At 41.5% G+C, this 115289-nt stretch overlaps 8 protein-coding genes across 8 annotated transcripts; 5 read left to right on the top strand and 3 right to left on the bottom strand.

Moving 5' to 3' along the window:
* Positions 1 to 1385: 1385 nt before the first annotated feature.
* Positions 1386 to 5389, top strand: LOC121548925 (lymphokine-activated killer T-cell-originated protein kinase homolog). The gene is made up of 6 exons (XM_041860598.1): positions 1386 to 1479; positions 1687 to 1877; positions 2072 to 2381; positions 3010 to 3139; positions 4411 to 4584; positions 4721 to 5389. Exons 2-6 carry the CDS (start codon positions 1699 to 1701, stop codon positions 4951 to 4953), a joined length of 1026 nt encoding a protein of 341 aa, XP_041716532.1. The 5' UTR covers positions 1386 to 1479; positions 1687 to 1698; the 3' UTR covers positions 4954 to 5389.
* A 116-nt stretch (positions 5390 to 5505) lies between these two features.
* LOC121548924 (N-acetyltransferase ESCO2) lies at positions 5506 to 10068 on the bottom strand. The gene is made up of 11 exons (XM_041860597.2): positions 9966 to 10068; positions 9309 to 9374; positions 8306 to 9197; positions 8113 to 8200; positions 7960 to 8023; positions 7636 to 7786; positions 7375 to 7506; positions 7086 to 7175; positions 6783 to 6926; positions 6106 to 6290; positions 5506 to 5881 (listed from the first exon to the last, which is right to left on the bottom strand). The coding sequence occupies exons 2-11, from the start codon at positions 9359 to 9361 to the stop codon at positions 5749 to 5751; spliced, it is 1932 nt and encodes a 643-aa protein (XP_041716531.1). The 5' UTR covers positions 9362 to 9374; positions 9966 to 10068; the 3' UTR covers positions 5506 to 5748.
* Positions 10069 to 10135: 67 nt separating this feature from the next.
* ccdc25 (coiled-coil domain containing 25) lies at positions 10136 to 13641 on the top strand. The gene is made up of 8 exons (XM_041861146.2): positions 10136 to 10311; positions 10735 to 10782; positions 10893 to 10932; positions 11180 to 11307; positions 11425 to 11528; positions 12525 to 12727; positions 12845 to 12890; positions 13029 to 13641. Exons 1-8 carry the CDS (start codon positions 10287 to 10289, stop codon positions 13056 to 13058), a joined length of 624 nt encoding a protein of 207 aa, XP_041717080.2. The 5' UTR covers positions 10136 to 10286; the 3' UTR covers positions 13059 to 13641.
* Positions 13642 to 41138: 27497 nt separating this feature from the next.
* On the bottom strand, positions 41139 to 52802 carry LOC121548923 (scavenger receptor class A member 3). Its single transcript, XM_041860596.2, has 8 exons — positions 52588 to 52802; positions 52360 to 52464; positions 47430 to 47465; positions 47106 to 47150; positions 46453 to 46572; positions 44418 to 44498; positions 42936 to 43979; positions 41139 to 42738 (listed from the first exon to the last, which is right to left on the bottom strand). Exons 2-8 carry the CDS (start codon positions 52364 to 52366, stop codon positions 42293 to 42295), a joined length of 1779 nt encoding a protein of 592 aa, XP_041716530.1. The 5' UTR covers positions 52367 to 52464; positions 52588 to 52802; the 3' UTR covers positions 41139 to 42292.
* A 16086-nt stretch (positions 52803 to 68888) lies between these two features.
* Positions 68889 to 73731, top strand: LOC121548922 (clusterin). The gene is made up of 9 exons (XM_041860595.2): positions 68889 to 69030; positions 70786 to 70916; positions 71061 to 71209; positions 71365 to 71535; positions 71736 to 72162; positions 72255 to 72386; positions 72724 to 72944; positions 73048 to 73223; positions 73360 to 73731. The coding sequence occupies exons 2-9, from the start codon at positions 70826 to 70828 to the stop codon at positions 73370 to 73372; spliced, it is 1380 nt and encodes a 459-aa protein (XP_041716529.2). The 5' UTR covers positions 68889 to 69030; positions 70786 to 70825; the 3' UTR covers positions 73373 to 73731.
* Positions 73732 to 73938: 207 nt separating this feature from the next.
* Positions 73939 to 93435, bottom strand: LOC121548921 (ralBP1-associated Eps domain-containing protein 1-like). The gene is given in 20 exon segments (XM_041860593.2): positions 73939 to 75422; positions 75588 to 75693; positions 75814 to 75953; positions 76335 to 76421; positions 76541 to 76714; positions 79335 to 79499; positions 79502 to 79532; positions 79632 to 79704; positions 79861 to 79959; positions 80113 to 80200; positions 80598 to 80678; positions 81127 to 81248; positions 81401 to 81555; positions 81818 to 81881; positions 82254 to 82419; positions 86750 to 86814; positions 87154 to 87316; positions 87486 to 87679; positions 90998 to 91121; positions 92654 to 93435. Coding segments are annotated over 20 exon segments (2319 nt in total). The 5' UTR covers positions 92807 to 93435; the 3' UTR covers positions 73939 to 75353.
* Positions 93436 to 96987: 3552 nt separating this feature from the next.
* On the top strand, positions 96988 to 102085 carry abracl (ABRA C-terminal like). Its single transcript, XM_041860592.1, has 3 exons — positions 96988 to 97092; positions 97929 to 97994; positions 100681 to 102085. The coding sequence occupies exons 2-3, from the start codon at positions 97934 to 97936 to the stop codon at positions 100863 to 100865; spliced, it is 246 nt and encodes an 81-aa protein (XP_041716526.1). The 5' UTR covers positions 96988 to 97092; positions 97929 to 97933; the 3' UTR covers positions 100866 to 102085.
* Positions 102086 to 103990: 1905 nt separating this feature from the next.
* heca (hdc homolog, cell cycle regulator) lies at positions 103991 to 113745 on the top strand. The gene is made up of 4 exons (XM_041860591.2): positions 103991 to 104426; positions 107382 to 108476; positions 112828 to 112982; positions 113249 to 113745. The coding sequence occupies exons 1-4, from the start codon at positions 104261 to 104263 to the stop codon at positions 113411 to 113413; spliced, it is 1581 nt and encodes a 526-aa protein (XP_041716525.1). The 5' UTR covers positions 103991 to 104260; the 3' UTR covers positions 113414 to 113745.
* The last annotated feature ends 1544 nt before the right edge of the window (positions 113746 to 115289 follow it).

Below are 115289 nucleotides of genomic sequence, written 5' to 3'. Positions count from 1 at the left end.
AACACAGAGAGAGAAAGAGCAGTTCCAGCAATCAGCACTGCTAGAAGTGTAAGATTCCCCAGAGCCCTCCAGAACGCCCCCATGTGCCCATGTGTATTCTGTACAGGATAAGTTGTATAAGAAAGAGTCCTCCCTTGAGATTTGACAGAGGCCGTTTACTATTGTAAACTAGAGAGAGTGATCGGTGGCCGTTGGCCTGGATTTCCTGAACAATGTTCCGTCTCCTGTGTCTGGGAGGATAAATGATTGAATGTTCAGCTGAAGATGCAGCTGAGAGCTGTGTTGGAACACACATTCTGTCAACATGTCCATATAGCTAAAGAATTGATTAACATATGTACACTGGATATTATCCAAAATACTGTAAAGCTAAACAATAAGCCATAAATGGTCAAAATGCAGTTGATTATTCAAGTAAATCAATGGACAAATAAACCATGTCCACAGAACGACGTTTGACATTGAAAACATGCATGAAATGATTAAATTGTGGATTTCCCCAAATCTACCCAATTTGTGCAAAGCCAGGGACAGCTCCTTCTCCCCATCCAGAGCCCATGCTGAGGTCTGACCAAGGAACACACTCTACTCTTCTATAAAAACAACCACAACATGTAGCAAGCCCACAAAAATTAGCTAATTTCCCTCTGAGGTTTATTTGAACATTTGTTTTCTAACCAGACACTGTCTTCTTCATATTAAACTATGTTTCTACAATATAGCACTGAAGGAAAGAGAGGAAACTACTAGGTATTGGGTATTGAAATCATTTTTACTAGGGATTAAACAGCATGCAGTGCCACCTGGAAGTGCAAAATGGCTTGGGCATGGTTCGCAAATTGCTATGGTGATGTGGTGTAGCAATGCACATGTGGAGAAATGGGGCGAGAGACAATCAATGTGCCCCAACTGTGCTTGGGATGATTTCAGACACACATGCAGCAGACATCTGCTCAAATGTGGCTGGATAAATAACAAATGAAACACAGAATTTGTCCCTGGATCTGCAGAAAATCTGAAAGTATGGATATCTGTTCCACTACTGGACCCCAAAGATACAAATGTAAGAAAAACTCAATATTAGGAAGTTGTTCTTACTGTTTTGTACACTCAGTATAGACGTGTCCACAGTCCACATACAACTTTCCTCTATATTTAGCTCCTAAGTCTGCCCACTGCTGTGGTAATCAATATATTTTACATGACAAATATTTTCTACAAGCATAAACAGTTTTAAAATCAAACCAGAAACACCATTAGCTACATCAGTACTTTATATTATACACAAAACAATGTGTTAATGCCCCTGACCTGTATTTCAGATAGTTGGTAGGCTACATATTTTTAAAACGCTTTTTCCTGTCATTTTGGCAGATTTCCAGTTTGTCCTTCTAGGGCGCCTGTATTTGACGTACGAAAACAATTTTGGGTTTTTAAAAACTGGGCGCGTTTTCTACTGCATACAAGACAGAACTATTGGTAAGAACAATCACTGAGTTTATTCATAAACCTTTATCACATTATGCTGTAGTTACGTAAAAATATCATAATAGCACTTGAGTAAGTTAGGTCGTTGATCGCTAACTTTTGGTCCTTGCGATAGATTACTGACTGTTGTTGAAGTTAGCCTAGCTAGCCAGTTTTGCTAGCGTTGAGGTACTTTGACTCAGTCTTATGTGTTCACAGATCGAGGAAAGAATGGACTCTTCTTTTGCCAGTGATGTGAATGCATTTAAGACGCCCTGCAAACCAGACAAGATGAAAAGCCTTCTCTCTGATGGCGCACCCAGTCCTAGAACCCCCATAACCATCCCTGCCTCCCCTTTCATGAAGAAACTGGGATGTGGAACTGGGGTGAATGTTTATCTCATGAACAGGTTTGTTTTGTGTTATGACCTTTATGTAATTGATCCTTAATCCTAGCTAGCTATAGACATATTTCCATATGTCAAATACACATTGGTGTATCTTTCCTATACATCTCTTTACAGTATATTCTGTCATTTAGCTTCTCAATATCACCTATGGTGTTGGTATGTCATGAGTCATGTTCCTATGTGCTCTTTTCCAGAGTTGGTAAATTGAACCAGTCTCCTTGGGCTGTTAAAAAGATCAACAGCAAATGTGCCTCAAAGCAAGTGGGTGTATACCAGAGACGACTCTGTGACGAGGCAAAGATCCTGAAAGGCCTGGACCACCCAAACGTTGTTGGATTCCGTGCCTTCACCACTGCCAAGGATGGCTCCAAGTGCCTGGCCATGGAGTATGGTGGGGAGCAGTCCCTGAACGATCTGATAGAGAGGAGGAGAGAGGAGGGCCTGAAGGCTTTTCCAGCCACCACCATTAACAAAGTGGCCTTACATGTGGCGCGTGGCCTACAGGTAACATCCTACTCATCTGTTGAACCCAGTTTTCACCTGGTATTGATCTGGAATGGGTTACAATGGGAGGAATGGAGATATTGCTTGTAACATAAAGCTGTAATACCAGGAGTACTGTAGTGTAGACTGGATGTGATGTCATCCAGCTCATCGATATGGATGGGATTTATTCTCATGATTTGGGGCAGAGAGGTCATGTAAGCAAATATAATTCAAGATTGCTATTATACATTTTCCCCACTCAATCATCCTCTGATGTGAATAAGGGGTATTTGAGTTTCTCCTCCATTGGTGTCATTACATGAACTATTTCAGGTTTAGGATTTCAAATGTTCTGTAATCCCCTGAGGGGGTGTTGCTCTATGCTGCAGTTTTTAAACAGCATCATTGCTGAGTGTAGAGATCTTTGATTCATGGCCTAGTTATGACCAAATCAACTGAAAAAACACCATGAAAAAAGCCCCTCTTCAATGGAAATTATTTTCCTGTTTTCTCTTTCACTCTCATTGTTCCCAGATGCTTAATGTTATTCCATCTTTCAATGTGAATCAAACACATATGACTGTGTACAATTGTTACAGAAAATATATGAAGGAAACGCTGAAATGTATATTTGTTTCACCTCCAGTACCTTCACAACGAGAAGAAGCTACTACATGGCGACATGAAGTCTTGCAATGTTGTCATCAAGGGCAACTTTGAGACTGTCAAAATCTGTGATGTGGGAGTCTCCTTGCAGTTGGATGAGAATATGAAAGGTAGATATCACCATCTGAGCTGAATCCATGCACTCAAACACTGGTCAAATAGGCAGAACTTGGTGTTTTTTCTCCATCTATTGCTGTTGTTAGACAACCTGTCTTTGTCTCTGTTTAGAAAGTGTGAACCTGAGAAATTAGCTGGATGTAAACACTGATTAGGACCTGAACAAAATGCATTCCTAGCCCTCTTTAGTTTTGGTCTTGGGGTGTAATGCCAAACATCTGTTGTTCCTGCAACATAGCCTGTTAATTACATTTTTACATTTTAGTCATTTAGCAGACGCTCTTATCCAGAGCGACTTACATGAGCAATTAGGGTTAAGTGCCTTGCTCAAGGGCACATCGACAGATTTTTCACCTAGTCGGCTCGGGGATTAGAACCAGCGACCTTTCGGTTACTGGCACAACGCTCTTAACCACTAAGCTACCTGCCGGCTATTTCTGAAATACAAGAATATATAGACTTGTATTGTCCTGCCTTGTTCTTTGAGAGGTTCTATGACCTCATGAAGAAAATCTGATTGATGATTTTCACAATGTTGTGCGCGCTCATGTCATGAGCCTAATGGAACACATGCCCAGGGGTTACATCATGCTCATGATTTCTCAGAAACACAGCCTTTGAATTCATAGTAGTGATGTTGTAGGGAGGGGTATAGAGTAACAGACAATGTGCAGGTGGTTTGCTTATGTAAACAATGGATTTTCTTCGTGAGGTCATAGAACCTCTCAAAGAACAAGGCAGGACAATACAAGTCTATATATTCTTGTATTTCAGAAATAGGCTGTAGACCTATACATATGTGAACACACAATAGTGAATAATTCGAAGTGTCAAGTGAAATGCAATAAGTGTTGTTAACCTCAAACCAAATACAGAAGAGCTTTGTGTTTGACACACATCGATACTTGTATTTAGAGTAAAATTGCTAATAGTTTCAATCCTATCATGGTAACTTTAATGCGGTTTGCTTGTGAATGTTTTGAGCAATGTGTGTGTGATTTAATTACAGTTATAGAGACATTAACATTGGCAGGAACATAAAATGTATTTTATAATTGGGCTCTTAAGCAAATAAATTCCTCATCTTTATTCTTCCAACGTGTTTATCTTACACATATGTTCCCAACTTTCGGAAATTTAAATTCTATTTTTGGATTAGCTGAGAACCACCAATACTCACAAACTGTTGGTCAAATGTAACAATGCCCAGTAAGCCTAAAAACCAAGGTTTTAATCACTGTATAAAGTGTTCAAACCTCTTCAGCGAGTAACCCCAAAGCAGAGTATGTTGGCACTGAGCCGTGGAAGCCCAAGGAGGCTCTGGAGGAGGGAGGAGTGATCACAGACAAGGCAGATATATTTGCCTACGGACTGACCCTGTGGGAGATGATGACTCTGGCCATGCCTCACCTGGAGATGCTGGACAGCGAGGAGGAGGGTAAGGAGAGTTCTGTATGAGAGTCTAGAACTCTTTTTAAAAGGCAATTTCCCTTGTTTTGGATTTATGTAAGACTTCTGTCCCATACAAGATAACTTGCTCAGTAATAGTTTTTAAATCATTGTATAATTCTCAGATGATTCAATGGATGAGGACGACTTTGATGAGGATGCCTACTATGAGAAGTTGGGCACCCGACCGGCGCTGGACTCTGACAGTCTTGGGGAAGCCTACCAGAGAATGGTGGAGCTCTTCTGGCTCTGCACGGAGGAGAACCCACAGAAACGCCCCTCTGCTGCCCAAATAGTTCAGGTTCTGGAGTCCAACATGCAGGCGGACAAAAATAGTGAGGTCATTGTCATAGACTGACCAGTTTCATCTCAAGCCATACTGTAATGTTGACTGGACCTGTGTCCAGAAACCTTTCCTTTCCTTTCTGTCTTGACTTATGTAATATCCTTGTATTATTCTGTCCTGTACTCTTCTCTAGGCCTGTACCCCTTTGTCAGGTGAAATGTTGTAATTAAAATGATGTGTATTTCAGTATACTGCTATGAAACAAATAATTCAAAGGAGCAGCTTTTTCCTCCGGTTGTTTAAACTAGAATTGATTAATACTTGAGCATTTTAGTCATGTCCTGTGTATTGATGTGGGTATACATTGTTTATACTGCACAATCTGAAACGGAATGTGTGATGTCAAAATAGATTAATTCTATGCTGGACAATTCAGGCTGTAATTTTGGGATATTTCCCAATGCATCATGAATGTAGATCATGCTATTAAACAGTGGCACACATCTAACTGTTGGTTGTATCGCTGACAAACTACTCTCCCCACAATATACCCATTTCACTAGAAGATTCCATAATTCAGTGTAGATGGAGCATGATGTATTTTGTCAAGAAGTTGGGCTTCTGAAGTGTGATGAGTAAAATTTTTATTCAAACTATATACAAGCTGTAGAAGAGAACATATACTTCTGAGTTCAACACTAATGGAATTTGACTGCAACAGCCATAACTTGCATGTTCAACAAACCTTCAAGAGTACCTTTATCTCTCTGATTTAAATTAAACTTCTCAAAAAGGGGCAAACATTGATCAAAAATAATCTTCTCACAGCATAAAAACACAAAATTGTGTCCAAACTTGTCCTTTAAGTTAACCAATGAAATTGTAGACCATAAACGCAGGCTTCTCGCAGTACTTTGTGGCGAACAGTTTGCCGTCTGGGGTAGGGTCGGAGAAGGCTATTTCCTCCTTGGTCAGGTGACCCCCATACATGAAGGAGTTTCTGAAAAGGACAGAAATACATTCAGATTTAAAAAAAATGGCCATATATTCAAAGATATTACTTTTGCTGATCAGGAACCTGACATCTTCCATTTAGCTATATATCACTGAAATTAGCCCTCAAACCAGTATACCCATTTTGCTGATTTTCATTGTTCTCCTCACGTCTCGGTTTAACAAATCAAAAGTATGTTTGCACTACCTAACCTGTAATAATTCCCTAACCTGACTGTGTCGAGCATGCGTGTGGCAATGCCCTTCCTCCGGGCCAGGCTGAACACCCAGATGCGGCTGACCCCACAGATTGCCTTCTCTGGGGTGGTAGAGCAGCACCAGGCCCTGTGGTGCTCCATGAAGTCCCCCCTGGTCATGTCCTTTGTCTGCTCTGGCTGCTCCAGTACTCTGAAGCCCTGGAAACAAAGGACAGGATAGACCAATCACTCATCAGTCACTCTGCTAAATACCCCTGTAAGATAGCAATTCACTCACCAACTACACCTAGTTTGATAGTGAGAATATTCACTCAGTGTTTACAAAGATCTGACCTTTTTACCCCTCAAGAAGGAGACCAGTGGTAGTTCCCTGTCGTACACGCTCTGCAATGAGGCAGCCGATGACCATCCCTTCACAGGCCACAGAAATGACCATGCGCAAAAGCTCACGTCTGATTCATCAAAGTTTCATATTTGACTCTGAGCATATATATTTTTCATTTCTTGATCAACCAGACTTCATCTTTCGCGTGCACGCCACCATAAATTAACATTATCACAGGCCTTTACATCAGCATATTGGGGTAAAAGACTCCTGATCCATTCCTGAAAAACTCACCATTTGTTTGGAGCGTGACACATCGGAGCAGAGCGCGAAAGTTTAGCAGCACAGGAGAAGAGAGTAGTTACCTGTCGTATGTGCTCGGCAATGAGGCAGCCAACCACCATCCTATCACTGTTCACATACAGGTAGGTTTTAGCCTGGCTGGGGCAGCTGAGGGACACTTGTTGGAAGCCCAACTCGTTGTCAGCAAGTCGCCTCACATCTTCTGCCTGATAAAACATCATAATTAAGCATGAGCAAGTGCGTTCACAATTCCATTCACACCAAATGCATAAACACACACCCTATGGGCCTAGATGAAAAGTAGTGCACTATGAAGGGAATAGGGTGCCATTTCAGACGCAGGCACTGATATGATTGATATAAACCTTTTTGACAGCGTATTTTGGATCATCAGGTAGAACCAGAATGATTTTTCCATCCCAGAACTCTGCTACCACCCGCTCTTTCTTCCAGCCCTGGGGATGAGAAGAAAACATTGATTAAGCAACCGTCGGAAATCAAGAGGGAGAGTGGTCAGTCACACTTTTTTCGCTAAACCACGTCAGCGGTTTTGGCAAAGCTTTGTGGAAAAAATAATGAGCCACTCTAAAAGCAACATAATTAGAGCAACTTGTACACATCGGTGAGGGGGAGGAAACGCCTGGGCGTACGTACCACAAACTTAATGCTGTCCAGAAAGCGCTGGTGGAACTGTGTGTGCTGGAAGTTGTCTTCCAGGCTGTCTGCGCTGTAGATCATGCCACAGGACCCACACACGGTGGCACCAAACTGCTTCTGGCCAGCATCCTGAGGTAAACACAGAACAGAGCTAAGAGCATTAGCAAAGCTCACAGATGACAGGGTGAGAGAGATCGCCAACGGTCATCATCAACGTTTCCATTCAGCATCAACGTTTCCATCAGAGGATTTACTTACAATGATGAGTTGATCATCAGCCTCAGCCTGTTTGTTAGTCTCCCTCTTCTTCCTGGCACTCCTCTCCTTGGCAGCAGAGGGAAGGGGGTGACCAAGGGCAGAGGGGGTGCTGCAGTTCACTGGAGAGGCCAGATCTGCCTTCCTCTGGGGCCTAAAGGCAGACCGGAGACATGAAGTGATAAATGCATATACACATAGATACACACCTGTATACAGTGTGTGGAGTTACTACTATTTGTCCATGTGCAAGACTGAAAATAATACCATCCCTGGAGGGCAGTGAACCATTCTAGCTAAAAAATAAATGGAACTGTTTTTGCCTACCTCTTTGATGCAGATCCAAAGATCGGATACACAGCTGAGGATTCTACAGTATCCGCTGAGGATTCTATAAAGGGGAGAGAGAAACCATTAATGAAAATGAAGACATTTTAAGTAAAAACATTAATGTTAATTGACCAACGATAAACAACCAACCTTTGACTGGACTGCTGATGCCTTTTAATGGGCTAATATCACCGAGATCAAACACTGCATCAGAGCCTGCATCTGTGATAAAGTCCTCCTACGAACAGAGAAAGAACAATATCCTAAATGTAGTATGGATACACGATGCTTACAGACAGTGAGATTTAGGCTAAACACTATTCCACAGTGATATACAGCTCACCTGAGTGTTTATTTCTGGGGATGCTGGACGTGTGGGAGACGGAGATCTGTTTAACACAATCCTGACTTCCTTGGTCATGCCGTATTTCTCTGCTATAGCTCTGGGTGACAGGGCCTCGGGTGACTCTGGACTCTTTGGCACATCCTGGACACAGGGTGGAGAATCTGGCTCTTCCTGCAGTTTGTTCACTACAACAGCACATCGCTGTGGAGAGGGGGCTTTTTGCACTTTTTCTTGCTTTCCCTCTGACGCAGGAACCATGGCCTTTGTTTTCTCAAAACTCAAAGCTGGCTTGGTAGATTTCGGGGCAGACTTTTTGTACATTGAGGTGTTTTTTTTTCCTGTGATGAAAAAGGCAGCCCCAATGAAGATTTTAGGCTTAGGCTTTAAACCGCCGAAGGTCAAGGTGATGCCTTTTTTCAGCTCCACTTGCTCTGTGCTGGTGGGTGCTTTAGGCTTTGAGGAATTGATCAGGCTTGATTTGGAGTTGGTGTTTCCCTTTATGCCAGTCTTCATTCCGTGTACAGTGGCCACCTTTTTGGCCTTGGTACTTTTAATTTTCTTCCTCTTCTTTTCAGCAGCGGTTGGCATTCCATAAGGATCCACAGTGGTCAGCCTTGGAGGTGATTTGGTCTCATTCAGCATCTTCCTCTCCAGGGGTGTCAGATACAAAGGTTTGCGTTTACCATAGAAGGACGCTGTTACCACAGCAGGCTCGAATGGAGAGCCTCTCTTCAGAGCAATCTTTAGGGGAGATGGCGCTGGGGATCTCTGCGGAGATGGGCAGTTCTCTTTCTCCTGGTGTTTGACTGACATCTTTAGTGGAGACTGGGGCAACCGAGGTGACTTTCTTTTGTGACTTCCATCTGTAACAGGCCTTTTGGCTGAGTTACTAAAAATGTTGGAGAATAATAAGGATGTTAGGCCCTACTCAATGTTATATGCATGATTGATTAGTAACTGATTTAACACATGACTTACTAATACACATCTTGTCACTCACCTGTCAGAATCAATTGAAGAGTGCTTCCTCTTCCTTGTAGTATTGGGCATCATGTTTTTAACTTCACTGGAAGAATAAGTAGAAGTATTAACGTTAGCTAGCTAGTGACCCGCATTGGAGAATCAACAGGTAGCTACAGTAGCTAGTTAGCTAAATTAACCATGCATAAATCAGTTAGCTAGCATATCTAGCTACAATAATAGATCATTGCAATGTAAACGTAATGGCAATATTTAAACATTAAAAGGTTAATATCTTGAAAATAAATACTGTATTATGTTAAGACAGAGCAGTCTTTGTTTGCCAGCTGGCTAGTTCAGTGGCTGAGTGAATAATTATTGGCGGGATGAATCTGACACAAATACACTAACTACACTGTGGCAGACAAAGCTAACGAAACGTTTGTGGGAATGTCCTTTGTGTGATAAAACTTGCCAGCAACTTTTCACTAAAAAGTTGCTAATATAAACTAATTTTAGCTAAGCTGTTACTGTTGTGGTTGAAATGATTATTGGCTTGTTAGTTAACTAACGTTACTTTAGCTTGCAGCGTTTTGGTGCAAACAAACAACTGACAGGCAAAACAAAACGTAAAATGCCATCTAAACAGTAAGCTACTTAACTTTTATCAAAAAAATTGTTCTTCACAAATACATACCAAATCCGAAGTTATCCACTATGTAGCAAAGTTGTGGAACTGTGGCTTGTTTTCCCCGCGGTTCTTGTGCAGACTGTTTTTGAACAGCGCGCCCAATGACTAAATGAGCGCGTCTCAAAAAAATGTTGAGCAACATGACCTAAGCGGAAACAGTTGGTTTGTGACCACCGACGACTTCCGGGTCAACTTTCCATGCGAAATTGACTGTCAGCACAATTATCATCTCGTTATGAACCACATTTAGTTAATTGGCAAGTGTGTGAAGTACTCCATTCATATTTTGTTTCTAAGGTTTAAAACAGTTGCTTCGATTCATGCAAGATGGTGTTTTACTTCACGAGTGCCGGTGAGTAACTGAGCTTGTCTTTAGCTGGCTATCCCGCCCATAGTTAGCTGAACCAGCTAGCCTAGATAATATTATTGAATCATTTTGTTAGCTAGCTACGTTTGATTTCTAGCTAGAAAGCTTTCTTGACACATAACCATGAGTTGTCAGTCATCATGGGTGTTTGTTGACATATTCAGCCAGCAGATGAAGCTAGTCAGCTAACGTTAGCTTAGCTAGCAAGGCATTTAATTAGGAATAATAATCATGTGGAGTGGCGGATGGCAGAGTAATTGTCCTATTCTGAGAATGGATAGTTATGTTATCCAGACCCTACTGTGTAGCTAGGCAAATGATCATATTATTCGTGTTTAATTAGCCCCAAAGCCTTGTTGATATAGCTAACTATAACTATTAACCTTTGCTTTGTTTTTTATTTTACAGTTGTTACACCTCCCTACAGTATCTACATGGGGAAAGACAAATATGAAAGTAGGTGGCTGGTCATTTAAAGTCTTGTTTTCTAACAAACCATGATTCATGTTGTTAGCAGCATTAAAGATGACTACCCAGCTAACTGTCTGCTTATTTCTCACTATTAGATGAAGATCTCATCAAATATGGATGGCCTGAAGACATTTGGTGAGAAACATATCTCTCTATACTTATAACTGAAACCATGAGCCTCTTATTGGGATTTGACCATTGATGAGTCTGAACATTCGTCTGATACATTACTCTGCAGTGTTGAAAAATATCCACAAGGTGGCCCTAGAGCTAGGCTAAGGTACTGTAGTCCTTTATCAGCTAATAGTGCTGTGGTAATATGTATGTCATTGATTCTTTTAGTATGTGTGCCTTATTGCTGTTATAATAATTATGTCCACAGGTTTCATGTGGATAAACTCTCTTCTGCCCATGTGTACCTACGAATGCCTAAGGGACTGACAATGGAGGATATTCCCAAGGAAGTCTTGATTGACTGTGCACAGCTTGTGAAAAACAACAGCATCCAAGGTAATACATTGAGTTTCCCGGTGAGTTTGATATGAATACTAGAGTAGTTAATACAATATCACAAACATCTGCATAAATCTTGGTGATAGCCTTTTAACTCTTAATTACTCTTAACAGGTTGTAAAATGAACAACATCAATGTTGTCTACACACCATGGGCCAACCTAAAGAAAACAGGGGACATGGATGTAGGCCAAATAGGTTTCCATCGACACAAGGAGGTCAGTGATCTCTCTGTTGGCATAATGAATCTGTGTTACTTTCAGATCTGTCTCTTTTATATGTGTCTCATCTTTTGTTGTTAATATGTTCTTCGTTTCTATAGGTTGTTATCAATAAAACATCACAATAAGGTGCAGAGCGTTCAATTCCGCACATGTAGTTCTATCATCTGCGTTATAAAGCAAGTAACTGCATGATTTTCATGATCAGTAAACATCAATTGATCATGTAATTTCAGATACCTGAGGGTAGACTCACGATATCTCTCAATATTGGCCTCCATTAATTGGATAAAAGTGAACTATACCTGATAAGTGTGAGTGGTTTAGGAAAATAGGTGGGCTCAACATTGTTTTTAAGAGTGTTTAATCACAATTGCTGCTGACAGACATGATAGGCTACATTGATTGATGGACAACGTCAAATTGGCTAGCTAGCTAATAACAGATCATGTCAATATGGCTAGTTAACAAGCTAACTTTCAGTGGTGATGACAGTAGTCCGACTGACAACTTTACCAGCACAAGGATTTGCCGATGTCAAGCTCTTTCCAAAAGCCCAATCTGATGAAGCAAGCTAAATTACACGTTGTTTGCTTAGCTAGCTAGCTACATGCTAAATAGATAGGTTACCCTCAAATATCTGAAAATACATGATCAATTGATGTTTACTGATCATGAATATCATGAAGTTACTTGCTGTATAACTCTTATAGAGCAAAATGTGGAATAATCGAAATGTGTAGTTCTGACTATGCTCTTCAAGAGGTGATGATATTAAAACCAAATAGTTATAACATTTTATTTAACAATCCCTTGAAAATGGAACGTAGCTGTCAATGGTTTTAGCAGAGCTGGTGTTCTTCTTGCCCCCAGCAGCCAAATCGAACGCTCTGCATCGTATTGTGACGTTTTATTGATGACGACCTATTGGTTTTCTATTTTGGTCATTTAAATGAAAGGATCATTTAAACCTGTTTGTCTACTGTTTTGTAGGTGAAGATCGTGGCAGTAGAGAAGAAGGTCAATGAGATTGTGAACAGGGTGGAGAAAACAAAAGAGGAGCGATACCCTGATCTAGCAGCAGAGAAAGAGTCTCGAGACAGGGAGGAGAGAAACGAGAAGAAGGCCCAGATACAAGATCTGAAAAAGAAAGAGAAAGATGACATAAAAAAGAAAAGAGAGCTGGAAGAGCTCAAGTAAGTTCTCTTATCTCCCTAGCTACATCATCTATCTTCAACTGGCATCCCAAAACACCATGTGAATAGTCATTTATGTGAATGATATGAACTTACACAGTAATTGTTCCTAAACAGAAGTTACTCTTCGCTGATGACGAGTGACAATATGACAACAAATGAGGTGAGTTGATTAACAAATTCCGAACAGTTATAATCTGTTTCTTTCAGAAATAGACTGGCTTGTTAATCAGTTATATGACTGTGTTGTTGGAATAGGACCATTCATTATGTCAGAAATATATAATGGTGTCTTTTTCAGGACGGAAACGATTCGGATGACTTCATGTAAAAGGAGAATATGGGACATCGGTGAGACACCATCACCTGCAAGTAAACATTGTTGGGTTGCACCCGCACTGTTATACCGGACAGTGCTTTGACATTGTGTATATAAATCGATAAACTTGCTACTGTATTTTTGGAACAGTACTCGTGCCAATTATGCACAATTTCAGGACCATAGTGAACAGCTTGGTTGCCCTACGCTTCTTGAATTTCAAAGGAAAAATTCAAATATCATTGGTATCTTGTACTTTACATCCTCTGCTTGACTGACAAGAGGGTAACAACAATCCCAGATTCCTCAGACAAGTGCTGTCAAGGATTTAGTCTTGGGACTGCTATGCTCTATGCTCTATGATCTAATTAAGAATTGGTGCATGTTGACCTAATGATTTGAATGCATATATGATCTTCTGACCAGTATGTCTAGCTATGGGTGAAATGAATATGTACTTGACATCTATTATTATTTACCTGGCCGATGGTGCAGGCTTTGTCCTGTCCAGAGACTGGAGCCTAGTAATTGTGTCCTCATGAGGCCATGCAACTGAACGAGTGCTGACGTTAATAAAAATCCCCTTGTTTATCCACGCAAAGTTTAGTTTTTGTTTTAAATTGAACTGCCCAGAAGGTATGGGAATTGCCCAGTTCATTATTTAGAAAATATGTTGACATAGCTTTGCTAATGAAGAGTGAAACGTTTGAATGGTTCGAGTTACTTGTTCCTTTATTAGCAATATGGGTACCATTCTCTCCCCTACCTATTCCAAGTGCTTTTTGTCAGGGTAACGGATCAGGTTTCTCTTTCCTGGGTCATGATCAGAGCTGGGATTGAACATGCTGGATTTTCAGTATAAAGCGTGACATCTCTTAATTACTCAATGCTGTGTATGGATGAATGGAAAGCAGCTGTGGCTGACCTCAGGTCCACATCACACAGACTGAAATGCGTGGAGCAGGTTAAGGCATGAAGAGCGCATAAAAATGAATTCTTCTCCAATTTCACTCGAAACAACTGCGAAAAGCAGAAGAAAATGCCTTTGATTCAATCTGCATGTGATTTGATTCCCACTACATGGTTAAGACTGGGTTATTCTCAGTGACAGGATGTCACATGTAACTACAGGACCCTGTCTGTGTTTATCAACTAACTGTTGAATATGCATATTTGTCACATGCAAGTATGATTTCAAGCTGGCTGGAACATTGTGTACACCAATACATTTTTTTATGAAAGTTGTTTCATGGTTGAGGCGTTTTAGATTTTTTCAGGACATGAACTGTTGAACAAGGGCATGATATTGAAGTTATAGCTGACCTGACAGTTGGTTGTGTGTTTTAAACGGCTCTTATCACAAAAGGCATACATGGGGAATCTGTCATGTTTCAGTGCTGGTTAGAAGTAGCCTACATTGTATCTTTCTACTGCCACAATACTGCTTGTGTGGTACCAACTTGAGCTGTTTTACTGTAAAAGTAGCCAAAGCACTATACTCTACAATATTGTGGCAGTTCAGTTGTTCCTTTGCAAGGGAGTCATTAAGAGTTCAGCCAGAATGACATATTCTGCTCTCGTTTTATTAGTTCTGTTGTATGAGTCAGTTCCAGAAATGAGAAGATTTTTGTCCCAGTTCTTTCTGTAATGAGATTTACAGCTATGAGTGCAGAGTCAAGAAAACTCACATTACACCCATTGTAACAACATGTACTTTGTACTAAGTCTGAAAACGAATATTTACTGTTGCTTTATTTCACATTTTGAGATTCCATTTTCTTTAGGACCACTAGATGGCAGATTCTTGCTTTTTTTTCCCCGGAGGTGCACGTTTACTAAATATCACACTAGAGTTGGTCACTCTGACATGGTAAATGGTATAATTTGTTATTCACTGATTGATTTGATCAATAATCAATCTTGATGTCGACTACAGATTTGTGTTGTTGAAGTGCCTCTTCAATATTATCTCACAGAGACAACGCTATAGGTCTATGTTTTCCTCAGACTGCAAGTCAGCGTCCCTATTTTTAGAGCTTTGTCTTGTTTTTTCATAAATTAGTAGGTTGTGTAAATTGGGATGGGAAGATGAAAGCAAATTAGTGTCTGTTTTTATGTTGTTTGTGACTGACAAAACCAGGAATTTGGCGGCTAATTAGCTGGTGTCTGGAGTCTGTCTTGTGGAAAATAAAACCTTTTTGGTGGGGCGAATGTAATTTGCAGGGTGAGGCAACAGTTACCCAAATCACACAAAATAATAGTTTGGCAGTGACATTCTGAAAGTAAAGCACTAACTCAGGACAAAAAAGGACAGACCTCTACCAGGGATCATTTCCAGCTCTGTCACAATAGTTGAATTTCATATTTACGAGCTAATATCCTGCCAAAAGCCCTATGTTTCCCATAACTTTGACTCAGTGCTTAGAACTTTTTTCCTAAACTGAATTGTTTCTTCAGGACCCTGAAGGTAGCCCTGCTAAATCCCTTACAAAGCTTTTAGAGCTCTGAATTTACTGTTTCTTCCCACAGTAGGTTGAAGACGGTACATTTCAGAAGAGCTAGCCTACACAATATAGCGATGGCAAACACTGTAATGGAAGCCTGAGAAAGGAGTTATTCTGCAGAGGAGGGCGTCAGCCATACTGGCAGGACATACGGTCAGGGTGGAAAGAATGACCTCTTAATGCTGCCACCTCTGATGGTCTTCTTCTCTCCATGTGGAGAAGGCAGGTTTTTGTGTTTATTGGAAATATGCAGTCATCCCCTCCAGGAGCCCATGACATGACCCTGCCAGAGCTTCAGCTTCATCCCAGCCCAATTCTCACAGAACCCAAGCACAGTGCAGCAGTGTGGTGGAGAGTGGAAACCTGGCTTTGCTAATAATGACTAGAGAGTGCGTGGGAGCAAATTGTTGTTCATTTGCTTCGCTGCAGTACACTATTGAGCCAGATGCTTATGTGCTTTACATTTATGGCTGAGATTTAGGGCTGGTGGTTTCCCGGACCCAGATTAACCCTGTTCCTGGACAGAAAAAGCATTTTCAATGGGGATTCTCTTATTCTGGGTCCAGGAAACCAGCCCATACAGGGCGGCAGGTAGCCTAGTGGTTAAGAGCGTTGGGCCAGTAACCGAAAGATCTCTGGTTCGATTCCCTGAGCTGGCACGGTGGAAAAAATCTGCCATTTGAGCAAGGCAGTTACGACTAGGTATCCCCCTTTCCCTACAGTAAAACATGTCTCAGATACTGCGTTACCACAGTGGGGCCTAGTCTCACAATGGTGCCCCCAACTGGTGGCCCATTGTGTAACTCCTACCCTAAACAGTTCTGCTCTGTGGATGTATTGTCATCTATAGCTAGGCAGTCCTGTAATTTCCTGTTAAGGAGGAAAGTTTCCCTAACTGTGGCTTCTATCAGCTAAGCTTTACCCCTGTGCTGGTTATAATAACATCTGCCTGTGGCTGACAGAGGCGGGAGGACCACACACCGTCACGTATGGAGGGTCTGGCTCTGGAGGGCAGACTGAGCAGTCCTACCGACCAACAGATCCACCAGCTCTGCTCTGCTGTGGTCCCCATGTCCAGCCCGACCAGCTGAAGCCTCCAACAAAAGCAAACAAGGCCGTAAAAAGCAGAGTGGGGAGTGCTGTCCTTGGAAAGGCCTCCCTCTGATGTAAGGAAATATGGCCTGCACATGGGGGTGATAGAGAGCACCCCCCCACAACAAAATGGACTGTGTTTCTCTTTTTTGGAATATATCGTTTCTTTATTTATTCAGACAAGACAAAAATAAACAAATAAGATACACACACAGACATATGCAGCCTAACATCAACATGACTACCTCTATTCCAACCCACCCCATCCCCTCCAGAGGTAGGCAGGCCTACAATTAAGGGAGACAATTTCATTAATCGTCAGTTCATAATCTGGCCTAAAGTATTTTATGAAATGGCCAATAGGCCTACTGAATGATGAAGGTGCATACATCAGCAACACAACTAAAAAAAAACTATCGAAAAAAACAATGCATGGGAGATCCGCCTAGAACTTTTACATGTCATTCTTAAAAAATTTTTTAAGCTGGTCATAAGATTCATATGAAGCATTGTCCTCTGCCCCAAGTAAGTAAATAAATAATAATAACATAACCATAATTATACATTGGACAATATATATACAATTAAGGGAGACAATTTAATTAATCGTCAGTTCATAATCTGGTATGGTTACACATTGATGGGAGAATATCATTAACGATATAGAAATATTGGGGTATCTAAGAACATGAATAATGAGTTACTAGCGCCACCTGCTGACCACTACAGGAATGGAGCCCATACTAGGTTACAGTCAGTGAGGGTCGCTCCTGCTTCCAATGTCTAAGAAGAACTCTTTTGGCAGAAGTAAAGGCCAGCAAGAGAGTGAACTCTGTCATTTAATGTAGAGCCCAACACTATACATTTATAGTGTCCCCACTACTTCACAAATAGCATAGATTATACTCTTCCACCAGTCTGCAATAGAGGCACAGGACCATCAAATATGAGTGATTGATCCTGTGTCTCTCTTGCATCTCCAACTGTTATCATTCGGCAATAGCTTGGTTTTACACAGCTTCTCTGGAGTCCAGTGCCACCTGTGAATCACTTTAGCTTGTATACATTTGATAACCATTTCTTTTATAGGTTGTATTTTTGTCACTTTTGCCAATGGTTCAGCCATTTCATCTAGTAGGCAAGAATATACTGTAAAGGAGGTCAAGCTTTTTCTATTGTTTTGTTTAAACAAAAGCCTTTCAATTGAGTTTTTAGTTGAACTAGTCAGAGGTTGACCAAGGTTTTTAGCCAGACAGCTCTGTAATTGTAGGTACCCACTGGGTAAAAACTGGTTGAATCAACGTTGTTTCCACGTCATTTCAACAAAAAAAATCTGTGATGACGTTGAATCAAAGTGGAAAACTGATTGGATTCGCAAAAAGTCATCAACGTAAGAGCATTTCGTATTTTATTCACCAAACTTTTAACCTAAATCCAATGACATGGTGACATTTGTTGTTGATTTCACGTTAAATTCACTTTAGTTGACTTCTCAACCAAATGTAAATCAAAACTAGACATTTAACTGATCTCTGTGCCCAGTGGGTATTTCCAAAACTGTGTCTTAGGCAAATCATATGTTACAGAATACAGACAGATGGTCAAAGTTATACATTGTGGGGCCGTCAAAGAGATCACCTAGAAGCTCGATGCCAGCTTCCTCCAGACTCCCCAGTCTGCTGTTTTCCCCCCTATTACAATTGTTTTGTTTTTCCAGATTGGTGCAAAAACTGTGTTTTTGAGATCCCATTATCCTATTTTAAAAACATTTATCAGAGCCTCACGGGACATTGTTGAATGACCCTGTTGTCTAGGGGATAGGGACTGAAATGCCCAGCACCAAGGTGATACTTCCTCCCCCATCTCCTTCTCCATGTAATACCAGTCAGTTTGTACAGCTCCATTCCATCCTGGTCTTCATACACTTAGCTGTTTAAGGCCATAGCCCCCTCTAGAGGGGTGGGCCTGTTGTTTTTTCAAGCCCAAAAATGATGGCCTCATTTCCCCCATATAAAATCCTATCTATTTCTTTAGAGTATGATTCTGGGATTGGCATTGGCAAATTAGATAAGGGATAGTCAGTGTTAGGGAGTAGTGAACTACATGTAGTTCAACTGGTAATTTAATTACATTTTGCTGTAGATTGGTGGTAGTTGAACTAAATTCAAATCTTGGTAGTGTTTTCGGTAACACTTTACTTGACACCCAGCGTCATAACACGTTATGACACGGTCAAAACCATGTCATAATATGTCATAAAAGCTGAACGGGACTTGTCATAACCTGTCATAATATGGTCATAACACTGTCATGACCCATATATTTACACCTGTTGTGACATATATTGCATTCTTTTATGGCTGGTTATGACACCTACATAAGAGTGTCAATACCCACATTTATTCAAATGTGTTTTTTCCCTGGCAAGAAGTTTCCTTTCTTTTGAAAGTTTGTTTCTTAAGTCCTTTGTTGTTGTTGTAATGGATTCTGCTTACAGTCGTGTTTTTTTCCCCCATCATATATTAAATAACTTGCAGAAAATACACTTTATGACACTATCTTGAAGCATTATGACCATCCTGTGTCACTTTACTTGGACTAAGAAAATGCACTTTATGACACTGTCAAGAAGCATTATGACCGTCATAATCATATAAGCCAGATATGCCTATCACATACATGCCCTTATGTCAGTCATCAGTCAAAAAGAGGGTGTCTTGTCCTGCTCCTGAAATCTGCTCCTGCATTCATCCCAGTCATCAGCAACAGAGCATTGGGGTAGGTGCATGTCTGACATCAATTTGTGCGCAATTACAATTATAATTTAATATGGTCAATTTCAGAAAATGTTATATAACATAAACATACTGTTGACAAGTAGGCTATGGTGTAATGGAATGTTTTGCCTTGTGTGGTAGGTTTTGTGAGTTTTGACACTCTTATGTAGGTGTCATAACCAGACATAAAATAATGCAATATATGTCACAACAGGTCTAAATATATGTGTCATGACAGTGTTATGACCATATTATGACAGGTTTTGACAAGTTATGTCAGCTGCTATGACATATTATCACATAGTTATGACCGCGCTGGGTGTCAAGTATAGTGTTACCGTGTTTTCAGTAGTTCATTACTTTTTAGCCATGTAATAGTGTAGCTAACTACTGAAACTACACACTACTTGTTTTGCAAAATGAAAATAAAATATGGGTAAAGTAGGCAAAATATTCATTTTTAATTTTTTATGCATGCCAGCAAAGCCACTACACAACACAACACTAAACAATACATTAATTTCACTATAACGGTGACAAACAGTGCCCACAAACTGTTAAGGCCTACATAAAGCTTTCCCAACAGCAGAGCTTTCTTTTCAGCACCATGGAGTGAATCCTTACCACCGCTACACCTGGCTATCAGCGGAGCCTTGTCTGGCAGCGAAACAGTTCATTCAGCCTCATTTACTGCCTTTTTTTTTAAACATAGCTGATATGGCTGACTTGCTTAAACAAATGTGGTTTCTACTGACAATTGAGATGTACAAACTATGGCATAAGGGAACGACGAGCAGATAAGAGGCAATTAGTAATTTCGATTAAGACATTAGCGAGCTAGGACGGATGTAGTCAATATAACTATTTGTTCAGCACTTTTGAAATGTAGAGCGACAGAATTCAGAACATACAGTATTCTCCCTGTACACCAAGTCAGAACCGTAGGATAAATAAAGGAGGCATATAAGCAGACAATGAAAGCTCTTACAATATTCAACGATGACATTTCTCTAAAACAGGCTATAGGCTACATGTGCACCACCAAGTCAGAACAGTAGGCTAAGTTCTGAGGGGGAAAGGGAACAAATTATTAGGGTGAGGCACATAGGCTACTAACAGCTTACTACACTACACTTACTCAAGAAAGCAAAAAAGAGACCATGTTTGTATGCGGCTTTATTAACTCAATTATTATATATTTATTTTTTTACATTGTTTGCAAACTGGTATGTGACACGTATTAATGTCAAAATAACATGAAAAACAGGCAACAACTAAAATAAAATATATATATACAGTACCAGTCAAAGGTTTGGACACCTACTCATTCAAGAGTTTTTCTTTATGTTTACTATTTTCTACATTGCAGAATAATAATGAAGACATCAAAACTATGAAATATCACATATGGAATCATGTAGTAACCAAAAAAGTGTTAAACAAATCAAAATATATTTTATATTTGAGATTCTTCAAATAGCCACCCTTTGCCTTTATGGCAGCTTTGCACATTGTTGGCATTCTCTCAACCAGCTTAACCTGGAATGCTTTTACAAAAGTCTTGAAGGAGTTCCCACATATGCTGAGCACTTGTTGGCTGCTTTTTCTTCACTCTGCCGTCCGACTCAGCCCAAACCATCTCAATTGGGTTGAGGTCGGGGGATTGTGGAGGCCAGGTCATCTGATGCAGCACTCCATCACTCTCCTTCTTGGTCAAATAGCCCTTACACAGCATGGAGGTGTGTTGGGTCATTGTCCTGTTGAAAAACAAATGATAGTCCCACTAAGCCCAAACCAGATTGGATGGCGTATCGCTGCAGAATGCTGTGGTAGCAATCCTGGTTAAGTGTGCCTTGAATTCTAAATCAATCACAGACAGTGTCACCATCAAAGCACTCCCACACCATAACACCTCCTCCTCCATGCTTTACGGTGGGAACTACACATACGGAGATCATCCGTTCACCCACACTGCGTCTCACAAAGACACAGCGGTTAGAATCAAAAACTTCCAATTTGGACTCCAGACCAAAGGACAAATTTCCACCGGTCTAATGTCCATTGCTCGTGTTTCTTGGCCCAAGCAGGTCTCTTCTTCTTATTGGTATCCTTTAGTAGTGGTTTCTTAGCAGCAATTCGACCATGAAGGCCTGATTCACACAGTCCCCTCTGAACAGTTGATGTTGAGTCTGTGACTTGAAGTCTGTGAAGCATTTATTTGAGCTGCAATTTCTTGCGACTGCACTTGAAGAAACTTTAAAAGTTCTTGAAAATGTCCGTATTGACTGACCTTCATGTCTTAAAGTAATGATGGACTGTCGTTTCTCTTTGCTTATTTGAGCTGTTCTTGCCATAATATGTGCTTTTACCAAATAGGGCTATCTTCTGTATACCCCCCTACCTTGTCACAACACAACTGATTGGCTCAAACGCATTAAGAAGGAAAGAAATTCCACAAATTAACTTTTAAGAAGGCACACCTGTTAATTGAAATGCATTCCAGGTGACTACCTCATGAAGCTGGTTGAGAGAATGCCAAGAGTGTGCAAAGCTGTCATCAAGGCAAAGGGTGGCTTTTTGAAGAATCTCAAATATAAAATACATTTTGATTTGTTTAACACTTCTTTGGTTACTACATGATTCCATGTGTTATTTCATAGTTTTGATGTCTTCACTATTATTCTACAATGTAAAAAATAGTTAAAAATAAAGAAAAACCCTTGAATGAGTAGGTGTGTCCAACCTTTTGACTGGTAGTGTATATTTTATTTTTTTATTTTATTTTAGCTAAACAGGTGGGGCTCAAAACAGCTGGGGCTCGCCACTGGATGATGAGTTGGTTATTTTAATCAGCTGGAAAAAACCAAAACGTGCACCCAGGGGCAACCCCAGGACCGAGTTTGGGAAACCCTGCCTTAGAGGACCACTTAAACCTCCATTTGGAGAAGTAGGAAGATGGGCAATAGTTAGATAATGGGAGGGCTTATAACTTATCCCATTTTATTCTGTACCCTGAGTACCCAGAAAACTATTCAATGGTTTTAAGCACAGCAGGAATAGATACCTCTGCGTCAGAAATTAATAGAATCATGTCATCAGCATATAACATACGTTTTGTTCCTTGTCACCCACTATAATACCTTGAACATTAACATCCTTTCTGACCCTTTGAGCATGTGGTTCCTCCGCCGGAATGAATAATATTGGAATCAATGCGCAACCTTTCCTTGTACTGCGTTGAAGAACAAAGGGGTCTGAGAGGAGGCCGTTAGTTAACACAAAGTCGTAATCCATTAAATGAAATTATTACTAAAACCAAATCTGTTTAGTGTCAGAATAAAATATTACCATTCAACACAATCAAACGCCTTTTCGGCATCAAGAGACAGAGCAATACTTGGAGAAGTTGAATCCTGGGTAGACCACTGTAGGTTGACTAGTCGTCTAAGGTTGTCAGTACTATATCTTTGTGGTATGAACCCAGACTGGTCCGAGTTAATAATAGTACCAACCACCTTAGACAATCTATTAGCAAGTACTTTAGCCATCACCTTTTCATCAGAGGGGAGGAGAAAAATAGAGCGATAGCTGCCTGGAGCCTGAGGATCTTTACCGGTTTTATACCGGTAATAATGGCTGTGTGCACTGAAGGATGAAGTGTTACAGACCTGTAGGAGTCTTTGAACACTTTGAGTAAGATAGGACCTAGAGAGTTGGTGAAGGTCTTATTGAAGTCCACGGGTAGGCCGTAGGAGCCAGGGGCTTTGTTAGAGGGCATAGATTTAAAAACATCCTCTATCTCCAGTAGCTTAATGGGTTGATCTAGAATTGATTTGTCCTTTTCTGATAATTGAGGTAGTTTTACATTTGTCAAAAAGCGTTCCAGCGTTTGCTTGTCGAGCTCACCTTGAGAAGTATACAAGTTTGCGTAGAACGACCAAATTCCTTGTTGATTTATGTTGTCTTTGTTACTGAAGCATCCATTTTGGTTTTAATTGCCAGTAGATTGTCGACAACAATGGTGAGTCCAAAAATATCTTGTATGCTGTTGCATAAATTATGTAATATGCCAGGGAGATATGTATACTGTAGCTAAGTAAGTAATGCTAAGTGTATGTTGTGTAGTAAGCTGTTAGTAGCCCATGTGCCTCACCCTAATAATTTGGTCCCTTTCCCCCTCAGAACTTAGCCTACTGTTCTGACTTGGTGGTGCACATGTAGCCTATAGCCTGTTTTAGAGAAATGTCATCATCGAATATTGTAAGAGCTTTCATTACATTTTACATTTTACATTTTAGTCATTTAGCAGACGCTCTTATCCAGAGCGACTTACAGTTAGTGAGTGCATACATTTTTTTCTCTTAATTACCAGTTTCTTAGATTCCCCCCAACCCCTTAAATCTACCCCATTTGACCTAGAAACTTGAACGTTTGTATTTAGGTGTCTTTCCTAATGCTGAACAAATTCTCGTCAAGGACCCAAAAGGTCCATTTAGAAGAGATTTTCCTCCATCTTGGACATTTTGGAAAACCTTTGAAATAACACCAAATTCGGTATATAGGGCACATGGTACATCTCTTAACTTAGTTTGAGAAAAGCTAAGGGATTGGTGATCAATCAGTTATTGATAAATCAGGAAATCTGATTTTATGTGTCCATTTAAATCCTTTGTAAATCCACTCCACAACTTGAAACTTGTTAGTGTCATCAAAGACCTTACCACGATGAACCATGTTAAGTTTGACATTGACATCTTAAAAAATAAACTATTAATAATTCATTTTTTTGACTATGTTTATTTTATTTATTTCACCTTTATTTAACCAGGTAAGCCAGTTGAGATATGTATTGCTAATCCTTAAAATAAATCTTCTTCTCATGGACTAAAAGTCAGATTCCCTCCAAATTTGGTCTTTGGACTCATCACAATAGTCCCTAAAGAGTTTGAGAAAATAGCATTGATACATTCAAAGATGGCCACACTATACCAGTAGATACATATCAGCACATACGCTAATATGCTAAAATTAGCTAAAAGTACTTCCAAAATCTTCTCATGAACCATAAGACCAAATGACACCACAATTGGAATGTAGGCCCATGGTACCTGTCTTTACTTAGTTTGAGAAAAGGAAACTATTAAATATGTATATGCATATGTAACGCTAATGCTCAAAATAATCTACAATCATCTTCTAATGAACCCTACATCAGATTTACTCCAGAATTTGTATTTAGACTTATTACATCAGTCTTGAATGGTTTTGAGATTTTTTTTTGATGCATTCAAATATGGCCGCACTATAGATGCACGTTGGCACATATGCTAATGCAGAAATTATCCTCAGTTAAACATAATTATGGCATTGGAGACAAAGGCATTCATGTTTTCCATCAATAAATACTTGGATCTGCCTGGCTTCTTATGAGACACTCTGTCAGTGTCATCACTCAGACTTTGTCTGGAACATCGCCTTTCTGGATCAAATGAGCTCATAAACTCATGCCAACGCATGGTTCGTAAGTGGATGCATTCATTCACACATTCACACATTTTGGGACAATAGCAATCGCTCTCCCACCGGGCCAGAGTAATGAGATCTGATGCTGTGCAACAACCCCCAGGATCCTCTCTGATTATGCATGAGTGCATATTGGAATAATGACTGTTTAGTTTGGATGTTGGAGGTGCTCATCTGGGTTAGGAGTGAGTCCCTGCCACAGGAATCCACAATAGATTCCAGCCATGTGATGCCCCTCTTCTGTCCAAGATCACTTGGCTCATCCACAATCTCCTGCCTTTCACCCTGACATCCTTTTGGCAGGGCTGCTCTGCGTCTGTGGATTGGTGTGGAGCCAGAGGGAATAGTTGGAAACAACCGGACTGTTTCACAAGTTATAAAACATGTTTTTTGCACAACTGAATGCTCGTTTACCACATGGAGCATGTGAAATTGTGAAAATGATGATAATGCCCTTGTAGTGTAAGAGCTGTTTAAAAAGACCACATTAAATTTCAGCCGGTTTTGGTGGGATGGAGTTTTGGCCTGCGGTAAATTAGTAAATAGACCAATAAGAAAGAGAGTTCCAAATCTCTCTGCCAATAACAGCTAGTTTTCAGTTCTCCCTTCCCCACTCAGACCACTCCCAGACAGTCCTAGCAAAATTGTTGCTTGAGAAATGTTTCTTGATAAGAAGCTATTTTTCTTTATTTTAGACCATTTTGATTAAAAACAATCACAGTAAGGTACTTTACCCAGAAAGGATTTGATGTTGAGATAAAAACACCTGCATTGGGCCTTTAAGTTAATGAGATGGGACCCACATACTGCATACTAAAGAATGTCTACATGCCAAAGGAAAGCAAACTCTAAACTGGCTGTGTTTGCATGTTTTACCCAATGACATTATAAATAAATCACAATTAAGTGAAATACCTGGGGACCCTAGACTCCCACAAAGTCACAGCTGCACAGCTATCATTGTGGTGAAACTGTCTGTCATATTTAGAGGCGCTTCGTTATAATCGTCTCTCCCTGGAAACAATTATCTTTGTTGAAGAGACTTTATTTATTTGTAACTATTATCATTTGTGTCATGTCATAACTTTTCTTGGTGGCCTGAAGTTGAAATAGTTTAACACTAAATTGTCTAGGGATTTGGGTTCTGGCATCATTCTTGGGTTAATGTCATGGTTCTCATTCTTGATCCTCCCCCTATTCACTCACTATTACGGTGTTAAAAATGCGGTGCAAGGCACAGTATATACTGTAGTTATTTCTCTGTGTTGTGTTATTCAACTTCTCGTTGATGATGTACAGTGGGGAAAAAAAGTATTTAGTCAGCCACCAATTGTGCAAGTTCTCCCACTTAAAAAGATGAGAGAGGCCTGTAATTTTCATCATAGGTACACGTCAACTATGACAGACAAATTGGGAAAAAAATATCCAGAAAATCACATTGTAGGATTTTTAATTAATTTATTTGCAAATTATGGTGGAAAATAAGTATTTGGTCACCTACAAACAAGCAAGATTTCTGTCTCTCACAGACCTGTAACTTCTTCTTTAAGAGGCTCCTCTGTCCTCCACTCGTTACCTGTATTAATGGCACCTGTTTGAACTTGTTATCAGTATAAAAGACACCTGTCCACAACCTCAAACAGTCACACTCCAAACTCCACTATGGCCAAGACCAAAGAGCTGTCAGAGGACACCAGAAACAAAATTGTAGACCTGCACCAGGCTGGGAAGACTGAATCTGCAATAGGTAAGCAGCTTGGTTTGAAGAAATCAACGGTGGGAGCAATTATTAGGAAATGGAAGACATACAAGACCACTGATAATCTCCCTCGATCTGGGGCTCCACGCAAGATCTCACCCCGTGGGAGTCAAAATGATCACAAGAACGGTGAGAAAAATCCCAGAACCACACGGGGGGGACCTAGTGAATGACCTGCAGAGAGCTGGGACCAAAGTAACAAAGCCTACCATCAGTAACACACTATGCCGCCAGGGACTCAAATCCTGCAGTGCCAGACGTGTCCCCCTATTTAAGCCAGTACATGTCCAAGCCCGTCTGAAGTTTGCTAGAGTGCATTTGGATGATCCAGAAGAGGATTGGGAGAATGTCATATGGAAACCAAAATATAACTTTTTGGTAAAAACTCAACTGGTCGTGTTTGGAGGACAAAGAATGCTGAGTTGCATCCAAAGAACACCATACCTACTGTGAAGCATGGGGGTGGAAACATCATGCTTTGGGGCTGTTTTTCTGCAAAGGGACCAGGACGACTGATCCGTGTAAAGGAAAGAATAAATGGGGCCATGTATCGTGAGATTTTGAGTGAAAACCTCCTTCCATCAGCAAGGGCATTGAAGATGAAACGTGGCTGGGACTTTCAGCATGACAATGATCCCAAACACACCACCCAGGCAATGAAGGAGTGGCTTCGTAAGAAGCATTTCAAGGTCCTGGAGTGGCCTAGCCAGTCTCCAGATCTCAACCCCATAGAAAATCTTTGGAGGGAGTTGAATGTCCGTGTTGCCCAGCGACAGCCCTAAAACATCACTGCTCTAGAGGAGATCTGCATGGAGGAATGGGCCAAAATACCAGCAACAGTGTGTGAAAACCTTGTGAAGACTTACAGAAAATGTTTGACCTGTGTCATTGCCAACAAAGGATATATAACAAAGTATTGAGAAACTTTTGTTATTGACCAAATACTTATTTTCCACCATAATTTGCAAATAAATTCATAAAAAATCCTACAATGTGATTTTCTGGAATTTGTTTTCTCATTTTGTCTGTCATAGTTGACGTGTACCTATGATGAAAATTACAGGCCTCTCTCATCTTTTTAAGTGGGTGAACTTGCACAATTGGTGGCTGACTAAATACTTTTTTCCCCCACTGTATTTACGATTTTCGCACAGATGGCCTTGTAATGAAACCACTATATACAGCATTACCATGCTCCATTGACAGTTAAAAGTGTTGATAAGACTTGTCTGAGACCAGTACAGAAAGGGTCATGGCCTTATTTGGGCTGGAAATCAGCAAACAACACTATTAAAAAGGGAAGGATAATTTGTGTGTAGTCGTGTCCATTGTCTGCTTCCCACATGTTCCTTCTCCCATCCTCTGGCTGTGTGTGTGTTCCCCACAAGTTGATGGAAAATGTAACACAGTTAGGTTCTTGTTCAGAGTTACTCTACAATTCTTACAAGACATTGGCCTATCATCAGAACGAGCAGCACATCTAAAACACACATTTAGAATAGTGTATTTTGGCATCTGTTGCTCCGCTGGTCATGTCTCTCTCATCATCTGAGCTCCCCTGTTTACTGCATGAGCTCTTGGAAATCTCCAGCTCAAATACTAATTGAGACCCATCACTCATCAAAGATCTGTAATAATGTCACAATATACTGTATATGGTGCAAAAAGCTGAGGAGGAAAGCTGAGGATTAAATTGATGATGTTTCACACAGCCCATGAGTTTGAGAGTAATGTATGGTACCAAACACATCAAACACATGGAAACAAAATGTTTGACTCTGTTCCATTGATTCCATCCCAGCCATTACAATGAGCCTGTCCTCCTATCTCCTCCCACCAGCCTCCTCTGGCCTAGTCATTCCCCATTTGTCTCTGCTGACTGGCTCTTATGAGGTTTGGGTGTATTCACAATGTTCAACTTTTACAATAATAATAATATGGTTTCCACCACCCATAATAGTCCAGAGAAACAGGCAGCTGTCTTAACAGCTCCTGACCCCCTTCCCCGCTGCTGGGGCTCCATCTGGATGGCGTTAGCCTGCCTTGCCAGTCATGTCCCTCCCCGAAAGGCTCTAAACAGGCAACCACAGATGATGAATTTAGCAGAAAATGCCTGGGAGGAGGGGGGCGAGGCCCAGACCCCAGTGCTCCATCCCACACTTCCATTCTTCCTAAATAGCTGTGAGGAGGAGGCCTCTCCGATTAGGGTTCCTACAGTTGTAGTCTCTAGGATCAGGAATGGCACAATCACAAGCGGATATCACAAAGCACTAACTGCTATTTAACATCAGATAACCACTTCCTTTGTGGTGGTGGTGTTATGTTCACCAATTGTCTGATTCTTGTTACGTAACCTGCAGGGGTTGTTTACATATATAATTGCTAACATCCCCCTTTGATTGAGTTGCCATATTGAATCAAGGTGCCACTGCCTCACTGTAAAACAGGGAGTTGTCTGTCTCTGAAGCTGAGCTGGACTTTGTAAGGTTTGCTGGAAAGACATTGTTATTCTTAAGACAAGGAAATGAAAAAGCAATTTATAGTACTCCTCCCACGAACTCTGGTTGGTTTTGGTGGATTCAGAACCATTTTGAGAGCTGGGGGAAAATGTGAATCATTCTTTGTTTAACTTTAACTGTCCTCACATGATACTTTTATATTGTTTCACAATATACCACATTGTTGGACAGTAATGCTTAGTATGGTTCCATGTCTCACTCTCCATTGCCCCCATTCTATTGTGGAATTCTGTGCATCCTAGGTGAATATGATTTAGTTTGGTGTCTGCATACCTTTCAAAAACTATTCTCTGGATGCAGCGTCCACTTTCCAGTCGGTGAGGATATGATTAATGAAATCAGTGGAAAACACCAGGGCATGCCTCTCCTGACAGGAGTGGAGGACTTGGAGTGTCTTTTAGTGGCATGTTCTCTATACATGAATAAAACATGATTTATTTATTGTTTATAATATCAATCAAGAACTGGGAATAATTTACCATGACATTTCATGCATAACTTTATACATTTGTTATTGAAAGGAAGGGAACTTGGAAACTATAGCATTTAAGAATGGGTAAGGTTAGAGTGGTCCAAAGTCAATGTTTTGAAGCTGAATTGTGGAGTATGGTCAGCAATATGACCTGACCAAGGGAAGACACTTCCAAGATGTCTCCCAGATTGCAGAGCAGCTGTGAGCCATGTGGGCCCAAACCAAAGCGGAAAATTAGAGAACCCTTAGGTTCTATGCAAAATTACAATGAAAATAGGTTAATTCACTATTAAATTGAGCTATTTGGGAAAATTGAACGTTAGAGTTTCTTGTTGAGGATGAGTGGGTGCCTTAGTTCACAGATCATAACGACGTAAATAAAACACAGTCTTTCAAAGCATGAAATTACAGGACTATTCTCCTGCAGCTTGGAAAAATTTAAATAAAATAAAACTGGCTTATATTTTGCTAATTAAATCCAACATTTATTTTGCAGTGTCATTGATCTCAAGTGCAGAGCATTAATCTCCATGACATCCTAATTAATAATGTTTGACACATTGTTTATTAGAATTTACTTAGAAAATAAGCATTGAAATTGAAACACTATGCAAATCCCTGGTGCCAAATTGGAATATTGAAGCAATGTCCCAAAAAGACACAGGGGGGAAAAAAATGTCAGCATGCCAAAGACTGTAAATGGATCAATCATATTTGACCTATAGACCTCTCTCCAAACATATTGTTTTAATAACTAGGGACCTATATTGTTCTCTCTGTCATGAAAAGCAAATAAATAGATAATACTTGAATTTAGTATTACAGATTGAAATAACAAGACTGTAAGAGCATATTTGGAATCTCTGTGGACATTCTGCAGCTGTAGCATTTTCTACAGCTTGGAGAAATAGCATTGGACACTGCAATCAGGGTCGACCCTCGTGAAAATTCTTGAGGGATTGTTTCCCTCTCCCATTAAGTTTCTTCCAATAAGAACATCTAAACCATATATTATAGACTACAATAGTGGTCCCATTGCACTTACAAAAAGTCACCACCATACAGTAGAATGATGTTCTCAACCTCTGTAATGTCTTTACCATACTGTCTGCCAATGCACAGACTTTCTAAAAGTGTTGACTCACTATACTCTACATAGAAAGGCAGGTGCAAGTGCAACCACTGTTTACATAGCTGAATATACAATAATAATAATTTGGTCACCTTTAAGGCAGGTCTCAGAAAGGTCTATTTATACAGCTGCAACTGTAATGGGTTTCCATTGGTGTGGTCAGATTCCAAGTTAGGTAATGTCTCCTGATGTCTCTGTCACCTACCTCAATGGCCAGACTGGATATGTCATTATGGAGAAAATCAATCAGTGGGGTCTCTATGACACAAGACCTGTGAAAACAATCAACATAAGTATCTCACTACTCATAATAGCAGCAGGTGTGAATGTTATGTACTGTAAGAGAGAGAAAGGACAGAAAAAATACAGAGAGAGAGAGAGAGAGAGAGAGAGAGAGAGAGAGAGAGAGAAGAGAGAGAGAGAGAGAGAGAGAGAGAGAGAGAGAGAGAGAGAGAGAGAGAGAGAGAGAGAGAGAGAGAGAGAGAGAGAGAGAGAGAGAGAGAGAGAGAGAGAGAGAGAGAGAGAGAGAGAGAGAGAGAGAGAGAGAGAGAGAGAGAGAGAGAGAGAGAGAGAGAGAGAGAGAGAGAGAGAGAGAGAGAGAGAGAGAGAGAGAGAGAGAGAGAGAGAGAGAGTGGAGAAGGCATGGATAGAGTACAAAAATAAGCTCCCAATGGACCATCCAGAGACACCTTTTGCTGACTGCTACAAAACTGGGAACCGCAGCCCCAACACCTGACACAGGAGCAACGGACACCTCGCTCAGACCAGCGAGACACTCTCCCAGACCTGTGTGACCCCCCCCAGGCCTACACCTAGAGGACCCACGCTGAGAGGACCCACGTTGAGAGGACCTACATCCAGACCACAGCACCACCAGCCACATCCCCACCCCAATCAATACCCCCCCAAAGCCAACCATGCCCACACCAGAAATATTCATACCTCTTGACTTATTCCACATTTTGTTGTGTTACAGCCTTAATTCAAAATTGATAACATTTACTTTTTACCATCTACACACAATACCCCATAAGGAAAAAGTGAAAACATGTTTTGAAAATGTTTTGCAAATAGTGTCTGGTGGAAAGCAGTCTGAACCAGGTTAACCACTAGGATTTTGGGATTTTACCTGTGCTGAACTCCATTCCGTTTATTTGTTATCCTGAAAAACTCTGCAGTCCTTAATGATTACAAGCATACCCATAACATGATGCAGCCACCAGTATGCTTGAAAATATGGAGAGTGGTACTCAGTAATGTGTTGTATTGGATTTTCCCCTAACATAACACAAAAAGTTAATTGCTTTGTTACATTTTTTACAGTATTACTTTAGTGCCTTTTTGCAAACAGGATGCATGTTTTGGAATATTTTTATTCTGTATAGGCTTCCTTCTTTTCACTCTGTCAATTAGGTTAGTATTGTAACTAAAATGTTGTTGATCCATTCTCAGTTTTCTCCTATCACAGCCATTAAACTCTGTAACTGTTTTAAAGTCACCATTGGCCTAATGGTGAAATTCCTGAGCAGTTTCCTTCCTCTCCAGCAACTGAGTTAAGGAAGGACGCCCGTGTCTTTGTAGTGACTGGGTGTATTGATACACCATCCAAAGTATAATTAATAACTTCACCATGCTCAAAGGGATATTCAATGTCTGCTTTTTTTTACCCATCTACGAATAGGTGCCCTTCTTTGTAAGGCGTTGGAAAACCTCCCTGGTCTTTATGGTTGAATCTGTGTTTGAAATTCACTGCTCAACTGAGGGACCTTACAGATAATTGTATGTGTGGGGTACAGAGATGAGGTAGTCATGAAAACATCATGTTAAACACTATAATTGCACACAGAGTGAGTCCATTAAACGTATTATGTGACTTGTTAAGCAAATGTTTAAGGCACTAAAGTAATACTGCAAAATATTTGGCAAACCAATTAACTTTTTGTCCTGAATACAAAGTGTTGTTTGGGGCAAATCCAATACAACACATTACTGAGTACCACTCTCCATATTTTCAAGCATAGTGGTGGCATGTTGTGGGTATGCTTGTAATCATTAAGGACTGGGGAGTTTTTCAGAATAAAAAAGAAACAGAATGGAGCTAAGCACAGGCAAAATCCTAGAGGAAAACCTGGTTTAGTCTGCTTTCCATCTGACACTGGGAGATGAATTCACCATTCAGCAGGACAATAACCTAAAACACAAGGCCAAATCTACACTGGAGTTGCTTACCAAGAAGACAGTGAATGTTCCTGAGTGGCCGATTTACAGTTTTGACTTAAATCTGCTTGAAAATCTAAGGCAAAACCTGAAAATGGTTGTCTAGCAATGATCAACAACCAATTTGACAGAGCTTGAAGAATTTCAAAAATAATAATTGGCAAATGTTGCACAATCCAGGTGTGGAAAACTCTTGGAGACTTACCCAGAAAGACTCACAGCTGTAATCGCTGCCAAAGGTGCTTCTAACATATATTGACTCAGGGGGTTGAAAACATATCTAAGCAAGATATAGTAGTGTTTTATTTTTCATGATTTGTTTTACAAATGTTAGAATTTGTCTTCCACTTTGACATTACAGAGTATTTTGTGTAGATCTTTGGCAAAAAATGACAATTACATCCATTTTAATCACACTTTGTAATGCAACAAAATGTGGAAAAAGTCAAGTGGTGTGAATACTTTCTGAAGGCACTGTATATCCCCGCTATATAATCCCCATACTTTAATGAACACAGTTTCTCCATCCTAAAGGGGGAGTTTAACCATTTCCAGGCCCAGGGACATGTACTAGTCTGTGGTGACCTAAACGGCAGAACTGGACAAGAACCTGACACTCTCAGCCCACAGAGGGGCATACACCTACCTGAAGGTGACAGCATTCCCTCCCCCAAATACCCCCTAGGCCCAACCACGACAACATAACCAGCAAAAACGGGTCCCAACTCCTGCAGCTCTGTCTCACGCTGGGTCTGTACATAGTCAATGGTAAGCTTTGAGGGGACCTCTAAGGTAGGTAATCAAATCAAATCAAAATGTATTGGCCACATGCGCCGAATACAACAGGTGCAGACATTACAGTGAAATGCTTACTTACAGCCCTTAACCAACAGTGCATTTATTTTTTTATAAAAAATAAATAAAACAAAACAACAACAAAAAAGTGTTGAGAAAAAAAGAGCAGAAGTAAAATAAAATAACAGTAGGGAGGCTATATATACAGGGGGCTACCGGTGCAGAGTCAATGTGCGGGGGCACCGGCTAGTTGAGGTAGTTGAAGTAATATGTACATGTGGGTAGAGTTAAAGTGACTATGTATAAATAATTAACAGAGTAGCAGCAGCGTAAAAAGATGGGGTGCGGGGTGGGGGTGGAGGGGGGCAGTGCAAATAGTCCGGGTAGCCATGATTAGCTGTTCAAGAGTCTGATGGCTTCGGGGTAGAAGCTGTTGAGAAGTCTTTTGGACCTAGACTTGGCACTCCGGTACCGCTTGCCATGCGGTAGCAGAGAGAACAGTCTATGACTAGGGTGGCTGGAGTCTTTTACAATTTTGAGGGCCTTCCTCTGACACCGCCTGGTATAGAGGTCCTGGATGGCAGGAAGCTTGGCCCCAGTGATTTACTGGGCCGTATGCACTACCCTCTGTAGTGCCTTGCGGTCGGAGGCCGAGCAGTTGCCATACCAGTCGGTGATGCAACCAGTCCACAATCATCTCCTTTGTCTTGGTCACGTTGAGGGAGAGGTTGTTATCCTGGCACCACACTGCCAGGTCTCTGACTTCCTCCCTATAGGCTGTCTCATCGTTGTCGGTGATCAGGCCTGCCACTGTTGTGTTGTCGACAAACTTAATGATGGTGTTGGAGTCGTGCCTGGCCATGCAGTCATGGGTGAACAGGGAGTACAGGAGGGGACTGAGCACGCACCCGTGAGGGGCCCCTGTGTTGAGGATCAGTGTGGCAGATGTGTTGTTACCTACCCTTACCACCTGGGGGCGGCCCGTCAGGAAGTCCAGGATCCAGTTACAGAGGGAGGTGTTTAGTCCCAGGGTCCTTAGCTTAGTGCTGAGCTTTGAGGGCACTATGGTGTTGAATGCTGAGCTGTAGTCAATGAATAGCATTCTCACGTAGGTGTTCCTCTTGTCCATGTGGGAAAGGGCAGTGTGGAGTGCAATAGAGATTGCATCATCTGTGGATCTGTTGAGGCGGTATGCAAATTGGAGTGGGTCTAGGGTTTCTGGGATAATGGTGTTGATGTGAGCCATGACCAGCCTTTCAAAGCACTTCATGGCTACAGACGTCAGTGCTACGGGTCGGTAGTCATTTAGGCAGGTTTTCTTAGTGTCCTTGGGCATGGGGACTATGGTGGTCTGCTTGAAACATGTTGGTATTACAGACTCAGTCAGGGACATGTTGAAAATGTCAGTGAAGACACTTGCCAGTTGGTCAGCACATGCTCGGAGTACATGTCCTGATAATCCGTCTGGCCCTGCGGCCTTGTGAATGTTGACCTGCTTAAAAGTCTTACTCACATTGGCTACGGAGAGCGTGATCACATAGTCATCCGGAACAGCTGGTGCTCTCATGCATGCTTCAGTGTTGCTTGCCTCGAAGCGAGCATAGAAGTGGTTTAGCTCGTCTGGAAGTCTTGTGTCACTGGGCAGCTCGCGGCTGTGCTTCCCTTTGTAGTCTGTAATAGTTTTCAAGCCCTGCCACATCCGACGAGCGTCAGAGCCGGTGTAGTACGATTCAATCTTAGTCCTGTATTGACTCTTTGCCTGTTTGATGGTTCGTCGGAGAGCATAGCGGGATTTCTTATAAGCGTCCGGGTTAGAGTCCCGCTCCTTGAAAGCGGCAGCTCTACCCTTTAGCTCAGTGCGGATGTGCCTGTAATCCATGGCTTCTGGTTGGGGTATGTACGGTCACTGTGGGGACGACATCATCGATCCTACAGCTCATCCCTTGCCAGCAGTACTGTTGACTACTTTATCACAGACATTAACCTAGAGTCTTTCAGAGCATTCACAGTCAGCCCACTGACACCCCTATCAGACCACAGCAAAATCACAGCCTACTTGAACAGAGCAATACTCAACCATGAGGCATCAAAGCCCAAAACACTTCATGCTATTAGGAAATGCTATCAATGGAAGGAAGATAGTGTAGAAACCTACCAAAGAACAATTGGCCAAAAACAAATACAATCCCTCCTAGACAACTTCCTGGACAAAATGTTTCCCTGCAATAGTGAAGGTGTACACTTCACAGTAGAAAGCCTGAACAGTATATTTGACATATCAGCTAACATATGAAATTAAAAACATTTAAGCAGAAAACCTAAGAAAATGAACTGCAATGAGAAATGGTTTGATGAAGAGTGCAAAAACCTAAGAAAGAAATGTAGAACCCTATCCAGCCAAAATCCAGAAAACCAGAACATATGCCTTCACTATTGGGAAACACTAAAACAGCACAGAAATACACTCAGAAAAAGCATGTCAGATAACAGCTCAATATGACTGAAGATTGGGAAAATTGGAAAACACTGAACAAACAACAGCACGAAGAGCTAGCTATCCAAGATGGAGATGTATGGATAAAGCACTTCTCCAACCTTTTCGGCCATAAAACAAAGAACCAACAGCAAAAACATATACAGTACATGACAATTTACAAAACTTAGAATCAGCTATTAAAGACTACCAGAACCCATTGGATTCTCCAATTACATTGAATTAACTACAGGACAAAATAAAAGACCCTCCAACCCCAAAAGGCCTGTGGTGTTAATGGTATCCTAAATGAAATTATAATATATACATAGCACAAAAGTAGGCTACACTCAAACTTTTCAATATTATCCTCAGCTCTGGCATCTTCCTCAATGTTTGGAACCAAGATCTAATCACCCCAATCCACAAAGGTGGAGACAAATTTGACCCCAATAATTACTGCGGAATCTGTGTTAACAGTTACCTTGGGAAAATCATCTGCAGTGTCATCAACAGCAGACTCCAACATTTCCTCAGTGAAAACAATGTCCTGAGCAAATGTCAAATTGGCTTCTTACCAAAATATAGTATGACAGACCACGTATACACCCTGCACACCCTAATTGACAAACAAACAAAACAAAACAAGTCTTCTCATGCTTTGTTGATTTAAAAAAAGCTTTTGACTCAATTTGGCATGAGGGCCTGCTGTATAAACTGCTGGGAAGCGGTGTTGGGGGGAAAACCCCAATGGCCAAGAATGGCAATAAACACACAGATTTCTTCCCTCAGGGCCTGGGGGTGAGACAGGGATGCAGCTTGAGCCCCCTCTTCAACATTTGTAATCAATTAAATATCAATGAATTGGCGAGGGTACTAGAACAGTCTGCAGCACCCTGCCTCACCCTACTAGACTCTGAAATCAAATGTCTACTGTTTGCAGATGATCTGGTGCTTCTGTCCCCAACCAAGGAGGGCCTATTAAAGCACCTAGATCTGTTACAAAAAAGGTCCAGATGCCAGGATCACGAACATAAATTCTATCTAGACACCGTTGCCCTAGAGCACACAAAGAATTACACATACCTCGGCCTAAACATCAGTACCGCAGGTAACTTCCACAAGGCTGTGAATGATCTGAGGGCCTTCTACGCCATCAAAAAGAACATACAATTTCACATCCCAATTAGGATCTGGCTAAAAATACTCCAATCAGATTGTCAGGTCTGGAGTCCACTCACCAACCAAGAATTCAGAAAAAGGGGCAAACACCCAATTGATACTGTATGCAGAATTCTGCAAAAATAGTACAACACAAAACCCCAGCAGAATTAGGACTATACCCACTAATGATCAAAATCCAGAAAATAGTTGTTAAATTCCACAACCACCTAAAGGAAAGCGATGCTCAAACCTTCCATCACAAAGTCCTAACCTGCAAGGAGACCTGGCTCTCAATAAAATACAGGATATGTGGCCACTGCTCACAAAATGAGGTGGACACAGAGCTGCACGTTCTAACCTCCTACCAAATGTATGACCACATAAGAGACATATTTCCCTCAAATAACACAAACCCACAAAGAATTCGAACACAAATCAAATTTTGACCAACTCCCATATCTGGTAGGCAAAATACCGCAGTGTGCAATCCCAGCAGCAAATATGTATGACCTGCTGCCGCAAGAAAAGGTCAACCAGTGGGTTAGAAACACTCATGTAAATATAACCTATATTTATCTGTCTATTTATTACAGATTAATTAAGTTATGATGAACTTCACTGGGTGGTGAAAGTGCACGTGGTGATTGATGCTTCTTTCCAATAAATATCGAGGGTCTTATTCTTAAGACATGATGATCGATGCTTGGCTTCCTTTTGACAAATAAAAATTATCTCACTTTTTTGTCCATAATAATCTCATTATGTAGGCTACCCTACCCACACTGTATCTGCGAGCTGTTGGCTAGAGCGCACGTGCCAAAACCAGAGTGGGCACATTCGCAATATAATGCAATATTATTTTTTACAAAACCATCAGTAGAGTTGAAAATGCGATGGAAACCCATTTAACTTGTATTCTTTATTTGGTACATGGGAATTTACCACAAAAGCTATTTTTATATGCATTACTTCATCACGCACAGCCTTTTATCCGCAAGAGGTCATTTTGATGGAAACACATCTCTGGTGAGAAAATGTGCATATTGTTTTTATGCAGATCTTAGAATATTCGCATGAAAATCTGCCGCCAATTGGATGGAAACCTAGCTATTGTCTCTAAGGATCAATGGATGAATCACTTTTTGGCAATAAAATTAAGTAAATTCAAATTTTGGTGTACCACCCCTTTAAATGGCAGTTGTTATTTCCACATAAATATGACAAAATTAATATTTACCCCAAAATTCAAAAAAACTACATCATACTACAATCAAATGATGGTAAAAAAGCTTTTTAGTACTCATGTGGATTGTACTTTGGAAAAAAGCTTCACATTATTTAAGGGAAGCATTTATATTTTCGTCTGCTTTGGTAATTTTTTATTTCAGATAACATTATTTACATGATGTTTTGACAATAATTAAGTTGATATTTTGCTATGATTGTTGCTCTTTCCAATAGTTTATTCTTGGGGTCAAAATTACCCTAGTTGGTAATCAATCCATGCATGTAAAATATGTTGGTGGTATGAGGGTTAAAATCCAGCTTTTTTTTGGTTAACAATCACCTGGCAGCTGACAGCTCAGACCAACACATGGTCTGACTGTGGTGCGTCACAGAAGCTCCATGCTTAAACTTACAGACGTACACATTATGCAATCTTCCATCACTCATACTAGTCCTTTTTCTCACTCACATTTCATAGTGGACTTTTACCTCCATGTGGGCCCAGAGTGTTTTGCATGGCTGGTGGTCGTATCCATGGAGCGTCATGTGTCTGTCTGTTTGGGTTTGGGGGGGCAGTACGGTCTAGTTGTCAGCCAGGCCAGCAGTGTGACATGGTGTGGTGGTGGTGATGGCGTGGACCTGCTGCAGGCTGCAGGCTACAGGCCTGTCTGCCAGCTGTAGACACCCAGACCAGGGGGCTTTTCTCCACCATGCAGTTAGCAGACACTGAAGGTAAAGGAAAGCAACAGCCATGAGCTCATAAAGAGGCCAAACAATCCCCACGCCTGTTTTCCCAGCCAACAGCAGCCACATAACGAGACCCAGAAAACCAAACATAAGTTTCACTCAGTCATTACTCATTAGTGAATGCAGTCTTGCATTTTGGTGAAAAATAAGGCAATAGATTATGGTAATTGAGGTGGCTCGAGTACAGAGGTGTAGGATCTCTTTAATGAGATGACATCACCTTTTTCATCATTTGAATCTGAGGGTTTAGAGTTATGTACATTCAATGGAGCCAAATAGCAGTTTTGTGCAACTCTTACAGTACAAGGGAAACTGAAACCAGTGAAATTGGGCTCAAAAGACATGTTGACCCCCAGCCACTAATCTGCCCTCATATATTTTGGGGTATTCATGAGGGTGTATTCTTGAAGAACAGAGTGCATCTGGGGTTCAGTGGTATAGATGTGTCTTTGCTACAGATGGGCCCATGAAATATGAGTGCATCAGCAACAGACAGCATCTGTGACCCCAACAATACGCCTGGCGCCAATACAATAGATATAATATGGAGCAGGTATTCTCCGCAGACTTCATAATTTACTGTGCTTCACATTAAAATGGATCTACAGTATATGTCATTGGAGTATACACTACACTCAGAGTAACCATCTAATAAACAAGTGTCATTAAATGTTTGAGTGTATGTTTGCTCAATGCGCAATGTGTTTAATTTACAGTAGCGGTTAGTTATTGCAACACTAACAATGGAAAATGTCATTTTTTGCTATTGTAAAACTACAACGATAACGCTGGCTCCACATTGACTGTCAATAATACTGTTTCTGCCGAAATGTGCCATTTGTAATGATGCATCAAGCCAAAATATCTCCATACACACGAACTGTGAGTGATTTATGGTTGCACATGTGGTAATGGTTTTTTGAAAAGCTGCTGGAGGTCAGATATCTTGCGGCGGCTTGCACACCACATGTGAAGGAGAAGCTCAGGTCATTTTAACAGAGTATCTTTACACAGCCAGCCATTGAAATCAGACACACCTTCTCAAATTTCAACGCTGCAGTCTTTTTCTTCTTTTGAAGAGGAATTTTATAGTGTATCTTCAGGCTTAAAGCTATTTCATTTTACAATCTGTTTTCCTCTGTAATATTGCTTAGGTGAAAGTCTAAAGTGGTCGAATCCCTCCACACATTGCAAATCCATATGACCAAAAAAATATGGGATTTTAGTGGATTTTAGTCTACGTTTTTGTTAGAGTTTGTGTCCCTCAGATCTCACGAGACCTTGCATGTTTCAGAGCAGACAGAATGAAGAATGCATGATATCAGCACGTAATTTGAAGCCATAATATCCACAGCTAATATTCTATGTGGAATATAGCTCAAACATCTAAGGCATGAGTTGTATTAAAAAACAATTGAGTAACACAGGAAATTAAAGATTGTTTGAGTCACTAAATCCTAAGATATTTTATGGGAGGGAGAAAACTGCATGTTCTTAATTATTCAGCAAAAACACTCCTTTTTTCCGTTCAGGGTTTTGGACTGAGTAGAACTCTGATTGACTCTCCCGCAGCTACATCCAAGCATTCTACCAGACACAAATGGGAGTTCAAAATAGGTTCAAATATGTTGAAGAAAAGCAGAACTTGTGAGTGCATGATGTAGATACACTTTGGTGAAGTAGAATGGTAGCATTTATTGAACATCTACGCAAGCCAGTCAAATGTTTATAAGAATGACACAGTTTTACAAAAATACCCACTGGGCACAGACGTCAATTCAATGTCTATTCCACGTAGGTTCAACGTAATTTCACTGAAATGACGTGGAAACAACATCGATTCAACCAGTGTGTGCCCAGTGGGTAGCATCTGTCTCTTATCATTTCACCTTTTTTTAACATGTTAATTTGCTGTTAAAATACACATATCATCACACAACTCTGATTATGTGCAGAGATTAATATGAATAGTCTCAATGGAAAAAAAGAACACACAACAAACATGATGTATATTATCTACACTTTAAAATCTGAAAACATTCTGAATGTAACATAGCAAAATATTGGCATAGAACCCCAAATACGTCTTGTAAAAAGATATTCATTTCAAAACCATACATTTTAAGTAATTCAGGAAACGTTCAATTGCTGACTAAAACACAATACATCCATAGTTGCATACCCAAGCAGATACCTTTGGTTCTTCAGCAATTTCATTACTCCCTTACCATTACACTCTATGACCTGTTTAATAATCTCAACTTCAGTCAGTATTCAGAGAACCTGCTCCGAAACATAAAAGATGCAAAAGAAAACACATAAGAACAGACTGTAGTTTCTACACTTTATAAAACCAGTGAAGTGCCATCAAACAGAATTTCACGTGTCAATGTTTCACAAATGTGTATACAAAATAATTGTTATTTATGTGTACCCTCATGAAACTGCATGGCAATGTAAACCTATATCTTTATGAAGCCCCCATGAGGGTTTTGTGGTTCCTTCAAACATACATTCAGCTGTATATGATACTGAAAACTTACAATGCATATTTTTTAACTCATACTTTTGCAGTCTTTATGTTATCTTCAATTTTGCAGTCTCCTCTACACCCCTTCATACCTGAACATGCATTTAGGGCTATGTGTACTGTACAGTATATGCTCAAAAAGCATGGGTTGTCCATTGAGTGTCCAATGAAAACAGGGGAAAGATTGAGAATGATATTTTCCATGCCCCATCCATCAATTCCATCCTCTTCAATTACACTCCACCCCTTTGTCAGGCTGCCAGTACATCACCTCATCTAATCCTGTCCTTGTTGTAATCAGACCCTATGGGCCCCTCAAGACACTGTGGCTGGGTAAGCTGGTAGGCCTGGTGGGCCAGGGGTTCCGGGAGGCCCGTGTGGACCAACAGGCCCAGGCTTTCCTCTGGGACCAGGTAGCCCGTGTACCCCTGGGAGCCCTGCTTGGCCCTGTATTCCCGTTGGCCCTTTGGGGCCTGGCAGTCCATCCTTACCAATAGTACCTATATCTCCCTTCTCTCCTCTTTCTCCACGGGGGCCAGGCTGGCCCACAGAACCGTTCACCCCTTTGACACCCACTCCGCCTTTGGCTCCTATTGGTCCTGGCTCCCCCTGAGCTCCCTTTGGCCCGACGAAGCCCTTCTCTCCCAGAGGGCCACGGGTCCCTGCTGGGCCTTTGTCTCCTTTTTTTCCTGTCAGGCCAACTGGACCTTTGGCCCCTCCTTCCCCTCTGTTGCCCTTTGGACCTGGTTGGCCAGGTGCACCTGTGAGGAGAAGAGTAGTGTGAGTGAGCACAGGGGATAGCAGCAATATTAGCAAGTATAAACAATAATAGAAGTGCATTTGGGAAAGAGAAGAGTCAAGTGAGCACTACTGAAACCAGCCAATACCAACACAGCTAAATGAAGATCTCGTAACAAAAGTGCCTTTGGCGAAAACATCAAGAACATCTCTGCTGTACCTTTCAGAATGGTGAAGTTCTGGATGACTTGGGTGTGGTGAGTGTCCACTAGCTTCATCTCCTCCATGACCATGGACAGGTTCCTGACATCCACATCTAGACGGACGCTCTGCAACATGTACTGCTGCCTCAGGGTGTCAGCCAGGTGCATCAGCAGTAGCACCGTTGTGTTCAGGTTCTGCAGGTCCTCCGTGTGGCTGCCAAGCCGCGTCTGGCACGACGTGCTCTCGATGTTGATGTACTTGTACATGCTCTGCACGTGGCTCACTGTGGCATTGATGCTGGATGAGATGGTGTCAATCTCCATCTCGATGGAGTTCATGCGGGCGTCCATGGTGATGAACCTCTCGCCCGTCCGGTTCTCGTAGTACTTGGAGTGGTAGTGGAGGTCGTGCATGTTCTCCTCGTGCTCGTCCATGAAGGAGGTGACGTTGTCCAGCTGCATCTGCAGGTTCATCACCTGCAGGGTGAGGTCGTGCACCATCTCCGAGCTCATGCTGATCCTCTGGTGCGTGGCCGAGATGCCGCTCTGGATGCTCCTCACCGTCTGAGTAGTGGTGCTGGAGTTAGACTTCAGACCGCTCAATACCCGGCTGTAGTTCTGCCAGTCAGCGGTCATCTTCTGCAGGACCAGCGTCTCCTCGTCGGTCTTCCTCTGCAGGGCGTCCATCCACAAGGAGCTGAGGGCCACCGTGTTGTTGACCTGATTCACCGTGGCCTTGAGGTCATACTGATCCTGAGATAGAGTCTTCATGCTCTCGTCCGTCTCGGTGATGACCGCCTTCCATCCATCCACCTGGTCTACGTAACGCACCAGGGATTGGTTGATGAGCCTGATGGACAGGGAGTAGTTCTGCATGTCTCGGGTCATCCTGCTGCTGGCTGCCTTCAGGGTCTGCTGGGTCTGGGAGGCCTGGTCCAGGACCTGCTCCTGACCCAGGATCATCTTCTGGAGGTCCTCAAACTCCCCCTTCAGCCTACTGATCTCCTCGCTGACGTGGGCCACGTTGAAGCAGTCCGAGCAGTTGCTGGCAGTGCTCAGATCTGGGAAAGAAAAGACAACAACAGTATGATGATCTGTTTATGTATTATTTAACCAAGATCAGAGTTCCCTATTTGTATATTCTAGTCGACTGACAGCTGCAGTGCTTCCATAAATGGGCCAATGGAGGCAGTTGTCGTAGACTGCAAATTATGCCTCTTCAGGGAGTTGACACCCCACAGGAGGCAGGCCATGAAGCTTGAAGAGCGGATCCTCACAGGCCCAGACTTCATACTCAATCACCCATAAATTTACACTCAATGGGTGACCTATTTTAAACAGAGGCAACTCTTTCGACAAAATACATTTTGGAAATCTGCAGAAATGTCCAGTATGCTCTACTAGTAATTGTTTACTCCTTGACTTCTCTGTCAGCAGCCACATTGGGAGGCTCTGCTTGCACAGCACATTTTGACATGTGATTAATCATACTCTCTCACCTTGTATACTTTCCCGGACCTTGGTAATCTTCTTATGATAAAATGATTCATTTTCTGATAAGTTGTCGACCTTCCTAAATACTGATGAGACAAAGATAATGATGTATATTAGACTTTCAGAATAACGAGAATGGAGGTTCCTCTATAGGCATTGAAACAGACATAATACATGTGTTGAGAAACTAGGACACAAATGAAGTTATAGAGTGACAACAACACATCAGTGAATGGAATTAAGATGCCGCCATGAACCGTCTTGTACGATAACAACAATACAGTTTATTTCCATTACAAAGTACTGCACAAATAATAGTAATGGTTTGTACAGCTGGTTACTTCCCAGTTGATTATATGTTTCCCAGAATAATAAAAGCACACTTTTAAGGACTCCTTGTTGCATATAATTTCCTATTTTAAGTACTCCTTGTTGCATATCATTTCCTAATCCTTGACTCTGGGAATTAATAACAGGTTCACCATGGTATGTTTGCACTCACTAACAATGTCCTCCACATACCACCAGTTATGCTGCATTTGGCCTCATGGATGTTGATTCTACACAGCCTCTCAACATTAATTTACATTATCATGGTGTACTGGTGGACTTTAACTTCTGATATTGTTATAATCATGTCCGCTAGTTAGACAGAGGTTGGTTCTCTGAATGCTCGTTAAATAACACCAATTCTTGGGGACTCTGAACAATGTAAAACAGATGTGCTGCGTGATATTGAAATTTCTACATTTACAGTATGGGTTCATGTTTTAGTTCTCACTCGATGTTTGGTTAGTTTTAGCCAAACAACATTTCAGACATTTCACGATATAACGTTTACAGTGCTTTGTTCTTGTTTTGCCTCAGTATTGCTGTGCTCTGCGTTGACATAAACTCAAGCATACCCCGCTCCAGCCAATAAAATGCAGTGCCACTGCAGTGTTGGAATCCCAACCCTCTGTATCAGTGCTCTTGGAATTATACAATGGCCCTCAGGGAACTCTGGGCTGCTGTGAAAAAGAGATTGATCTTTTTGAATCACAATAATATTTTTGCCTAAATGCAAGTAACATCTGTAAGCACTGAACAAGTTGTCAGTCAGGTAAAACATAGCAAATCGGTTTGAAGTCGTATGTTCACTCAATCCTTGTTGGAAATTAAATGGCCCTTATTTTTTACAACAGAAACCCTGTAGGCTTGAACCAGATCTCCCTCTCAGCTGTTATTGTACATTGTGGAGCACATTGTTAAGTCAAGCATGACAAAAGAGAACAGGTCCTGATTGGGGAGGAATGCAAGATGATGTGAAGCTTGAAGTCTGTGCACACATGATACCTGCAGAAACACCATGTCCTGGCCTGCAATCTACTCATACAACAATCTGGATTTAATACGGCTTTATTAGCTTAGTTATTATATATAATCAAACCCAACCAAAGTGGTGGTGTAAAAGTGGGCCTAACAGCCCAAAGGGGAATCAGCAAGGCTTTTCCAAGTTCTCTCAGTGTGATTCAATTCAACTCCTTCTGTTACGGTCATATTAATCCACAGATTGAAAACATGAATACACATTTTCCCATATCCTGGTGGCCTTGCAATCATAATCCTATAAAAAACACCACATGGAAAACAATAACTGTTCACATTATATAAACGTCCCTGGCAAGGATGTGGCATGGAGAATAAGCAAGAGTACATGGCATAAACTCTGTACTTGGATAATAATTTGGTGGGTGCTTTTAGTTGTCCTGTTTCATGTACAAGTGTGTATTATATGCATGTGAGAAATGGAAATTAGTTTTTTTGCATATCCAAACTCCCCCTGAGACACCAGCGGAGAGTGGGGTCACGGCCAGGGTCAGCCATTATCAACGGCAACCCTGGAGCAATTATGGTTAAGTGCCTTGCTCAAGAGCACATCTACAGATTTTCTACCTTGTCGGCTCGGGGATCGAACTAGTGACCTTTCAGTTACTGGCTCAACGCTCTAACCGCTAGGCTGCCTGCTGCCAGAGTTGGTGTAATATCATAGTTACTCACCTAGTGATGCCAGCACTGCCACTGCTATGATGAGGAAGGCAAAGAAACCGTACAGCACTTTAACAGCCAGCTGCAGAGAACGTGTCTGCTGGCATTTCACACAGCCACCTCTGGTTCTTCCTGCAATCAGAAGCATGGGGCTTTAGTCTCTCTACCATAACATCAGGTGGTTAGAGAGCAGAGAAGAGGGGAAATACCTGTCTTAACCCTGACACTGTGTGGACTGTGCATGACTAACTACTGGACTAGTGGCTGGCTTTGGTCAGCAGAGTCAGTGTGGAGTGAGCATGGTGGTCAGACTGGGGAAAGAGAAGGATTAAGGAGGGATATCTGAAACAGATGTACAATGCACGCACACAAACAAAACAGTGATCACAGATGTATGCAGACACAGGCAGGCCCGCACACACACAAACACTGTACAAACAAAGCCCAATGTGTACACAATACGCCCTTGATGGATATTCTGACGTTATTGTTCATAGTGTTATTGTATTGTTGGGGACTTTGTCTGAGAGATTCATGACCGACATATAAAAACAAAGTACACTTCATAGAACCTGCATCTCTATCCACATAACAAGCCACATAAACAAAAGTGGACAGCAAGAAAGAAAGCCTGTGGGTTGTAGATTTGGAACCATGTTTCTCACCTCTAAAGGAAGGCATCTCTTCCTCCTCCCCAGTAAGATCCTCCTCTGAAAGGCAAAGAAGAAAAATGAATCACTGTTTTGGAAACATCTGATAACACACACAAGCTCAGCTTATGTCAGCATTCATTCACTTTTTACTTAAACTCAGCTTCCCATTAGGCACCTTAACACTATCCTTAATCTGACTACTCCCACCATGCAAGCATGCAATAGTAGGCCTACTATATTTGCCAAAGCCAGGATAGCAACAAACAGATTTGTCACACCATTCTGGCCAAGAACCAGAGGATAGTTTAGAAAACGAACACGCATGTTTGTCCTCACCTTTAAAGAGCTGGTTCTCGTATCCGCAATAGATTTCTGAAAAACAGATGGAGAGACTTGAAATGCGTGTTCACAGATGAAGGTCAATAGTATGAAACTTTAAGGTATCTTAAGGGAACAACTCACACATTTTATTAAAGTGGTCATAAATCACAAAATACGAGGTGAAATGCAATAAGCCCCCTCAGCCACTTCTACCATCCAAGACATAAAACATTCAACTTGGAGCTCTCAATATGAATGTGAGGTCATACTTGGCTGACAACTTATAGAAACAAAATTACGCAAATTGGAAACGGGATCGTTTTCCTAGTGTTTAATCTGTGTCTCTCATCAATATATCATTCACTTCTCTAAGTATGGTGGGCTAGAATGAAAATGTATGTGCTGTCAGATAAAGGGCCCCATTGCAGCACAATATGAAACACTACAGTAAGGCTGATTGTGTGTGAAGCTAGCTGGGCTGGTTGCAGTGGCGTCACCCCCCTGGTTCCAGCTCAGTGTGGTAGAGGGGCCAGGGGGACACGGCACACTGATACTAAAGAGAAGCAGCTTCAAGCCAAAACCTGAATTTGGATTCAATTTGGGTTTAAATGGCTTATTGCTGGCCACAAATGAACTAGCAATGCTTACCTAATAGAGCTATAACTTAAAATGTATGTGATTTAATCAAATCAAATCAAACTTTATTTGTCACGTGCCGAATACAACAGGTGTAGACCTTACCGTGAAATGCTTACTTTACTGTACCACTTTGATGCAATAGATATGTACACAGGCCTTTCAATTGATTAATGGCATATGCAGTTTTAGGCTACAAACCTCTGTATTTTCTTGTGAAGTAATCCTTCAGAATCTCATTTGAGTTATGTCAACAACTCTCTTACTAAGGTACAGCATCACTCAGTTGAGTCTCTGTTGAGTCTTTTCCATCACTGTCTTTCCCCCTTAAGTTATATAACTTAAATTCAGGCAGCCCTGGTGTATTCCCCTCTGCTGGGATGTGCAGTGCTTTGTGTGCACAGGGAGAGGAATACAGTGAACTCTAAGGTGAGGGTGTTTATGTGTGCTGGCTGCTGGCTGCTGGAGCAGCTGAAGTCAGCCTGTTGAAGGCCAAGGCTCTGACTGAAATGCTGAGATGTGCGGACCAGTGGAAGAGAGAGAGAGAGAGAGAGAGAGAGAGAGAGGGGTCTGGAATGGGCCCAGCTGCCTGCTGCAGCTCTTAGACTTTACATTATCCAGTCAGCCATACCGGTGGCTGTAAGCTAAACCTGGGCTTGCCCTCCACTGCTCTCCCGGCGAGGGCTCTATTGGTCAGTGGTCTTTAGAATGGAAGAGATTTAAATGTAGTGGGTGTTTGTAGTAGAACCAGTGTTCCATTGCAAATATGAGCACAGGTGTTACAGGAGGGAGTTCCTAGGTGTCATCCTCCGACAACCTTAGGCACCTCCTCACTCACAGTCTGGACTAATCAGTATCCTATTGGTGTCACCTGTGTCTACCTGTTCACCTGTGTATTTATGCCCTCACTTCCCTGTGTTCCCTTGCTCAGTTTTCTCTGCTAGTTTCTCTATGTCCAGCAGTACTACTCAGTGTCTGATCAAAGACCTATGTACAGGTACTTGAGAAGTGTTCTCCCTGTTTCGTTGTTTGTTTCAGTCGTAGGTAGTATTTCGTATTTTGTCTGTCAGCTGGTTTTTGGAGACTTATTTGCTCCGCCTTTTTTTTATTGTGATAAGTCCGTTATTTTGTATTCTGGATTCGGGACCCCCAGTAAAGATCCTTGTTTCACCATCTCTGCCTACTGCCTACTGTATATCCTGCACCGCACCTGGGTCACACCAACCCTTACACACAGGTACATTTGGAGGAAATGGCAGAAAAAAATCTTCTGCAAATTCTAATGGACAAAACTAACATTTCTAATTCATCAAACGCTTCATGAATGGAATGTCCACTCCAAAAATCTATAACTATTTAGATAACTTTGTAATCCAATAATGTATATGCCAGCAGGGGAGGGACATTTCTATATGTCCAGTAGGTACTGTATGGCCAGCAGATTTCCTTAATTAGAGGGTGTGTAATTCTTGCATTGCTAAGCTTCGAGCCTAATGTGACTGGTAAAAACATGAACGTGAATGTGCCTGGTAAAAACATCAAGGTTATGCCACTGAAAATAGAATCACCCCTACCTATCATTAGTTTTTATAATAGATCATTTGGAATGTGAATTTGATTATATGTTCTCTGTTTTAACAGTGTATAAAGCAGCGACTATGTAGCCCTCTGTCCACTATAGTACTTGCCAAAAATACCTCTCAGGTCCAATGCTATAGTCCTTGAACTGTCATAACGTGTTAAAACCTTTCATTACCTGAAAGTAATGAAAATAATCTTTGTTAGGGATATTCATCCAAATACTTCAGTCATGCCTCAGCTAAAGCTATGGAGACGATTGCATTTCAACAGTTGACAAAAGTGTAAGTGGTGAGAAAAGATTGATACAGTGATGGTACTGTATGGAGAGGATTAAAGATGGAAAACATTGATAATGTCTCAGTTCTAGGGCAAGAAAGAAGAGCTTTGACTCTCCGAAAGCAATACAGTTAATTTGTTTCTTGGCCAGATGTCTTACAGAACGCAGCCACATATGAAAACACACCTTGAGCTCAATTAAAACATCTCAGCAAGAACATTAGAGGTAGCGATTGCGTTACATAGTACTCTTTGATGCTACTCTAAACATAGTTGATTATTTGTAACCACATCCATATGAATACCTACTTAGGTATGAGGGTAAGTTTGACAAGCTGGCTAATAATCTAGCTGTCACACATTAGGCTAAATAGTCTAATTATTTAACTCTGTAACCTATTACATAAGAAAGGGCCCTCATGGGGCTGGAAGAGAGGTCCATACAGAACTGCTGATAGGGCAAGGACAATGTTGACTGCCAATGATGGCCAAATGATGACACCCTAGGGAGAGGAACTGAATTCAGTAAAAAAGGTTCTGTTCTGCTTCCACAATAGGACAGCCACCTAGTAAGCTGACCCATTTCTAATGATGGTATTGCTGTGTAATGCCATGGACATGAAGCCTTCCCTTAGGAGACTACTGTAGGAGACTACTCTCTTCTAACACCTCCATCAACAACCCAGTGTTTCTATTCCCATTGCATTTGTTTCACGTATCAAATAATTGCCAATATGCATGTACAACACACAGTGAACAAAGAGAATGTTAGTGGTCTCTCATTGGCAAGTCCTCCCACCCTCAATGTTATTGTGAACTTTGGGCCACACAGAGCAAGAACATGACACCAGTCAACTCCCTGCAAGTCCACAAACCTCATGATTTGTCAATGCTTGTGGTTACCCTACTGTGTTCCTTCTTGATTTGGCAGTGGATGTTCAAATGCTACACTTAATCTCTCCTATCAACCTAGAAAAGCTGCTGAATATGTAAACCACTGCTTGGATTTCACACACATTCAAATGTGGAGCAGAGAAAATCCAGTTTTGTTTGACTATTGAACTATAGTATAAGCTTTGGGTCAAAAGGTTATGTTTTCTTGTCTTTTAACAGAAGCAACTGGCAATCCATTCTCCAAACAAACAAATACTAAGACTGACAACCAACTATACTGTACTGGTTGAAATGCCTGCCTGATTGGTGGTGACTTAAAGCTTTTAACATGGATACCTAAATCCCCAATTTGAAAACAGAGACACAAGATTTCTCCAAAACCAAAGGGCCCCAACCGCAACCGATATAGACAAGTGTCTCCCCAAGCCCCTGTTGACATCCAACTGTTTTAGATGCACTTAAAAGGGAACGTGTGTTTGCTTTCAAAGCAATGAAATGCCTGGAATGTGTTGATCCAAATGGTCTTGCTCCAAATGATCTCAAGCAGCCCTTTATTGTGGTTCCTCTGTGGTGGAGTGAGAGGGTTCAGACTTTAAATCAAATGATACCCTGAACATGCCCTCGTTTTCTCCAGGAAAACGCTTTGGACATCTCGTGATAGAAATAGCCAGGCATGTCTGGTAATACTAGCAAGGGTCTTGTTCTGTAATCTCACAATCTTCTCTCTTGCAATCTCAGTAGTTTTGTATAATCAGAACCTTTCATTTTTAAATCACCATCTGATAACTGTCATGTGCCAAAGATTTATGATTGAATGTATGTCTAAGGAATGCATTTGTCTTTCCAAAGAAGAGAGCTGTGTTGAACAGTGTTATTCAAGTTCTTGTAAGGCAGTCTGTGTCTCCAGTCAGAGGTATCTCTACTGTACTGTACTCTATGTACCAACCACACACCTGCTGCTTCCCATACCGAGGTGCCTCTTTCCTGTTTCACATTAGGAATGTGTTAGACTGCATGTTTAGTAGCTCGGCTTCAATGGAGCACGCTCCAAACAAGAGATGAGGAGACCTCCTACCTGTGTGTTTCCCTGTAAATACCTCAACACTTTATAACACCTTCCAAAGCTAAAGCCACATGTCACTGCTTAATTCCTCCTCCAAGAGGACTCCTCAGATTTCTCAGCCTCTTCAGAGTCTCTGAAGAGTCTTATATCATGCAGCGTTGACAAAAGTTAGTCTTCAAATGTTATCCTTTCAATAGGGCTCATATAAGATCCTTAAAGGAAACCCAAAAGCAAATGTGTGGCTTCTGAAAACAGCAAGCTTTTGAAATATGGAGCTTTCAAAGCAAAGGAGTGGATGTCCCACATCCAAGATCAACAAACCAACGTTTTCTCTGGATCCTGTGAGGTACTGGTCTTAAAAGCAAGCTGTCTGCACATTTGTGTGCCACCGGTGCACTTTCACGTCTCCTACAGAATATATTATATTCCTCCACAGTAAGCAGTAGTCTGAAGTTGAATACAGTATCAACAGAGATTCATCAACAGTCATCTAACCTTTCATGGTGATTTTACAAGGCAGCTCTGGTGACGATGTGAAGAACTTGTTGTCCGGACAAAAGCCTCTGACTGTCCCAGTCCTCTTCTCTGCAGTACAATCTCCTACAGCAGAAGTAACAGAAAAACAGTGTCTAATTTACAATGTATACACTCATCCATAGGCAACAGGTCCCTCTTGTAAATGGTTCAGGGTGTCCAGAGCACTGAGCAGGAGACAGGACTTACTTGTTAATTTACGACTGCTTTATATCCAGCCAGACTTTCTCTAAACTACAGTAGGAATTCTTCAGGCAGCCCATGGGCTCTCTCTCTTGAACTGCAGCTCAAATACACAAAACAGTCTAGGTCTATTAGTGTGTGAAGAACAAATTCCCGGCTACATGCTACAGTTAGTCTGCAAAAGGCTGCTGCTCCTCTCTCCCTCAGAGCCAGAAGAAACTAATACATTGGACAGTAACCATGTGCAGCTTGGGGAAACATGACTGGGCGAGAGAGAGAGAGAGAGAGAGAGAGAGAGAGAGAGAGAGAGAGAGAGAGAGAGAGAGAGAGAGAGAGAGAGAGAGAGAGAGAGAGAGAGAGAGAGAGAGAGAGAGAGAGAGAGAGAGAGAGAGAGAGAGAGAGAGAGAGAGAGAGAGAGATGGGAGGGGGACTGAAAGAGGGAAAGAAGAGGGAGGGATGGAGGGTGCATATGTTGTAGAATGTCCGGTCTGCGGCTCGGGCTAATTGCTAACAAATGTTTGAACATGGATCGAATGGGCACCTTTACTATCTATGGCCTCCCTCCGCTGTTTAAAATGAAAACTTTCCTCCATGTCTGACATGTCAGGGCTAATTCAAGAGGCATACCTCAAGTCATTTCAGAAAACATGTAAGTGGATGGTTATAGACCACTTTAGAAGACAAACATCAGCTTAATTTACTTATAATACAATTTATCACAATCAATTTGCAATGTGGTCTCAGGGCAATTCTGATTATTCTGTATTTAAATCTGTGACACTCCATTTAGTATGATATACTATGTTACGTTAGGTTACATTATGAATGGAATATTGGATGTACAATATCATATTATAGGACGCATATTATCATACATCTTACCCGGTCATACAATACAATAGCATATGAATTGGATGACATACCTTATCATACATCTTGGAGGATGTATGATATTATACATCTTTCTCTGAGACCAGGTTGCTTGTTGCACTGTAACAACAAAGGAGAATTACGGGAAGAATTTATGTTGGCGCTTAGGGGAACTAACGAAAAAGGTTAGGATAATTTACGTAAAAGGAGAACTAAAATTACAAAGGTTAGGTGAATTTACATAGCAGGTTAGGTGAATTGGGTTAAATGTAGAATATGGGTTAGGGGAAGGGTTAGCTGAAATGCTACAGTTGTCCCCGATGCGAATTGAACACGCAACCTTTGGATTGCTAGAGGGTCGCAGATTATGCCCACATGTAGTTTCCTAATTAATAACAAAAATTAACAGCTGTACAGAAAGACTAATGTGAAGGCCAAATTACAGAGGAGGAACCTCTTGATGCAATTAAAGCCTTTAAGTCCGGGTAAACTCCAGGGCTAGATGACATACCAGTGGAGGTATACCAAACCTTTTTTGATATACTCAGAGGACCGTTATTAGCATGTTTTAACCACTCCTATCAAAATGGTAGATTATCAGATACTCAACAAGAAGGTCTGATTTCATTATTACTGAAACAGGATACAAGTGGAAAATACAAAGATCCAGTCCATCAATGTAATTGTCTGCATCACTTCCAATCCCCCATGTTTTTTATATATATACTCCCCTTTATTACTTTTCAACCCCGCCATCCTTTCCCTACTTGGAGTAAATTAGTGAACAACAATGCCCAGGCCTCTACTTCCGGTCTATACTTACTATCTACACCTTATGGACACAGTTAATTTTACAATAATTATATTATATATATATATATATATACTTTTTTTTGCTCCTAAACTTATTTTACTCTCAACCTCTCCGATCATTTTCATGATGTCCATCTGGTTTGCTTCTATTTGCCATATCTTTCTAACTGTGCTCTTTCCCAAAAGCTCCCAACATACAACCTATATACTTATTATGGACACAGTATGCTTACATTATTAGCTATCTTTGTTATTATTTGTTGTTATTTGTTATTAGTCCCATCCTTCAACTCTATTCAATACCTCCCATCTATCTCTTAACACCATCCATATAGGATTTCTATTTGCCATATATATTTCAACCGTACTGTGATGTTTTACAAAAGTTCTGAACCTTTCTATTCTCATTGCTTCTACAGATTGTGAATTAAAAATAAACATTTTTGCTAAAAGTATTATTATATTATTGATCGGTTGACTATGACTTTTCAGATCATCCAGTAATATTATCTGCAAGGTTAGCTCCAGGTAAATATTGCAATTCTTTAGCCATTCCTGGACCTGTGTCCAAAAACAAGCTACAAATGGACAGAACCAAAACGGTGTCGTTTTGCGTGTCAGTTCATAAACACTATGCCAACTATTTTGCAATCTATATGGGACGGCTGTCAATCCTTTGGTCCTTAAGTGAAACTGATATACTTTTTTATTTATCACAGTTTTCCTTAACCAATTATGTTCTTTAATGCAAGGCCGACAGACAAGTTCCTTACTTTCTCCCCCTTCCACTTTCCTCTTCCACTTTTGCGGTAAGGCTGCAATTATTTGGTTGTAATTTTGGGTAGAGCAGACATTTCCATATGTTTTTGTTAGCTGCATGTGCAACATAACTCCACCAGTCCTACCGATAATATCATTTACGAAGATTATACCTTTTTTAAACATTCTGTCAAAAAATACAGGTTTTTTGTCAATTAGTATATTTGAATTTAACCACAATATTTGTTGCATTATTTGTTCTGTCGTTTCTGGAGGATTAAATTGAAATTGCAACAACTTTCTATGGCTTGTTTTAGAAATAGTGATATTGGGAGATGATTTCCTTTTCAAATAACTGCAAATGAGTTGTTGTAATCTGAATAAAGGGAAAAATGCCTTTCTTGAACATTGGGTGAGACAATCTTACTAATTTGCTTGAGAACCAGTTCGGATTTAAGTATAACTTTTGTATGACTGAAGCTTTTAGTGATAGGTCTAATGCTTTAATATTTAATAATTTCTGTCCTCCGAATTCATATTCATTATATAAATATGCCCTTTTAATTTTGTCTGGCTTGCCGTTCCAAATAAAATGGAATATTTTTTTCTCATATAATTTAAAAAACTGTTCGCTAGGCGTAGGCAAGACCATAAGCAAATAGGTAAACTGGGATAATACTAAAGAGTTAATCAGGGTGATTTTGCCACAAATTGACAGGTATTTTCCTTTCCATGGTAGTAAGATCTTATCTATTTTTGCTAACTTTCTATTAAAATGTATTGAAGTGAGATCTTTTATTTCCTTTGGGATATGTATTCCGAGCATATCCACATCACCATCAGACCATTTTATTGGTAAACTACATGGTAATGTAAAGATTGTATTTTTTTGTGATCCAATACGTAATATAGTACATTTGTCATAATTTGGTTGTAATCCAGAGAGGTTAGAAAATGTATCTAGATCCTCTATGAGGCTGTGGAGGGATTCTAGTTGTGGATTTAAAAGAAAACATGAATCATCACCGTACAATGACACCTTTGTTTTTAAGCCCTGGATTTCTAATCCTCTGATATTATTATTGGATCTGATTTTAATAGCTAACATCTCGTTGGCCACAATAAATAGATATGCCGATAGTGGACAACCTTGTTTCACTCCTCTTGACAGTTTAAAACTTTCTGAGAAATAGCCATTATTTACTATTTTACACCTAGGGTTACTATACATGATTTTGACCCATTTTATAAGAGATTCTCCAAAATTGAAATGCTCCAGGCATTTATATATAAACCCCAGTCGAACTTTATCAAATGCCTTTTCGAAGTCTGCTATGAATAGCAGGCCTGGTTTCCCATATTTTCCATAGTGTTCTATTGTTTCCAATACTTGCCTTATATTATCTCCAATGTATCTTCCATGTAAAAAACCTGTCTGATTAGAATGAATAATATCCAACAATACCTTTTTAATTCTATGCGCTATACATTTTGCTAGAATTTTTGCATCACAACACTGAAGTGTAAGGGGCCTCCAATTTTGTAAATGGACTGGATCTTTATATTTTCCACTTGTATCCTGTTTCAGTAATAATGAGATCAGACCTTCTTCTTGAGTGTCAGATAATCTACCATTTACATAGTAGTGGTTAAAACATGCTAATAACGGTCCTCTCAGTATATCAAAAAAGGTTTGGTATACCTCGACTGGTATGCCATCCAACCCTGGAGTTTTCCCAGACTTAAAGTCTTTAATTGCATCCAGAAGTTCCTCCTCTGTAATTTCACCTTCACATGAGTCTTTCTGTGTGGCTGTTAATTTGACATTATCAATAGAAAAAATATCTCTACAATTAGCTTCAGTTAGAGGAGATGGAGGCGACTGAAAAGAAAACATATGCTTAAAGTGCTTTATTTCTTCCTTCAAAATATCATTTGGTGAATTATGGGTGACTCCGTCAATTGTAACCAGTTTCATTAAGTTCTTTTTGGTAGCATTCCTATGTTGAAGATTAAAAAAGAATTTTGTGCATTTTTCCCCATATTCCATCCAGTTTGCTTTATTTTTATAATATATTACACTTGATCTTTCTTGAATAAGTTTCTCCATTTCTTTTTGTTTTTCCTCTAATTTATTCTGAGCCTCTATGTTACAGTTTTTATTGCCATCTATCTGTTCTGTTAGACTTTCTATTTCCTTTCTTAGTATAAACTCTTTTGACCTATATTGCTTTTGTTTTCGAGATGAGTACTGAAATGCATGGCCTCTAAAGGCACATTTAAAGGTGTCCCATACAATAAGGGGATTAGCTGTACCTATGTTATGTTGGAAAAAGTCAGTTATAAATTCCTTTGTTCTAATTATAAATAAATTATCATCCAATAGGCTTTGATTAAATTTCCAATATCCTCGCCCACGTGGAAATTCAGTAAGAGTAATGTATATGCCTATTATATGATGGTCCGACCGCATTCTGTCCCCTGTCCCCCCCCCCCATTCTTTTCTCCACGCTACTTCATCTCGAATTGTTGAATGAGTTTCCTGTATACAATAGATATTATATTCCTTCTCTTTGAGCCATGTAAATATTGTTATTCTTTTGTTATTATCAGCTAAGCCATTACAATTATAACTTGCTATACTTATTTCACCATACACCATAATGAGATACAAGTTTCAAGTCTATTTATCATTATATATGTTTGTAAATTTACCAATAAAAAATACCGTAATGATTGAGTGTCCATATAGCTGTACCGTGATATTTGCATTGCTACGGAGTAACCCTTCAATTTTTCTCCACTAATTCCCCCGCTAAAGCCCCTACCCATCCCAAGTTGAGCCGTCATCCCAGTGATCAGCATCCCACCCACATCCCTTCGGATCCCTAAGGCCCCGAGAGGCCAGGACCCATCCATCGAAAACAGCACACAGTGCCACCCACAAAACAGAAGCAGATTAACAGCCAAATGCATTTCCAATGCTTTCACCTCTATATATATCTATATAAGTATTATTTTTTTAAATTATGCATGTCCTATTTTCCATCATTATCAATTAATATGCGTAATAATGTCGGCAGTTCACGCGTAGGATTCTAACATATAACCCGGATTGCCATTGTATTACATTTAATTCATTGACAAGCAATTATTATCCTAGCAAATAATTCCTGTGGTCCATCCCATACCTTTCTATTTGGAACGGCAAGCCAGGCAAAATTAAACGGGCCTATTTATATAATGAATATGAATTTGGAGGGCAGAAATGATTAAATATTAAAGCATTAGACCTCTCACTAAAGGCGTCAATCATACTAAAGTTATACTTAAATCCGAACTGGTTCTCTAGCAGATTAGTAAGAATGTCTCACCCCATGTTCAAGAATGGCCTTTTCCCATTTATTCAGATTATAACCTCTCACTTTCGGTTATTTGAAAATGAAATAATCTCCAAAATATCGCTATTTTAAAAACAAACCATAGAAAGTTGGTTGCAATTTCAGTTTAATCCACCAGAAAAGACAGAACAAATAATACAACAAATGTGGTTCAAGTCAATTATACTAATTGATTTAAAAAATCTGTTAATTTATTGAAAAACAATTAAAAAATGTATAATCTTTGTAAATGAGATCATAAATAGGACTGGTGGAGTTATGCCACACATGCAGCTAACAAAAATATATGGTCTACCCAAAATTACAACCAATAATTGCAGCATTACTGCAAAAATGGAAGAGGCAAGTGGAAGGGGGAAAAAGTAAGGAACTTGTCTGTCGGCCCTGCATTATCAACAAAATTGGTTTAAGAAAATTGTGATGAATAAAAAAGTATACCAGTTTAATTTAAGGACCCAAAAAATGACAGCTGTGGCATATAGATTGCAAAATAGTTGGGAAGAGATTTTCGATGTACCGATTCCATGGCACATGGTTTATGAACTGTTACGCAAAACAACGCCGGATTCAAAACTTTTCAATTTAAATTATTATACAAAATCCTTGCAACCAATATAATGTTATATATATGGGGATACAACCATCCCAGCTCTGCAGATTTTGCTGTAAAGAGACAGAATCATTAGATAATTTGTTTTGGTACTGTCCATTTGTAGCTTGTTTTTGGTTGCAGGTCCAGGAATGGCTGAAGAATTGCAACATTTACCTGGAGCTAACTCTGCTGATAGCACTACTGGTTGATATTAAAAGTCAAAGTCAATCGATCAATAATATAATAATACTTTTAGCAAAAATATTTATCTTTAATTTATAATCTGTAGAAACTATGAGAATAGAAAGGTTCAGAACTTTTGTGAAACATCACAGCACAGTTGAAAAATATATGGCAAATAGAAATCCAATATGGATGGTGTTAAGAGATAGATGGGAGGGGTTGAGTGGAGCTGAAGGGTGGGACTAATAACAACAAGATCACTAATGTAAAATATACTGTGTCCGTATAATGTATATAGGTTCAGAACTTTTTTGAAACAGCACAGTAAAAAATATATGGCAAATAGAAATCAAACTGGATGGTCTTCAGAAATAGATGGGAGGGGTTGAGGGTAGCGGAAGGACAGGAGTAAAAACAAACAAAAGATTAGTATAGATATATGTGTGCAAGGCTGTCATCAAGGCAAAGGGTGGCTATTTGAAGAATCTCAAATATAAAATGTTTTGATTTGTTTAACACTTTTTTTGTGACTACATGTTTCCATATGTGTTATTTTCATAGTTTTGATGTCTTCACTATTGTTCTACAATGTAGAAAAACCCTTGAATGAGTAGGTGTTCTAACACTTTTGACTGGTAGTGCATTCGGAAAGTATTCAGACCCCTTGACTTTTTCCACATTTTGTTACGTTACAGCATTATTCTAAAATTGATTCAATTGTTGTTGTTTTTCTCATCAATCTACACACAAATACCCCATAATGACAAAGCAAAATCAGGTTTTTAGAAACATTTACATAAGTATTCAGACCCTTTACTCAGTACTTTGTTGAAGCAACTTTGGCAGCGATTACAGCCTCGAGTCTTCTTGGGTACAAGCTTGACAAACCTGTATTTGGGGAGTTTCTCCCATTCTTCTCTGCAGATCCTCTCAAGCTTTGTCAGGCTGGATGGGGAGCGTCGCTGCACAGCTATTTTCAGGTCTCTCCAGAGATGTTCGATCGGGTTCAAGTCTGGGCACTGGCTGGGCCACTCAAGGACATTCAGAGACGTGTCCCGAAGCCAATCCTGCGTTATCTTGGCTGTGTGCTTAGGGTTGTTGTCCTGTTGGAAGGTGAACCTTCACCCCAGTCTGAGGTCCTGAGCGCTCTGGAGCAGGTTTTCATCAAGGATCTCTCTGTACTTTGCTCCGTTCATCTTTCCCTCGATCCTGACTAGTCTCCCAGTCTCTGCCGCTGAAAAACATCCCCACAGGATGAAGCTGCCACCACCATGCTTCACCGTAGGGATGGTGCCAGGTTTCCTCCAGACGTGACGCTTGGCATTCAGGCCAAAGAGTTCAATCTTGGTTTCATCAGACCAGAGAATCTTGTTTCTCATGGTCTGAGAGTCTTTAGGTGCCTTTTGGCAAACTCCAAGCGGGCTGTCATGTGCCTTTTACTGAGGAGTGGCTTCTGTCTGGCCACTCTACCATAAAGGCCTGATTGGTGGAATGCTGCAGAGATGGTTGTCCTTCTGGAAGATTCTCCCATCTCCACAGATGAACTCTAGAGCTCTGTCAGAGTGACCATTGGGTTCTTGGTCACCTCACTGACCAAGGCCCTTTTCCCCCGATTGCTCAGTTTGGCCGGGCGGCCAGCTCTAGGAAGAGTCTTGGTGGTTCCAAACTTCTTCCATTTAAGAATGATGCAGGCCACTGTGTTCTTGGGGACCTTCAATACTGCAGATATTTTTTGCTTCCCCAGATCTGTGCCTCGACACAATCCTGTCTCGGTCTGAATAGCAAAGGGTCTGAATACTTATGTAAATAGGTTTATTCTGTTTTAAAACATTTATAAATATGTACAAATTCCTAAAAACCTGTTTTCGCTTTGTCATTATGTGGTATTGTGTGTAGATTGAATTCAATCAATTTTAGAACAAGGCTGTAATGTAACAAAATATATATATTTTTGCAAAAACATATATGGGGGATTGGAAATTATGCAGACAATTACATTTATGGAAGCTACAATCTATCTGCAATATTAAAGCTGATCTACCCCCCACCACCCCCCAAAAAAAAATAATAATTCATAATAATATTTTAAATAAATATTTATAACAAAAATACCATCTAATTCAACCTGGTCTCAGAGCAAAACATATTATATTTTACCCAAATCTGTGCAATTCCATTTAGTATGATATGTTACTTTAGATTAGGTTACATTACATTGGCCTACCAGTGTAATAGCGGTCGTACAATATAATACGAATTGTAGGACGAATAGTATCCTAGGTCTTGATCGCATGTGACCTGTTTAGTATTATATATTACCTTCGACTGCTTCTGTATGATATGCTACGTTTGACTGCTTTAGGATGATATGCTACATCAAATCAAAACAAATGTTATTTGCCACATGCGCCGAATACAAATGCTTACTTACAAGCCCTTAACCAACGATGCAGTTTTAATCAAAATAAGTGTTAAGTAAAAAATAGATAAGTAAAAAATAACAAATAACTAATGAGCAGCAGTAAAACAAAATAACAGTAGGGAGGCTATATACAGGGGGTACTGGTACAGAGTCAATGTGCGGGGGCACCGGTTAGTCGAGGTAATTGAGGTAATATGTACATGTGGGTAGAGTTAAAGTGACTATGCACAGATAATAAACAGAGAGTAGCAGCAGCGTAAAATAGGGGGGTGGGGGGTGGGGGGGACAATGCAAATAGTCCGAGTAGCCATGATTAGCTGTTCAGGAGTCTTATGGCTTGGGGGTAGAAGCTGTTAAGAAGCCTTTTGGACCTAGACTTGGCGCTCCGGTACCGCTTGCTGTGCGGTAGCAGAGAGAACAGTCTATGACTAGGGTGGCTGGAGTCTTTGACCATTTTTAGGGCCTTCCTCTGACACCGCCTGGTATAGAGGTCCTGTATGGCAGGAAGCTTGGCCCAGTGATGTACTGGGCCGTTCGCACTACCCTCTGTATTGCCTTGTGGTCGGAGGCCGAGCAATTGCCATACCAGTCGGTGATGCAACCAGTCAGGATGCTTTCCATGGTGCAGCTGTATAACTTTTTGAGGATCTGAGGACCCATGCCAAATCTTTTCAGTCTCCTGAGGGGGAATTGGCTTTGTGTGCCCTCTTCACGACTGTCTTGGTGTGTTTGGACCATGATAGTTTGTTGGTGATGTGGACACCAAGGAACTTGAAGCTCTCAACCTGTACATTAGGTTAGGGTTAAGAGTTAGGTTAAAGGGTTAAGGTTAGGGTTTGCATTAGGTGAAGGGTTAGCTAACATAATAAGTAGTTGCAAAGTTACTAATTAGCTAAAATGCTAAAATTGTCTGTGATGAGATTCGAACGCTTAACCTTTGGGTTGCTTGACAGGGAATGGTTAGCTAACATGCTAAGTAGTTGCTAATTTTGCTAAAGTTGCCTTTTAGCATTTTAGCTAATTAGCAATTACTATGCATGTTAGCTAACCATTCCCCGTCTTGGAGGACATATAGTATTATACATCTTTCTCTGAGACCAGGTTACTTGTTGCGCTATAAGAACAGAGGAGAATTATGGGGAGAATATATGTTGGAGCTATTTTTTGTCAAATATAATACGTTTACTCTGAGACCAGGCTGTCTAATCACCCTCCACATGGCTGTGTTGGTCATAATAATAATAATAATAAAAAGCCATTTAGCAGACGCTTTTATCCAAAGCGACTTACAGTCATGCGTGCATTCATTTTTTTGTGTATGGGTGGTCCCGGGGATCGAACCCACTACCTTGGCGTTACAAGCGCCGTGCTCTACCAGCTGAGCTACAGAGGACCACATGCAATGCCATGCAATGCAATGTCATGCAATGCCAACTATGATATCAATTGCTCCCAACAATGATATCAAGATGCTATAATGTTAGCACACTGAAGAAAGGGCAGATGCTTCTCTGTGAACCATATGGGCACTAGTCACATCAACAGTCACCAAGATACGGATGACTGAGGAAGTACAGAGAGGATCTGGACAGGGCAGGAAGAAGTTATCCCATCACTGAACAGTTTGAAGATTATTACTCTACCTAAATTAGCTCACTTTTCTCTGACTGAGTGAACCTTTTGCCTGGCTCCTTCTCTCCTTGTACCTCAGGAGAGGAGTAAATGATCTAGCTGCTCTATGGAGGGACATGCATATACGTTCCAACAGAAACCTCTTAATTGCTTTGGTCCACTATTATCCATTATCAACATTATCTTAGTGATTGTCTTAGTCTTATTCTGCTCCACTGATGTTTTCTAATATGCAGTGACTGCACAAAATGTTATGATCTTGGATGGGATCCTAATAGCCAGTAAATCAATGGATGGATAAACATTACAAGATACTCCAAGAATCCTTCATTTGGAAAAGGTTCTGACAGCAATTTGTTACTTAAGAAATGGGTTCCACTTCCAGCTTGATTTGATAAAGCTCCATCTTTAGAACATTTAGTTGAAAGAGATTTCAGAGAGAGAGAGCGTGTGAGAGCGACAGAGAAAAACATGTGTTTTTGCTTCAATCCATGAGCAAAATGTAAGACGTTGTCTCTACCTGCTGTGAAATGGCCTTTTGTCTTGGAGAGTGGACAGAATATTATTGATCTAACCATATGCATGATGTAAGCTCCTATGCAGACAGCTTCTGTCAGTTGTAATGTAAGTCTCTACTGCACACTTTTTTTTCTTCATTTAGTTTTTTATATTTCATTTTTTGGGGGAAGATTTAGGCTTTCGGATAATTTATCTATAATAAAAACATTCACTTTACCCCCCTCACCCAGAATTTTTGTCCAAATTGGATTTTTATTTGGATTTCATGTAATGGACATACACAAAATAGTCCAAATTGGTGAAGTTAAATTAAAAAAATAACTTGTTTCAAAAAATTCAAAAAAATAAATAACGGAAAAGAGGTGCGTGCATATGTATTCACCACCTTTGCTATGAAGCCCCTAAATAAGATCTGGTGCAACCAATTACCTTCAGAAGTCACATAATTAGTTAAATATAGTCCACCTGTGTGCAATCTAAGTGTCACATGATCTGTCACATGATCTCAGTATATATACACCTGTTCTGAAAGGCCCCAGAGTCTGCAACACCACTAAGCAAGGGGCACCACCAAGCAAGCGGCACCATGAAGACCAAGGAGCTCTCCAAACAGGTCAGGGACAAAGTTGTGGAGAAGTACAGATCAGGGTTGGGTTATAAAAAAATATCATAAACTTTGAACATCCCACAGAGCACCATTAAATCCATTATTCAAAAATGGAAAGAATATGGCACCACAACAAAACTCACGGACCAGGCAAGGAGGGCATTAATCAGAGAGGCAACAAAGAGACCAAAGGTAACCCTACAGGGTCCCCTGTAGCTCCGTTGGTAGAGCATGGCGCTTGCAACGCCAGGGTTGTGGGTTCGTTTCCCACGGGGGGCCAGTATGAAAAATGTATGCACTCATTAACTGTAAGTCGCTCTGGATAAGAGCGTCTGCTAAATGACTAAAATGTAAAATAACCCAGAAGGGGCGGCAAAGCTCCACAGCGGAGATTGGAGTATCTGTCCATAGGACCACTTTAAGACGTACACTCCACAGAGCTGGGCTTTACAGAAGAGTGGCCAGAAAAAAGACATTGCTTAATGAAAAAAATAAGCAAACACATTTGGTGTTTGCCAAAAGGCATGTGGGAGACTCCCCAAACATATGGAAGAAGGTACTCTGGTCAGATGAGACTAAAATTGAGCTTTTTGGCCATCAAGGAAAACGCTATGTTTGGCGCAAACCCAACACCTCTCATCACCCCGAGAACACCATCCCCACAGTGAAGCATGGTGGCAGCATCATGCTGTGGGATGTTTTTCATCGGCAGGGACTAGGAAACTTGTCAGAATTGAAGGAATGATGGATGGCGCTAAATACAGGGAAATTCTTGAGGGAAACCTGTTTCAGTCTTCCAGAGATTTGAGACTGGGATGGAGGTTCACCTTCCAGCAGGACAATGACCCTAAGCATACTGCTAAAGCAACACTTGAGTGTTACAAGACATTTCAATGTCTTGGAATGGCCTAGTCAAAGCCCAGACCTCAATCCAATTGAGAATCTGTGTTATGACTTAAATATTGCTGTACACCAGCAGAACCCATCCAACTTGAAGGAGCTGGAGCAGTTTTGCCTTGAAGAATGGGCAAAAATCCCAGTGGCTAGATGTGCCAAGCTTATAGAGACATACCCCAAGAGACTTGCAGCTGTAATTGCTGCAAAAGGTGGCTCTACAAAGTTTTGACTTTGGGGGGGGGGTGAATAGTTATGTACGCTCAAGTTTTCTGAATTTTTTTTGTCTTATTTCTTGTTTGTTTCACAATAAAACATATTTTGCATCTTCAAAGTGGTAGGCATGTTGTGTAATTCAAATGATACAAACCCCCCAAAAATCCATTTTAATTCCAGGTTGTAATGCAACGAAATAGGAAAAATGCCAAGGGGGGTGAATATTTTGCAAGCCACTGTATCTTCCCCTTTGCTCACACTACGTGCTCATGTCACTCTGCGATTGATACATCACAGTAACTTCTGCACCTCATTGGATTGTTTACAGACATGTCATCACATTTGTTTAAGCCATACTATACAATCTTTGATTGAGTTTTACAACAATTTTACTGGCGGCCATCTTGTAATAACCTACAATCCAATCCAGTTTCATGAGTTTATAAACAGGGACCATTTTGTTTCAATCCATAACAGATTATATCAACATAAAACTGCTATCAAATAAATTGCCTGGCCACTGATTAATGGGAAGTTCATGACTACTTTGATTTGTCATTGATGCACAGAGATGCCATCTTGGCTAGAGTTTAGAGGCCACTATTTTTAACATTTTCAGTGTTTACATCCATACAAATGTTGATGCCTGCATGTTTCTAATAGCAGCTGTAATTCAGCTGTTTGTAGAGAGATCTATTAATGTGTCTAAAGGTCAGAATGTAATCACCCTTGAGGTTCAAGAGCAATTACTGAAGTTATGTCATGTAAACTATGGAAATAGGACATTGACCTCCAATCATGTAATCTTATGCAGTAGTATTGTAGGCTACATCAAAAAAGCAGTAGCTGGTAACACAATATTGAGCTAAACTGAGGGCATGTGGATCTAAAGATTGAGAGTGAATATCAAGTTAGGATGTTGAGTCTTCCATTAGCAGATTAAGAAACCCCAACATAATTAAATCTGTGGAGTTGTGATTTGGGATAGACTATAATGACTCCAAAGACACTTTGATCTCGATGCCAAACTTCAGAGACAGTGAAAACAATTGGCCCATGCACTCATAAGGGACTAGGCTATAACCCAGAATGGTTTAAATGACTTGGAAGATAAAACAGAAGAATGATGAAACAATGAAAACATTGAAAACACAGCTTTACTGAAAGCACTGAAGATTACATTTTTCACACATTTTGGATCAATTCAAAAGTTTTGTATCTGGACTGCATCTATTTATTGCACTGCAAGGATAATAGATCCACGTTTTGACATACCCAAAATGTCCAGTCCTTTGTTTAAAGCAGTTGCTACTGAGAACATAAACATCTCAGTATTTCTTACGTCAGAACTACTGCCACCCAGTGGACACTATGTAAAATTTCTCGGAACCTTCTTGATTAATACTGCAGGAGGATACATTATGACTCTGAGAATCAGCAGAAAATATAGATGACTATCGTTTTTCATTGTCCTAAAATATGTTTCAATCTTACATCCACAGAGAGGAGCCTAGAAATCGAGCTTAAAGGCACTCGAAACCCACTGCTGTGGCCAGCCGCTGTATAACAAGGCATGAACAATTAAAGTGATACAAATCAACAGCATGATTTTGAGAGTAATACAATACAACATTTCTCAGAGGGAGCAGCTGTTGTCATTCCCAGCAATAGTTTATCACTGTGGGAGAGAGAGTGTCTCTTGCATGCCTCAAGAGATCCCTGTGTTCTGTGGGAAGTGATAGTCACACGTCTGGCTCTGACTGTGTCTCAGTCTGTGAATGACCTTGACTGGTCACATACACTTGGGAGGAGAGGAGGAGAAGGACGGAGGATGAAAGATGGAAGATGAGAGGAGGGGGGAGAGAAGGGGATGGAAAAGGAGGAGGTAGGAGAGGATGCAGGCCCAGGCACGTCTTGCTCTGCCCTGGTCTGGGCCTGCTGGAGGTCTGCCCATAGAGGGGGAGAGAGGAGAAGTGTCTGCCTGCCTTAACACAACAGCATCTCTCACAAGGGCAAGACACCATTACAAATCAACCCTGAGCTCGTCTGGAAGTGGATGACAAATCATGTCTGTGGACTTGAGCGTAGACACTAAACTTGGCTGAGTCCTTTTCTATTCTTTGCAAAACTGAACATCAAGCCATAAGGACCTATGCCAAGGGCATTATTCAAGTTTGTTTATATATGATCTCATTTATATCCTTAAAACTGGTGTGTCAATTTCGTACCCACATTACATTTTTTATTTTTTTGGGTCATTTAGCAGACGCTCTTATCCAGAGCGACTTACAGGAGCAATTAGGGTTAAGTGCCTTGCTCAAGGGCACATCAACAGATTTTTCACCTAGTCGGCTAGGGGATTAGAACCAGCGACCTTTCGGTTACTGGCATAACGCTCTTAACCACTAAGCTACCTGCCGCCCCACATTTAAAATCAAAAATCTGTCTTTGCATGAGAAAAGCACAAATAGGTGAGAATTAATATAAAAATAGACCAATTGAGGTCTTGTTGCTAGGATGCTCCAGCTGTAATGTCCTGCACAAATGAACTTTCACCTTTCGTCTTATTTGAAACCACAAATCAGCCCCTGAAGACTGCTGACACAGTGCCAAGGTATGAGTGTGTGCATACAGTAAATATCACCCTAGCAGACATTCAACATTAGGGCCCAGAACTTGTTATTCTCTGTGTGTTTTAGGTGGGATGTAGCCAGGAATCTAGTTTTTCCATTTCCTCCTTTTATATCGTTTTATTTCTGAATGAGCTTATGTAATGATCTTGCGTCACAGGAAAAAATAAAGTATACTCCTAACTGGAGACATCTGGCCACTGGCCTGGCTGTAGAGCTCAGCTTGGCAACAGGACGATGAGAGCATAAAGTAAGAGGTTTAAATTTGCAGGGCTCATTAAAGAACCCTTTTATAACCTGTTAGATTCAGCAGGTTTCCACTCAGAACACATCATCAACATTCCCGTACCTGTGCTTGGTCATGCATTTGTGTGAGGCTGGAGCCTGGGAATGTTTGTTTGAGCCAAGTGTGGGGTTTAGGGATATGTTATGAATTAGAGCTACAAGGTGTTACAGTAAATGTTTGCATTTGTTTGGCTGATACCATTATAATTTCAATTTGACTCATTTTGCATGATCCTTGTGTGTGTGTGTACTGATGCGCTGATGCACTGAGTCATGGGGATGTGTGATAATATAAGGATCAATCATCTTTAAAGCACCCTCCTCCATGTGCCTAAACCTTGTACACTGACCCACATAGCTTACACAATCTTCCCTCTATTTACATAGTCTCCCAGGAGCCAGAGAGTAGCCAGAGGGAGCTTAGTGACAAATAGTGCAACAGTGCCCACTCCTGGCTGCTCCACAGCTCCGAGCTGTGACTGGGAATTACACAACTTCTGGAAAAGTCCAAAGCCACAGGGCGTGAATCACAGTGTCAACATCACCGCTAGGTCCTGTATAAATATCTAGCGGAAGACAGCCTCACTGCGCTTCATCCGCTCTGAAGAGGCAAGATCAACAGGGAGGTGAGTGGTCCTCTTCTGCCTGGCAGCCCGGCTAGGTGGGAGGAAAATGCCTATTGTGTGTCTTCAGGGTACCAGCCCTGTGCACAGCTGCCTTCTGCTGCACTAGACAGAACTGCAGTAGGAATATCCTTTAAATGCTTGATTTGTCTTTAGAATTGTACATGGGGCTGATGCTACAGTTTTTTGCCATGTTGTTTATTATGATAAAGATTGTTTCTATTTGATCCTGCAGGAATTCTGTACAGTGATGATACTGTTATTCCTAATTCTTACTCATGGGTGACCTCTATTCAAAACTGCTGCTGCCTCTGCCTGGGAATGACCCAGATACGTACTGCATATATCACAGCATTTTAAGGCTGCAAGCTTTATCCAATGCATTTGCTATAAAGACTACACAATTGGATAATTTAATTCAGCATCCTCAAAGGCACAAAGTCTCTCTGAGTTAGAGAGCTGTTATTGAGTTGATATTGTAGCTGCACAGGGCACGTTTGAGTGAGATGGACAGAGCAGAGAGCAATCAAGGCTGGACGCTACAGTTCTCGGACCCCATGTTTTTTCCTAGTAGGAGTGGATTAGAATGTGCAAATCCCTTCTAATGCAGAGCTCTGTCCATCTGCGTGATTGAGCAGAATTGTGGGTTCTACTATTGTGGGTTCTTCTTCTGGGTTCTATTAACAGTGTTCTACTTTTTCCTGCAAGTCCTACAAGTACTATTGGACCTTATTTATGAGTAGGACATTGTTTGAACTTGTTATTGACTTATTTTTCACCCATTATTATTTTCCCTTATATCCAGACCTGTAAGATATGTAAGGCTAGTAGTCCTGTGACTGAAAATGTCAACATTATGACTGTTTTCCCTTAATGGCAAGATATTTACTTCAATAGTGACATTTCAATTGAATATCTGGTACCAAAATTGAAAGGATGTGTAATGTTTTCCAAATCTAGACATTGGGATTTATTTTTCCCCCCCAACGATTCAGTGTTTTCTGGGAAGTTGCACAGTGAGTGTGTTGAATACACAAGGGATTATAGGGCTGCCTGGAATAATCACAGAGATTAGTGGAGAAGAATTTGTGTTTGTTTCTGTTCCATTCCAACAGGGAGATCTGTCAGATAAGCTCCCCCTAGGGCAGGATTCAATCTGTTGCTCCGAAGATCAGCGTTGTAGCATGATTTAAATGTATAGGCATTGTTTCCGTGTTCGCGGAGACTGCATTCACGGTAAACGATAAACGCTGCATATGTCGACTCAATTGAAAAGTAACTTTACATTTCAACCGCGCTACAACTCTGCTCTTCGGCGCTACGGATTGAATCCAGCCCCTAATCTCCACATTGTATCCATGTCACAGGGCTCATCTTGAGCCTAATGTCTATACTTATATCAAATTAGAAAAGTATAAAATAGAAAAAATGTCTATGATGTAATGCAGTATAAAGACACTTTATCCTTTGGAACAAATCAGTAAATGTCAGCATTAAAGGAAAAGGTTTTAAATTATGCTGTGTCACACTATTGTCATTGTTAGATGGGCAACATTACCCTCTAGTGGGTATTATCAACATCACAACAACACCAAGGTCAGACGTGGACTATGAGGTCCTTTTGCAGTGCTTTTCACAAGAGGTGTTATGATTACATCCGAAATACCCTCAGCCCCAAGTAGCTTCCATAGATGTTTTCCCCCATAAATGTATTAAATCTAGATTTGCCAGTTTTATTGTATCATGTCTGTTTTTCAGGTGTGTACTGCATCAGTCGCTTGGTATCTAAGAAACAGGAATGATGAGAGTCTTTGGGTCACTAGTGGGCCTTGCTCTGCTTCTGCTATCTACTGAGTGTCTGCTGCCTCCATCCAAGGAGGATCTAAGCCGTAAGCCATCATATAACTAAATATTACAAAAATATCTTCAAATTGTTCTGAATAGCAGTATACTGTATAATGCAGGGTGTTCTGTGAATTTTAAGTCAATTTAAGTCGCTGTGGAGATTTATTTTGACCAATTGTTCTCTGCAGAGATTTCTCTCCTGGGGGTGAAGTACCTGGACAAGCAGATAGAGAATGCCATCAGTGGGGTGAAGGAGATGAAGACAGTGATGGAGAGGTCTGGAGAGGATCACAATAAGTTCCTGAGTGCCCTGGAGAAAACTAAACAGCAAAAAGAGGTACAGTACATTTGACGTATTGTACCATGAGCTTTCATCACTGTTTTGGACAAAAATAAGTTAAGATCACACTGTACATTTTGTGTGCAATTCATCAGCAATAGTCACCAAGTTCTTTTTAGACCACTGACTCGGTTGCTGTGTTTGTTTCCCAGGATGCTCTGAAGGCAGCTCAGGAGATGGAGACGAAACTGAGTGAGGAGCAGGAGGTGTGTAACAGCACCATGCAGTCTCTGTGGGAGGAGTGCAAGCCCTGCCTGAAGAACACCTGTATCAAGTACTACTCCAAGACCTGCAGCAGTGGCGCTGGACTGATCGGCAGACAGGTACCGCCTCAACTACACAGAACTATCATCAATCAATCTCCACATTGGTTTCCAATTGTAGTTCAAATATGTTGTGTGAGCTAGACTTACACAGAGACAAGCAGTACAGCTGATCAATGTGTTTAAGCTATTGTTATACAATCCTTCCAAATAAAATAGGTCACTGTTGTACTAGCTGCTTTCTCCTGTTTCTCTCTCAGCTGGAGGAGGTTCTGAACAGGACCTCTCCATTCTCCATCTGGATCAACGGGGAGAACATGGATGTTCTGGAGCGGGAGGACCAGGAGCAGAGCCAGAGGTTCCAGAACCTGGAGGAGCGCTACTCCGACGTGGCCGATGGGGTGGACAGCATCTTCATGGACAGCATGAGGGTGTTTGACCACATGCGCTCCCTCAACCCTCCCATGTTCTCCAGCCCCTTCCGCATGCCCAGCATCTGGGGTCAGAGTGAGAGGGCAGAGGCGGGCGAGGTGCGCTCCCGTATGGTCAGGTCCCCTTTGCAGGACCCAGACTTCCATGGGTTCCACAACATGTTCGCTCCCATGATGGACATGGCCCGGAATATCTTCGGCTCCATGGGGCCTGTCATGGACGCAGATGCTAACTTTGACATCAACCCCTCAGAGGGTATACCTCAGTCCTAATTAAACAACTGTTATTATACAATAATATGATTTATAACGTTTACATAAATTATCTTGGGTTTCTTTTTTCCACAGAGGGGAGTGTGAATGAGGATGTTGTTGTGACAAAGCCTTCTGGTATGACCTGCAGAGAGATACGTCGCAATTCTGCTGGCTGCATTAAACTGCGAGGAGAGTGTGAAAAATGTGTAGCGATCCAGGATATTGGTAAAGCCCATCATATTTATTAGTATTTATCTTTCGCACAATTCTGCAACATTCATATAACCCAGGTGATTCAAAACTCAGAGGTCAGAACAGGTCTCAACAAAAACAAGCAGGATTATCATTGGCATATCACAGGGAGTAGCATTCATCATGCACTGGCTTGTACACCTACACTTTCAAGTGTCTACGATACCATAAAGTCATGCCTTTGCTGAGTCAGGTATAATAAGTTGCTATTACATCACACCAAATGTTGCTGACATAGGGCTAGAGGGACACCAGCGACTCTGTTGACTATAGAGTTGTGTATTACATGAAATGTGGTTCTCTCCTCCAGACTGCTCAGGGAAGAAGCCTCTGGCTGGTCCTCTGAAGAAGGACCTGGAGCAGGCCCTGGCCATGGCAGAGAAGTACACTCAGGAGTACAGCAAGCAGCTGAGGAGGTTTGAGGAGCAGATGTCCAACACCTCCAGCCTGCTGGACCTTTTTAGCAAGCAGTTTGGCTGGGTGTCTGCCCTGGCCAACAACACCAACGATGGAATCTTTAAGATCAAAACGGTGACACTCCATAGTCTGCATTGCGTTTCTATTACTAAAGTATCTTACCTATTTCTTTGTAACATGGTCTTATGAATAGACTTATGTCTTGAACTCCTCCAAGGTCATGTCCAAGGACACAGAGGACCCTGAGAAGCCAGGGGAAACCAATGTGTCTGTCCAGTTATTTGACACCCCCGCCATGACCTTCAGTGTGCCTGGAGACATCCCCTGGAATGACTCCAAGTTCTCTGAGGTGGTGGCGCAGGAGGCCCTAGACCGCTACAAACAGACCACTGTGTGAGTGCTTTTGTGTCAGTGGACCAATAATAATAAAATTACAAATCATACCAGGTTTTATAGCAAGTACATTTTAAAGTGAGACAGGAGACAATGTCATGAAGTGGATTTTGAATTGACCTTATTTCCTTTCCAGAGTGGTGAAGTAGAAATTGGAGGAGACCCCACCGTGCACCACTACACGAAGCAGAATGTTCAGGATGATTTCACATGGTCAACTAGAAACAGAAGTGAAACCTGTCATCATTGTTGTTGTTGATCATATTACAAGTAATTGTATTACTGTATATTATGTGTAACTAGAGCTCATCCTGCTGTAAGAACCTAACTATAAATAACGCACCAAGTCCTGTTGTCTTGAGGAAATAGAATATAGTACTGCTGTTGCCCTTGAGTAAAACCTGCTCACTGCTCTTCACTTCATGTTAATTGCTACTGTTCCTTTTGTACTCTTCTGCACAGCAACGTACAACTAAGCAATATAAGTAAATGAGACCTGACAAAAACACCACCACTGTATCTCTGATTATTTACTTGCCCAAGTTCTATGAAAAATGTTACATCAGCTTATAAAGGATCTTGTCAGACTGGAATGCATCAAATTTTACTATCAAGACTTAAAATGTAGCAATACAAGCATTTCTGCAACGGTATTCCTTGGGACTGCTTGAGTCAGTCAAATCAGCAATACAAAATCTGAACCGGAAAAAGGTGGTTAAAATATTGTGCCGTTTTTATTTTGTGTAAAAATCACACAGCTGCTAGTTCATTCTGCAGAGATACATCCATGCAGTTAAACATCTATCATCCCACAGCCATAATATAAGCAATTAAATAGAATATTTGCTGTTAGTCAGCAATTAATGCAAATGTACATATGAGATCAAAAGGTGTGTATCATATACAATATACAACATACCCCTTTTACAGTACATCAACCTGAACAGCGGGGAAAAGGCGGCTCACCTTGGTTCAATACAGGGAGAATAGATTACAGTGGAAACCTGAACGCCAGGAGTAAGGCTTTTGAGGCCAAGTTAAGAAAAAAAAGAAAAAATAGACAGTTACACAAGGTTTAGGTACCACCACAAATGTCATACTAGGTAAGATATACAGGTAGAAATCAAGTGGTATATTTTGAAGCGCAGTCTTCATACTAGATAAGAACATGAACAACATGCAGGTAAAAAAAAAAAGGGGGAAAGTGCAGTCTTTTCATTCAGGTCTCACTTCCATAGTGTGTTTGGGATAGGGCTGATTCAAAGAATGTATTGTGGTAGCAGGCACAGGCAGCGTCAGCATGAGCAACTACAGAGCCAGGAGCGAAAACTAAAAGGCGTTCCGTCATCTGGGGGTCGATCACTTCACAAGGTAATACAGCTCACTGTGTTAAGAGATCAAATCGCAGAAGACTAGTGAAAAACTAGAAGAACGCATACATACACTCGTTGCATTGTGCAGTTTATGTAACCGTTGCCTGCCCACATACATCCAAACACACACACACAGAGCTGAACACAGACAGGCTGTAATAAACTGGAACATTAATGAATTCCTGTCACATGATCAGTCCAAGGCGCTCCAGGATAGAGCATCATCTCCCATAGACTCTTCCCCTCTCCTCACCCAATGCCCTCGCTGGTATGATTATCTGTCCTCGACAGGGCCCGGGCGGCCAGGCCCACACACAGCACAGTACAGGCAGACCACAGTGTGCTCCTCTCATTCAGTGAACTGGACACTTGTCATCATGGGGAAAAATGGGGGAGGGAACTTGGCCTTCAGTACCCCATGACTCAAGTTCCAGTTCTATGCCTGCCTGCCTGGCCATCTGGGGCCTGTGCTACTATAAGGGGTTGACGTCTACAATAATCTTTATTTCTTTGATAAATAAAGTGCCAATATTTGTAACATTCCCATCCCAGCCGCTCTGGTAAGACTGTTCTCTGTCCGATGAGGTTGACTCAGGGTATGTTGTTGCAGTCAGTCGATGACAGAGTCTGGTTCCCACAGTAGACAGCAGAACACAGAGGGAGTGGACATCGGGAGAACACTATGTGAATCACACAAAAGGCCCCTTCAGGCCTCTCCTATCTGCTCTGATGGACTTGTCCTCCTCACACACACAGGTTACAAATGGGAAAATGGTCTGAGCTGTTCCAGTTGAACCTCCAAAGATATCCTCTCTTCTAGCAAGTCCTATGAATGAAAAACAACAAGATAAAGAACCTAAAATTAGGACTGAAGTTCAACCTTGTTAAAGGCTTTGCTTTTTTGAAGCCAAAATGTTCAAAAACAAGCCTCAGGTTCAGTTCACTAACAGATTGGTTAGTATGCATGTGCTGTGTTTAAACACTCCCCTACCTTTAGCTGTTGCTGCAATTCACTGTTGAGCCTGGCCAAGACTGTGTTGGTCTCCTTGTTTCTTCTGATAGAGGCTTGAATTGCTTTTTTATCCTTCCCAATCGACCTGTATTTGTTTTAAATTACAAAGTTAATTTCTTCATTTCGATGCCAATTAAGTGATCTATAATAATCAACAACGACAGACCAGTCACTATTCAGATTCATATGGAGCCCCTGTTCCTACCTGGGAATGGATGGCTGTATAGCTAGAACAGTGGCTATGACGTTAGACTTCAGGGGGAGGGCATCTTCCTGGAGTTCATCCTCAGACTTCAGTCTCCGGCGGACAGGCTTGGGTGGGGGGGCCATGATGGACCCTTTGGCCTGACAGGGAAAAAACAAACACACTGTAGAAATCATCTGAAATGAACCATATGCATGAAAGGAGGACATTGAGGCCCCCAGTATTGGCATCAAATAAAATAAAATGCTATTTGTCACATGCGCCGAATAAAATACTTTACTGTGAAATGCTTACTTACGAGTCCTTTCCCAACAATGCAGTTAAAAAGTAAGAAAATTAACAAATAGATAAAAATGTAAATAGTAACAAAATATCAATAACAATATTAAGATACAAATTAAAATAGTAACAAAATAACAATAAAGAGGCTATATACAGGTACCGAGTCAGTATACTGAGGTACGAGGTAGTTGGGGTGATTGATTGAGGTGCATCATGGTCTAAATAAGTCAACTACTTACAGAGTTCACAGTAGCTGCAGCTCTCTCTTCCTGGTTGTCACTCTTCACGGTTCTCAAAGGCCCAGCACCTTCTGAAGACTTTTCTACCTGTGAATGGAGCACTAACAATCTCAGTGTCTTTTATTATAACAGCGCAAATATGATAGAACCGGGTTAGGTTACCTTCAACTGCAGGGTGGTTCTGTATTGTACTGTGTCTTACTTACCGGCAGACTCTCTGGGTGCTTCTCCCCGTCGTCGCTCCGCTGATCTGAGGCAGCGAACGCCTGGAACTGACTGAAGTCAGCGAAGTTGGGCTGCTCCGGGATCTGCTGGGGCGAGGTAGTGGAGTGAGCTGCCAGGCCCTCATCCAAGCGATGCCCACTATGGGGACCCGAGGTCTGGCGACAAAGGGGATAGACAGAGGGTTCAGACTGAACACTGCATATTGAAAACAACCTTGAACTGGAGATTACTTAGTCAATGACTTAGAGGTGGATCGATATTTACTGAATGGGTACTTGGAGGAAAATGGGAGAAGGTCATGCTTTTTCAATTTCAATCAAGGGGAGGGTTTAGTATTTTTTAAATCTAGTCCAGGGGAGGGTCATGTAATTTGTAATTGATGAAATTTTAATATTTCTCAGTGTTTTAGTATTAGTTGCTTATTAGGAGATGTGCAATATCAAGTGCGCTCATAGGCTATTTAGTGTAGTCTCAATCAAATTATCCATAGGCTATGAAGTGCATGCTCAGAGAAGCACAGAGCAAAGTTATATTACTAAGATCGCTGCTGGGATGGTGTAAATAAAACTAGGCTGCATTACACACTGCAATGGATATTCCAACCCTGAGCCCTGAGCTGCTCTGCTCTTGCTGATCAAAAATGTTTTTGTGTGCTGCTTAACCAATGTATGTGCTGTGTAGGGCTATGGTGGCAGTTCAGAAGGAGAGTCAAAGGTTTCTTCCGAAAATAATAGTCCAAAAATGCAATATCTTGTGCGCGGACTACCCTATAACTTACGTTCTGTTCAGTTTGAGGAGGAGCGCGTGAAGATGAGGGAGGACCGGAGGTCAACTTTGATAGCTTGCTACTAATATAATTGTTTGTTTTTTTAAATTAAAAGTTTATTGCACATGATGTATTCAGAGTTATTGATTCGAGTAACTTATATTGTGGTGCTGAAACTTGAAGCAGCAGCCGAGGCACAACCAATGGACAGTAGGCATAATTAATTTCAACAGTCTTCATTTTAAATTAGACTTCACTAACAACAAGAGGGCTTTGTGTTGGAGCCTATTTCTTCCTATTTAAGAAATAAGAGGTAGGCCTACCTGTTTGACAGAGGTAATTAACCACAGGCTATAGGCTGCTATATCCATAGATTTGCCATAAGCCTACGTTTTATTAAAGAATATGGCAAGAAAAAGCACAGGCCTACCCATCGCTATCTTAAGATTTAGAGGGGGGAAAAATTACAGATCCGATTATCCGTGATGCTTTATGCTAGAAACGAGCTGTAAAATACCCAGGAAAGACGTGACTCCGATGCATATGAGGATATTGTTTCTTTGACAATCAGAGGCTGAGCTACAGAGGAGACAAAAATGTACTTTGCTTGGGAAGTAATCTAATTCGGTCACTATCAATTGATTAAGCTATTCACTTTCTGCACAATAGAAGATGTTTAAGACAGCTTTTAGGGAAACACTTGTGACCTCCTCTCGTTGGGTTAATAATATAATAATAATATGCCATTTAGCAGACGCTTTTATCCAAAGCGACTTACAGTCATGCGTGCATACATTTTTTTTTTTTTGTGTATGGGTGGTCCCAGGGATCGAACCCACTACCTTGGCGTTACAAGCGCCGTACTCTACCAGCTGAGCTACAGAGGACTTCCGTTAAGCCACGGAAGAAGAGTAGCCAGTAGTTAAAGCTTATATTTTTCTGCGTCAGTAGGCCTACTCTGTCTAAGGGTGGAAAGGTAGGCTTAACTTTGAAAGTACCATGCTCAGATTCCTAATGATTATTTGCAAACAGGGACAGTTTTGTCGCAAACAAAACACACTGATTTGGCATTGGAGAAATATGGCAAGATGAACACATAGGTATATCTCTCCATTTTTAGCCTGTCATTTCTGTCATTTATGGGGTATTAAAAAAAGATTCTGCTAATATCTCAAATTATGTAGAATTGCATGAAATGTTTCTAAATGGCAATTTTTTCCCCCTCGCACCTAGAAATATGATAGATTCATGCAAATGCTTTTATTATAAAGGAGATCTTTCCACCCCTACTGTTATCCACAGTGGTCTCTGAACTCACAACCTTCTGGCCCGCAGCCCTGTGCACAAAAAAAGAAATCCTGCATTGCCATGTAATCCAGGCTCTGTCGTAGCCGGCCGCGACCGGGGTAGGGGAGGGAATGGCCGGTAGGGATGTAGCTCAGTTGGTAGAGCATGGCATTTGCAACACCAAGGTTGTGGGTTCGATTCCAGTATGAAAAATAAAATAAATAATGTATGCACTCACTAACTGTAAGTCGCTCTGGATAAGAGCGTCTGCTAAATGACTAAAATGTAAAATGTAATGCTTACAGAACAAATAACCGTTTCTAAAACTGCATATCTAAGGCTCTGGTCTGTCCAAGAAGTGAGGGTAAACAGTAGGCATGTTCTCTGCTATCCACTTCGTTTTAATTATTATTTTGGGTATATGTCACCTTTTTCTCCCCCAAGCATTTAGGGAGGGTTTAGATCAAATATATTTTGCTGAAAGGAGTGCTATCCATTTTCATTTCAGAGACGTCCGATTTTCTCCATGTAACACTTATTATAAATAACGTTCACTCCCTTAGTAGTAGTAGTAGTAGTAGTAGTAGTAGTCTGTGTAGAGTCAATAGAACAATATAAAGTAAGGAGATTTCAGAATTTCAATATGTACATTTCCTATTAAAGACTACACAGAGGAGGCAACATTTTGATAAAAGTCTTCAGGTCTGTACTGATTGTTCTACCTGTGTGGGTAGTGGTCTAGGAGGCACGGCTGGAGGGTAGGCCACGACTCCAGCCAACTGTGGCCCGGTGGGGACAGACGCAAAGCTTCTGTTCATGTCTAGCGAGGAGGAGCGGGAGTGGGAGGCGTGGGGTCTGGGAGGGGGCGGTGGGGGGCAGCCACCACCTTCAGTCCTTCAGGAGAGTTCCCAGAATGAGACCTAAAACACAGCTAGTGAGCTTACCATTCAAAAACTCTTCAATAAACAACGCACATGTGTTTTGACATCGAATATCTCTAGATATTGAGACCAACTTACCTTTGTCTAGATACAACACTTGTAATTGGGTCTTGATCCGAAGTATATGAATCTGAACTGCTATAACCATCACCTTTAGGAGAGAAATACGAGTATTGTATGTTTAACCATGCCTCAAGGAAATGCAATATAATTATGGTCACATAGGCCATATTTCCTACAATAGATCTACCTACAAATTGCAACCGTCGTAAGTTCTTTATAATGGCACATCCCTTGAGACACTTACCAGAGTTAGCAGTTACAAACTTCATAGAGGTGGCAAGCTTAGTTTCTTCTGAGAGGTCTGGTGGTTTAGCCATCAGGGGACTCGTAGGATGGGTGTGGTCTACAGGAATGAGAAGAAAAAAAACGGTAAATTCCCTTAACAGCATTTAGAAAAAGGTAGTGCATCCCTTCACTACTTCCAGTAAAATTATTGAGAGTTGCTAGTTGATCGAGTCTCCAAAGTAAACGCTGCTTTAGAAGACAGAGCTCTTACCACTTCCGGTTCTCTTCAGCTCCATCTCTTGCATATGGATCTTGCTTGGGGTCATGCGGATGGGGACAGGGTGGACAATGGCTGTATCCTGTAAGGACAGAGGTGTCTTAGTTTGATCATAAGCCCACATACTGCCATTAGGATTGAAATCTTTCATATTGTCAGAACAGTTTGTAAAGGTTAGAAAAGGCTTCTATTCATGGCAATTATGCAGATTGAGAAAATGGAATATGTGAAAGATATTAAATTTTGCTAACATTTAGCTAATATCCCAGGACCTTGTAGCGCCCACAAGGTCATATTCTTAAATCATAGTATGGGACAGAAAAAAGCCAATAAGCTAAGCAAGCAAAATCACATGGGCACTGCCGTCGCGGTGGATCCAGTAGCACTAAGTACATGCACTCTGAGAGCCAGCTCTCAATTAGTTATTGGGTTAATTTCATAATTAATACTGAAACATGCATACTAAGTGATGGACTTACAGGGTCAGCTGGTGCAATGTTAGAATCAAATTGGGTCAGAGTTTGTGAGCTGGAGGAGCGTTCACTAAAAGTCTCCCACTGCTAGAGAGACAGAGCAGAAACACATCAGCACACAGGATGATTCCCCACCCAGTTACAAACCCCACTGCTCTCACACAGGAGGGGGTGATGAACTGCATTTATCATCACTTATAATCCATTAATAATAGTGAGGATATTGGCTGGAACCTGGTTAGTGAAAACACTTTGATCTAAGAATGATAACTAGCTAAACAGAAATGGAGCAAACTGACTGATTGAGAATATCAACAATTGTAGCTTTCTGTAAGTACTAACCTGTGTTTCTCAAAAATGGACAAGAAAGATACTGAATTAGGAAATTACTGCAAGAGGATAGCTACTAAAACCTAGCAACGGAAAGACCCTTATCGATCACTTAATTGAGAAGTAATTTGCAAAATGCTGGAATGGCAAAAGTTCAACAATGTCCTATTTTACAGTGATAACATGTGGTGGTTCTGTGTCCAACCTCGTTGCCCTGGTTGAGATCAGGCCAGGTCTGGTTGAGTGAGGGCATGGAGGGGGACTTGTTGGGGGTCACCTCCACGGGGGAGCCCGAGTAGCCCACGTCAGGGGCCTGGTCTGGAACCTCTGGAACATTTATATAAATCAAGATGACAGTTCCATTCAATCATGCTAATTTCTCTCTGTGTTTCATAAATCAACTGTCTGCAGCAGACGGTCCCAAGGCCAGATTTGGACAAATTCTGATTATATAGCAGGAGGAGAGCACCAGCTTTTACCTGCTGAGTCATCCAAGTCAATAAGCTTTGGCATAAGACTCTCCGGCAGCTTTTCGGGAAGATCATAGCCGTTTTTCCTAGCAACAACCAGATGAAATGCAGCACAGAACTCATCCAGTGTCAAGGCCCCGTCTTTATCGAAATCCGACAGCTCCCTGTAATGCAAAGAACGTTAATCAGCAAAAAAGACAACCCACTCGTGAATAGAGAACTGCTCGAATCCCTTGTGAATTCAATCACTGAGCAAGAGTTATCCAAATTCATTAAATTGAAGAGGAGTTATTGAGGGTCATATATTCCATTCTTTGGTATTGCTTCCTGGATTAAGAATACAGCAGGTGGCTCATAATATAATTCCATCATTACATATGGGGAGCATCTCAACTAAAGCCAATAGCACACTTTTGAATAACTTACCAAATATGGGACAGTTCAAGAATAGGTAGCTTTGATTTAGTGAAAAATTCTTTTGCGGCAGAACCTGAAATATAGAGGAAGGGAAAAACAGATTGTGCTGGGTCAATCACTGTAGCATAACAGCCAGTCCCTGTAACTTTTAAAGGGCCAATTCTTAATTGAAACAATAACAAAGCGGTTCCCTGCCTCTGTTTTGGTAAAAAGCTGAGGGATGGGCCTGGAGAAATGATAGTTCTAAGCATGTTGAGGCATTTACAACGTTTACAATCATTGGTGTAAAACAAACGTATATGTTGGGTTCTGATTGGGTACGACAGTTGATTCTTGAATAACATATCATTAATTTATAAGTCCAAAATTGGATGAAGCAACTGCAGATTGCTGATTTAAGGTGAATACGTGTAAAAGGTGGTTTCAAACAAAGCTCACTACTCACCAGGAATGAAACCGTTGAGGTCTGGTTGGATGGTCTTGAACTGATTGATGTAATACTGTCTCTGCTCGTCTGTGATTTTCCAGGGGTCGTCATAACCACCACTGGACTGTCTTTGGATTTCATTGGTTGTTGAAGCAGATGCAACCGTTCGTATCGAAGAGTTCTCCTAAAGACAGTCACGTGAAACATTTAGAGAGAGAAAACATATTGAAACAATCCCCTAAAGCAGGGGTGTCAAACGTCCGGCCCGCGGGCCGGATCAGGCCCGCAAACGGGTTTAATCCGGCCCGCGAGATGATTTTGAAAAAAAAAATATATATATTTAATAATAATTTTGTAAAGTATGAAAATGCACTGCAATTTTTCAATAAAATAAACTGCTGTTCCAATTGCGTCCACTGGATGGCGCAATAGCAAGTGTGTTAAGCAAGCAAACTGTTTATACCGGGGCAGAGCAAGTAGGTCAAGCACGTGCAGCCAATGAGCTACTTTGTTTTGCCCGCGATATTTATTACGGCTTCTACTTTTAACATTATGTGCTTTGGCACCCTCATTGCCCCAATATGTCTCTGTCAAAAAAGAGAAAAGTGGACGCAGAGTGCAGAGTGTTCCAAGAAAAATGGTCATCCTATTTATGCTGAAAGAATATAACCTTCGGCCGCCACTATGTGAGTCTTCATGCCGACAAATATGACAACTTTCAAGGACAGCGGAGATGAGAGAAGGTGAATGAACTGTTGGCGGGTCTGAAGAAACAGCAGTCTGTGTTTACTCACAGCCGAGACATCAGTGACGCTGCAGTGAAAGCTAGCTACCTCATTGCTAATGAAATCGCAGTGGCTTCAAAACCATTTAGTGAGGGTGAATTTGTAAAAACATGCATGATGAAGGCAGCGGAGATTGTGTGCCCTGAAAAGCGGCAGGCTTTTGCAAATATCAGCCTGACAAGAAACACAGTTGCAGACAGGATTTCCGATCTTTCAGTGGATTTGGACAGCCAGTTGAAGCAAAAAGTAAAGTCATTTATTGCGTTTTCGGTTGCAATTGATGAAAGCACGGACATTACAGATGTTGCACAACTGGCCATTTTCATCCGCGGAGTTGATGACACATTGACCGTCACCGAGGAGTTCGTGGAGTTGGTGCCGATGACAGATACAACGACAGCAGCTGATATATTTTTACCGCACTCGTCGGCGCGCTGGACAGGGTCGGAGTGGACTGGTCCCGCGCTGTCAGCCTGGCTACAGATGGTGCGCCCTCAATGATCGGGAAAAAAGCAGGCGTTGTGAAAAAGTTCAGAGAGAAAGTGCAATCTGCAAATGGAGGACGTGATTTTTTGACTTTTCACTGTATTTTGCACCAGGAGGCTTTGTGTTGCAAGTCATTAAAGATGGATAACGTCATGAAGGTGGTCATCCAAACTGTTAATTTCATCCGATCCAGAAGCCTGAATCACCGTCAGTTTGACAGCCTTCTCAGAGAGAAAGACCACATCTATGGCCTGCCATACCACACTGAGGTAAGATGGTTAAGCCGAGGTGCTGAGGCGTTTCTTTGATTTACGAGAAGAAATTGAACAGTTCATGGAAGAAAAGGGCAAACCAGTGTTAGAATTTCATTCCGCAGAATGGATGCAGGACCTTGCATTTATGGTGGATGTTACAGAGCACCTGAATAACTTGAACAAACAGCTGCAAGGGCGCAACAAAGTTGTCACGCAGTATTATGACAGCATACGTTCTTTCAAGTTGAAGCTGTCGTTGTGGGAGACGCAACTTTCCGGTGGTGATGCAGCTCACTTCCCCTGTCTGAAAAATGTGTGCGCGACCCAACATGTGGCAGACATGAAGCGGTTCAAAGATAAAATAACGGGACTGTTACGGGAGTTTGAGCAACGCTTTCAGATTTATGTTTATATGTTTTTATGTTGATGTGCTATTGTTTTTAATTTATTTTATTTTATTTGTATATTTAACCTATTCTTGACTCTGTGGTTCTTGCACTTGTTTGGGGAACAGGATTTCATTATTTTTATCTACATTTCTGCCTGAGAAATGACACCCTGATATAGTTCAGTGATATACTTCTGTGAATCACTGAGGCATTGTGTGTTTGTGTGTTCTTTGTCCTCAGAACTTTCAAATAACTTGAGGTGTTTTATGATTAATAGTGATGTTGTGCTTTTGGACACTGTCCTCAGGCTCCAGCTTTATGTTTATATGTTTTTATGTTGATGTGCTATTGTTTTTAATTGTTTTTATTTGTATATTTAACCTATTCTTGACTCTGTGGTTCTTGCACTTGTTTGGGGAACAGGATTTCATTATTTTTATCTACATTTCTGCCTGAGAAATGACACCCTGATATAGTTATGTGATCTGTGAAACAGTTCTGTTAATCACTGAGGCATTGTGTGTTCTTTTTCTTTAGAATTTTCAAATAAACTTGACGTGTTTTATGATTAATAGTGATGTTGTGCTTGTACTATTTTGGACACACTGTCCTCAGGCTCCAGCTTTATGTTGTATGTTGATCGTATTAAAACAAAGAAAACAATCTGAAGTTGTTGTTTTTAAGTTATATATATACCATGATTTTTCCGGTCCGGCCCACTTGGGAATAGATTTTCCTCCATGTGGCCCCTGAGCTAAAATGAGTTTGACACCCCTGCCCTAAAGAGTTGTGATAGTACTAATAAGCAACGAGTACACAGACAATGGAAAATATACAAAAGAGTAGCAGAAAAGGAGGGGGGAGATGCGTTTGCAAGCATTTGTCTTCAAATACCTCAAACCACTTACAAAGAATATTGCTTGTTTGGACAAAGAACTGCTCGACTTATTGCAGTGAACTAGCAGTAGCTACAGTGCATTCGGAAAGTATTCAGACCCCTTGACTTTTTCCACATTTTGTTATGTTACAGCCTTATTCTAAAATTGATTAAATATTTGTTTCCATCAATCTACACACAATACCCAATAATGACAAAGCGAAAACAGGTTTAGAATTTTTAGCAAATGTATAAACAATTAAAAATAGAAATACCTTATTTACATAAGTATTCAGACCCTTACCTGTGGTAAATTAAATTGATTGGACATGATTTGGAAAGCCACACACCTGTCTATATAAGGTCTCACAGTTGACAGTGCATGTCAGAGCAAAAATCAAGCCATGAGGTGGAAGGAATTGTCTGTAGAGCTCTGAAACAGGATTGTGTCGAGGCACAGATCTGGAGAAGGGTACCAAAACATTTCTGCAGCACTTAAGGTCCCCAAGAACACAGTGGAGTCCATCATTCTTAAATGGAAGAAGTTTGGAACTACTTCCTAGGGGGAGAAGAGCCTTGGTCAGGGAGGTGAACAACAACACAATGGTCACTCTGACAGAGCCTCTGTGGAGCTGGAAGAACCTTCCAGAAGGACAACCAGGCCTTCATGGTAGAGTGGCCAGATGGAAGCCACTCCTCAGTAAAAGGCACATGACAGCCCACTTGGAGTTTGCCAAAAGGAACCTAAAGGACTCTCAGACCATGAGAAACAAGATTCTCTGGTCTGATGAAACCAAGATTTAACTCTTTGGCAAGTGTCACGTCTGGAGGAAACCTGGCACCATCCCTACGGTGAAGCATGGTGGTGGCAGCATCATGCTGTGGAGATGTTTTTCAGCAGCAGGGACTGGGAGACTAGTCAGGATCGAGGGAAAGATGAACGGAGCAAAGTACAGAGAGATCCTTGATGAAAACCTGCTCCAGAGCGCTCAGGACCTCAGACTGGGGGCGAAGGTTCACCTTCCAACAGGACAACGACCCTAAGCACACAGCCAAGACAACGCAGGAGTGGCTTGGGGACAAGTCTCTGAATGTCCTTGAGTGGCCCAGCCAGAGCCCGGACTTGAACCCGATCCAACATCTCTGGAGACCTGAAAATAGCTGTGCAGCGACACTCCCCATCCAACCTGACAGAGCTCGAGAGGATCTGCAGAGAAGAATGGGAAAAAGTCCCCAAATAGAGGTGTGCCAAGCTTGTAGCGTCATACCCAAGAAGACTCGAGGCTGTAATTGCTGCCACAGGTGCTTATGTAAATGTTATAGATTTATTTTTAATAAATGTGCAAACATTTCTAAAAACATGTTTTCGCTTTGTCATTATGGGGTATTGTGTGTAGATTGATGAGGGGGGAAAAAAAACAATTTCACCCATTTTAGAATAAGGCTGTAACGTAACAAAATGTGGAAAAAGTCAAGGGGTCTGAATACTTTCCGAATGCACTGTATGTAGTTATATGAGGGGGAAACATTAGCCAATGAAATAGAGCATCTAGTGAAATAGGCCAGAAACTAAGTGAAGATAAAAGAGGCATCTCTATGCCTTTAAGCCATTACGAGAAATATGCCAGGTCCATGGAAGCATTTGCTGCACTACCTGGACCGGCGAGGAATGTATTGCTGGGAGTGTGCTGGAGGAGGGGGGATGAGCATCTTTCAAACTGACCCAGCTTTCCTGAACAGGGGGAGGAGAGTGGGCAGACCACATCCCATCACCTGCCACCACAGGTCCTGTAGAGAGAGGAGAGTTACACAGCCTCAGACAGGGCAATTAGATTACACAGCGCTCCTCCTAGCTGACGCAGTGAGCACACTCAAGCATTGAGTGTGTGGACTATGGAGACGCATGTCTTCAACGCCATCAATATTGTTATTATCAATAATCATGTTCTGTTTATTGGCTGAACCTCTCACTTATCTAACAAGCTATGTCATAGTTGTATGACTGGGGAAAGCCAAAACAATGCATTACAACTGTGTACAGATGTTAATACACATCTACAACAAACTGTAAAACTTGTCAGATTGTAACATTCACAGAGGATACAGGTTGTTGCGTGGAGTGTGTACCTGCTTGTGCTTCTCTGAAAGGTGTCCAGACAGCACCTGCCACAACCACAGGTTGTCTCTCTACGTTCCCCCCGCTGGCCTGACGTTTGTGCTTTCTCCAGTGGGGCGAGGTGGGAGGGGACTGGTGAGGAGACACCACAGGGGACGTGGTGTCGGGCTGCAGCTGCAAAGAGTGGCAAATAACAGATGAAAACCTCATGTCTATCAAAGTTTGAATTGTAATTCTGACAGATCTATATGTCAAGAAACGATATCATTCAAATAGTTTTGTATCATACATTTTTCTCCACTAGAGATGTCTTGATAAGAGAAATGCTCAGAGGGGCACTGACCTGTGGTTCTACTGTGGGCACGCAGGACTGAATGACCTCATGGGCAGACACCTTCTTGACCTGCCCTCGGCCTGGGGGTCGTGGGATTACACCCTGGTAAGGCCCCTGGTTCTCAGAGTCCGGGTACATGGCTGTGTGTCTGGCCTCGTGCTCATTCTTGGCCACAACAAAGCGAGGCAGAGGCAAGTCCTTGACTGTAGATGAGAAACACTGTTAGATAACAGTACTGCCTCAAATCCACTCTAGCTAGTTGTCTCAACTAGCAGGACTTGACTAGTCAGCTGTTGTAGTCTAGTATGGCCTATTACAACATGGCCTACAAAAGTGTTGAAATTGACAACCACAACATTTGTTTTCAACTGCATTATTAACCACATCTAGGTAAGTGTTAGTCGATTTACTTAAATTATATATCAATGGTGCTTTACAAAGCCTAATGTTTATGTTTTCAAGAGCTACTTTGAGTCTTTTCCTCCAATATATTTGGCCCAGCTTCCTGTTTAGGCTGTGCGATTTCCTGTTGAATTTGTTCTCTATTCTTCGCTTGTACAATACATGACCAAAAGTATGTGGACACCTGCTCGTCGAACATCTCATTCCAAAATCATGGGCATTAATATGGAGTTGGTCCTCCCTTTGCTGCTTTAACAGCCTCCACTGTTCTGGGAAGGCTTTCCACTAGATGTTGGAACATTGCTGCAGGGACTTGCTTCCATTCAGCCACAAGATTATTAGTGAGGTTTGGGTTTTAGTCCTGGCTTCGCAGTCAGCGTTCCAATTCATCCCAAAGGTGTTCGATGGGGTTGAGGTCAGGGCTCTGTGCAGGCCAGTCAAGTTCTTCCACACTGATCTCAACAAACCATTTCTGAATGTACCTCGCTTTGTGCACGGGGGCACTGTCACGCTGAAACAGGAAATGGCCTTCCCCAAACTGTTGCCACAAAGTCGAAGCACAGAATCGCCTAGAATGTAATTGTATGCTGCAGCGTTAAGATTTACCTTCACTGGAACTAAGGGGCCTAGCCCGAACCATGATAAACAGCCCCAGACCACTATTCCTCCTTCACCAAACTTTAGTTGGCACTATGCAGTCGGGCAGGTAGTGTTCTCCTGGCATCCGCCAAACCCAGATTCGTCCGTCGGACTGCCAGATGGTAAAGCATGATTTATCACTCCAGAGAACATGTTTCCACTGCTCCAGAGTCCAATGGCGGTGAGCTTTACACCACTCCAGCCGACGCTTGGCATTGCGATCTTAGGCTGGTGTACGGCTGCTCGGCCATGGAAACCCATTTCATGAAGCTCCCGACGAACAATTATTGTGCTGACGTCGTTTCCAGAGGCAGTTTGGAACTCGGTAGTGAGTGTTGCAACCGATGACAGACGGTTTTTACGCACTACGCGCTTCAGCACTTGGCGGTCCTGTTCTGTGAGCTTGTGTGGCCTACCACTTCACGGCTGAGCCGTTGTTCTCCTAGACATTTCCACTTCACAATAACAGCACTTACAGTTGACCAGGGCAGGTCTAGCAGTGCAGAAATGTTACGAACCGACTTGTTGGAAAGGTAGCATCCTATGACGGTGCCACGTTGAAAGTCACTGAGCTCTTCAGCACGGGCCAATCTACTGCCAATGTTTGTCTATGGAGATTGCATGGCTGTGTGCTTAATTTTATACACCTGTCAGCAACGGGTGTGGCTGAAGTAGCCGAATCCACTAATTTGAAGAGGTGTCCACATACCTTTGTATATATAGTGCGTCTTTATTTCCTGCAAACCCACACTGACGCTCCATCTCTGATCATCCATATATCTGCATCCTGTTACTTATTAATGGACTCAGATATGAGACTTTATAAAACATTTAAAAAAGAAATACCTTATTTACATAAGTATTCAGACCCTTTGCTATGAGACTCTAAATTGAGCTCAGGTGCATCCTGTTTCCATTGATCATCCTTGAGATGTTTCTACAACTTGATTGGAGTCAACCTGTGGTAAATTTAATTGATTGGACATGATTTGGAAAGGCACACACACCTGTCTATATAAAGGTCCCACAGTTGACAGTGCATGTCAGAGCAAGAACCAAGCCATCATTCTTAAATGGAAGAAGTTTGGAACCTCTAAGACTCTTTCAAGAGCGGGCCGCCCAGCCAAACTGAGCAATAGGGAGAGAAGGGCCTTGGTCAGGGAGGTGACCATGAACCTGATTGTCACTCTGACAGAGCTCCAGAGTTCCTCTGTGGAGATTGGAGAACCTTCCAGAAGGACAACCATCTCCGCAGCACTATACCAATCAGGCCTTTATAGTAGAGTGGCCAGACGGAAGCCACTCCTCAGTAAAAGGCACATGACAGCCCGCTTGGAGTTTGCCAAAAGGCACCTAAAGGACTCTGACCATGAGAAACAAGATCCTCTGATCTGCTGAAACCAAGAACTCTTTGGCCTGAATTGCAAGCGTCACGTCTGGAGGAAACCTGGTATCATCCCTACGGTGAAGCATGGTGGTGGCAGCATCATGCTGTGGGGATGTTTTCAGCAGCAGGGACTGGGAGACTAGTCAGGATAGAGGGAAAGATGAACAGAGCAAAGTACAGAGAGATCCTTGATGAAAACCTGCTCCAGAGCTCGCAGGACCTCAGACTGGGGTGAAGGTTCACCTTCCAACAGGACAACGACCCTAAGCACACAGCCAAGACAACGCAGGAGTGGCTTCGGGACAAGTCTCTGAATGTCCTTGAGTGGCCCTGCCTGAGACTGGACTTGAACCCGATCAAACATCTCTGGAGAGACCTGAAAATAGCTGTGCAGCGACGCTCCCTATCCAACCTGACAGAGCTTGAGAGGATCTGCAGAGAATGGGAGAAACTCCCCAAATACTGGTGTGCCAAGCTTGTAGCGTCATACCTAAGAAGCCCCGAGGCTGTAAACGCTGCCAAAGGTGCTTCAACAAAGTACTGAGTAAAGGCTCTGAATACTTATGTAAATGTCATTTCAGGTGTTTTTTTTAAATAATACATTCGCTAACATTTTTACACCTGTTTTCGCTTTGACATTATGGTGTAATGTGTGTAGATTGATGAAGGGAAAAAAACAATTTAATTAATTTTAGAATAAGGCTGTAACGTAACAAAATGTGGAATAAAAGTCAAGGGGTCTGAATACTTTCCGAATGCACTGTATTCAGTTCAATGCCTAAACAATGCCTCATTTGTATTTTAGACCTGTGTGTCCATTCAATTGAGAGGATGTTGGTAAGTGTAGGCTATCCTTATTCTTATCTTTGAAGTTACGCAATCAGCTCTGTTGTTGCAATGTGCCATTGTGAAAAACACATGACTAGGCTACTGTCCCTTCAATATAGGCTGACTGAATTTAACTGAAACCACACCAAAGGCAAACATAAAAAGATGTAAACAACATTGTCCGGTGTCCCCCCTTGACTAATACCCGCTCTCATACTTTAGTGGTTAATTTCTAATAGATGGAGCATTCTAGAAGTTTACTAACCAGAATTGAGGCTCTCTACCCGGAGAGGCAGTCCGGACTGGGCTACAGCGATGAGTTTCAGTGCAATGTAAAACTGGCTCCTTCCAAAATGGCCCAGGCGAGTGGCTCCACAGAGCTCTGTGATCTGAGACAACAAATTAACATCTTAGTCTTTTTTTTTGTTTCACACTTGGGGTACAAGGAAAGAGGAGAGCTTGGACTGGGCTGAGTGGGATCTGCCCTCCCGTAGGGGTGGGAGGGCCTAGAGACCAGAGGTGGCAGAACGGAGTGCTCGGGTTGGGGTGTAGGGTTTGAGCATAGCCTGAAGGTAGGGAGGGGCAATTCCTCTCATTATCAACATACTGTAGGTCTGTAGAGCGATATAAACTCACTATTCTGTTCATGCACTACTGTTTTGTGCCAAATTGTTGATCATGGGAGAGAATGTTGCAGTCTCTCGCAGAGAAAGTTCCAAGGACATTGCTTCCTAACACAGGAAGACAGCTGTTGCTTTGTGTGCTCACTGAGCAATGTGACATGTGTCGTCATAAAACAAAATGGTCTGACATTTCTAAAATGATGCATCTGAATTAGAGGTAAGGAGAAGGCCTATTCCCTGAGACTTTGCCATTGCGGTGCTATAGGGTTTGACCAACATTGGTAAGAAATATAGCTACCAGCCTAGGCCTAGTGAGTCAGCATCATTTCAATGGGAAATAGGCCACATTTCACATCTCAGATTTATGGATCAGGCCTATTCTTCAGTATAATATACAACCATAACATAAACAATTAATCCTGTGTTTTTACATTAGGGAGGAAATAAAAGCATATATCATGGCCCACAAAAGAGCACAGTAAATGTTGAAACAAAAGTGTGAGTCAAACCCCTTCATATCACATGAATTCTATATAGCCTCCACCAGTACAAGTGGCTTAGGAATTAGACTGAGCCGGTCAATAACTGACACTTTGAATGAAAGACAGCCCAGCAATCCTTCAACCGTAACAGAAATGTTGGTGTCAGCCCACAAATTGATAACAGCAAGAATATACAAAGAAATAGCTGAACATAACTATGTTCAAGTAACACAGTCTGTGCTACAATGCACATTCTACTGGCTTCACATCTTGGATCGGATTCATGTTAATCAGTCAAATGAGCACTGTGACCTTTGAATAGAATCAAGGTGATACAAATAAAAGAGTGTGTCTATACTGTAAACTTTGTATCCAGTCCAGAAAACAACAAAGTATCAAATGCACAAGGAAGGAAGTGGGCTGTCCACTGTTGAAAACTGGTTAGCTACAAAAACAAGTTGGGATAGCTAAACTAGCTTATGATTCAAATTACAAGAATATCAAGCAGAAAGACAGCTAGAAGAACATTGAAAATAAATAGCTATGGTGTTGAAAGAACATGTGGCTATCTACATCATTTTGGCCATGTATAAAATGTAATGTTAGCAACTTGCTAACTTCATTCTGTGTAGCAGGCTTTGCTAGTTAGCCAGCTGCAGCATTAAAGCCCTTTTTCACTTTGCTAACTGGTTAGTAGAAGGTGTGTCTCGTCACGTTCACCCCTGTCAACATGAACGCCACATACATGACAAACACACCTGTATCACATTTGACAGATTGATACGTTTAGCTAGCTAGTTAATTTAAGTAGCCTACCTGCAGGACAACCTCACTGGGTAGCTGGGCCGCTCGGAAAAGGTCAAGAACTCTGCCGTTGGAAGCCACTTTCTTGGTGTTGTCCGTATCGCAATAAACGAACAAATCAGAGTAATACTTCTGCTCTCCATCAGTTAATGTTAAACTTTCCATTATGTCATAAAAAGTACCCGTTTAGCGAACTAGTTGTTTCGTTATCCTTACTTGCCTGAACTGGACCCAAAACGGGGGAAAGAGGAGCGACGTTGCTGGTTAGCTTTGCTAACTAGCTTAGCTAAGTGCTAGTTATGACAAGAAGGGGTCTTGAATGTCCCCAAAAACCAGCCCAGTCGCAATATTACGTACCGACTGGTTAGAACAATTATGATTATTTCTGATAATTACTTAAATATTTATCAATGGATAAAGTTAGACTCTCTGGCCTCGCTACTAACGTTACTGTTAGCTAGCTAACGTTACAAGCTGTTAGCAGCTAGCTAACGTAGCTGGCTAGCCAGGTAGAAAACCAGTCTCAAATCAGCAGTAGTCAACTTCCGAGACTGGCCGTCGGTATTCAACAGTAAATGAAACGGAGTTCTTCCGGTTCTATTCCGTTGCCGTATGTTGTTTCAATCAAGTCTGAATCATTCTAAATTATGTTAGACGTAAAGTTTCAGGGTCTTCTGGCTCTTTTCTCCATCAGTCAGAGCCGCCAGTCCTATGCCCCGTGATGTCATCGTACAGACGTTGCGAGTCTGCATGGCACTAATCCGGGACCCGGATCACACAAATTGCCATAGCTAAATTACTAGTTGTGTGTGTGGATATAGACTCTGTCGGTGTCTAGCGATCTTCACCCTGGAATGAGTCCCTGATTAGAGGGAGAATGAACACGTGTGTATTGCCACTGGACAGCATTGCTGTGTATAATATTTGTTAGTCAGGGATGCACTATCACTAGTAAAATGTCATGGCTGTGATTGACCAGGCATGGGAGGTTCATTGAGGTAGGTGCAGTCCAGAATATGTAGTGCAGCCGTTATAAACTGCTGTTGTTTCCCTCGCTTATGATGAGAGGACACTGAACCAGAATCTGGCTTTACAGGAGACGTTGATACTGTGCCTTAAGAAAGTGTTCATACCCCTTGATGTATTCCACATTTTGTTGCGTTACAGACTGAATTAAAAATGGATTAAACTGATTTTTTTCTCACCCATCTACACACAATACCCCATAATGACAAAGTGAAAACATTTTTAGAAATGTTTGCAAATTGACCTCAAGTGCATCCAAGTTCCTTTGATCATCCTTGAGACGTCCATACAGCTTGATTGGAGTCCACCTGTGGCCAATTCAATTGTTAGGACATAATTTAGAAAGAAACACACCTGTCCGACAGATGTCAGTCAGTTGAGAGGTCCTGGAACACTAATCGTGAAGAAGGTTGATTTTGCTGCGTTTATTGCGCAAGTGATTCATTGTACAGGACAAACTAACAAAAAAATCAAAGAAACTGGAAATCATTGTGAAAACGGCTAAAAGGTTATTGGATCTCCAAGACTTCACAGTCAGTATACTCAGATGAACTGTTGGTGATAGCAGTTGCCCTCCAGTGGGTAGAGGACATTCAACCTGTCAAAATTATAGTATGCTCAGATTCCCTGTCTGTATTGAATAGTTTATCATCTGGCAAATCTAATAGGAATGACCTACTATTGGAGGCATTAATGTTATTATGGAAAATTGAGAGACTGTGTAGTAGTGAGATTCTGTTGGGTCCCAGCCCAGTTGGGTGTGGAAGGGAATGACATTCTAGACCAGATAGTCAAAAGGGCTTTAAAATGACATATAACTGATGTTAATGTTCCATTTTGATAGATGTGTGGCAGAAGAGATGGGACTCTGAGCCCAAGGGCCGGCATTTATATGCCCTCCAAAGAAAGGTTGGTGGACCAAGATTCAAAGGTCAGATTAAGAAGGAAGAGGTGGCGTTTGCTCGATTGCGCCTAGGACCTTGTACATTGAACTCGTCATTACATCTGGTTGGCAAGCATGTTAATGGTTTGTGTATGGTCGATTTAAATGGTGGAGCATGTGTTGTTATATTGTTGTAAGTACAGTATGTTGAAGAGAGGGAAAGATTGAAGTGTAGGGTCATTGGGGTTGGGGGGGGTTGGAAGGGATTTTAGGGATGGGGGAGGGTCTGTTAGTAGGGCTCTTTTATTTTCTCGGAAGTACTGAGTTAGGTAGAAGAATTTAGAAATGTGGAGATAATGTTTTAATGATGTGATTGAGACACACTCCGGTACAGTAGGTGGCGGTGTGCACCTTTAACGTTTGTTTGGGGACCGCCATTATATAATAAACGGACTTACATTTACGTCATTTAGCAGACGCTCTTATCCAGAGCGACTTACAGTTAGTGAGTGCATACATTCTTATTTTAAAAAATTCATACTGGCCCCCCCGTGGGAATCGAACCCACAACCCTGGCGTTGCAAACACCATGCTCTACCAACTGAGCTACTGCACAGTGAAACATTACAGGGAATACTGTCTGAAGATGCTCCCCCTCTCAGGCCCCAGAGCCTGTGTAGGGAGATCAGTACATTTGACCAATTTGAAGGAGTACTTTTTGTTTTGTAAGAATACTATGAAGTTTTTTTAAGCTTTCCCCTATTCCCCTTTTTTGGGGGGTTAAACTATGTTTTCACCCCACCCAGTAGGTGGTAGCAATACACCTTTTTGGATATAATCTTCCTATGAAACCTTGAAGAAGAACCACAGGTCCAACAGTGCATGTCAGAGCAGAAACTATACCATGAAGTCCATTGACTGTCTGTAGATCTCTGAGATATAATTGTACTAAGGCATATCTGGGGAAGGGTATAAAACAATTTCTAGAGTGTTGAACGTTTCCAAGAGCACAGTGGTCTCCATCATTGGGAAATTGAAAAAATATGGAACTACCCAGACTCTGCCTCGAGCTGGCCATCTGACCAAACTTAGCAACTGGGCAAGAAGGACCTTGGTCAGGGAGGTGACCAAGAACCCAATGACCACTCTGACAGAACTATAGAGTTCCTTGGCTGAGATGGGAGAACCTGCCGGAAGGACAACTGTCTCTACAGCACTTTACCAATCTGGCCTTTATGGGAGAATGGCCGGACGGAAGCCACTCCTGAGAAAAAGGCACATGACCACACACCTGGAGTTTGACAAAAGGCACACGTGAAAGACTCAGAGCATAAGGCAAATGATTCTGTGGTCTAATGAGACAAAAATGTAATCTTTGGCCTGAATTCAAAGCGCTATGTCTGGAGAAAACCAGGCACAGCTCATCACCCGTCTAACACCATCCCTACCGTGAAGCATGGTGGTGGCAGCATCATGCTATGGGGATGCTTTTCAGCAGCAGGGAGACTGGTAAGGATAAAGGATATACTATCATCATTTACTGCCGTCATTGCTGGAAGTCTACAGTAGCTCAATACATTGGAGGTGCCGATGAGGATTTTTCTTTCGGTTGCATGTAACTTTTTATTTAGACCTTTTTTGGAAGTAGATATCGGCCATGACGGCAGTAAATTACAATAGTTGCTATTCGAAACTCCATATTTGGTGAGTAACAAACGTATTTTGACATTATTAAGCTTTAAAAGCTGGTGAATGGCAAGTTGAATGGATGCTTCCTGGGTTTAAAGGAGATTCGCCATATCCACATCTCCTGCAAGGCCAGATTCTGGTTCAAGAGGAAACTAACCAAGAACAGGAAGTGGGAATCTTGAGAGTCCTGCTGCTAATTCTGCCAACTGGGCTAGGTGAGTGATTGTCAGTTAGGCTACAGTGACCATAAGGGAAACAGGGCACACTGGTCACAGAATATTTCATAAGCCTAACCTACCTGACCAGTTTAGAACATTTTGGTCAACCTGCACGACCACCTGTTGTGAAGAGCCAGTTTGGGCGGAGCCCTCTGGCCCTCAGGGCTCTCTGGCTGAGTATTGAGTATTTTAAACAACCCTTGGAATGATTGGCAGGAAGACTCATAACCAGTACCCTATTCTGTAGTTATCCTTGAATAAAAAAGATATGGTTGAAACACAACCTTAGTTCAAACACACCCAGACGCCAGTAGCCTTTTAAAATATTTTTTTATATATATTTTTTAAATGAATGGCTTTGTGTTTGCAGTAGTCAATGGCTACACTAAGCACATGCATCAACATAGAAGGTAGAGGTACAGAAGCATATAAATGCAGTGGAAATAGCAAAACGAAGACAAGCTAATCATGTCCAACAGCCAAGCTCCCCCTCGCTGTATCCAGAGAAGGAGGGGTCATGACGTCAGCATTACTGCCCTTTATGGTACAGTTTTAATTTGCGTCGCCCCTCTTCATTCTTCCTGTTGAATTCTACTCAGGCATCGTGTGATATCGGGGATATCGCTCTTACTCAGGTAAATACCGCAACATAATAACCATTTAATGTGAAATAGAACATACGAATGAATGCGTAGTCTGTTGGGTTATTAGCCTACATTTAAACTCTGTCATCACTTTAGCCGGCAGCCTCCCGCATTTCCTTCCATTGTCTGCCATAGCCGTGCGTATGTAGTCTATAATCAATTGATTATATAAAAAAAAACAATGATCGAAATAGTCAAAAGTTAGACAGAGCTCAAGTAATGGTTCTCGAAACGGATTACACGTCTGTATTTCAACATGATTGATTCTAAATTCCCTTGGGTAGTGATCGGTCGTCACTAGTTACCACAGCCACAAAGTCATAAACCTCGTCTATTTCTACAATTTCTCTTCTTAAAATGTGATTTTTAACCCAAACCATAACCACACTGCTAATCTTATGCCTAACCTTAAATTAAGACCAAAAATGACTTTTGTATTCATGAATTGTTACATTTTGACTTTGTGGCTGTGGTAAATAGTGTAAACCCTACTGATCCCAGCTAGCCTACTTCCGCATTAATGGTACTTTTCATATGGAAGGCAATTTATGTTGCAGCTTGTTACAATGTGAAACTGACATGTTTTTGCTGCTGCGTAGGCCGTTTCGCAAAAATGTAGCCTGTCTTTATAATACTGTGATGGTGTATCCTGTCTTAGTCAGGTGCCCGTTTATCCTATAATACATTATACTAATACATTACAAGGGATGTTATGACTCAAATGTCTACATTATGACACCCCCCTCTCCCTTGCTATTGTTTTTGGCTTCAGGGAATGCCCATAGAATATTGGCATGTGACACTATTATATTTTGTTACACTTCTAGTGGCAATGAATGTCCAACATGAAGTATCTCTGCTTGTTGGAGAGATCCAACGGCTTGGCAGTAAAAGTAAGTATAATCTTGTATTACAGTGCACTTTGCTTATAACAAATAACCAATGCAATAGGTTGCCCTATTGACCAGGGCAAGTGACCTGAGCAGTCACACAAGTTGAGCCTGCTCTGAGGTTGCTCCTTTAGGCAGGTGATTATTATTATTTAATATTTTACTGATTACAACCAAAATGCAAATTAATTCCAGTAGGCTGGTCTCTAGTTCCTCCCATATGTGTAGGTGAAAATAGATACTTAAAATTTTCAGGCAAGTGATCATGTTCTTCAGGCGGCTTTTCAGACCTTAATGTCAATCCCAAGAATAAAACCAACTGGATAAAGTGGTAAATCAATCTGTCAATGTACTTTGCAAGACAATCTGTTAAAATCACCAGGGATAGGTGGTGTGATTCCTGTAATAGAGGCTGTGCTGTATTTTGAAACTTCTACAATTCTCTCCAAACAGGATGTGTAGACTTTTTCCCAGCTAAATTCTAACTAGTGCTGAGCCATTAACCACATTTTCAGGGGGGGTTCGGTTATTAAACAACAAATTGACCGGTGTCAGTTCAATTACTTGAATTCCATTTAGTTTGTTTCTCTAAAGAGAAATCAAATCATTCACGAGAGAAATGAAGTCAAGGAGTACAGTATATGGGACGCTGGTCCGACGGGAGTTTTCATTAAGCAACATTTAAACCTATACTGAACAAATATAAATGCAACAATTTCAACGATTTTACTGCGATACAGTTCATATAAGGAAATCAGTCAATGGAAATACATTTAATTAGGCCCTAATCTATGTATTTCACATGACTGGGCAGGGGTGCAGCCATGGGTGGGCCTGGGCCCAGCCAGTCAGAATAAGTTTCCCCCACAAAAGGGCATTATTACAGACAGAAATACTCCTCAGTTTCATTAGCTGTCTGAGTGGCTGGTCTCATGTTCCCGCAGTTGAAGAAGCGGGATGTCCAGGGCTGGCGTGGTTACACGTGGTCTGCGGTTTTGAGGCCGGTTGGACGTAGTGCCAAATTCTCTATGGTAGAGAAATTAACATTAAATTATCTGGAAACAGGTCTGGTGGATATTCCTGCAGTAAGCATGCCTATTGCATTCTCCCTCAACTTCTGGCATTGTGTTGTGTGACAAAACTGCACATATTAGTGGCCTTTATTTTCCCCAGCACAAGGTGCACCTGTGTAATGATCATGCTGTTTAAACCGCTTCTTGATATCCCACACCTCTCAGGTGGTGGATTACCTTGGCAAAGGAGAAATGCTCGCTAACAGGGATGTAAACAAATTTGTGCACAAAATGTGAGAAATAAGCTTTTTTTGAGATCTTTTATTTCAGCTCATGAAACGTGGGACCAACACTTTACATGTTGCGTCTTATATTTTTGTTCAGTATAGTTCAGCGCAGAAAAGTGGTAATTAACCTGTTCTTTACCGGCTCGGACACAGATGGATACACTTTTATGCCTGCTACGTTAGGTTAGAAACACACAGACCGCATACGCTGCCGCATGAGAGAGGAATGTAAACAACACAAAGACAAGAGAGGGATAGAGTTCGTGAAATTATGCCTTATCTACTTTGAAGAACTAGTCAAATGATTTCTTCAGACAGCTCTGCAGCATACTTAGGCAGGCTAGCCTAGCTAAATGGGATGACTAAAGACCGTAGCCTACAGTATGGGGAGAACAGAGATAATGTTAATGGTTGGCTGGCTGCTGCCTGAGATGATGACTTTAAGGAATGAACAATTATAAAGCCATCAAATAAAACTTAATAAAATATTCATGTTGTGTATATTACTATCTAATAGTAATTTCCTATTCTATGTGGAGCTGACGGAGACAATGGAATATTTTCATTGTTTTGGTAATTTAATGTTCACTATTTTTGGCTTTGGCATTTCCATTAAAAAGCTTTTATCATTTTAATGTCAGTATTTCATAATGTATTTTTTTTATTTGTAATCAAAATCCGTGATAATGTTTTTGGAACCGAACCGACCTCAAAAAGCACAAAACGCTCAGCACTAGTTCCAACACACGAACGTTGCAGATAGAAATGCCATGAATGGAGCCAATATGGTCTACATGTCGGAGAGGCATGTTTGTTCTATATGACATTTCTATCCAAAATGTTGTGTCCTGCTGAATGTGCCCCTGGTTCAAGGGCCTGGTGGATAGTTGAATTCATTAGCACTGGGGTGGAACCAAAGTCTGCACACCATGTGGATTCCCAGCACCATAATGCAATTAATGAGATCTATAATTAATTGGTGCAATGTAAGTAAGCCTGTTTTGTCTTCATTTGGACACTATCTTTATCCTCAGGCAGTGGAGCAACTTGTTTGTGAACTAATCTCAGACTTTTCCAAATAACCACCTCATATTAGCTCCACTACCACATGCTCTCTCCTGCTGTTGAAAATCTCCTGGCTTTAATGTTTGTTTACAGAGCCATGCTTCCCCCTTATTTGCTCCTCAGCTGCCACAGCCTATTTTGGAGTGGCTAGTTTCAGTGTGATCCTCTGCCAATACCGTGCAGTGCTAGAGGAAACACTAAACATATATGTGATAGACATTCACAGGCGTTTCAGGAAAGTAAAAAAAAAATCTTCTTACAGAAGGAATACAGGATTCGCTTAATACTACCTTGCTTCTCAAACGATCTTGCCTTTTTTTACAGATGCAGATGGACAAACATGTGTCAAATTTGGTGTCCTGTTCAATGACGATAGGTGTGCCAATATCTTTGAGGCTTTGGTTGGGACTCTGAGGGCTGCCAAGAGGAAGAAGATCATCGCATTTGAAGGGGAGCTTCTCCTGCAAGGTGTCCATGACAATGTTGACATCACACTCCTACAAGAATGAAGCTGATGGCTATCATTATTCAGATGTTAAGTCAAGAGTTTCTTTGAGGCGTTACTATTTCATCTACCAACCAGGGATCACAAATCAACACTTTGATACATTTTTAGGACTACAAATGTACAGGCTGAGAATGTAACATTTTGTATATCACATTAGGAAAATATTGTTCTTGTCATAAGGAGTATATTCTAGGGGACGAAATACACCTAGACTTTTTAGGAAACAAATTACCTTACAGTAACAGGAATCACCAAATGGCAACTTCATTTATTGTTTACATGGGCATTTTGCTACCTCTTGTGAACAACTAAGATGGCAACGCTTCAAGAGAAGCTTTTGCACATATTGATTTTGTATTCATGCTAACGTTAAGCATTTGAGTATGTAATATTCACGCTTTTATATGTTTGCAAGACTCTTTTCTCGATCGACCACTCACAAACCTTTGCCTTTGCTATAACCAAGGGGGATTAAGCCAATGGATTTCCTGTGTAATTCTTAGCAGTATTTAATTACAGGGTGATTTGTGCCAAATAAAAATGTGGTTTTGTAATGTTCCTCAGGACCAAATGTGTTAAACTGACCTTTGAAATTAGACTCCTTATTTAGAATACAAGTTTGCCTCATTCCAGATACTGTGTTGTATATTATGCAATCATAGCATAGTCCTTCTAAATAAGAGACATTGATAATGTACTCAATGTACATTATGTTGTAGATAGAAATTATGTATAAGATGTTCTCTATTTTACAGGATAGGGAGTTGTAGATCACATTTCTATATCTGCAACATGTATGTTGTGGCTTACTTGATGTGCCCCATATGATGAATAAGATTCTATCATCAAATGATGTGTGGGTCACCATGAACTGTGAATAAAGGCTTATCATGCATGGTGTTACTGTTCAAAGAGGAGACACAATGTTTAGTATTGTGTCCTGGTAGGAAATACATTTGGAACTTGACATGGGAAGCAATAGTAACTCTTCAAAAAAATGGTTTATCAAGAAAAAAGAAACATATGAAAAATTTAGCAATTTTTTTTTCTCTGATCTAATACAATGCATGTATGATCATCAAACTTGATCAAAGTGCAGTTCCTTTCCAAAGTCCAATAATTTCCAAATTATTGACTTATATTGGCAATAATATATTCCTAAGAAAGCAATGGGGGTTCTGAGGACGGTGAAATACTCTGTTAATAAAAAACAAACCTTCACTTTGCAGCCTGATTTTATTTTTATGATCTATAGGCCCCATTTAACAGAATGGTAATGTATACAGTGCATTCGGAAAGTATTCAGATCCCTTGACTTCTTCCACATTTTGTTACGTTACAGCCTTATTCTAAAATGGATCGAATTGTCCCCCCCCATCAATCTACACACAATACCCAATAATGACAAGGCAAAAACAGGTTTTACATAGGTATTCAGACCCTTTACTCAGTACTTTGTAGAAGCACCTGTGGCAGCGATTACAGCCTCGAGTCTTCTTGGGTATGACGCTACAAGCTTGGCACACCTGTATTTGGGGAGTTTCTCCCATTCTTCTCTGCAGATCCTCTCAAGCTCTGTCAGGTTGGATGGGGAGCGTCGCTGCACAGCTATTTTCAGGTCTCTCCAGAGATGTTCGATCGGGTTCAAGTCTGGACTCTGGCTGGGACATTCAGAGACTTGTCCCGAAGCCACTCCTGCGTTGTCTTGGCTGTGTGCTTAGGGTCGTTGTCCTTTTGGAAGGTGAACCTTCGCCACAGTCTGAGGTCCTGGGTGCTCTGGAGCAGGTTTTCATCAAGGATCTCTCTGTACTTTGCTCCGTTCATCTTTCCCTCGAGCTTGACTAGTCTCCCAGTCCCTGCCGCTGAAAAACATCCCCACAGCATGATACTGCCACCACCAGGCTTCACCGTAGGGATGGTGCGAGGTTACCTCCAGAAGTGACGCTTGGCATTCAGGCCAAAGAGTTCAATCATGGTTTCATCATACCAGAGAATCTTGTTTCTCATGGTCTGAGAGTCTTTAGGTGCCTTTTGGCAAACTCCAAGCGGGCTGTCATGTGCCTTTTACTGAGCAGTGGCTTCCATCTGGCCACTCTACCATAAAGGCCTGATTGGTGGAGTGCTGCAGAGATTGTTATCCTTCTGTAAGGTTCTCCCATCTCCACAGAGGAACCCTGGAGCTCTGTCAGAGCGACCATCGGGTTCTTGGTCACCTCCCTGACCAAGGCCCTTCTCCCCCGATTGCTCAGTTTGGCCGAGCATCCAGCTCTAGGAAGAGCCTGGGTGGTTCGAAACTTCTTCCATTTAAGAATGATGGAGGCCACTGTGTTCTTGGGGACCTTCAATGCTGCAGACATTTTTTTGTACCCTTCCCCAGATCTGTGCCTCGACACAATCCTGTCTCAGAGCTCTACGGACAATTCCTTCGACCTCATGGCTTTTGCTCTGACCTGCACTGTCAACTGTGGGACCTTATATAGACAGGTGTGTGCCTTTCCAAATCATGTCCAATCAATTGAATTTATCAAAGGTGGACTCCAATCAAGTTGTAGAAACATCTAAAGGATGAACAATGGAAAGCTCAATTTCGAGTCTCATAGCAAAGGGTCTAAATACTTTTGTAAATAAGGTATTTCTGCTTATTAGTTTTAATAAATGTGCAAACATCGCTTTGTCATTATGGGGTATTGTGTGTAGATTGATGAGGAAAATTGTTTTATTTAATCAATTCTAGAATAAGGCTGTAACATAACAAAATGTGGAAAATTGTTTCTGAATGTACTGTATATATTGTATCCTTATGCTATGCTATTTAACGTTGCACTCTGACTTTACTGTATTATTGAAGAAAATGTGAATGTATTATTGTGAAAAGGACAGTAGGCTATATGACTACCAGCCTAATAAGTCAGCACTGATGACTGCACTTTTAGAAGTAATCATTCAATAGTTGGCAATGCCATAGAAGGTTATGACTGCAACTGTAGCCTCAGATAACCCAGAGAAAGCATTGACTTGAACCTGAGATATTACTTTATATTCCCCTTCCTACCAGGACCGTTTACTTGGGACTCCCTTGCTAAATCGAATAATAATTTACAGCAAGGTTCGGGGGGCGGAGCCGTTTTTCGTCATGGCGGCAGGAGGAAAACAGAACAGCTCCTGACGGATCTACGTTCAGAGCAGGAATCAAAACAAGAAACGGACACACCTTCGTAGGTTACCTTTGCTGTCACAACTGCATAAATCTGGATGGAGATAATATAGCTGTAAACAGTACCACCTGCAATCAAGAAGAGAGAATCATTGCATCTCTCAAGTAGGATTCAAATGGAATCCGCAGAAATGTCAGACAGTCGTTGATGGGTTGAAATTATTAATATCAGGATCTGTAAAATGCCCAACCAGAAAAGCAACAAGGGGAAGAGAAATAAAAGGACTAATAGTAGTGGAGATGAACAAGAAAATGGAGCCAGTGCTGCCGCAACAGGAGGAGCACCAGGGGTAACAACAACAACATTATTGGGGGCTACAGCTGCACCGTTCAACGAACATAGAAGTGGTAAGAGTGAAATTGTGTCAAAACATGCGTGACCGAAGTTATTGCAATGGATTTGATTGTATTGTTGCCTGTGAGACGACGTAAGCTTTACGTTGCTTCACATTTTATTGTTATCGACTGTAGGCTTCATAACTCAATCGTTATAGTGTAATTGCCAACGAGCATTATGCATTGATCGTTTAATGATGCGTCGACATGGAGGTCTATGCACTGTCATATCACGACGCACACATGTACAGTTTCAGTTGTGGCCTTGTTCAAGGGTAGTGCTGGCACCTCACCGCTTGCCTGCTCAAGTTCAACTTAATTTGATACATTTTCGGTATTGTCTCGTCTGTGTCTTGAGTCAGATAAAGCAACAAAAAACAACATCATTAGGCTGTGCATATAGGCATACATTATAGTTGGCATCAAAGTTATACTAGGCCTAACTTACTATCTGAATGAAACATCATTTGTCATGTAATAAATATTCAGGTAGGCTTTATATAAACAAAATATTACCAGTTAATAAAATGTGATGGGGTAAGCACATGGCTGAACAATGATGGAATTCATTGCACAGAGCCTCAGGTTTATGTTTGAATCACCCTGGCAGCCTGAAGTTGGTGACTCATATATTTTTGGAGAGGCATAGACTGGTCCTGTTCTTCTTATTTCATTTTCTTCTTAACTGAACTGAGTTTTGATGGAGGTATAGTTAGGCACAGCACATTACAGTGCATGCATGGGATTGTTTCTGATACACTGTCTAGAAACCATGAGGCCTGAGAGATGACAGTGAAGTACAGGAAATGAAAGGAGGAAACTCATCTACCATACCCGCATGCAGGCACGCACGCACTCGCGCTTACAACACTACCAGTCAAAAGTTTGGACACCTACTCATTCAAAAAAAAAATTTAAACTATTTTTTACATTGTAGAATAATAGTGAAGACATCAAAACTATGAAATAACACATATGGAATCATGTAGTAACCAAAAAAGTGTTAAACAAATCAAAATATATTTGAGATTCTTCAAATAGCCACCCTTTGCCTTGATGACAGCTTTGCACACTCTTGTCATTCTCTCAACCAGCTTCATGAGGTAGTCACCTGGAATGCATTTCAATTAACAGGTGTGCCTTCTTAAAAGTTAATTTGTGGAATTTCTTTCCTTCTTAATGCGTTTGAGCCAATCAGTAGTGTTGTGACATGGTAGGGAGGGGGGTATACAGAAGATAGCACTATTTGGTAAAAGCCAAGTCCATGTTATGGCAAGAACAGCTCAAATAAGCAAAGAGAAACCACAGTCCATCATTACTTTAAGACATGATGTTCAGTCAATACGGAACATTTCAAGAACTTTGAAAGTTTCTTCAAGGGCAGTTGCAAAAACCATCAAGCGCTATGATGAAACTGGCTCTCAAGAGGACCGCCACTGGAATGGAAGACCCAAAGTTACCTCTGCTGCAGAGGATAAGTTCATTAGAGTTACAAGCCTCAGAAATTGCAGCCCAAATAAATGCTTCACAGAGTTCAAGACACAGACACATCTCAACATCAACTGTTCAGAGGGGACTGTGTGAATCAGGCCTTCATGGTTGAATTGCTGCAAAGAAACCACTACTAAAGGACAGCAATAAGAAGAAGAAACCGGTTTAGGCCAAGAAACATGAGCAATGGACATTAGACCGGTGGAAATTTGTCCTTTGGTCTGGAGTCCAAATTTGAGATTTTTGGTTCCAACCACGTGTCTTTGTGAGACGCGGTGTGGGTGAAAGGATTATCTCTGCATGTGCAGTTCCACTGTAATGCATGGAGGAGGAGGTGTTATGGTGTGAGGGTGCTTTGCTGGTGACACTGTCTGTGATTTATTTAGAATTCAAGGCACACTTAACCAGCATGGCTACCACAGCATTCTGCAGCGATACACCATCCCATCTGGTTTGGGCTTAGTGGGACTATCATTCGTTTTTCAACAGGACAATGGCCCAACACACCTCCAGGCTGTGTAAGGGCTATTTTACCAAGAAGGAGAGTGATGGAGTGCTGCATCAGATGACCTGGCCTCCACAATCCCCCGACCTCAACCAAATTGAGATAATTTGGGATGAGTCGGACCGCAGAGTGAAGGAAAAGCAGCCAACAAGTGCTCAGCATATGTGGGAACTCCTTCAAGACTGTTGGAAAAGCATTCCACGTGAAGCTGGTTGAGAGAATGCCAAGAGTGTGCAACGCTGTCATCAAGGCAAAAAGTGGCTATTTGAAGAATCTCAAATAGAAAATATATATATGTGTTATTTCATAGTTTTGATGTCTTCACTATTATCCTACACGCACACACACACACACACACACACACAGAGACACAGAGACAGACACAAATCAAATCAGGGTTACATCACAAGCAGCAAAAACAGGGCTCCCCATAGATACATTAGGATTCAAGTCTAGTGCTTCTTTAATTGCTTTTTTTAAGGTCTCCTTTGAATCGTTGAAGGTCATATTTTCATAAAATGGACTACTTACCCACTCACTTGGCTGCACTGAGGGTTTCCCTGTCTGATGGGTATTCAGGCACCCTTCTCAGTGATCCATGCTCAATGATGATGGCTCTTATGTTGCAAGATAAGACAGATCTCATTAGTCTTCTTCTTATTATTGAATGTTCACACAATCCATTACTGTTTAAAGTTAAGTTCCAGACAGGCTGTGCATTGATGTTTCAGTCCTGAATTGTTCAGTAACGGAATGGAATATTGTCAACATTGCAGTCCAAGGAGTTAGTCCTTTTAGCATGAACAAAAATCTATTCTGATTAATGTCGTTTTGTTGCTCTGTAATATGTCCAAAGTGAATTTTGTGCCGCAAAGCACGTTTGTTTTTATTTTCAAGTCATATTTTGTATGGAGATGTTATAATATGTTTATGAGTGATATAGTAACTCTGTTTTGTTGTGTGTGCTGCAGAGGCCCCCTGTGCTACCCCTCTTGTGTGCAGTCTGGCCAGAGACATTGACCTTGAGAAGGATGACTATCAACGTGTGGTGTGTAACAGTGATAGCTGCCCCTATGGCAACTGGATGCACTTGCAGTGCTTCTACGAGTGGGAGAGCAGCATCCTGGTCCAGTTCAACTGCATTGGAAGGGCCCGCAGCTGGAACGAGAAGCAGTGCCGGCAGAACATGTGGACTAAGAAGGGATACGACCTGGCCTTCCGCTTCTGCTCTTGCCGCTGTGGCCAGGGCCACCTTAAGAAAGACACGGACTGGTACCAGGTGAAGCGCATGGCAGAGGTGAAGAAGAAGGTGCCTCTGGAGAAGAGCCTGGGGAAGTTGAGCAGCTCAGCTGCAGCTGGAGGAGGTGCATGTGGAGGCGGGCTGGATCCCCCTGATGATCCTAAGAGGGGCAAGCTGCCTGGGGGCAGTAAGCTGTCTCACAGAGCATCCAGTCAGGAGCTGCCTCGCCGACAGTCAGTGGATCGGCAGAACTCTCAGGAGAGGGGTCACGGAGGCCTATTCTGTGGAAGCAGCCTGGGGCCCCGCTCACCCTGTGACTCCCCGGGTCAGTCCCCTCCGACAGGCTTCTCCTTCTTCTCCCCACCCACCTTCACAGGGCCCCGCAGCTCCCGTCACCTGGGGGAGTTCCTGAAGAATGCGGTGCACATGGAGAGCCACCGGAAGCACATGCTGGCAAGCGGCATGCTGGGTCGCGGAGGCCACCTGGATCACACCATCCTGCCCCTGCCCAGACTCACCACGGGGGACAACCCAGTGCAGTTCTTGCGGAGGCTGGACCTCACAGAGCTGCTGACCCACATACCCAGACACAAGCTGAACACCTACCATGTCCGTATGGAGGATGACGCCCAGGCGGGCCAGGGAGAGGACCTGAGGAGATTCATCCTGTCGGCTCTGAGCGCCAGCCACAGGAACATGGTCAACTGTGCCCTGTGCCACCGCACCCTGCCTGTCTTTGAGCAGTTCCCTCTGGTGGACGGGACCCTGTTCCTGAGCCCCTCCAGACACGATGAGATCGAGTACGATGTACCGTGCCATCTGCAAGGTAGGTCTTTGGAACAATGTCCATCTCTGAGAAACAGACTTTGAAACACTTATGCTATCAAAACCAGCAGACAGCCGTAACCATTACACATGCATAATCTGTATGTTGTGATTGGCTACAATCTCAAATATTGCAAACTGGAAATTACATCATTATTTTTAAATATTTTATACACTACCGGTCAAAAGTTTTAGAACGCCTACTCATTCAAGGGTTTTTCTTTATTTTTACTATTTTCTACATTGTAGAAAAATAGCGAAGACATCAAAACTATGAAATAACACATATGGAATCATGTAGTAACCAAAAAAGTGTTAAACAAATCAAAATATATTTTAGATTTGAGATTCTTCAAATAGCCACCCTTTGCCTTGATGACAGCTTTGCACACTCTTGGCATTCTCTCAACCAGTTTCATGAAGTAGTCACCTGGAATGCATTTCAATTAACAGGTGTGCCTTGTCAAAAGTTAATTTGTGAAATTTATTTCCTTCTTAATGCGTTTGAGCCAATCAGTTGTGTTGTGACAAGGTGGGGGGGTGTATACAGACGATAGCACTATTTGGTAAAAGACCATGTCCATATTATGGCAAGAACAGCTCAAATAAGCAAAGAGAAATGACAGTCCATCATTACTTTAAGACATGAAGGTCAGTCAATACGGAACATTTCAAGAACTTTGAACATTTCTTCAAGTGCAGTCGCAAAAACTATCAAGCGCTATGATGAAACTGTCTCTCATGAGGACCGCCACAGGAATGGAAGACCCAGAGTTACCTCTGCTGCAGAGGATAAGTTCATTAGAGTTACCAGCCTCAGAAATTGCTGCCCAAATAAATGCTTCACAGAGTTCAAGTAACAGTCACATCTCAACATCAACTGTTCAGAGGAGACTGTGTGAATCAGGCCTTCATGGTTGAATTGCTGCAAAGAAACCACTACTAAAGGACACTAATAATAAGAAGAGACTTGCTTGGGCCAAGAAACACAAGCAATGGACATTAGGACGGTGGAAATATGTATTTTGGTCTGGTGTCCAAACTGCCGTGTCTTTTTGAGACACGGTGTGGGTGAACGGATGATCTCCGCATGTGTATTTCCCACCGTAAAGCATGGAGGAGGAGCTGTTATGGTGTGGGGGTGCTTTGCTGGTGACACTGTCTGTGATTTATTTAGAATTCAAGGCACACTTACCCAGCATGGCTACCACAGCATTCTGCAGCAATACGCCATCCCATCTGGTTTTGTCTTAGTGGGACTATCATTTGTTTTTCAACAGGACAGTGACCCAACATACCTCCAGGCTTTGTAAGGGCTATTTTACCAAAAAGGAGAGTGATGGAGTGCCTGGTGACCTGGCCTCCACAATCCCCCGACCTCAACCAAATTGAGATGGTTTGGGATGAGTCGGACCGCAGAGTGAAGGAAAAGCAGCGTATGTGGGAAGTGCTCAGCATATGTGGGAACTCCTTCAAGACTGTTGGAAAAGCATTCCAGGTGAAGCTGGTTGAGAGAATGCCAAGAGTGTGCAAAGCTGTCATCAAGGCAAAGGGTGGCTATTTGAAGAATCTCAAATATAAAATATATTTTGATTTTTTAACACTTTTTTGGTTACTACATGATTCCATATGGGTTATTCCATAGTTTTGATGTCTTCACTATTATTCTACAATGTAGAAAATAGTAAAAATAAAGAAAAACCCTTGAGTAGGTGTTCTAAAACTTTGGACCGGTAGTGTATTTTCCAACAAACAATCTCAATTGACCTGTAATTTAAAATGTTTGAATGATTGTCTTGAACCCGAGTTTAAGAGAAAGATCACTTTATTGGTCAATTGCACACATGTGCCATCTGAAATTTGACTTTCACTTTGAACGCAACCCTCCAGAAAGACACGTATGCATACAGTCGTGGTCAAAGGTTTTGAGAATGACACAAGTATTGGTCTTCGCAAAGTTCGCTGCTTCAGTGTTATGAGATATTTTTGTCAGATGTTACTATGGTATACTGAAGTATAATTACAAGCATTCCATAAGTGTCAAAGGCTTTTATTGACAATAACATTACGTTTATGCAAAGGGTCAATATTTGCAGTGTTGACCCTTCTTTTTCAAGACCTCTGCAATCCACCCTGGCATGCTGTCAATTAACTTCTGGGCCACATCCTGACAGATGGCAGCCCATTCTTGCATAATCAATGCTTGGAGTTTGTCAGAATTTGTGGGTTTTTGTTTGTCCACCCGCCTCTTGAGGATCGACCACAAGTTCTCAATGGGATTAAGGTCTGGGGAGTTTCCTGGCCATGGACCCAAAATGTTGATGTTTTGTTCCCCGAGCCACTTAGTCACTTTTGCCTTATGGCAAGGTGCTCCATCATGCTGGAAAAGGCATTGGTCGTCACCAAACTGTTCTTGGATGGTTGGGAGAAGTTGCTCTCGGAGGATGTGTTGGTACCATTCTTTATTCATGGCTGTGTTCTTAGGCAAAATTGTGAGTGAGCCCACTCCCTTGGCTGAGAAGCAACCCCACACATGAAAGGTCTCAGGATGCTTTACTGTTGGCATGACACAGGACTGATGGTAGCGCTCACCTTGTCTTCTCCGGACAAGGTGTTTTCCGGATGCCCCAAACAATCGGAAAGGGGATTCATCAGAGAAAATGACTTTACCCTAGTCAACAGGCAGGTGTGAGTCCAATCCCTGTACCTTTTGCAGAATATCAGTTTGTCCCTGATGTTTTTCCTGGAGAGAAGTGGCTTCTTTGATGCCCTTCTTGACACCAGGCCATCCTCCAAAAGTCTTTGCCTCAATGTGCGTGCAGGTGCATTCACACCTGCCTACTGCCATTCCTGAGCAAGCTCTGCACTGGTGGTGCCCCGATCCCGCAGCTGAATCAACTTTAGGAGACGGTCCTGGCGCTTGCTGGACTTTCTTGGGCGTCCTGACGCCTTCTTCACAACAATTGAACCTCGCTCCTTGAAGTTCTTGATGATCCGATAAATGGTTGATTTAGGTGCAATCTTACTAGCAGCAATATCCTTGCCTGTGAAGCCCGTTTTGTGCAAAGCAATGATGATGGCACGTGTTTCCTTGCAGGTAACCATGGTTAACAGAGAAAGAACAATGTTTTCAAGCACCACCCTCCTTTTAAAGCTTCCAGTCTGTTATTCTAACTCAATCAGCATGACAGAGTGATCTCCAGCCTTGTCCTCGTCAACACTCTCACCTGTGTTAACGAGAGATTTTTTATTTTATTTTTATTTATTTTTATTTCACCTTTATTTAACCAGGTAAACCAGTTGAGAACAAGTTCTCATTTACAACTGCGACCTGGCCAAGATAAAGCATAGCAGTGCGATAAAAACAAACACAGAGTTACATATGGGGTAAAACAAAACAAAGTCAAAAATACAACAGAAATACATATAATATACAGTGTGCAAATTTAGCAAGTTAGTCACTGACATGATGGCAGCTGGTCCTTTTGTGGCAAGGCTGAAATCCAGTGGAAATGTTTTTTGGGGATTAAGTTCATTTTCATGGCACAGAGGGACTTTGCAATTCATCTGATCACTCTTCATGGCATTCTGAAGTATATGCAAATTGCCATCATATAAACTGAGGCAGCAGACTTTGTGAAAATTAGTATTTGTGTCATTCTCAAAACTTTTGACCACGACTGTACATACAGGTTTTGGAGAGGTGCTGCCGCACTGGGCCCCCAAGAGCTGTTGTTAAGTGCCTTGCTCAAGGGCACAACGGCAGGCAATGTCATCTAGGATTTGACAGATTTTTCCCCGTCGGACCCGGGATTTGAACTGACAACCCACCGGTTGACACCCATATGCTGGTTCCTGCTGTGGTAGAAGAAATGTGTACAGTGAAAAGTTCAGGTTTACTGTTGACAGCTGATCAGGCCCCAAGCAAATGATTTGGACCACAGCTGTTTCCAGATATGCATATTTTAGTGTAGTTTCAGAATAACTTGTTTGGTTGTGAATTTTCATAATTGTTATTCTGGTCTGCAAGGGTGTTATCCCTTGCATATATTTGAGATAAGAACACACCATAATAAACCTGGCACAATAGAATTCATTACTTTCATTGAGAACTAAACAAAATTATTATGGCACATGAATGTGATCAAGCATGTCATACATATCAATCAAGTCAATCTATACTGTTTTCCACAAACAGCTTTTTAGTAGCTATTCACCACATGGATAATAATTAAATCAGTGGATGAATGCTGTTGCTTTGATCTTCAGGCTTTGTAATGCATGATTATTTTTCACGCTTTAGGGATTATTTGTGGAATCTATTAAACAACCCTATTGTCTCTCTTGTAAAGGGAGGCTGATGCATCTGTATGCAATCTGTGTCGACTGTCTGGAGGGAGTCCACAAAATTGTATGTATCAAGTGCAAGTCCAGGTGGGATGGGAGCTGGCACCAGTTGGGGACGATGTACACCTATGATATACTGGCCGCCACACCATGTTGTCAGGTGAGTAGGCTATTAGTATTTATCAATATATCTTTTTTTCTCATGAGGAGTTTGAAAGTCATATTTGAGTTAGCCTCCAGATGGTCCAGGGGTGTCATTTAAATATGGCAGGCTGCCATACAGTAACTTCATGGGGCAAAGTCAGTTAAAAAATCAGGTTTTGTGTTGTGGCTAGATCTCTTCTTATCAAATCGTCTCATTGACATTATGCATGGCAAAGTCAACAACTGCAGATCCTTAGCCATTTCCTCTATTTGTACCCTTAGGCCCGTCTGAACTGCAAGCACTGTGGCAAGCCAGTCATAGATGTCAGGGTGGGGATGCAGTACTTCTCAGAGTACAGCAACGTGCAGCAGTGCCCCCACTGTGGGAACCTCGACTACCACTTTGTCAAGCCATTCTCCTCCTTCAAAGTATTGGAAGCTTATTGACAAATGTGCATGCATGCTAGTGCTGTTTCTCTTGTTTCTGTTTTTTATCTAGGCAACTTTATTTTGGGCCTTAAATACTTTTTTCCTGGGCTTTAGTTATTGTAAAACATTTTATGTATAGAAATAATATGACTCAATTAAAAAGTTCCAAGACAGCATCTATATGATTTCATAAAAAGTTATATTCATAAGACCTACAACGGTTTGGAACTGTCTGGCACTTAAAAAGATGAGCAACACATATACTGTGACAAGTGAATGTATCTGTATGCCAAATTTGCTTTTTTACAAAAGGATGAAAAATATCTAATAAAGGAGAGAAAGAAATGTTGCATGCTCTTGTTCATCATAATTGCCAAACAGCAAAGAGTAGGCAGAAATTAGTCAATGTAAATTATACTATGAATTTCATTGGTTAATGATTGCCTGATTGGTGCACAGTGATTGGTACATATTGAAAGTACAGTTGAAGTCGGAAGTTTACATACACTTAGGTTGGAGTCATTAAAACGTGTTTTTCAACCAATCCACACATTTCTGGTTAACAAACTATAGTTTTGGCAAGTCGGTTAGGACATCTACTTTGTGCATGACATTTTTCCAACAATTGTTTACAGACAGATTATTTCACTTATAATTCACTGTATCACAATTCCAGTGGGTCAGAAGTTTACATACACTAAGTTGACTGTGCCTTTAAACAGCTTGGAAAATTCCAGAAAATGATGTCATAGCTTTAGAAATGTCTGATAGGCTAATTGACATCATTTGAGTCAATTGGAGGTGTACCTGCGGATGTATTTCAAGGCCTACCTTCAAACTCAGTGCCTTTTTGCTTGACATCATGGGAAAATCAAAAGAAATCAGCCAAGACCTCAGAAAAAAATGTGTAGACCTCCACAAGTCTGGTTCATCCTTGGGAGCAATTTCCAAACGCCTGAAGGTACCACGTTCATCTGTACAAACAATAGTACGCAAGTATAAACACCATGGGACCACGCAGCCGTCATACCGCTCAGGAAGGAGACGCGTTCTGTCTCCTAGAGATGAACGTACTTTGGTGCGAAAAGTGCAAAACAATCCCAGAACAACAGCAAAGGACCTTGTGAAGATGCTGGAGGAAACAGGTACAAAATTATCTATATCTGTCAGAGTGTGCTGATGTGGATGCGGTGGTAGAGTCAAGCGCAGGACACAGAGGATAAGTCAAAACGACTTTACTATCACTTGAAAATAGAATACAAAATAAACGGCCTCAGAACACTGGAGGCGAACAATTACGCGCAGTGCGTAAAACACGAAGAGTCAAAATACGCGGAGTGCGTAAAAAACTAAGTAGAGCCAAGGCACCGAACCTATCTAAACACGACAGGTGGAACAATAACACACAAGATACAAACATAACATAGGGGAACTTATAGGTGACATAATCAATACAAAATACGAAACAGGTGCACTAACTAGACATGACAAAACAAACATCGAAAACATCAAACGGTAGTAGCTAGTACTCCGGGGACGACGAACGCCGAAGCCTGCCCGAGCAAGGAGGAGGAGCAGCCTCGGCGGCATCCGTGACAGTACCCCCCCCTTGACGCGTGGCTCCAGCCGTGCGCCGACCCCGGCCTCGGGGACGACCAGGAGGACGCGGAGCAGGGCGCGTGGGATGACTCCGGTGGAACTCCGTCAGCAGGGAGGGATCTAAAATGTCCCTCCTAGGCACCCAGCACCGTTCCTCCGGGCCGTACCCCTCCCACTCCACGAGATACTGCAGACCCCCCATCCGACGTCTCGAATCCACGATGGACCGGACTGAGTACGCCGGAGCCCCCTCGATGTCCAGTGGGGGCGGAGGAGTCTCCCGTATCTCATTGTC

This window comes from Coregonus clupeaformis, chromosome 33, assembly GCF_020615455.1.
Source record: "Coregonus clupeaformis isolate EN_2021a chromosome 33, ASM2061545v1, whole genome shotgun sequence".
In the NCBI taxonomy this organism is placed as follows: domain Eukaryota; kingdom Metazoa; phylum Chordata; class Actinopteri; order Salmoniformes; family Salmonidae; genus Coregonus; species Coregonus clupeaformis.
The sequence above is the reverse complement of the archived record's forward strand: the minus strand, read 5'-3'. Positions and strand labels throughout refer to the sequence as shown.

What these genes read in the sequence shown, in the direction of transcription:
- LOC121548924 (XM_041860597.2), bottom strand. Translation starts at nt 9,361, where the DNA reads ATGATGCCCAATACTACAAGGAAGAGGAAGCACTCTTCAATTGATTCT. An exon ending in TCTTCAATTGATTCTGACAG is followed by an intron (nt 9,198 to 9,308) that starts GTGAGTGACAAG and finishes CAACATTTTTAG; the next exon opens with TAACTCAGCCAAAAGGCCTG. An exon ending in CTGATGATCAACTCATCATT is followed by an intron (nt 7,507 to 7,635) that starts GTAAGTAAATCC and finishes TGTTTACCTCAG; the next exon opens with GATGCTGGCCAGAAGCAGTT.
- abracl (XM_041860592.1), top strand. Translation starts at nt 97,934, where the DNA reads ATGAATGTCCAACATGAAGTATCTCTGCTTGTTGGAGAGATCCAACGG. An exon ending in CCAACGGCTTGGCAGTAAAA is followed by an intron (nt 97,995 to 100,680) that starts GTAAGTATAATC and finishes CTTTTTTTACAG; the next exon opens with ATGCAGATGGACAAACATGT.
- LOC121548925 (XM_041860598.1), top strand. Translation starts at nt 1,699, where the DNA reads ATGGACTCTTCTTTTGCCAGTGATGTGAATGCATTTAAGACGCCCTGC. An exon ending in ATGTGGCGCGTGGCCTACAG is followed by an intron (nt 2,382 to 3,009) that starts GTAACATCCTAC and finishes TTTCACCTCCAG; the next exon opens with TACCTTCACAACGAGAAGAA. An exon ending in GTTGGATGAGAATATGAAAG is followed by an intron (nt 3,140 to 4,410) that starts GTAGATATCACC and finishes AAACCTCTTCAG; the next exon opens with CGAGTAACCCCAAAGCAGAG.
- LOC121548923 (XM_041860596.2), bottom strand. An exon ending in CGAGAACCAGCTCTTTAAAG is followed by an intron (nt 47,151 to 47,429) that starts GTGAGGACAAAC and finishes TTTGCCTTTCAG; the next exon opens with AGGAGGATCTTACTGGGGAG. An exon ending in GGCAGTGCTGGCATCACTAG is followed by an intron (nt 44,499 to 46,452) that starts GTGAGTAACTAT and finishes TTGTCTCATCAG; the next exon opens with TATTTAGGAAGGTCGACAAC.
- LOC121548922 (XM_041860595.2), top strand. Translation starts at nt 70,826, where the DNA reads ATGATGAGAGTCTTTGGGTCACTAGTGGGCCTTGCTCTGCTTCTGCTA. An exon ending in TGTAGCGATCCAGGATATTG is followed by an intron (nt 72,387 to 72,723) that starts GTAAAGCCCATC and finishes TCTCTCCTCCAG; the next exon opens with ACTGCTCAGGGAAGAAGCCT. An exon ending in GAATCTTTAAGATCAAAACG is followed by an intron (nt 72,945 to 73,047) that starts GTGACACTCCAT and finishes AACTCCTCCAAG; the next exon opens with GTCATGTCCAAGGACACAGA.
- ccdc25 (XM_041861146.2), top strand. Translation starts at nt 10,287, where the DNA reads ATGGTGTTTTACTTCACGAGTGCCG. An exon ending in GTTTTACTTCACGAGTGCCG is followed by an intron (nt 10,312 to 10,734) that starts GTGAGTAACTGA and finishes TTTATTTTACAG; the next exon opens with TTGTTACACCTCCCTACAGT. An exon ending in GAAAAACAACAGCATCCAAG is followed by an intron (nt 11,308 to 11,424) that starts GTAATACATTGA and finishes TACTCTTAACAG; the next exon opens with GTTGTAAAATGAACAACATC.
- heca (XM_041860591.2), top strand. Translation starts at nt 104,261, where the DNA reads ATGCCCAACCAGAAAAGCAACAAGGGGAAGAGAAATAAAAGGACTAAT. An exon ending in TGTACCGTGCCATCTGCAAG is followed by an intron (nt 108,477 to 112,827) that starts GTAGGTCTTTGG and finishes TCTCTTGTAAAG; the next exon opens with GGAGGCTGATGCATCTGTAT. An exon ending in CCGCCACACCATGTTGTCAG is followed by an intron (nt 112,983 to 113,248) that starts GTGAGTAGGCTA and finishes TTGTACCCTTAG; the next exon opens with GCCCGTCTGAACTGCAAGCA.